At 50.9% G+C, this 144179-nt stretch overlaps 4 long non-coding RNA genes across 6 annotated transcripts in view; 1 reads left to right on the top strand and 3 right to left on the bottom strand.

The window, feature by feature from the left end:
- Positions 1-8787: 8787 nt before the first annotated feature.
- On the bottom strand, positions 8788-85885 carry LOC105496654 (uncharacterized). 3 transcript variants are annotated; one of them, XR_011606377.1, is made up of 6 exons: positions 85073-85885; positions 84169-84385; positions 11577-13212; positions 11125-11403; positions 10773-11022; positions 8788-10534 (listed from the first exon to the last, which is right to left on the bottom strand). It is a non-coding gene; the product is annotated as an uncharacterized lncRNA (long non-coding RNA). The 3 variants fall into 3 exon arrangements; XR_011606376.1 differs by having other exon boundaries at positions 10773-11019; positions 11125-13212; XR_011606375.1 differs by having other exon boundaries at positions 11125-13212.
- On the top strand, positions 38576-41619 carry LOC139355619 (uncharacterized). The gene is made up of 2 exons (XR_011606382.1): positions 38576-39331; positions 40932-41619. It is a non-coding gene; the product is annotated as an uncharacterized lncRNA (long non-coding RNA).
- On the bottom strand, positions 44213-51113 carry LOC112429336 (uncharacterized). The gene is made up of 2 exons (XR_003021511.2): positions 48992-51113; positions 44213-47964 (listed from the first exon to the last, which is right to left on the bottom strand). It is a non-coding gene; the product is annotated as an uncharacterized lncRNA (long non-coding RNA).
- Positions 85886-132781: 46896 nt separating the features above from the next.
- Positions 132782-144179, bottom strand: part of LOC139355630 (uncharacterized) — a 28049-nt gene continuing 16651 nt past the window's right edge. The window contains exon 2 of the long non-coding RNA XR_011606420.1: positions 132782-135864. This is a non-coding gene — a long non-coding RNA (uncharacterized lncRNA). The remainder of the gene's footprint in view (positions 135865-144179) is intronic.

Genomic DNA, 144179 nt, shown 5'->3' on the forward strand with positions numbered 1-144179 from the left:
ACCTAGCCAAGCCCTCAGCCGGAAGCACTGGCAGACGCTCGATGTTCAAGGTGGGAGGCAGCACATCCAGGCCTGCTCTGGGCTTCTAGCCCTGTTCCAGACCCTCGGTTTCTTCCAGGGTTCAGAAAGGGCATCTGCCTCCTTCTCCCTGTGCCCATAACACACTTTACAACTGAACATTCTCAGGGCCAGGAAACTTGCATGGGGTCTTTCTACATTTTTCTTGCTATGTATGGGATTCTAGTGTTTCCTGGCCTGGTAGCCCCTGTGCTGGGATGGGGTGCTGGGATGCTATAGGCTCGGCGGGCAGTGCCCCAGGCTCCTGTGACTGATGCGTAGGTATCATCCAGGGCAAAATGAGTTCCCTCCCTGAATCCCTGGGTCCTTGCCACCATGAGGACCCCAGACCTGCCCTCACCACCTGTTGTCACACAAACTCACTCAAGGGGAGGCACTGAACACGAGGCTCCGGGTCCCTTGGGCTCCTCAGGTGCCAACATTTTCACCTCAGAAAGAGGTGTCCCCAAGTGACCATCCCTTACTCCCTTCCCGGGCCTCCAGCACCCCCACCTGTGTCAGTTTGATACTACCTGGACAACGTGCCCCTCTGATCCTGGCCACCAGCAGGAGTTTGGTGAACAAATGAATGAATAATTGAATAAGTGAGTGAATGAGTGAGTGACTGTGTGAGTGAGTGTGTGAGTGAGTGAGTGAATAAGTGAGTGAACAAATGTGTGAGTGACTGAGTGTGAGTGAATGAATATATGAGTGAATAAGTGCGTGACTGTGTGAGTGAATAAGTGAGTGAGCAAGTGTGTGAGTGACTGAGAGTGAGTGAATATGTGAGTGAGTCTGAGTGAGCATGTGTGTGTGTGTGAATGAGTGGGTGAGTGTGTGAATGAGTGTGAATGAATAAGTGAGTGAATGACTGTCAGTGTGAGTGAATGAGTGACTGAGTGTGAGTGAATGAGCAAATGTGTGAGTGAGTGAATGAGTGACTGTGAGTGAATGAGTGAATGAGTGACCGTCTGTGAGTGAATGAGTGACTGAGCAAGTGTGTGAGTGAATGAGTGAGAGTGAATAAGTGAGTAAATGAGTGACTGTCAGTGGAGTGAATGAGTGTCAGTTGAGTGAATGAGTGACTGAGTGAGTGTGAATGAGTGTATGTGAGTGACTGAGTGTGAGTGAATGACTGAGTGTGAGTGACTAAGTGAATGTGAGTGAATGAGCAAGTGAGCGTGTGAGTGTGAGTATAAGTGAATGAATGAGTGACTGAGTGTGTGTGAGTGAATGTGACTGAGTGAGCAAGTGTGTGAGTGAATGTGTGAGTGTATGAGTGAATGTATGAGTGAGTGTGAGTGAATGAGTGATTGAGTAAATGAATGTGAGTGTGTGAGTGTGAATGAGCAAGTGACTGAGTGACTAGCTGAGTGTGCATGTGCCCAGAATTACTGGGAGGGTCTTTGCCTGTTTTCTCTGAGCAGCACCCAAGTCCCCCCTCAGGCAGTGATCCCCCCACCCTCCTCTTGAGGAACCGACCCCTCCATTTCCGCCAACTGCACACCTGTGCCCAGGTTATCAAGGAGTGGGGACCCGGCCAGCCTGACTCCTGCCCAGGATTTTGGGTTCCTGCAGAGGACTCCTCAAGCTGGAGCCCCTGGGGAGGCTGCTGCCTCAACACACACAGTTCTGGGCCCCTTTCTTTCTGGGGCCTGGTCTTCCGGCCTCTTCCACCCCAAGGCTCCTCACGTTGTCCCAGGGGTAAATTCTGCCCCCTCCCCTTTCTTCATTTTCTCGGCTAAGGTTGGTTTCTTCACTTCAGCCAGAGAGCTGTCACTGGCCCGGTTGTCCCTGGGGAAATACCAGGCCCTGAGAGTGGCTTTCTGGGGCTATGGGCAGGAGGTCCAGCCCAGCCTGACCTAGGGGCACCTTCCCAGGTCAGGGACCACCACTGACCCCTCCCTCTCATGCCTTCTTCACTCCTCCTTAGGGCTCCCTGGTCTAGACGTGAGGAGACCCTGGCTGGCCCCGCCTGTAGTCACTGTCTGTGTGACTCCGGACTGCCGTGGACCTCTGTTTTTCCATCTGATGAATGGGCACAATAATGATGCCTGCTCAGCGTCTTGGAGGGCCATTCTGGTGTGGCTTTGAGAACGTGAAAGTGCTGCCAAATGCAAGGGGTTCTTGTGGCCGTTCGTCCTCAACAACCAGGGAAGACTCTGGTGGCAGCAGCTGGCCCAGTGGCCAGTCCTGGGTGTGTGCAGGGTGGGCCGGACCCTCTGGGGACAAAGGAGGGGCTCAGCAGGGCATGGGGCTGCAGGAGCAGGTCCTGAAGCACAGCCACAGCCGAGTCCTTTCCTCCTCCACGGGCTGAACGTGGGCCCTGCCACAGCTGACCATGGATGGGCCACAGGAAGGCCAGAGGCCGAGGCTGCCCGGGGAGGCAAGCCCAGATCTGAGCCCAGCTTCGCCTGGCGGAATGAAGGATCAGCTGAGCTACTGCCGGAGCAGCCACAGCGAGTGACCAGAGCCAGGGCCATCGTTGGAGGTGCCACCACTGTCGGCCAGGCCCTTGCCAAGCCCCCACCTGCGTTCAAGTCTCATTCAGGTTTCACAGAAACCTCTGGGGTGGGCCCAGCTTTCCCCACCAGGCACCAAGCCACAGCGAGATTCACAAAGGTCACAAAATGAGCATTGGGACCAAGACCCCCCAGGTGTGAGGCCAGGAGAGAGGAGGACGGCCCTCACCACACACATCCCCAGGACACCAGGAAACATCCCAAGTTGCCACTTCCTTGGGCTTCCCGGAAGGCGCTGTGTGGTGGGGCCTCTGCCAAGTTGAAGTCCCCGGTGGGTCGGCCTCCACCCGCCACAGGAACAACTGCGGGGGCAAAAAGTCAGAAAAAAAGCAAGGCCACGGACTTCCGCCCGCCGGAGCCCCAAAGGCTGTGTCCAGCGGCCACTGCAGGCAGAGAGTATGCTGAGTATGGAGAAGCCTGCTGCTCCACCCACGCTGGTCCACACCGTGGCGGGAGAGATGGAAAGAGGGAGGAGGAGAGACAGTGGGTAGGGGGCAGGGGTGAGGACAAATGGGGAGAAAGAGATGGATGGAGACAGAGGGACAGAGACAGAGAGAGAAACAGAGAGAGGGACAGATGGTGGGAAAGAGATGGACAGAGACAGAGACAGGTCAGCCTCTCTCAGCCCGAGCCACTCCAGGAAGGCACCTCAGAGGCACCACCCCCCAGAACCAGGGTCTCAGGACCTCTCCGTCCGGCGTTACATTGTATCCTGCGGTCTCTGCCACCACCGGTCACTCCGGCCTGCCCTCAGCAGCGGTGGCCGACTGTGGAAACCAACTCGGATCGGGTCTGACGTTGAGCTGGTGCTTGTGCCGCTGGCCCCAGGTTCTCTTCCTAGTCAGCTTCCGTGCTGGGTCAGGGAGCTCAGGACGGCCCGCCGTGCCCCTGACCCATCCCTCCAACCCTAGTTCCCACCTCTGGATACTGATTTTGCTGTAACAAAAACACAGATGCCAGCCTCCAGCCTGAGCCTCCGCCTCAACGTTCCCAGAGCCAATGCAGGGTTTGCTCCTCCGTGTCACCCTGGCGGCAGGGGCAGCACAACCTATAATTCGTGGGGCCCTGTGAGGGCTAAGAGGAGGATGACAGCGCAGTACCCCCTCCACCTTGTTTTTGTGGTTGTCACCGCTAATGAGGGGTTCCTCAGGGCGTGTGTGCACACCCGGTGTGACGTACCAACACTGGGAAGCTGCTCCTGCACCACAAGTGTCATTATGGCCTCCAGAAAGCACCCAGCCTATTCTCTGAGACAGCAGCAGGTGGCAAGAGGCCGGGCCATACAGGGGAGACACAGAGGGAGCACCTGGGGCAGGGTTGGCACAGGAAGTGCCCGTAAGGCCCTCATCTTACCCAGGACAAGGCTCTGGGCCCAGCCCTGGAGATGCCTCGCTCGCTCCTTTCACGTCCCGGCCTCCTGTCTCGGTGCCAGCTGGGTCCTGCGGTGCCGAGTGCTCACAGCACGAAGCAGGGCACAGGCCGCGGGTCCAGGTGCGTGAGTGGATAAGCGGGTGAGAGAATGAATCAGCGAAGGTGGGAGCACTTGTTCCCAGTGGCTGCTGTAGGAAATTATCACAAATGTAGTGGTTTCAAACAACACACGTTTACTATCCTACGGTCAGGGAGGGCAGAAGTTTGAGAAGAGTCTTAAAGGCTGAAGTCAAAGGGTCTGCAGGGCTGTGTTTCTTCCGGAGGTTCCAGAGGATAATCCATGTCCCTGCCTCTTCCAGCTTCTAGAGGCCACCTGTGTTCCTCAGCTGGGGGCCTCTCCTCCACCTGCAGCGTTCACATCTAGGCTCTGCCCCCCACCGTGCCTCCTCTGCTGACCACGCTGGGAAGGGTTCTCTGCCTTTAAGGGCTCTGGGATTGCACCAGGCCCACCGGGTGATCCAGCATGCTCTCCCATCAGGGTCCTTCCACACATCTGCTCAGCCCCTTTGCTATGGAAGGCCACGTATGCCCAGGTCCTGGGACTTGGATGGGGACATCTTTGGCGTCCATGATTCCACTCACCACCGTGGGGAAGCACACAAAGTCCAATACGTTGGCAAAAGCCTGCATGTCCCAAAGGCTGGAAGATGTTGCCTGCTGGGCCCAGCTGCTCCCCTGACCTCAGTCCAGAGCCAGAGTTTAGGTTCAGGTGTCATTTCAGGAGGGCTTGTGTCCCAGAGCACTGGGAGTTTGACTCTCCCTGGGACTCTCCCAGCAAGTCCAAGGGTTTTCATGGAAACTGATGGGAGTGTCGTGACCACCAGCAACTTTGGGGTCTGACCCGATGCCCCCCACGCCTGCTTGTACTTATGGCCAATCCTTCTGCAGGCCAAGCCCAGAGCCCCCTTTGGGTTCCTTAACTGGACTCACTCTGACCCTGCCCATCTCGCCTCCTTTTTCCTGGAAAACTTAGCTCCTTCTCGGGTCAATCGGCCTCAGAGTCAGGTTTGAGAGTCCCATCTTCCTTCAAACCTTTGTCCATACCAGCCAGGAGGCTCAACAGGTCTTTTTGTTCTGAACATCACTGTGAGCCACAGGCCTGCGAGAGGGCATGGTGACCGGGAAGGAGAGAGAGAGTGAAGCCTGCCCCGTGGCAGCCCCACCTCTGGCCACTTCTTCAGGACACCCTCTCCCGCTTCGCCAGCAGCCTCTGTGCTCGGAAGGTGCTTACCGCAGCCTCCATCCCTCTCCCACCTCCCCCTTTCCTTTTTAAACTTTCTTCTTCAGCTGATTCTCTCTCCCAGGAAGGGCTTTGATCTGAAAAGGAAACAGGAAAGAGAGGAAGAGATGGCTTGCAGGGCCCGGCGGTGGTCTGAGGGTGCTGGAGCGCCCATCCCCATCTCTGATTTCACCCCTCCCTTCTCTACCTGGCAAGCGGCTGGCTTTTATTTTCATCTTGTTCTCAACTGCCAAGTCTGTGACGTGAGAGGCTCCAGAGCCGAGTGGGAGGTAGCATGGGCTGCCTGGGTGTTAGTGCGTGTCATGTTCCACCAGGGTTGGGGTCTTGACAAGGGTGGGGCTTTGGTGGCCCCGTTAGCAAACCCTGGCCCGCGCCCCCAGGCTCCCTGGACATGGACCGCCCTGGTGCTGAGGATGGAGACTCTCCTGGGACATTGCTATCATCTCAAAGCACAGGGAGGGAGATTTGGCGAGGGCAGCTGCTCAGCCTCGGAGCTGTTACCCCATGCCTGACGATACACTTGAACCTGAGAGGTTTAGAAGGGTGGGGCACCCTGAACCCCACATCCACACAGCTGCGACGCAGGTCTCCATCCTAGACCAAGACCACCTGAGCTCCCGGCCCACTTGACGCTTCCCCAGGGACATTTCGAGGTCTCCAGGAGCTGCTTGGCTCCATCACCAGGCCCCTGGCCCCTCCCCAGGGCCCATGGGTCCAGAAACCAGCCCTGAGTGATGAGTGCTTCGCTGCAAGAGACCAGCATTTCCCCAAAATACTCATGTGGGAGTTGCTGCTCTGCTCTGAGGCAAAAAGACAGGGCCAGCCTCCCCTCAGCCCCACCAGCCCTTCTTCCTACCAGCCTCTAACCAGAGCAGGTGGTGACTGCCCCAGAACAGTACCATCCGGGGGAGAGAGGCCCCGAACCACGACTGCAGCCAGGGACCTCTCCTCACCACCCACGACCACATGTGGGAGGGGCCTGGAGGCCAAGAAGGGGTCAGCAGGTGGGTGGCGTGAGTCCCAACGTGAAGGTGAGGGGCACCCCCCGGCTCAGAAGCCCTGGGCAGATCCGACAATGGGGTTAGGGGCTGTCAGTGTTGGGGAGCAATGAGCCAAGGTGGCACAGACACAGAGGACCACAACCTGCTCCTCCCCTCCTCCCTCCACGCCCACCCCCAGCACACGCTGAAAGTGAAGTTTAACAAATTTTGTTTGACAAAACTTCACCACTAGCGCTGCATCTGGGGAAACTGAGCCAGGCCACACCCCTGTCAAATGGGTTCTTAGCTGAGGACAACAACCACTTGGGGATGTCTGATGACCTCGGAGTATCTCTCCACAGACGAGCGCTCACCGACCGGCCTTGTGCTCTGTTCTGCAGCACCAAATCTCTGAAGCTTCAGGGGTAGGACCCTGGTGAGTGTTGGGTTCCTTAGTCCAGAACTTTCCTCCCCACCGGCCCCCATGTTCCCTCAGAGAGGTCAGTCGGGCCCAAGGGCCGCGTGGGCGTGACACACAGGAACTTGCTGGGTGCCCCCAAATTCAGAGCCACACCTTCTCGGCGAGTCCCTCCACTGTCCAGGAAGGCGGTGGCGGTTCCATCCCAGGACAGAACAGTCACCTTCCTGGAGCCTCGGACTTGCCGGAGAAGGCCGAGCTTCCGCAGAAATCCCCAGGGCTCTACAAAACAGGCTGGAGCAGAAGGACACCCATGTGGGCTTGGCACCAAGTGGGTGATTCTAGAAGAATCTTTGGCTTCCCCATGTCCCCACTGAAAAGTAGAAAGGGACACCCAAACTGTGGCTCCGTATGCGGAAGGCATTTCCACCCAGCAGGACTGCCTGAAGGCAGAGCGGAGCTGCAACAGCCGGCCCAGCGATGCCCTCCTGGGAGGCTGCCGGGGCCCTCCACGCTACAGCATCTAGCTAGTTTGGGAGCTCTCTGATCTTTCCAGTATCTGTGGTTCTGGGATCGAGACACATGTCCAGGTGTCCCCACTCCATGCGGGCCTCAGAACATCACCTTTCCCCCCTTCCATCTTGACTGTGCTCCAACCCCACCCAGGGTGTATAACCCAATAGCTTGGCCCCAGGAGCCACGACGGACTGGCTGTACCACCGACATCGTCCCCATCTCCAGGCCCTACCTCCCAGGCTGATCACCCACAGCCTCGTCTTCTTCAGAAGAGCCTTGAGGGGACTGGAATGTGTCCAGCCCTCACACAGGAGATGAAAAATCGCCCGAGATGGGCATGTCGGTTCTAATAGGAAATGATGATGTGGAATGAGGACTTGTTTCTACCGTCCCCGGTGATTTATAAGGACGGGCCTGTCATCAGAAACACAATGTCTATTTTCAGCTTCAGATTCTAACGAGTGAATATATTACAATAACTTTATTTAAAAAATCAATGCACATCAATTCCATTTTCAAGCTAATTGCCTTGCGAATGCTGCAGCATAGAAGCCCAGGCAGCTACGGTATGCGTCTGATTTACGCCGAGCGGGCCACAGATATTCGCCCGCTGCTTTGCTTGTTTCTGCTGGTGGAAGGTAGGAGTGAGCGCCTCCCTGCCTAGTGCACCTGTCCTGGTAGGAGGGGAGCCGGCGAGGGCAGCCCCTGCAGGGGCTGTCAGGGTCCGGGGTGCCCTATCTTTACAGCATACTCGTCATGGTGAGGACCGACGAGGGCTGCCCCTACACCATGAAGACAGTGGGACGGCAGCCCTGGGCCCTGGGATCCTGGGCAGGCCCTCTCCTCTCTTGACTTCGGTCATTCGCCTCCAAGGTGCGGACAACGGTGCCCCTGGCACAGGGCTTCCACGCAGTTCATCATGACACACATCATCACCGTCACTGTCATTGTCATCTCATTGCTGCTGTTATTAAATACTCTAATTTCTAAATAATCATTGTTGTTCTCATGCCAAGGAGTCGTGAAATTCAAATGAAGTGATGCATGTGAAATTACTTAGTATGGCACTGTCTCATCTACATATGCAAATCACCATCAGCCCCTAAAGCACTGACAGGTACTAACCTGAAGTGTTTCTGACAAGCAAATCCCTGAGCAGGATATTTGCCTAGCAAGATGCAGGTGCCTCCTTCTGCTTTCCTGGGAACCTGGGGTGTCCCCTCCTGAAGAGATCTCTGTGCCCCCAACACGTGCACCAGAGCTGACAGGCCTGTGGGTCCAGATGCAGGGAAGAGAGAGATGTCCTGCCTGGCAGGGCCATGGGACAATTTTGGCCTGTCCTGACCCTCAGAGGTAAAACGAGCCCTCACCACCCCTGCCCTTTCAGTCTATTCAAGCTGCTATGGGGGAACACCACAGACGGGGAGGCTCTCAAACAATGGACATTTATTTCTCACAGTCTGGAGGCTGGAAGTCCAAGATCAAGGTGCTGGCAGATTCAGCTCCTAGTGAGGGGCCCCTGTATTAGTCCATTCTCACACTGCTATAAAGACAGGGGAATTTATAAAGGAAAGAAGTTTAATTGACTCACAGTTCTGCATGACCAGGGAGGCCTCAGGAAGATGAAGGGGAAGCAAGGCACGTCTTACGTGGTGGCAGGAGAGAGACAGTGAAGCGGGAAGTGCCACACTTTTAAACAATCAGATCTCCTGAGAACTCACTCATGATCATGAGAAAGCATGGGGGAACCACCCCCATAATCCAATCACCTTCCACCAGGCACCTTCCTCAACACATGGGGATGACAATTTGAGATGAGATTTGAGTGGGGACACAGAGCCAAACCATGTCACTCCCATCCTGACTTGCAGACAGCGCCTTCTCACTGTGTCCTCACTGGTGGAAGGGGCCAGGCAGTGCTCCAGGGCTTCTTCTTATAAGGGCATTCATTCCATTCATGAGGCTCCGTCCCTACAGCCTCATCACTCCCCAAAGTCCCCGCCTCCCAATCCCATCACCCTGAGGGTTAGGAGTTCAACCTATGAGTTTTGGGGGTACACAGATACACAGACGTGCAGACCACACCAGTCGTGGGTGTTGTTTGTACACAGTAGGGGACGGGGAGGCGGGGCAGGGCTGACCACCGGCTCCACCAAGCTCTGGGTCAGGACCTGGAACAATTTCCCCTGGCTCTGAGGGAGTTACCCACAGAAGCTGGGGTCCAGCCAGCCGGCTTCTCTAGCCTGGCCAAGGGCACGGCAATTGCCAGCAGCCATTCCTGAGACGCTACCTCCGTGGGTTGGGGAGAGGTTCGGGTCAGCCTCTACTTTCTCACCGAACCTTTGCTCTGTGCCTCATACACACAGTGCCACTTCCCTCCCCGAACCATCCCAGGCACCAGGCCGAGTCACTGGTGATGACCTGGGCTTGGTGAGGCAGGCGGCAGGGCAGCAGTGGCACTGGGTGGGAGGCCACCTGCCGTCAAGGCCATGGTGGGCACTATGACTCTGGACAGCTCACCTCACTCTCAGGACAGACTCCCGGCATAGGTCACCTACAAGCCAGATCCCACCTCTGCTAAGGAAGCCCACGGGACAGCTTCAGTATCTGCATGTGTCTGGGAAGCTGTCCAGCATCACTGAGTTATAAGAGCGCAGAGAGCTCATCGGGCATGGAGAGGGTGGGCTGGGGGGTGCTGAGTCCTTCACCTCTACCCTCTACCCTCTGAGTCACAGAGATCTGGCAGCTGGACCAAGAGCTCCTGCAGCCTGTGTGATGAGGGGGAAGGGACTCCCTGCTCCTGGCGAAGGTCGTTTGGCCACCACCAGGGAAGCCTCTCCCTTCTGCCACTTCGAACCTGCTCAGAAACAACAGCCAGATGAGGTCAGCTCCACCCGCAAGCACACATCCCGCCTCCAGGAAGCCTCGTCCGTCTGAACATAATCGGTGGTGTGGGGAAGCTGCCTGGAACCACACGGTAAACCTTGGTTCCGAGCACATTCTTTCTGAGCAGAAGAGCAGGCTCCTTGGTAAGTGCCGTACATCTGACAGGTTAATGATTTATTAAGGGTAATGAAGTTTAATCTAAACAATTACTTCCAACTGGCTTCATCTTTGAATCGTTCAAGTGAACAAGGCACCATCGTGCACTCCCGGGGTGAGCTGAAAGCCTGCTGAGCACACGGTCCTGCTGCACTTGTCAGCCCTGCCTTTCCTCGGGCTGGGATTGGAGTGGTGTTGAAAGTTGAGAGAGAAGCTGGGCGCGGTGGCTCATGCCTGTGATCCCAGCACTTCGGGAGGCCAAGGTGGGTGGATCTTGAGGCCAGGAGATCGAGACCATTCTGGCTAACAAGGTGAAACCCCATCTCTGCTAAAAATACAAAAAACAAACAAAAAAAATTAGCTGGGTGTGGTGGCACACGCCTGTAGTCCCAGCTATTCGGGAGGCTGAGGCAGGAGGATCGCTTGAACCCAGGAGACACAGGCTGCAGTGAGCCGAGATGGTGCTACTGCACTCCAGCCTGGGTGACAGAGTGAGACTCCATCTCAAAAAAAACAAAAAATAAATAAATAAGAAAGTTGAGAGAGAACAACGCAGAGAGAATCACCTTTGGGTGTGGTCATTGGCCCCTCCGCGGAAGAGGAAGAGGATGCTGAGGCTGGAGATGATGGTCATTTTGTCCAAGGCCACAGAGCGAGACCAGCAGCAGCTGGGGCCATCAGACTGCAAACAGGCTCCTTCCCCAGCAGACACTGGCAGAGGGCTCAGCCGGGATCTTCCCGGATCTTCCAGATATTCCAAGGTGCATATTCACGGCTTCCAAGGGCATCATCCCATCCCTGAGTCTCCAGGTCCTGCTGGAAAAACAGTCCTTTTGCAAATGAGGAGCTCTGGATCAGCCCCAGCTCCAGGTGCACTTTCAGGCCGGACAGGCATGGCGGAGGACAGGCTGCACTCACCGAAACCCCTGCCCCCAGGGCTGTGGCTGCTGCATCCACACTGCAGCCTGGAGACTCAGCGCCACTCCTTCCCTCTGCACCTTGTCCCCTCCTGTGCCTGGCTAGGAAGCCAGGGGTGTGCAGCCTTGCTGTGGGCACCATCCCTGCAGCCTTTTGTGAACTGGGAGCTTCTGGTGGCAGGCACCCGGGTGCCTGAACTGGTATCAAGCTGGGTGTGGACTTTCCGTCTCATTTCTTGGGTGAAGTCAAATCAGGTGGGTCCCTGACTATGAGCAAGCACTGTCCAGCGGGAGAAAGAACCATCAGTGCCTCAGTGGGGTGCAGGGAGAGAGACGGGGGCCAGTACAAATGCCTTCAGGGGTTCAGAGGGAGCCTGGGCCATGCAAGCCAGTCTTCCTCATCCTCATCCTCTACATCCCCATCCAAGGACAGCTGTGGCCCTCAGAGCTCACCTGGACTCTGGTGGAGAAACAGACAAGTCAACAGAAAGCTGTGGTCCCACACGGTGAACACAGCAGGACGGGGGTGGTTGCAAGAACCAGGCGAGACACCCCTAGGCCAAGCGGGGATTCAGAGGAGGCTTCCCAGGGGCAGGATCCTTAGGCTAAAACTTAAGGGCAGGAGTTAGGCAGGCAAGGAGGTGCCTGGGGAGTCCATGAGGTAGGGAGAGAGGAGGACTCCAGGCAGGGAGGAACAGCCTGTACGTGAGGCATGGTGCGCTGGGCACCTGTCAGAGAAGTTCAGCGTACAGAACAGAGCTGGATGGGGGCTGACGAGGAAGGGGTAGGAGGGTAAGAGATGAGGACAGGGCGAATCATGCAAAGAATTTGCAGGGACTGCATCCTGAGAACCCTAGGGCTTAAACCAGAACGGATATTCTTACAGTGGGGGAATTTGAAAAGGGTTTTGAAGGATGAGTAGGTGTTCCCAAGAAGAAAGATACGAAGCTTAACATTCCAGAAAGCAGCAGCAGAATGGACAAACATGGAGGTGCATAAAAGAGCAAGAGGTCTTTAGGAGGGCTGAGGTTGAGGACTAGATCATAGAGAACCTGCCAGAAAACAGCTGAAAAGGAGGTAGGGTAATGACGGCCACTGAACACCAGGTTCTGCAGAGCAGGGGTGCCCCTGAGGGCAGCGGGGGCAGCGGGAAGTGAGCGGCAGTGTTTGTGGCGTGGGCCATCTTCACACTGTGCGCTAAAAAGATGAGGCCAGCGACCACATGGGAAATGAACTTGAGACGTCTTGAGCTGGTGTTGGAGGGCAGGGATTAAATAATCATTGGGAAGAGATGAAGCGGGCCTGAGAACAAACATACTTCTAAACGTGTATCTTTATTGATTTTTTTTTTTTTTTTTTTTTTTGAGACAAGGTCTCACTCTGTCACCCAGGCTGGAGTGCAGTGGCACAATCTCAGCTCACCGGAGCCTCCACCTCCCTGGCTCAAGGGATATTCCTGCCTCAGCCTCTCAAGTAGCTGGGATTACAGGTGCGAGTCACCATGCCCAGCTAATTTTCATATTTTTAGTAGAGACAGGGTTTTGCCATGTTGCCCAGGCTGGTCTCAAACTCCTGACCTCAAGTGATCCACCCACCTCGGCCTTCCAAAGTGCTGGGATTACAGGAGTGAGCTACCATGCCCAGCGATTTTTTTTTTTCTTAATCACCAAAATAACACTGGAAGAAACCAGAGGAAAATCCAAATTTCCCATAATTTTACCACCAAGCCATACCCACTGTTGGGGTGCTGCTGTTTATCCTCCCAGCCTTTGGTCCTAGGAGAAAATGCACACAAAAAAAAAAAAAAAAAAAAAAGCGCCTGGGATCTTATTGAACTCATAACCTACTTGTTCACTTAATACATTCTGAAAATAGGATGAACATTTCATAATATCACCTGATAAAAAATACTGCCCTTCACTTAAACAAGGTGACAAGGTGATTGGCCGCCGTTTCCAGTGCTGCAGGGAGCACCCTTGAGTTGCGGTGCACATCGTTGAGGATTTCTCAGAACAGACATTCCTGGCAGTAGAGGTGCCCGGTCCAGAGCGAGGACGCCAGGTAGCTTTCGATGCCTGCTGCTCACCAGCTGCAGGGGAGATTACACCACGTTCACCCCACCTGCCATCTTCAGAACTCCCCGATCCCCAGCACCCTGGTAATATCCGTGTGACATTATTTGTTCACTGCCAATTTAATGAAAAGCAGCCTCCGGGCTCAACGTCTCACTGTGAGTTTCTCTTGACTCGAGCTTGACCCTTCTCGGCAGCCTCGCTGGCCATTTCATCAGAGTCTAGGTTTGGGCACCATCCCTGCCTGTCTAAGCTCTCGAGGTCCCCGCAGGTGCTGTTCCCCTGTGGAACACTTCTCCCCACCCCATTACAGGGCTGGCTCCCTCTCATCTGCAGTCCGGGAAACACCGTCCTGACCTGTCCAGCGAGGTGGGCTTCCCACCCAGGCACCAGCTGAGGCACTTGATTCCAAACCTTGATCCTTTCTGACCCCCCAGGCTCCTGCCCAGCTGAGGGCTCCCAGGAGGTCTCATACCCAGTGCTGACAACAGTCCCCACCATGGCAGGGCTCAGTAAAGATTCCAGAGGAGGCCGGGCACAGGGGCTCACGCCTGTAATCCCAACACTTTGGGGGGCCAAGGCAGGCAGACCATGAGGTCAGGAGATCGAGACCATCCTGGCCAACATGGTGAAACCCCATCTCTACTAAAATGCAAAAAATTAGGCGGGCGTGGTGATACACACCTGTAGTCCCAGCTACTTGGGAGGCTGAGGCAGGGGAATTGCTTGAACCCAGGAGGCGGAGGTTGCAGTGAGCCGAGATTGCGCCACTGCACTCCAGCCTGGGCGACAAGAGCGAGACACTGTCCAAAAAAAAAAAAAAGATTCCAGAGGAAAATGATTCAGCCAGTAAATCAATAAAATGGGTATTTTTCTTTTTTCTTTGTGATTTTAAAGAGCCCTCTATATTGACTTCCTGACTTTAAAAATAAGGGGAGGAGCCAGGCACAGTGGCTTACATCTGCAATCCCAGCACTTTGGGGGCCGAGGCGGGTGGATCGCTTGAGCCCAGGAGTTTGAGAGCCACCTGGGCACCATGGTGAACCCTGTCTCTGCAAAAAATACAAACATTAGCTGAGTGTGGTGGTGCACGCCTGTAGTCCCAGCTACTTGGGAGGCTGAGGCGGAGAATCACTTGAGCCCACAAAGGTCAAGGTTGCAGTGAGCCTCTGCACACAGCCTGAGCAACAGAGTGAGACCCTGTCTCAAAAATAAATACATAAAATAAAGTAAAAATTCAAAAGCCTTCTCATTGGTCTGCTTTCCTGGGTAATTTTTCAATCAATCTCTCTTCAGAAACCGGTGGCCAACCTGAGAGAGCCCCACCCATCCCCACCCATCCCCACCCATGCGCCCACGTCTCTCCTGCTCTCGCGCTCTCTTTCTGACTCTGTTTCTCTCTCTCTCTCCCTCACTTGCCTCCTCTCTCTCTCTCGCTCTGTCCCCGTCGCTCTCTCCCTCTCCTCCCTCTCTCTCTGTTTCCCGCTTTCCCCCATCTCTCCTGCTCTCTCCTTCCCTCCATCTCCCTCTCTCCCCTATTTCTCTCCCTCTCTTCTTTCTCTCCCCCTTCTCCCTCTTTCTGCCCTTCCTTCTCCCTCTCTTTCCCTCTCTCTTCTTCTCCCTCTCTGTTTCTTTCCCCTTCTCCCCCCTCTCCTGCTCTCCTTCTCCTCCATCTCCATCTCCCTCTCTCCCTTACTCTCTCTCTCCCCTATTTCTCTCCCTCTCCCCTTCCTCCCTCTTTCTCCCCCTTCCTTCTCCCTCTCTTTCCCTCTCTCTCCTTCTCCCCCTCTCTCCATCTTCCTCTCTCTTCTTCTCTCTCTCCGCCACCCAATTTCCCTCTCTCTCCTCATCCCTCTTCTTTTTCTCTGACTTCCTCCTTTCCTCCCTTTCCTCCTCCTGGAGAACTAACTCCTGCCTTGAGGCTCTGCCAAGATCCTGACCTGTGACCAGGGCGTCTTTCAGGGCACCCGTGAGCCAGCCGCAGCTGCAGTAGCCCAGCTGGGACACTCACATGCTCTGCCTGCCCCCTGGCCTCTGGGGTCCCCATGGACACCCCCACTCAGTAGAGGCCGCCGTCCAGCGTCCGCCCTGGTCCGTTGCCCAGAGCTACTCCCATGCACTCTTTGTGGAAGAAGTCTGTCTGGCCAAGGCCTGATTCGAAGCGAAGCCCCTCTGGGGAGCTGATGTAATTCATAATTTGGCCCAGACTCCATAGGATGACCACGGGCCCAGCGTGGCACAGTTATTATATGCTAGTGCGTCCATGAGCAATTTAGTTCAGTAATTGATTTTCAAGCAAGGGAGATGGAAATTCCTTGATGTGAGATGAATGTACCAAGGGAAGGAGGGTCCCCTGTTCCCAGCACAGCCAGAGGCTCCCAGGGCAAGATCCATGCCAGGCTGGGCCCGAGGGTCCGAGCTGCCTGAGCTAATACCCCAGACACTCAGGAAGCCATCTGTACACAGGGGCCACCCCTGTGTGATCACAGCACAAATCATTGAGCAGAAATTTCTGTTCCTCCCTTGGCTGTATATTAAGTCCTGGCCCAGCATCAAAGGGACAATTTGGCTGAGAGAGACGGGAAGGTGTGGTGGGGCGTCTCATCTCTGTCCATGGAGACATGGCCCAGAATACAAGAAACTGACCGAGAAATTGGAGCAACGTGTTAATCCATCACTGCTCAGAACCATCACTATTTGGCCACCAACTCTGGCAGTCGTCGGAGACACTGTGTTCTCTGCCTTGACTGTAGGCCTGGAGGAGCTGGCCATGGGGCAACGAGTGGGGGATACAGTTTCCTTCCCTTTCTCTGGAAACGTCAGAAGTGCACCCTCACTTGAGGAGCTCAGGGGTCATGTCGACTCACCACTGCAGCCCCCAGGTGAGGCCCTGCAAATGGCTGTTCTAGAACACACCCTGGCATTCACCGAAATGAAAGATGTAAACCAGAATCCAGCCTGAAGCCAGCGCTCCCACCAGACAGGAGGTGGTGTCAGGCCACCTCCCACCCTCGATGGCCCAGACATCACCTTGGGAGCCCTTGGACATCTCTCCATCTCCCACCAACAGACAACCTCTCCATGATGTCTATGGACAGACCAGTTCTATTCCCTGCTCACCAAGAACAGCATGGGAAGTTTCCCATGCTCGGCCACCTCCTCTCCCCAGATGCCGTGTGCGCAGCTGACGCGAGGAAATCAGATGCCACTTCCCCGGCAGAGGCCGCACGTGGGCAGGCACCCGCTGAGGTACACAGAGTGCTTGCCTCTGAAGGGAGCTTCTAAGTGGGTAACTGTGCTGCTGTTATTCTTGCAGGGCTCAGGAAGGGCCCCGTGGGACAGCAGTTCATTTGCAGCTAGCAAATACAATTTCCTGGTTCGGAGGCCTGAACTACAGAACTGAACGTCTGACTTGGGCACCTTGCAAGACTGGGCACCTTGGGCACTGGGCCGATGGCCTGGTTGCCTGTGGTCGCCTGGAGGCAGCTAGAGCAGCCGTTTCATGGCAGAAGAGCAGAGAAGAGCCAACCAGGCTCCTTTCCCCCAGCAACAGAGGGAGCTGCCCCACAGTGTGGGCCCTAGGCTGCTTGGAAACCCCAGCACGACCGGGCTCTGTCAGCTGGGGAGCGATTCCCACATCTGGCGTCACCTGGTAGCCCTCGGAGGGCAAACTAAGCCCAGCATTAGCTTAATTAATCATAATTAGGAAGGCCAACCTGCAGCAAATATAATTAAGTGATTCCTTCAAATCCAGATATAATTGACTTTCGGATTCCCCACTGTTTGGGATCATCCAAGCTACAGCGTTCCTCCCTCCAAGTAGACAGCTCAGACCCTAGAATGAGACCCCATCTCCCAATCACCTCGACTTCCTGCTGCAGAACTGCCCATGTCTCTCTGCCTCTTCTTCCTCCTCCTCCTCTTCCTCCTCCCCCTCCTCCCTTCCCCATCACTGTGTCCTCCTCTTCCTCCTCCCCCTCCTCCCTTCCCCATCACTGTGTCCTCCTCTTCCTCCTCCCCCTCCTCCCTTCCCCATCACTGTGTCCTCCTCTTCCTCCTCCCCCTCCTCCCTTCCCCATCACTGTGTCCTCCTCTTCCTCCTCCCCCTCCTCCCTTCCCCATCACTGTGTCCTCCTCTTCCTCCTCCCCCTCCTCCCTTCCCCATCACTGTGTCCTCCTCTTCCTCCTCCCCCTCCTCCCTTCCCCATCACTGTGTTCTCCTCTTCCTCCTCCTCTTCCCTCCTTCCTCCTCCTTCCTCCCCTTCCTCTCCCTGCCACCCTCCCCCAGTACCTGCCTGCTCACAGATCCTGGTTCAGGAAACACACCAGTTCCTCATCCAGTCCCAGACCGCTTGCTCCAAACAAGAAGAACCCTGAAACCAGGCCCCATGCAAGGAAAGAGAAGCGAGGCTCTGACCCTGAGCCTCCACCTCGAGCCCAGCTCCCAGCACCCCCAGTCCAGCAGCTCCCAGCCCCCATCAGGAAAAGAGTTGGGGCCAAAACCAGCCAGGAGGAGCTAGTGCCCACCCAGCATGAACCTGTGTGCCCTAAAACACTGTCAAGTCTTGATTTCATGAAGAATGATGAACCTGGCAGTGCTGCGGGAGCAGGTGGTGTTTGCTTTCATGAATAAATTATTTACTGGTGATTTCCGAGATTTTGGTGCACCCATCACCTGAGCAGTGTACACTGTCCCCAGTGTATAGTCTTTTATCCTTCACCACCCTCCACCCTTCCCCGCAAGTCCCCAGAGTCCAATGTATCATTCTTACGCCTTTGCGTCTTCGTAGCTTAGCTCCCACATATGAATGAGAACTTATGATGTTTGGTTTTCCATTCCTAAGTTACTTCACTTAGAATAATAGTCTCTAATTCCATCCAGGTTGCTGTGAATGCCATTATTTTGTTCGTTTTTTTGTTTTGTTTTTTTTGTTTTGTTTTGTTTTGTTTTTGGTCTGAGCAGTATTCCATATATGGGCATTTTCATATATATCACATTTTCTTTATCCACTCCTTCATTGATGGGCATTTGGGCTGTTTTCATATTTTTGCAATTGCAAATTGTGCTGCTATAAACATGCACATGCAAGAATTTTTTTTCATGTAATCACTTCTTTTCCTCTGGGTAGATACCCAGTAGTGGGATTTCTGGATCAAATGGCAGTTCTACTTTTTAAGGAACCTTCTCACACTCTTTTCCGTAGTGTTTGTACTAGTTTATATTCCCATCAACAGTGTAAAAGTGTTCCCTTTTCGCCATATCCACACCAACATCTATTTTTTTTTATTATGGCCATTCTTGAAGGAGTGAGGGGGTATCACACTGTGGTTTTGATTTGCATTTCCCTGATAATTAGTGATTTTGAGCATTTTTCCATATGCCTGTTGCCCATTTGTATCTCTTCTTTTGAGAATTGTCTATTCATGTCCCTAGCCTACTTTTTTATGGGATTGTTTGTCGGTTTTTTCTTGCCGATTTGAGTTCTTTGTGGAGATTCTGGATATTAGTCCTCTGTCAGACGTACAGATTGTGAAGATTTTCTCCCACTCTGTGGGTTGTCTGTTTACTCTGCTGATCATTTCTTTCGCTGTGCAGAAGCTTTTCAGTTTAATTAAGTTCCATCTATTTTTCTTTGTTTTTGTTCCATATGCTTTTGGGTTCTTGGTCATAAAGTCTTCGCCTAAGACAATGTCTAGAAGGGTTTTTCCAATGTTATCTTCTAGAATCTTTACAGTTCAGGTCTTAGATTTAAGTCTTTGATCCATCTTAAGTCGATTTTTGTAAAAGGTGAGAAATGAAGATCCAGTTACTTGTAGCTTGCCAATTATCCCAGCACCATTTGTTGAATAGGGTGCCCTTTCCCCAATTTATGTTTTTGTTTGCTTTGTCAAAGATCACTTGGCTGTAAGCATTTAGCTTTTCTCTGGGTTCTCTATTCTGTTCCATTGGTCTATGCACTTATTTTTGTGTCAGTACCATGCTGTTTTGGTGAGTATGGTCTTATAGTGTAGTTTGAAGTCAAGGAATGTGATACCTCCAGATTTGTTCTTTTTGCTTAGTCTTACTTTGACTATGCAGGCTCTTTTTTGGTTCCATATGAATTTTAGGATTGTTTTTTCTAGTTCTGTAAAGAGCGACAGTGACATTTTGATGGGGATTGCATTGAATTTGTAGATTGCTTTTGGCAATATGATCATTTTCACAATATTGATTCTACCCATCCATGAGCATGCGATGTGTTTCCATTTGTTTGTGTCACCTATGCTTTCTTTCAGCAGTGTTTTGTACTTTTCCTTGTAGAGGTCTTTCACATCCTTGGTTAGGTATATTCCTAAGTATTTTAATATTTTTGCAGCTATTGTGAAAGGGGTTAAGTTCTTGATTTGATTCTCAGCTTGGTCACTGTTGGTGTATAGCAGGGCTACTGATTTGTGTACATTAATTTTGTATCCTGAAACTTTGCTAAATTCATTTACCAGTTCTAGGAGCTATTTGGATGAGTCTTTAGGGTTTTCTCATTATATGATCCCATCGTCAGCAAACAGCAACAGTTTGACTTCCTCTTTACCGATTTGGATGACCTTTATTTATTCCTCTTGCCTGATTGCTCTTGCTAGGACTTCTAGTACTATGTTGAATAGAAGTGGCGAAAATGGGCATCCTTGTCCCGTTCCATTCTCAAGAGGAATGCTTTCAACTTCTCCCTGTTCAGTATAATGTTGGCTATGGGTTTGTCATAGATGACTTTTATACCTATGGTTTGTCCCTTCTATGCAGATTTTGCTGAGGGTTTCAATCATAAAGCGATGTTGGATTTTGTCAAATGATTTTTCTGCATCTAGTAAGATAATCATACAATTTTTGTCTTTAATTCTCTTTATGTAGTGTATCACATTTATTGACTTATGTATGTTAAACCACCCCTGCATCCCTCGTATGAAACCTACTTGATCATGGTGGATTATCTTTTGGATGTGCTGTTGGATTCGGTTAGCTAGTATTTTGTTGAGGATTGTTGCATCCATGTTCATCAGGGATATTGGCCTGTAGTTTTCTATTTTTGTATGTCCTTCCCTGCTTCTGGTGTTATGGTGATACTGACTTCATAGAATGATTTAGGGAGGATTCCCTCTTTCTCAGTCTTTTGGAATAATATCAATAGGATTCGTATCAATTTTTCTTTGAATATCTGATAGAATTCAGCTGTAAATCCATCTGGTCCTGGACATTTTTGGGCAATATCTTTATTTCCATTTCAATCTCACTGCTTGTTACTGATCTGTTCAGAGATTCTATATCTTCCTGGATTAACCTAAGAGGGCTGTATATTTACAGGAATTTATCTATCTCCTCTAGGTTTTATAGTTTATGTGCATAAAGGTGTTCATAGTAGCCTCGAATGATCTTTTGTATTTCTGTTGTATCAGTTTTGATATCTCCCATTTTGTTTCTAATTGAGCTTATTTGGATCTTCTCTCATCTTTTATTAGTTAATCTCATTAATGTTCTATCAATTTATCTTTTCAAAGAACCAGCTTTTTGTTCCATTTATCTTTTGTATTTTCATTTGTTTGTTTCAATTTCATTTAGTTCTGCTCTGACCTTCATTATTTATTTTCTTCTGCTGGGTTTGGGTTTGGATTGTTCTTGTTTCTCCAGTTTCACGAGGTGTGACCTTAGATTGTCTATTTGTGCTCTTTCAGACTTTTTGATGTAGGCATTTAATGCTATGAACTTTCTTCTTAGCACTGCTTTTGCTGTATCCCAGAGGTTTTGACAGGTTGTGTCATTATTATCATTCAGTTCAAAGAATTTTTTCATTTCCATCTTGATTTCATCATTGGCCCAATGATTATTCAGGAGCAGGTTATTTAACTTCTATGTGTTTGCATGGTTTTGAGAGATCCTTTTGTGATTTCCAATTTTATTCCACTGTGGTCCGAGACAGTACTTGATATAATTTTGATTTTCTTAAATTTAATGTGACTTGTTTTATGGCCTATCGTATGGGCCACCTTGGAGAATGTTGCATGTGCTGGTGAATAGAATGGATATTCTGCAGTTGTTGGGTAGAACGTTCCTGAGTATCTGTTAAGTCCATTCGTTGTAGGGTATAGTTTAAGTCTATTGTTTCTTCATTGACTATCTGTCTTGATGACCTGTCTAGTGCTGTCAGTGGAGTATTGAAATTCCCCACTATTATTGTGCTGCCATCTATCTCATGTCTTAGGTCTAGTAGTAATTGTTTTATAAATTTGGGAGCTCCAGTGTATATATTTAGAATTGTGATATTTTCCTGTTTAATCCTTTCATCACTACATAATATCCCTCTTTGTCTTTTTTAACTGCTGTTGCTTTAAAGTTTGTTTTTTCTGATATAAGAATAGCTACTCCTGCTCACTTTTGGTGTCCATTTGCATTGAATATATTTTTCCTCCCCTTTACCTTAAGTTTATGTGAGTCCTTATGTGTCAGGTGAGTCTCCTGAAGACAGCAGAAACCTGACTGGTGAATTCTTATTCATCCTGCCATTCTGTGTATTTTAAGTGCAGCATTTAGGCCATTTACATTCAATGTTAGTATTGCGATGTGAGGTACTATTTTATTCATTGTGCTGTTTGTTGCCTGAATACTTTTTTTCATTGTGTTATTGTTATATAGGTCCCGTGAGATTTATGCTTTAAGGAAGTTCTATTTTGGTGTATTTCGAGCATTTGTTTAAAGATTTAGAGCTCCTTTTAGCAGTTCTTGTAGTGCTGGCTTGGTAGTGGCGAATTCTCTGGGCATTTGTTTGTCTGGAAAAGACTGTATCTATCCTTCATTTATGAAGCTTAGTTTCACTGGATACAAAATTACTGGCTGATAATTGTTTTGTTTAAGCAGGCTAAAAATAGGACTCCAATTCCTTCTAGCTTTTCTGCTGTGAAATCTGCTGTTACTCTGGTTTTTCCTTTATAGGTTACCTGATGCTTTTGCCTCACAGCTCTTAAGATTCTTTTCTTCATCTTGACTTTGATAACCTGAGGACAATGTACCTAAGCAATGATCATTTCGCAGTGAATTTCCCAGGTGTTCTTTGAGCTTCTTGTCTAGATCTCTAGCAAAGCCAGGGAAGTTTTCCTCAATTATTCCCTCAAATATGTTTTCCAAACTTTTAGATTTCTTTTTTCCCTGGGAACACCAATTATTCTTAGGTTTGGATGTTTAATGTAGTTCCAAACTTCCTGGAGACTTTGTTATTTTTTTTTATTCTTTTTTCTTTGTATTTGATGGATTGGGTTAATTTGAAAGCCTTGTCTTTGAGTTCTGAGGTTCTTTCTTCTGCTTGTTTGATTCTATTGCTGAGACTTTCTAGTGCATTTTGCATTTCTCTAAGTGTGTCCTTGATTTCTGGAAGTTGTCATATTTTTTTTTAATTTATGCTCTGTGTCTCACTGAAGAATTTTCCTTTCATATCCTGTATTATGTTTTTATTTCTTTAAGTTGGACTTCACCTTTCACTGGTGCCTCCTTGATTAGCTTAATAATCAACCTTCTAAATTCTTTTTCTGGCAATTCAGAGATTTCTTCTTGGTTTGGGTCCATTGCTGGTGAGCTAGTGTGATCTTTTGGGGGTGGTAAAGAACCCCGTTTTATCATATTGCCAGAATTTTTTTTCTGGTTCCTTCTCATTTGGGTAGACTGTGTCAGAGGGAAGATCTGGGATTCAAGGGCTGCTGTTCAGATTATTTTGTTCCATGGGGTGCTCCCTTGAGGTGATGTTCTCCCCCTCCCCCTAGGGATGGGGCTTCCTGGGAGCCGAACTGTAGTGATTGTTTTTCTTCTTCTGGGTCTAGCCACCCAGTGGAGCTACTGGGCTCTGGGCTGGTACTGGAGAGCGTCTGCCTGCAAAGAGTCCTGTGATGTGATATGATGTCTTCAGGTCTTGCAGCTGTGGATACCAGCATCTGCTCCAGTGGAGGCAGCAGAGGAGTGAGGTGAACTCTGTGAGGGTCCTTGGCTGTGCTTTTGTTTAGTGCACTGGCTTTATGTTGATCGGCCTCCAGCCAGGAGGTGGCACTTTCAAGACTGCAACAGCCACTGTCCCATAAGGAGGATACAAACTTGCCCTAGAGACATCTGTAAAGTATTCAGGACTCTCAGACAGTGGGCAGGGCCATAGGGCTCCCAAGAGATTATGACCGTTGTCTTTGGCTACCAGGGCAGGTAGAGAAAGAACACCAGGTGTGGGTAGGGATAAGCGTGTCTGAGCTCAGCCTCTCCTTGGGTGGGACTTGCTGTGGCTGCTTTGGGGGATGGCGGCGTGGATCCCAGGCCAATGGAGTTATATTCACAGGGGGGTTACAGCTGCCCCACTCTCACCATCCTCCAGAAAGGGGACAGCAGCTGGAGACTGAGTTAATCATCTATCTGGTCTACATGATGAAGCCTCCATGAAAATCCCTCCACTATGGGGTTTTGAGTGCTTCCAAATAACTAAACATATGGGGGTACCTGGAGGGTGGAACGCTGCAGAGAGGGCATGGAAGCCCCGTGTCCCATGTCCCATGCCTGGCCCTGTGCATCTCTGTCCAGTTGCCCCTCTGTACCCTTTATAATAAACCGTAAATGTAAGTAACGAGTTTTCCGGAGTTCTCTAAGCCATCTTAGCAGATGGCAGAACCTTGATTTACAGCCATCGGTCAGGAGGTCTGCAGGCTCAGACTCGTGATTGGCATCTGAATGGGGCAGTCTTGTGGGGCTGAGCCCTTCACCTGCGGGGTCTGACACTAACGCCAGGTAGATCGCGTGAGAATTGACGCCCAGCTGGTGTCTGCTGGAGAACTGAATTGATGACTGGGGGTGGGGGGAACCCACATTCTTGGTGTTAGAAGTGTTCTGCATCAAGTGATGAGAGAAGAGCAGAGAAAAGAGTGTTTGGTTATTTTCCTGCTATGCACCAGCCAAGCCCTCCCAGAAATGCTCCCGGAGAAGCTCCCCAGCCACTGTCCTGAGCTGAGCCATGGGAAATGTTGTGGTCCCTGCTGAGAAGCAGCTGGTCTGACTCAGAAGAGCACAGGCTGTCCCCACGGCAGTCCCGACCATATCCATCATAGAGAGAGGAAGCCGGAGGGACGGCGGCCAGGGTCCCCTTGGGGCCAGCCGCTCTGTGCCAGTGCTGAGATGACTCAGGCACTCGGTGGCTGTTATGGGCTTCCTTGGCCCCTGTCTACCCTCCTCCTCCCTGGCCTGGACAGAGGACACCAAGCCTAACCCCTGCCCACTTTGCCCTTTCTTCTCTGGCTGCAAACAGACCCAGCTGGTCACTGAGCCCCACTCCCACCTGCATAGAAGATTTATTCTCTCACCGTTCTGGGGGCTGGAAGTCCAAGTTCAACGTGTTGACTGCCCTCCCACTGAAGGTCTGTAGAAGAATCCTATCTGGCCTCTTCTGGTTTCTGGTAAGTGTGGTCATCCTTGGAGTTCCCTGGCTCGTGATTGCCTCGATCACATCTCGCCTCCATCTTCACATGGCTTCCTCCCCTCTCCAGATCTCCCTCTTCTTATAAGGACATCAATCATTGGATTTGCACCCCCCGCCCTTGATGACATCTGCAAAGATTCTGTTTCCAAATAATGTCACATTCACAGGTACTGAGGTTAGGACTTCATCATGTCTTTTTGGCAGGCATGATTCAACCCATGTGTAGGAGATTTGGCCCCGCCCTGCGGTGTGCTGCTGAAGGGAAATAGCACAGCCGGCTTGATCCGGGTCAGATCAAGGGCTGGGAGACCACTACTTGGGACTGGAATAGGCCATGTGCTCAGCTGCCACTGACAAGCAGCAGGGCTTGCATGGGTGGGCATGGGCCACACCTTGCCTGAGTCTACCTAGCCCACAGCCTCTGGCCCAGGGTATGCCAGAGGTGGACAGCCTGAAGGAGACACTTACTTCTTCATTTACTCAAAAAATATTTATGGGCAGTCTGCTAGGTGCCAGGAACTTGTCCCAAGCTCTGAGGATAGAGCAGAGCCTGAGTCCTGCCCTCATGAAGCTGACACTCTGGGAGATAAAGACAGGCAGTAAACAACTAATGATATAATGAAGTGCAAGTGGCAAGTGCCACAGAATAAGAACAGGGAAGCAGGAAAGGGATGGCAAGGGATGGAGCCACCACAGTCAGAGGGATTGATGAGAAAAGCCTCTCCTGGGAGGCTTTACTTGAGAAAAGACACTGCCACCACCACCACAACCCACACTAAGCTGCCAAATCTCCCCAAAGTCCTCCAGTTTTATGGAGTCACCTGTCTTTCAATCATTAAATAAAAGTAGACCCAAATCCGGGTTCAACATGTGAAAACTCCACACTTCCCCTCTTGAAGGAGTTTGTTTTATGTTGGTGGGGGCTGCAGGTTTTCCTGGCTCCACTGCATTTTCCACCCGTTTGCAATTCCCAGCAGGCATGCAATATCCCTGTTGCACCCCAGAGCCCCCGACTCTTGCTTGCTTCCTTGCTTGTTTCCTGGTGTCCGAAGCCCCTCCCACTCAAGGCTATGGGTGCTATGGGGTTGCTACTGGTGCTGAGGGTGCAGAGGTAGTGACACTCAGCCCCACCCAGCACCAGGCTGAAGCCTGATTCCATACATTCCTGTTATGAAGAGCACCTTCACCTAAACACCCAGCTCTCCCTAGCACCACTTCCTGGGATAATCCAGCTTCCAGCCCATAGCTGGGTTCCTCTCTCCCTCACACCCCCCTCCCTCCTCCCATTCATTAACTCTCTTCTCTTTTCCAACCCTAACTTCAACCTGTGTCTTCACCACTACTATCACCTTCATGAACCTGCACCCCATTTCTGCTCCTATAAGTAGGCAATGCATGATCCAATTTTCCCCACCATGCCCTGAAAAATAGATGCAGAGAATCAACTTTCATATCCAAAGAGGCTTTCAAGGTGTTTTACTCAATAAAAGACTGTTTCTCAGCAGTATTAAAAAAAAAACCCACAGACCAATGTTCCTCATTAATATAGATGCAAAACTCTTGAGATAACATTAGCAAACTGAGTCCAGCAATGTGTTAAAAGAATATCCTGGAAATGCAAGGCTAGTTCAACCTTCAAAATTCCATCAATGGATTTTTAATCTACCACATAAACATTCTAAATAAAATAATTCATATATTAATTGATGCAGAAAAATCATTAGATAGAAAATGTCCACTTATGATAAAAACTTTTGGCAAAGTAGGAACATAAGGGAACTTCCTCAATCTGATAAGGAACATTTTGCAAAATACTTACAGCTAGCATCATATTAAATTGTGAATGACTGAATGCTTTCTCCCTAAGATCAGAAACAAGGCAAGGATGCCCACTTTTGTAACTCTTATTCTTCATTCTGTGAAGATACTAGGTAGGTAAATACTAGGTAGGGCAATAAGGCAAGAAAAAGAAATAAAATGCATACAGATTGGAAAGGGAGAAATAAAACAGTTCGTATTTGCAGATGATATAATTGTCTCTGTAGAATGAACTGCAAACATACCCCCAAAAAACTAACAAATGAATAAGTTTTTCAAAGTTGCAGGATGCAAGGTCAACACACAAAGTCAATAATACTTCTTCATAACAGCAATGAACATGTGGAAATCAAAATTTAAAAGTCAATATCACTTACATATCTCTTAAAATACAGGATAATTAAAAATAATCTAACAAAACATGTACAATAACTGTATAACGAAAACTAAAGATGCTTATAAAAGAAACTAAAAACTGCCAGGTGCGGTCACTCATGCCTGTAATCCCAGCACTTTGGGAGACTGAGGCGGGTGGATCACCTGAGGTCAGGAACTCAAGACCAGTGTGGCCAACATGGTGAAACCCCTTCTCTACTGAAAATACAAAAATTAGCCAGGCGTGTTGGCAGGCGCCTGTAATCCCAGCTACTTGGGAGGCTGAGGCAGGAGAATCGCTTGAACCTTGGAGTCGGAGGTTGCAGTGAACTGAGATCGAACCACTGCACTCCAGCCTGGGTGACGAGAGTGAGACTTCATCTCAAAAATCTCAAAAAAAAAAAAAAAAAAACAAAAACAAAGAAAAGAAACTAAAAACCTAACTAAACATGGAGACATAACATGCTCATGGCTTGGAAGATTCATGTAGTAAACATTCCAATCTTTCCCAAATGGATCTATACATTTAATTCAATTCCCACAAAAATCCTGTAGGATTTTTGAAGACATAGACAAACTGGTTATAAAAGGAACTAGAGTAGCTAAGACAAATACAAAAAGGAAAATGGAAACAGGAAGAATCCTGTTTTTTTAGGCTTAATGGGCTTCAGCTACAGTAGTCAAGACTGGGTGTTATTAGCAGTGGGCCGACACGTAGATCAATGTAACAGACCACACAAGTACAACTCACTAAGTTTGCACAAAGGTACACATGCAATTCAATAATGAAAGGATGGTCTTTTCAACAAATGGTATTGGTCATTCATAAGCAAAACACACACACACACACAAAAAAAACCTTAACCTACACCTCACTTTTATACAAAAATTAACTCAAATGGATCAAAAATCTAAATGTAAAATGGAAAACGGTAAACTTTTAGAAGAAAATATAGGAGAAAATTTCTACCACTTAGGTTTAGGCAAAGAGTTCTTAGCCATGACACCAAAAGCATGATTCATAAAACAAAAAAAATAGACAAATTACATTTTGGCAAAATTAAAAATGTTTTCTCTTCCAAAGCCACCATTAGAAGAATGAAGAGAGAAACTATGCATAAATCACATATCCAACAAAAGCCTTATATTGAGAATATACAAAGAACTCTCAATACTCAACAACTCAATTTTAAAAGGTCAAAAGGCTTAAACAGGTGTTTCACCAAAGAGGTTATGTGGATGGCAAATAAGCACATGAAATGAAGTTCAACACCATTAGTTATTAGGAAAATGCAAATTGAAATCACAACAAGAGACCACCACTGTCTTAGTCCATTTTGGCTGCTATAACAGAAAACCACAGACTGAGTACTTTATAAAGAACAGAGATTTCTTTCTTACAATTCTGAACCTGGAATATCTAAGATCAAGGGGCCAGCATCTGATGAGGGCCTTCATGCTGTGTCATCCCACATCCCAGAGGTGAAGGAAGAAGGACAAAAGAGCGTGCACAGGAGAGCAGGCAGAGTGGGATGAATGAGCTTTTCGTCAGGAACCCACTCCCACAATAATGGCACCAATTCATTCATAAAGCAGAGCTCTCATGACCCAATTGCCTCTTAACAGTTCCACCATGACAGTTAAATTTTGACATGAGTTTTGAAGGAGACATTTGAAACACAGCAAACATGTGGTAAAGTCAAAATATGATAGTATCAAATGGCGGCAAGGACATGGAGCAACTGGAGTGCTCATTGTTATTCACAGGAATACAAAACGGTATAGTCATTCAATAAGACAGTTTGGCAGTTTTTTAAATAAACTTAAACATACACTTACCATAGGACTCAGTCACCTCTCTCCTAGGCATTGTCCCCGGAGAAATAAAAACTTAGGTTTGCACAAAGACCTGTATGCAGATATTTAGAGCAGCTCTACTTATAATCATCAGAAACTAGAAACAAACCAAAGGTCCTTCAGATGAATGCATACACAAACTGATGTGTCCATACAATGGAATTCTACTCAGCAACAACAAGGAGGGAACTCTTGATCCACAATTTGGATGAATCTCAGAGGCATTTTGCTGAGCGAAAGAAGCCCGTCTCAAACGGCAACAAACACACAACATGATTCCATGTGTATGTTATTCTCCAAAATAGAAAACCATGGTGACAAAGGACAGATCAGTGATGGCCAGGAGTGGGATGATGGACAGGTGCTGACACAGAGGGTAGCATGAGGGGGCTTCGTGGGACGATGGGGCTGTTCTGTGCCCTAATCAAGGTGGAGTTTTATGAGTCTATACGTGTATTAAAATTCATGGAACTGTAAACTAAAAAGAAGCCTATTTTACTATAACTTACTTTTTAATTGTATAAAAGGAGGAATGACTTAGGTTTTTTTCAAACAATTTTTTCTCTCCCCCAAGAAAACTCCCACCCCCAGCTGTTAGAAGTTCACCTTTTCTTCTCCTCTCATTAACTTCTCCTTCGGCATCTGTAAGGTAACCCTTGGCCTGTCCAGAGGAGAACCCCTACAGCCCCTAGAACCTGGGATGCCGCAGAAGCAAATCTCCTTCCATAGTTTCACAGGCTGCCTCTGAAGATGTGAAGGGCTTGATTAGTTGGACCCTTTTAAGGAAGTTTCGCAGTTCACCTTCCTGGGCTGCTGGAGAGACGAGGTAGTTGGGCCTCAGAACCAGAATTCACTCTTGCCCCTGACATGGAATTGGGGTCATGGCTCACTGCCTTGACCTGGGAGAAATTTCAAGCCAAGTCAGAGGGAAGGACTGCACCAGGACAGGCTGTTGGGGCTCCAGAGACCAGGAAAAAAAGAAAAAAAGAAAAAAAAAAAAACCTCAGCAGGCACAGCAGTCTCCACTGCGTCGGAGCCTGGGGTTGGTTCTACAGCTATGCAGACACTGTCAGCACGCTGAGGAGGACCCTGCAGTGGGATCATGTCCTTGGAACCCCAGCTCAGCTTCATGAATATCCTAAGCTACCAGTTTTCTCCAGCAAAGCTCAACCACCCTGGGCACTCCTCCAGGTCTGGATATGGAAGGTGATTCTCAGGCAGAGCAGAGCAACCCCACACCTTTTGGTGGGGCCCCTGGAAACTCAACAGGGAAGGGACCAGAAAACAGGAACAGAAACCTGGCTGTGCTTTGATGGCACCTCTTTTCACCACTCCGAGGCTCACGCCGCCCCCACCCTCCCACGGTGCCCTCCAGAAGAGGGGGTGGGTGCGGTGATGCGGCCCACGGAACAGCTTCACCTGCAGCTGTTGTTTTAATGCTAACTTTTCAGCTATTCCCAAGGCCAGGCTCGAGTTTGATTAAACTCCATTCTTGTACTTTCTTCTCTGCCCAAACCCATCTTGCCAAGGCAACATAATAAAGTGCAGTAAGTGGCTTCGATCGCTCACCAGAAAGTGATTTTCTCAACAAGGGCTGAGGGCGATTTGGGTTCACTGGGTCCCAGAACCTATTTGCTGGACTTGAGAGGTTTTTTTGAGACCAAAGTATTTTGAAGTATGTTTTGAGGCTAACGTATTTCCATCTCTCCCTGGATCGGAGGTTTGTGGAGTTTCAAATATGCGTGTTATAATAATAAACACAAGCTTGACAGTTTACTGTCTCCCTGGGGAATCCAGGCCTGTGCCACTCCTCTCCACAGCACTGAAGACATAAATAAATGCATCAGCAGCCACAGCAGCACCAGCGGACCCCAGCTTATTCCTGGAGGACAGCCAGCGTCAGGGGCCACCACGGAAATGGGGGTCTCCATCAGGAATAGTAGCCTGGAGAGTTTTAATTTATTTCAGATGACAATGCCCCCTGTCCCCAAGGTGGGAGCATGGCATCATAGACAAGCAATGTGTGGTTCCGGTGCCAGGGATGGAAGGCTGGAGCACTCACTGCCCTGGCCCCTGATCTGGTGCCCCAGCTTCCAGAATCGCCTCCTACCACTCCATCCTCCCCGGCACCCCATGAGCTCCCAAAGCCCAGCTATGGTCTCATCATGTCCCCACTTAAAACACAATAGCTCCCAAGGACCCCCGGGAGAAGAAAGCCCCACTGTGAGACACGGGCAAGCCGTCCTCAGTATCCACCTGGAATCTTTTTTTAAAAAGGAGGCGCCTGGGCGCAGTGGCTCACGCCTGTAATCCCAGCACTTTGGGAGACCGAGGCGGATAGATCATGAGGTCAGGAGATCGAGACTATCCTGGCTAACACAGTGAAATCCCGTCTCTACTAAAAATACAAAAAAATGGCCGGGCGTGGTGGCGGGTGCCTGTAATCCCAGCTACTTAGGAGGCTGAGGCAGGAGAATCCCTTGAACTCAGGAGGCAGAGGTTGCAGTGAGCCAAGATCGTGGCACTGCACTCCAGCCTGGGCGACAGAGTGAGACTCCATCTCAAAAAAAAAAGAAAAAAAAGAAAAAGGAGGCTACTCCTTCTTACTCCTTTTTTAAAAAGGAGATAGAAAATAAAACAGTGGTCATGGTGGGGTTGGGGTAGGAACTGGAGAAATGTGAGCCAAGGGATACGAAGCAGACACAGAGGCTGAACAGTTCTGGAGGTCCAGTGCACAGCCTAAGGATGATACTTCACAATACTGCATTGCGCTCAGGATTTTTGCTAAAAGAGTAAAATGTAGGTGCTCTTGCCACAAAAAAGGGGATAACTATGTGAGATAATCTGTTAATTTGCTCGCCTATCATAACCATTTCACTACCTATATATGTATCAAAATATCATGTTGTACATCTACATTTATACTTACAGTATTTTTATAGTCTACTATATATTTTTTAAGAACTCAGCAGTTCCCCATGGTGGTCTCTGTCCTCACCCAGCTCCCAGCCTCCCCCTGCTCTCCTCTCTACACACTCTCTGCACCCCAGCCTTTCAGACACTTGCACCCCAATGCAGCACAGCTGCACCCACGGCCAGGCTTTTGCCCTGGCTGTTCCTCTGCCAGGAAGGACCTCCCTCCCACATCCTGCCCAGCCTTCCCTGCCATGATGACTTTGTCTGTGGTCTGTTTCCTGACAACCACTCCCTCCCACATCCTGCCCAACCTTCCCTGCCATGATGACTTTGTCCATGGTCTGTTCCTGACAACTTCGTGGTATTATAAATAGGTGCCTATGTGTCTTTTGTGTCTGTTTTTTTTGTTTTGTTTTTTTTTTTCTCCAGCTACACTAGGAGCTCTCTGGGGGCCAAAACCACTTCTCTGGATCCCAGGACTTCATCAGCATTTCAGATGCAGAAAAACAGAAAACAGAGAAAACATACATTTTATAAATATCCCTTGTGATCCTGAGAACTAGAGGCTCTTAACATCTGACTCTGCTGTCAGGTCCCTTCCTCTGCCTAGTCCTCTCTCTGAAATTGCTACCCTACATCTATTCTCCTTTCTAACTTCTTTTCATGGAGCAATGCAGCATGTCAGTAAACATCCTGTGGTTTCAGTCAGCAAGTATCAGTTCATGTTAGTAAATATCCTATGATTTCAATTCATTTATGTAACCAGTCCCCTATTTTAGACATGATCATTTCCTATTTTTCAGTATTAAAGACCCTACTGCAGCTGGCATCCAGGGTGTACAGCTCAATGCCTGTTTGAAGTGCACCTAAGGATAAATAAATTTCTAGAAGAGGAACACTTCTGGGTCAAAAACACATACATTCCAAGCCCTTGAAACAGATGGATGAATGGATGGATGGATAGATTGATTGATTGATTGATTGATTGATTGATAGATGATAGATAATAGGTAGGTAGATGATAGATAAAAGATAGAAAGACAGATAGATGATAGATAATAGATAGATGATACATAGATAGATAGAAATTGATAGATGATAGATAACAGATAGAAGATAGATGATAGAAGATAGATGATAGATAACAGAAGATAAATATATGACAGATTGATTAAAAGAGGATAGATGATAGAGATGGCAGATAGATGATAGATAGATAGATAGATATAGATAGATAGATAGATAGAGATAGATAGATAGATAGATATAGATAGATAGAGATAGACAGATAGATAGATAGATAGATATAGATAGACAGATAGATAGATAGATAGATAGTTAGATAGATAGATAGATAGATATAGATAGATAGATAGATAGATATAGATAGATAGATAGATAGATAGATATAGATAGATAGATAGATAGATAGATAGATAGATAGATATAGATAGATAGATATAGATAGATAGATAGATAGATATAGATAGATAGATAAACATAAGGAGAACTGGAGAGTGATCAAGACATCTGTGCTGACTTCCTGAAGGCTGACTTCACTATCTTAGTTTGGACTGCCATAACAAAATACCAGAAACCAACCGCTTAAACATTTCTTCCTCACAGTCAGTTCCTGGTGAGGGCTCTCTCCTGGCTTGCAGACGGCCACCTTCTCACTGTGTCCTCGCATGGCATGGGGCAGAGGTAGGGGAGCAGTAGACAAGTTATCTTGTGTCTCTTCTTATAAGGCCACTAATCCATCATGGGGGCCCATCCTCATGACCTCATCTAACCCTAATCACCTCCTAATCACCAGCCCCACCTTCTAATACCATCACATTGTGGGTTACGGCTCCCGAATATGAATTTTGGGGAACATAAACATCCGGTCCATACCAACCCCTGCCCGCCCCACCAGCCAGGATCGGGGTGCTCTTTCCACCACAGTGCCAGCACAGGAACCCAAATCTGGTCATGCTTCCTTCTCACTGGGCCAGAGACCCTCAGCTTCTTCAGTGATCACCCTCCTCCCAGGTTGATATGAGGCTTTTAATGGGTTGAAGTATCGTGGCCCCCAAAAGATATGTCCAAGTCTTAATCCCTGGTACTTGTGGCTATGACCTTATTTGGAAAATGTGGCCTTATTTTGTGGAAGTAATTAAGTGAAGGATCTCAAGATGAGGTTATCCTGGATTGCCCAGGTGGGCCCTAAGTCCATGGATGAGTGTCCTTCCGGGAAACACAGAGGAGACACACAGGGGGCAGAAGGCCATGAAGGCAGAGGCAGAGGTTGGGGCAGTGTGGTCACAGCCACCAAAAACTCTAGGGGACAAGGAAGGACTCTCCCCGGAGCCTCCAAGGGAACGTGGCTCTGAGGACGCCTGGACTTTGGACCTCTGCCTTCTGAAACAGGGAGAGAATACATTCCCGTTGCTTTAAGCCCCTCGGTTTGTGGCATCTGTTACAGCAGCCCCAGGAGACCGACACACAGATCCCCCGCGGGATGGTGGAGGCTGAGGACTCGTCTCCCTGCACACCTGTGACTCCCAGTACATAAAGAAGACGCACGCTGTCAGAACGGAGGTTCATTTTGTAAGAAAACCTTGTTTTAAAGAGTTTAATTTTTTTTTCCGGTTCCCTTGGAAAAGCAGTAAGAAAATAGATTTCCCCATTCCAGTCAGAAAACTGTACATCAATGTGAATGGCAGAGGCTTGATTTGCCCCGACCCTACACGTTCCATCCTTCCAGACTATTAAAATTTTTAATCAAAGGTTTTTGGTTATTAAACTGTCTGAGGTTGGCAAAGGTTTGCTGTTATCTTATGTTAAACTCCATCATGGTCCAAATAAAATGAAATTAATTTGAGATGCCAAAAGAAACTCAGGTCAATAGAGTATTAATATTTCAAGCTGCCGGAGCCAGTGTGTGGCAGGTGCTAGGAGGGCCAACCTGCTCCTCCGTGCCAGCCCCTGGGTCACGGGAACTGCAGGGCACAGTGGCAGGTGGGCTTGGGGGCCCACACAGGACCCCGGAGGCCAGGGAGCTGGGAGAGGAGGTTCATGGAGACCCCGGACCAGTGCAGGCTGAGCTGTTGGAGAAAGTTTCCAACAGCGCGAGTTTCTGTTCAAACGCCCGCCATGTGCCCTCTCCAAAGTGACTTTCCTTCTCCTCCGCTTCCCTGATGAGTCCTGCGGGTGCCTTTCCATTTCTTCCCATTTTCTCCTCAGTCTCTCGGCAGCCTAAGGGCCAAATTCTCCTCTGCCTCCTTCTGGCAGGCTCCCCCGGGCTCCACCTCAGCACCCCAGGCTCCCATCGCCTTCACGACGGCCCCAAGCCAGACTCCAAGGTCGCCGCTCGCACAGGAGGAGGGTGCACCGCAGCACAACCGCCCGAGTTCCAGCAGCACAAAGTTCCACTTTATTTCTGTCCATGGAACCAGCAGAGCCTGCGAGCCCACAGCAGAGTCACCTGCATCATGTCCCCAACACACTGGGAACCAGGCCCAGCAAGGAGTCGCTAAATCAGGGTTGCTCTGCTCAGCGCCACTGACGTTTGGGGCCAAAACCCTCTTCATTGTCCTGGGCATCGCAGGCTGTTCAGCAGCTCCCCTGGCCCTGCTTACGAGATGCAAAAGAAAGCTGTGCCATGATGCTTTTGTTTAAGAAAGGAAACTGAGGCCCAGGAAGGGGCCAGACCCACAGGGGTTCACACTCCACACTGTCTTCTCACCCCCTGCCTCTGCAGCCCAGCACCTTCACTACCCCGCGCCCACACTCATCCTTGTCCTCGAAGACGCACCCTCGAAGCAGACACTGTGATGGTGAAAGCAAACCAGCCCCGAGTGTGGCTGAGACTCCGGAAGGGAGGAGGGTGCCTTCCTCTCAGGACACAAGATAGTGCATCTCCCGCCACCCCAGGGGAGCCCCAGGATTCTCCCACAGTCTTGTTCCCGGTGGGGTGTGATCCTGTGATGGTTAATTTGTGTCAGCTTGGCTAAGCCACGGAACCCAGACATTTGGTTAAATACTAGTCTCAATGCTGCTATGAAAGGGCTCTTCAGATGTGATTAACTTTCTTTGTTTCTGGAGATAGTGTTTTGCCACATTGCCCAGGCTGGTCTTGAACTCCTGGTCTCAGGCAATGTGCCTGCCTCAGCTTCCCAAAGTGCTGGAATCATGTGCCATTGAACCTGGCCAAGATGTGATTAACATTTAAACCTGCAGACTCTGGAGTGAGAGTGGGCCTTGTCCAATCAGTTGGTGGTAAAGATGGCGGTTCCCCCAAAGAGGACGGGTTCCCCCTGCAGTCTCATCAATTCATCCCTGGGTCTCCAGCCTGCTGAGTTCCCCATAGATTTTGGACTTGCCAGCCCCACAATTACATGAGCCAATTCCTTGTCATCTCCTTGGCACTCTCCCTGTCTTTCTCCATATCTATATCCAATTGGTTCTCCATCTCCAGAGAAGCCTGACTCATACAGCTTCCATCTCAGGCAAGACAACAAGAAGGAGACTGCTCCTCTGGGGCCTGGGGGAGAGCTAGCACACAGGCAGGCCGACCCTGAGCCCCTGCCACCCATTTCCTCACTGTGGAGCTAGGTCCACTCTGTGATGTGGGCCAGGCAAGGTCCCCCACGGGCTCTCTGGCTCCACCCTGGGGAGGTCAGCTGGGTCTCCAGGGACTCGCTGGCAAACACACACAGACTGCTCATCTTCCACATTTCCGGTTTCCTTGCAGGGATGCAGCCCTTGAAATACATATTCATGAGTTAAGAAAGAGAGAAATGAAAGGGGGCAAGCCAGTTTCAACTTGGCATGGCACTAACAAACAACGGGGATGAGTCTGTGTCCCTGATAGGCAGCATCTGTCTCCGCTCAGATCAAAGCTGCAAGCATCTCGGGACAGGTCCAGGCTGAGTGCGAAGAGGCAGGAGCAGATTGGGGGGCCAAGTGCGGACCCCACCCTGCACAGGTCCCCCATGCCCCCATCTGCCCATGCAGCTTACCTCTCCCAGTCTCTATCTGCGCTAGAACTCTCCCGATGGGCTGCCTGGGGCTAGGCATGACCATTGTCCATACATTTTCTCTCATCAGTCTTCCTGACCCCAGGTCAGGGTGAAAATCTGCCGCCCTCACTCTCACTCCATCCCCTGCCTCCCTTGACCCCCTGCTTCCGGGCTGCAAGGGTTGCTGTGAGGACCCCGGCCATGTCTACAGCGGCCCTCCCCAGCCTTCTAAAGCTGGAGTCCAGCCAAGGCCAGGAAAGAGAGTGTCTGACATCTTGGGGGATTCTGCTCACAGGCTCCAGATGACACCTGAGTCCACCGTCCTCTGCCTCCCTCACCCCCAGCAGACATCGGCTAGATACCCTCAGTGTCAGGCAGGGAGGCCACGGCCAAGATAACAGAGTCACTAGCCTCAGAGAGCTCAGCCCTAGGAGCAAGATCCTTCTGCAGCAGAACGTGCACAGGTTCAGTGCACAATCCCTCAACCCACAATTCACTCTCCACCCTGGCACTGTCCACAAGGGCAGGGCAGGGGCAGCAGCTTCTATCTCAGTCAGAGCCTCATTAGCCATGGGGCCGTCATCCTCTGCATGTCCACCATGTGCCTTACAGAGAACCAGAGGCCCAGTCCCAACCTCACCCATCCAGTTGATGTCTGCTGGCCCCGTGCACTGGGTGTGCAAGCTGCCCCTGTCCAGTCTCTGACTCATGGGGCTTACAGTCAAGTGAGGGAGACGGCACTTGTCCACTACACAGATAGGTCAGGCCCTAAGTGCTCGTGAAGGGAACTGGTGGGGAGGTGATGGAGAATGACCGTGGAGGAGAAGGAGGGAGGCACCACATCCAGAGAGAGCTCAGAGAGACTCCTGAGCAGGTGATGGTGAACTCAGCCTGGGGAGGAAGGAGCTGGCCACAGACAGCGCCACGGAGAGAGCCACAGACAGAGCCATGAACAGATGAGAGACCCCCAGGAAAGTTCTGAGGCGGGGGAGCACGGGGCATACTAAAGGACAGAGACCAGGCACAAGGTACGGGGAAGAAGGCGCAGCTGGGCCTCATAGGGCCTCCCAGGCAAGGTAACCAGCGGGGATTTCACCTGCTGAGCAACAAGAAGCCAGGGAAGGACACTAGGCAGAGACAGGGATTCTGGATCCACTGTCAGTGACTACGTAGGAGATTCCTGCAGGGAGGGGAGGCTGGTGCCAGAGACAAGAGGCTGGACTCGCTCATTCAGTTGACACAGGTACATGGTCTACCTGGTTGAGGCAACACCAGGGCAACAGGGACAGGACAGGGAACAAGCAGACCCCACCCTCTAGAACTAAGCTGTAGACCACAGACATAGTGTGAAGGTCGCAGAGAGGTGGCTTGATGTGTTGGGGAGAGACAGAGAGGAGCTGAGGGCGTGTCCTAACGTGGACGCCAGCAGAGGAGTAGGACAAGGTGCCATTTACAGATACTGGAAGGCTGGGGGAGGGAGAGATTGAAGGGACCAAAGGCAGGTTGAGTCTTGTGGAGTCTGGGGTTCCCATGAGACGCCCAGTGGAGGGGCAAGGCAGGCACCTCCGCCCAGAAATCGGGCTCTCCAAGGAGAGGTATCGCATCAAGGACCAGGAATCCCGGTGGGATTCCTCAGCACTAAGACAGGTGTAAAGCCCTGAGATGAAGAGATCAGGGCTGGAAAACCAGGAAACCAGGACTTTCACAAGCAGATCATTTAGAAAACATAGACTCACTCACGGACGGACTGCGATGCATGAGGGCTGAGTAGATTTAGGCTGAGCGAGCAAGGGGAGGAGTGGGAGTGTGAGATGGGGCGGGAGAGGAAAGGGAAGGAGGGCGTGTGAACAGAAGGCTCATGATGGGTGCCAGGAGCTCAAAGAGGCGGCTGGGAGGGGCGTGGGCGATGGGCAGCGGGGGTGACGAGGCCGGTTTGTGGGAGGAACTGCACTGTGAGGAGGGGAGAGGACCCTTCCAGAAACCCTCCCAGAGAGGCTTGCCAGGTGGACAGTGGCGGGCAGAGGTTCGTGAGAAGCACGGATGTACTGTAGCAGGAAGGAATGGGAGCACCCCAGGACATGGCAGGATGGTGACCACCTGCTGGCTGCACTCGTGACTCGCACACAGGGGCATGGTGCCATCTGCCCAATCCTGCCCTTGGCCTGACATCCAATGGGGAATGTGGACGTGAATCTGCCCCTGGTCTTCTCAGCTCAAAGAGACGCCATGAACCCACTGGAACAGACGCTGTTGGCCATCCCTGAAACATGTGGGTGTCACGCTCCGGCTCCTGCTGACTCAGGGCAAACCTGATCCTCTAGCCAGAGGTGGAGCGTGCAGCGAGGAAGATTGTGGACGCGGTATGTTCACACACACGGCGCTCGGCCCACTGCTCACCCGCCAACATCTTTCATGCCGCTCAGCCAAAGGCAAGCGCCTGCCCTACGCAAGACCAGCTCAGAAATCCATGACTTCCAAAGTTGGCTCTGTGATCATCGGCGCGTGCCAAGGAGCCTGTGTCTCCCTGAGATCTGAAACCTTGGCAGGAAGCTGAGATGAGAGAGATTGCCGCAGGGATGGTGAAGAACTGGTATCCTTTGCAAGAAAAACTAACTGGTGGCTCCTCCGTGCTTCATTCCTGGCAGAGCCCTGACTTGGATGCACTCTGACTGTGGAACAATAGCCCTAAACGATAGAAGGTAAACCTCCATTTTAATAATTCATCTTCTTGGGTTTGGTTGTGCTTGATCAAAGATACCAAACTTAATAAAATAATTTGTCAAGGTTATGGCATCTTAGTACAAAAAAATAAAAAAGCAAGATCCCTGAATCGTGCTCAACACCATCCCCAAGCTGAGTGATGTGCGTGTGTGTGTGAATGTGTGTGTGTGCGTGTGTGCGTGTATGTGCATGTGTGTTTGTGTGTGTGTGTGTGTGTGTGTGTGTGTGTGCAGATATGTGCCCAAGTGGTGGTGCAGGCAGGGATACATGAATTTTAGCCAAGATCTTTTGCAAAGGGAAGCACAAAGCTTCAATGTGCAAGCCTCAAAGGAGGTTGCTAAATGCCTCCATCTTCCAGTTTGGAAACTAAAACTTGGCCATGGTTCTCCCCTGTGAAAGGCACCATAGCACCCACCACGGCTACCCGTGTGGCCACTGCCACCATGCTGCTGAGTCCCTATCTTTGCCGTATGTCCCTGGACAAATTTCTAACCTTTCTTCCCTTTCCTTAGTTGTGCAGTAAAGATGATAACCATCATAGTACTGACCTCATGGGACTGTGTTAAGGCTCAAGGCTTGGCAGAGTATTCGGTCCATCTCAGAACTCGCCCAGTCCTGTGTCGCTGCCCCTGGTCTTCCCAGGTCCCCAGGCCCCATCCAGAAGCCACAAAGAGCAGCGTTTCAGGACCTGTGACATCTATGGGGTGGCGACTGCCATGACCTGGCCCAAACCTCCCACACCTCCACAGAGAGGGACTCAAAGCCACCTGGACCAGGTTACCACATCATGGTCTCAGCCTAAGTGGGGACACAGGATCTGGGAGGGGGATGAGGCAGGGGCAGAGGGCGCCACTGGGTCCCGGCCTCCCATTGACAAAGGTCTCTAAAGTTAAAGTGTTGATGTTGCCTCCGAATATTTATAGTCACAGAGATATTTTGTCAGAATTTAGAGAAGATTCAAACTCTGTGGCCCTCTCTCAGGCCACACCCTGATAGTGCTCTCAGAATTACTATTTTTAAATAAATCCTTTAACTAGCTTATAAATTGCTATGGAAATATGGAACATGAAATGTGGAAATTACATCAAATTATCTTTTTTGTTAAAAACTTATATTTGCTCGATGTAAATATATTAAACCTACCACCATTTTGATATCTGCTTCAGAGCTTTTCTTTTTGCTTTCGTTTTCTATCTGCTTGTTTGCTTGTTTTTGAGACCCCAGATGAAGGGGGTGGAGTTAATCACATATTTATCCTATTGTAGCGTATTTTCACCACGGATATTTGCAAGGTTCCCAGGTCGTTCTGTTGTCTACACATTCCTTTCCATTTCTCCCCACCCTGACTCTCACCTCCTCCCCTCCCCTGTCTCTCACCTGCTCCTCTCCCCTGTCTCTCACCTCCTCCCCTCCCCTTGGAGGCAACAGTTTTGCTCTGATTGCCAAGTAGCTGCTTCTGCATTTCATGTTCTTACAAAATAGGCATTACAGTCTTATTTGGGTGTACATTTTATTTGCATAAATGGTATTGCATTATATATCTCATTCTTCTGACTTTTTTTTCTAAAACTCCACTAGGTTCTGAAGTCTCACCTGTGTGGAAGGGGCACATTTAATCCAGGTTCCATGGCTGCATGTGGCTCCAGCACGATCAGCCACGTTTCACCTGCGCATTCTTTCTCTGATGACTGGCACCCGGCTGCCTCCAATGCTCTCCCACGTACCTACTCCACAGTGAACAGCCTCAAACCCGTGGACCGCGGTGGATCCCATGGAATGCCTCTGGCTGGTATACTCAGTAGCGTAACCACTGGGTCATAGCATCAGGAGCCCCAGATCCTTCCAGAAAGGCTGAAGCATCCACACTCCATCAGCCACCATGAACTTGCCTGCAGAACCCATCCAGGCCAACATTTGGCTTCACCAGCTTTTCAACTGTTTGCCAGTACAACAGCTGGAAAGTGGCCTTGTGTTCTAGTTCTCGTGTGTGTGATTACTAATGACCTTGAGCTTCTCTTTACATGCATAATAGCTTTGGGATTTTTCTTTGTGTCATCTGTCCATATCCCTTGCCCATTCTTCTGCTGCGGTTGCTCTCCTTGTCTTTTTGATTGGCAGGAGTCCCTTGTTAATCCCTCATCAACTATTAACATTGCAAATATCTTTTCTCATTTGTTCAGCTGTGCATTAACTTTGTCCATCTTGTCTTTCATTTAACAAAACTCTCTAACTCTGACATAATGAAATGTGTCAATGTGTTGCCCTATGGCTTGTGCTTTTGAATTTTTATTTAAGACATTCCTGCTTATAAGTAACAAAGGTTTTTCTCCTGTATATTCTTTTAACTTTTGCTTTTTCTACTAGGACTTTACCTAGAATCCAGCTATGTTTATGGTGTTAGGTAGAATTCAGGGCTTTTAAAAAATGTTTTATCAGAGATGAGTACTGCTATGGTTTGAATGATTATCCACTTCAAAACTCACTGGAATTCAGGCCGGGCATGGTAGCTCACACCTATAATCCCAGCACTCTGGGAGGCCGAGGCAGGCGGATCATCTGAGGTCAGGAATTTGAGACCAACCTGGCCAACATGGAGAAACTGTCTCTAGTAAAAGCACAAAAATGGGCCAGGCATGGTGGCACATGCCTGTAGTCCCAGCTACTCAGGAGGCTGAGGCAGGAAAATCACTTGAACCTGGGAGGCAGAGGTTGCAGTGAGCTAAGACCATGCCACTGCACTCCAGCCTGGGCAACAGAGCAAGATTCTGTCAAAAAAAGGATAAATAAAAGGAAGGAAGGAAGGAATTTAATTGTCATGGACACTGTACTAAGACCTGGGACCAGGCTAGACATGGTGGCTCACACCTGTAATCCTAGCACTTTGGGAAAACCAAGTTGGGCAGATCACCTGAGATCAGGAGTTTGAGACCAGCCTGGACAACACGGTGAAACCCCATCTCCATCAAAACAACAAAAAATTAGCTGGGTGTGGTAGAGCACACATGTGGTCCCCGCTACTCCAGAGGCTGAGGTGGGAGGATCACTTGAACCCAGGAGGCAGAGGTTACAGTGATCTGAGACTGTGTCACTGCACTCCAGCCTGGTGACAGAGCGAGACCCCATCTTAACAATAAAATTTTTTTAAAAGGGGGGTCTGGGAACTTTGGAGGTGATTAGGCCATGAGGGCTCCTCCCTCTTGGGTGGGATTGGTGCTTTTATAAAAGAACAAGTTCGTCCCCCTCTTGCCCTCCTGCCTTCTGCCATGGGACAATGTAGCAAGAAGGCCCTCACCAGATGGCAGCACCTTGACCTTAGACTTTCCAGCCTCCAGAACTGTGAGAAAATACATTTGTGTTTACCATAAATTACCTAATCTCAAGTACTCTGTTGACAAGCACACAACAGATGAAGATTAATACCGAGCTTTATCAAATGCTTATTCTGCATTGATTGAGATAAAATATATTTCTTTAATCTCTTACAATAGTGAATTGTATTGAGAGATTGTTAGATATTCCTGGATGAACTCTACTTCATCACTTATTTTTCTGAATATACTTTTAGATTCTATTAACTAATATTTTACTTAGGATTTTTAAAACTCCATTTATAAATAAATGGGTCTATATATTTTTTTAATCCCTGCTGTCTCTATTTGGTTTTGAAATCCAGATTACATGAGCCTCACAAAATGAGCCAGACAGCTTCCACTCATTTCCCAATTTTCCAAATATCTTGTATAAAATAGAAATTAACCATTCCTAGAAAATATTATAGAAATCTCCAAAAACGATTATCCAGACTTGGATTTTTTTGGTGCCTTTGACTACCATTTAACCTCTTTAACATGCATTCATCTACTCAAGTTATCTGTCTTGTCCTTCACAAGTTTGGCATTTTATACTTTTTATAAGTATTCATCTGGCTGGGCATGGTAGCTTACACCTGTAATCCCAGCACTTTGGGAGGGCAAGGTGGGCAGATCACCTGAGGTTGGGAGTTTGAGACCAGCCTGATCAACATGGTAAAACCTTGTCTCTACTAAAAATACAAAATTAGCCGGGCGTGGTGGTGCATGCCTGTAATCCCAGCTACTCAAGAGGCTGAGGCAGGAGAATCACTCAAACCCGGGAGGCAGAGGCTGCAGTGAGCAGAGATCATGCCATTTTGCATTCCAGCCTGGGCAACAAGAGTGAAACTGTACCTCAAAAAAAAAAAAAAAAAAAAAAAAAAGAATTCATCCATGTCATCTAAGTATCAAATTTGTTAAAATATGCCTCTTCATAATACCAATTTATTATCTTATTTATTCCCCCTCTTGCCCTCCTGCCTTCTGCCATGGGACAATGCAGCAAGAAGACCCTCACCAGATCCCACTTTTATTGGTCTTTCCAGAAGTCTGTCTAGCATATTAAATGTTTTAAGCCAGATTTTGATTTTGTTCATCCTCTATGGGTTTTATTCATTGTATTTGCTTCTACCCTTATATTTTTCTTCTCCTTTCTTATGTTTTCTGGGAGTGGAGTTGGATAGGTGTTGCTCTCTTGCTCTTTTTCCAGCTGCTTGTGTTAAATACCTGGCTGGTTTGTTTTCCCCATTTGTTGTTTCCTAACGAAAGCATTTTAAGCTTTCAATTTCCCTTTAAGACTTGCCTTGGCTTCGCCTGAAGGCATGTCACTGACTTGGGCATGTCACATTGGGTACACACAGAGGAAGTGCTCACATAAATAGAGAACTCCTCTATGCACTTCTTAATTTCCTCAATCATTTCCAAGGGCTATCCATAAATATATCAATTACTTTCCAAAATACTGGAGTTGTTAAAAAAATTCTTTTGTTATATTTAATGTCATTGATGTGTGGTTAGAGAATGCAGTTTATTTTGTATTAACTATTAGAACTTCACTGAGACTTCCTTCATGGCTCTGTGTCTGGCCTATTGTGGTAAATGGTGTGTGCGTGCATGAGGGAAAGGCATAGCCTCCGTCTGATGAGTGGTAAGTTCTCTGCGTATCTCATATCTCCAGCTTACTCACTGTATTGATCAAGACATCAGTGTGTGTTTTCTTTTCTCTGTTTGATCATTAAAAGCTCCAACTACAATTGTTGATGTATGTTTTTCTCCCTGAATTTGTAAGTATTGCTTGATATTTTTTGAAGCTGTTCAATTAGATTGACCCTCGAACAGCATTGGGGTTAGGAGCTCTGCCCCCATAAAGTATATTGCTTTACACTTTTGACTCCCCCAAAACTTAATTACTAACAGCCTACTGTTGACCAGAAGTCTTACCAATACCATAAACAGTCAGTTAACACGTATTTTATATGTTATATAATAATATACTATATTCTTACAATAAAGTAAGCTAGAGAAAAGAAAATGTTATTAAGAAAATCATAAGGAAAAAATATTCACTCATCATTAAGCAGAAGTGGATCATCTTAAGATCTTTTTTGGGTGTTTTGTTTCATTTTTTGAGACTGGGTTTTCTTTGAGACTGCACTCCCAGGCTGGAGTGCAGCGGCGCAATCAGGGCTCACTGCAGCCTCAACCTCCCTGGGCTCAGGTCCTCCCACCTCAGCCTCCCGAGTAACTGGGACTACAGGCACACACCCTGCTAATTTTTTGTAGAGATGGAGTTTCACTGCATTGCTAAAGCTGATCTCAAACTCTTGGGCTCAAGCAATTCACCCACCTTGGCCTCCCAAAGTGCTAAGATTACAGGTGTGAGCCACTGAAACTGAACTCAGCCAGAAAGATCTTCATCGTTGTGGTCTTCACATTGAGGAACCTGAGGAGGAGGAAGAGGAAGAGGAGGGGTTGGTCTTGCTGTCTCAGGAGTGGCAGAGGCAGAGGAAAATCCACGTATAAATGGACCCAGCCAGTTCAAACCCACGTCGTTCAAGGTTCAACGATAGGTGTATTTAATGAATTGATCTTTAATTATTTAGAATTAATGGGTTTCTGTCCTTTTTTAAAAAAAATCTTGTATCCTGTTTTGTGCCTTTATCTTGTCAAAATTGTGATAATCTGACTCGCTATATCAGAGAGTTAACTTGCAGATTAAACATGTTATTCCATGTAATGCATTTTAAACCAGGTCTAGAATCCTGAAACTCTGCTCAGCGCTAACTTTGTTGTTTTCCCTTTTTTTTTTTTTTTTTTTTTTTTTTTGAGACAGAGTCTTGCTCTGTCACCCAGGCTGGAGTGCAGCGGCACAATCTCTGCTTACTGCAACCTCCGCCTCCCAGGTTCCAGTGATTCTCCTGCCTCAGCCTCCCAAGTAGCTGGGATTACAGGCATGCACCACCATGCCCAGCTAACGTTTGTATTGTTAGTAGAGATGAGGTTTCACCACGTTGGCCAGGCTGGTCTTGAACTCCTGACCTCAAGTGATCCACCTGCCTCAGCCTCCCAAAGTGCTGGGATTACAGGTATGAGCCATGGTGCCCAGTCTGTTTTTCCATTTTTAATAGACCGTGAGTCTCAGACACTCGAGGTGGCCAGGGCACCCCTGCTGGGGTCCCGCAGGCCCTGCCTGGCTCTCCTCCCTCTCCTCTCAGCACCAGGGGACTCCCCTCGCTGCAGAAGGCGCACAAGGGCTGGGGAGGGAAGAGAAAGTGCCACTCTCTAAGACAAATCCCCCTCCTGGAGGAAGCTAGAGGACAAATGTCCTTCCAAAGCTGGATGAGTGAGCATGGCCCAAGCCAGAGGAGAGAATCCAGAGAGAGTGGAGATCTCGACAAAAGAGACACACAGCAAGCAGCATAAAATCCACCGCAGAGCTGCTCAGTGTGACAGACGGCTGCAGCCAGAGCCCTCAGATGGGAGTGATGAAGGAGCAGCCAGCTCCCTGTGGAGAGAGGCTTCCAGAAGGATTGCTCTGCTTTGCTGGTTGGACATCAGCCCGCCTTGAGGTCTCTGGGCATGTGGGTGGCCCAGAACCAAGTGGCCAGCGATCACTCATTGACATCCCAGGGTCACCCAAGGTGGGCCCTGGAGTCTGGCATCAGTCACTCCTCCAGCAGGGATTGTGACCTCGGGACCCTGCTGCTGAGGGTAACTAAATCACTGCCGGGAGCACCGGCCCCCTCGCGGCTGTCCATCTAAGTGAAACTCTGGGTTTTCATAACACGGGCCGTTCCAGGATGCCTCTCTTCCCAGCTTTATCACCTCTGCCATCCAGTCGCTTTTGAAAGAAAAAAAAATAAGCCAAAGGGGATGTAAGTAACAATTTCTAAAACAGGGTCTCGTTTCTGGTGGTTTACTTGGCAGAAGAGTAACAGATTTGGCAAACCCTCCCTGGCAGGTTGTGGACTAGACCCGTATCCAGGGTTGGAAGGAATTAGGGTCACCAGACCCTGACCTCAATAGGCCCAGGGCCTACCCAAACCCTGCTCCCAGGAGTCAGATCACCTGGGAGCTCCTTCGTCCCCGCCGCCCCTGCTGAACCACAGCAGCCAGGGAGAGGCCCAGGAATCTCCATTCTAAAGTGTGGCCGGTCACTCTGATGCATGGCTCAGTCCACTGGCCCTGCCTGGCCCCACCACAGCCTCCTCCAGGTCATCCGCACACAGCAGCCCCAGGGAACGAGGCCACCCCTACTTCTTGTTTAAAGTTCTGGCCCATAACCCACAGCAGCATTGTCTGAAGTGGGTCCCGATGTGCCTTCCATGGGAGAGGGTTCTATTGTCCGGTAAGTCTGAGAGTGAACGCTGGCTGATGCCCTGGTTTGCAGGCAGCATGAGCTCCCATTGCTTCGGAAGGTTCGTCTCCAAAAATACACAGAGGCAACATTCTCAACCCTGAGCTACTGAAATCCCATCCGTCTTTCTCTGAAGATTAAAAACAGGAAGGCAATCAATGAATCTTTTTGTACACCCTATGGCAAATATTAACTACTATGCACTTGTTTTATGAGAAACTGCAATAATCTTTTGGATCCTAGCTAGGCCCCAGCTCCCTGACCTGCAAAACAGGGCTCACTTCATATAAGAGATGAAAAATCGGCAATGGTTAGGCTCAGAGAAGTCCAAGTCACTTGTTTGAGGCCACACAGTTGAGATTTGAACCCGGCCCAGCCAAATCTAAAACCCAAGCTTCTGCCCCCATGCCTGGGTGTTTCCCAAAGATGAAAAACACCAACTGAAAGGGAGGGTCAGGACCCAAGAGAAAAGTGCCACGAGTGATAAGAAGCAGGGACGAGGAGGAGACAAAACTGGCTCCTAGAGGTGAGGCTTCAGACGTGGTTCCAAGCCCGCTGGCAGACCACATGGAGACAGATGAACGGGTGGGTGGGTCTCCCTATCAGAAAGAAGGCAACACATGTGTTCCTGAAAAGAAAATTCTGTAGCAGTTGACCCGGGAATGCTGTGTGATAAAATGGGAATATAATTCTCAATACCGTTTTCATGGAGAAATACGGCAGGAGGACACCCTGCACGCAGCTGTTTTTCACAAAGGCCTCAGCAGAAGTCAGTGGCACAGCAGGAAACTGCCTCAGTGAGGAGCCCTCTTTGCACATGCATGGTCCTATGGTCTAGATATGCGGACTTCTTCCTCCAGAGGTAGACTTCAGGGTACCCAGAGACGTGGACGGACTGCGTATCCTGCAAATAATCATGTCTTTCAAAAGCAATCATTGGGCTTTTGGTAGAAGCCAGAGAGCAGAGACACCACTGTGGCTGGTGATGCATGGGTGTTGTTGCTGAGGTTGACAACCGGGGGTACAGGCAAGGAATTTCATCAAAACTCCTGCTGGGATTAAATGTCTCCATACCTCCAGAGAGACACTACAGGAAACCAACTGTTTATGAACAGGGGTAGTTTGGGCTCCACTTCAAAAGATAAACAATTGTCTGATCACATCCCTCAAATTCTACACAGCAGAGCTTGGCCAGAATTCCCGGGCATGGAAACGCCATTTGCCAACTGCAGCCATGGAGAAGCACCTGGCGCCACCTGGTCCATCTGATTTTCACCACAGGGAGTCCCCATGCACCCTTCAGATATAACAGCTTAGAAATGAACTTCCTACAATTGAATAAATCAACTTTCCTCATAGAGTTATTGCTGTTCATTTAAAAATCATTAGATTCTCACTTTGCTTAAATTTTAAAAATCCAACAGGATCAGAGAAGGATTATTTTCTCTCTTTTTTACTCCTCTATTCTCGGGAAAGAAGTAAAATGTGCTAATGATTTTATTCTGGCTTAATAAATAAAAATAACAAATATTATACTTTTAAGAAAACAAGGCCAGGCGCAGTGGCTCAAGCCTGTAATCCCAGCACTTTGGGAGGCTGAGATGGGCGGATCACGAGGTCAGGAGATCGAGACCATCCTGGCTAACCCGGTGAAACCCCGTCTCTACTAAAAAAATACAAAAAACTAGCTGGGCGAGGTGGCGGGCGCCTGTAGTCCCAGCTACTCGGGAGGCTGAGGCAGGAGAATGGTGTAAACCCGGGAGGCGGAGCTTGCAGTGAGCTGAGATCCGGCCACTGCACTCCAGCCTGGGCGACAGAGCAAGACTCCGTCTCAAAAAAAAAAAAAAAAAAAAAGAAAACAAAGATGTTGGTTCAAATATTATTGCCACTTCAACACATTATGAAGACACCTTATCAGAATTACAGCTCACTTTTAAGATGCAAGTGACCTTTTCCAGACACAAGACACTCTCTAGAGTCCAGGATCTTGGAAGATGGCTTCATTAGCGGTGACGTTTCCAAGCACAGCTTTCTTTATTGCAGCGTTAGGGGAGATGTGTCGGCATCCTTCACCAGAAGTTAGACAGGGCTACAGTTTCCAAGCTAAGCCTGAGAAACTCAACACTAACAACAGAGAGAACACATGGGCAACAATATCTTAGCAAACAGAAACAGGGATAGAGAATGTTCCCTCCAGTCACACACTGACAGCAATTGGATAAGAGGCTCTCACGCCATCACCTGCCCCCTGCTCTGGCAGGGCAGTCAGACGCTAGGGAGAACTGCCAGACCTCTCTTCATGTCATCCAGGGTTAGGGGTACTAGTCATGTGACCTCCACTTTGCAGGCACAAGGGAGTCACTGGAGCTGGAAACAGGGACAGGTCCAGCTTGGGCATGTGGGTGGCCAGCTGCCCAGTGACCCCACCTCCTGGTATTCACACCTTTGCACAGTTCCTTCCCCATGGCATTGGGACTGGTCTGTGTGACCATCTGACAAAAGAATGACGTCACCTCTGAGATCAGGTTATAAAAAGACTGTGGTTTCCTTCTTTGTATCTATCTCTGTCACTCTCGTCTTCTTTTTCTCTCTGTCTCTCTCTGTCTCATCCTCTTTTTATGTCTCTGTCTCCCTCTTACCTCCCTATTTCTGTCTCTCCCTCTTCTCTCTCTTTCTCTTCCTTTTTCTCTCTTTTTCTCTCTGTCTCTCTCACTTCCCTTTTCTCTCTCTCTGTCTCTGTATCTGTCTCTGTCTATCTCTTGCTTTTTTTTCTGTCTCTCTCTGTCTCTGTCTCCTCTGTCTCTCTCACTTCCCTTTTTCTTTGTCTCTGTCTTTCACTTCTTTTTTCTCTGTCTCTCTCTCTCTACTTCCCTTTTTCTCTTTGTCTCTCTCACTTCCCTTTTTTCTCTCTCTGTCTCTGTCTCTCTGTCTGTCTTCCCTTTTTCTGTCTTTCTCTGTCTCTGTCTCTGTCTCTTTCACTTCCCTTTTTCTGTCTCTCTGCCTCTCTGTCTCTTTCTGCCTCTCTGTCTCTGTCTCTCTCTCTCTCTGTCTGTCTCACTACCCTTTTCTTGTCTCTCAACCCTTTTTCTGTCTCTCTCCCCCCACCCCTTTCTCTCCTCACTCTCAAATTATGGGGACAGAAAGCAGCCATGCTGTGAAGCAGCCTTCCAGAGAGGCCATCAGGCGAGGAGCTGCATCCTGGATCCAGCCAGCAGCAAGTGAGTGGGCCTGGAAGCAGCCCCTCTGGCCCCAGTCGAACCTTCAGACGAAGCAGCCTTGGCTGACAGCTTGATGGCAACCTCGTGAGAAACGCTGAGGCAGAACCCCCAGCTAAGTCCCTCCTAGATTCTAAACGCTCAGAAACCATGAGAGACCATCAATGTCTGTTGCTCTAAACTGGGTAACTTGTGAACAGCCGTAGATAATGAGAGCATCAGGGACCCAGGCGGAGCCAGGCAGGGCCCTTCTTGAGGATGACGAGGAAGCTGCAGGGAAGCATCAGGCCACAGCAAGAGAGGTCAGGCAAAGGCCCACAGAGCCAGGAAAGGGACTGTCCAGGAGAGAGAGTCCTGAGGCCATCGCCTGGACCCATGAGTCCAGCTCCGCCTGGAGGGCCACCCCCAGAGCCCTTCAGGAACTCCCAGGGGCACTAATTAATTACACCCTCCTTTCCAATTCCATTTCGAAGTGGGTGTCTTGCAAGTGGGCAAGCCCTGGCTGAATCACTGGGTCTGTGAAGCTCTCCCCAGGACCCACACCCTGCCCAGGGACCAGAGGTGGCCCCAGAGTCGGCACAGATGGGGCAGCCCTGTAGCCCAAGACCCTCTCTTTGGCCCCAGCAGGAGCTGGAGGAAGTACAGACTTTCCTGTGAGCTCCTGGCCCAGGGGCTGTGGTGTTGTGGGCTCTAGGGGGACCCTGCCTCCAGCCTCCCGCCACTGCAGAAAACAGGAGAAATTGCAGTTGGCAGGCCGGGTGCAGGGGCTCATGCCTGTAATCCCAGCACTTTGGGAGGCCGAGGCGGGCAGATCACGAGGTCAGAAGATCGAGACCATCCTGGCTAACACGATGAAACCCCATCTCTACTAAAAATACAAAAAAAAAAAAAAAAAATAGCTGGGGGTGGTGGCGGGCACCTGTAGTCCCAGCTACTCAGGAGGCTGAGGCAGGAGAATGGCATGAACCCAGGTGGCAGAGCTTGCAGTGAGCAGACATCGCACCACTGCACTCCAGCCTGGGCGACAGAGCGAGACTCCGTCTCAAAAAGAAAAAAAAAAACAACTGCAGATGGCAGCAGGTGACCCATCAGCACAGGGCTCCAGGGCTCTCCCTTCAGAGGAGCTGCTCCAACAAGGTGGGAAAAAATGATGGGATGCCTGGGACTTTCTGTTGCATTTCCACATGGTCTACGTGGCCACAGCACAGGATACACAGCTCCCGGCTACGGGCGTGGCCCTCACCCCTGCATTGCCCCCTCCGGAAGATGCAAACAGTTCCAGCTGGGCTGGGCAGGTGAGGCCTCCGCCCTGCCTTCTGCATCCCCCTCCCTCATGCCCCGCCTGAACCCCTCTTGCTCTTCCTCTGAAATGGTCTCCTGCTGATGTAACCCAAACCCTATTGAAAAGGACTGCCACTCAGCAGTCACCCTGCCTCTTCGTGTGCATCAGGTCTCTCTGTAATGTGAATCATTCACGCCTATTCAAATGTTTGATTCTACAAATACATTGCAGAGGGAAACGTGCTCCCCTCTCTCCTCCATCGTGCTGTATGGAACCTCTTCTGGGACCTGTCTCCTGGGGTCCTGGCTGGCAGGGGATGAGTCTGTCTACCCTGCAGACACACAGGGAGGAACCTGTGTTGCTCCCGACCCACCTTGCACCACACACAGAGTGCCTTGTGTCCAAAACAGAGAAGGATGCCCGGCGGAAACTAAGGACAGCAGCGTGGGCAGCAACTGAGGTTCTAATCTCCACTCTGGCACTTGTTAGCTGTGGGACTTGGAGCGGCTGATTCAGTACCTCTGCGCCTGGGTTTCTGTCCCTTGGAAAGGAAGGAGGCTGCTGCTCTAGCTCCTGCAGACTGCTGTGTGTTCAGTGGCAGAGCCCACTGTGAATGCTCCAAAGTGAACAAGTGAGCCAGCACCCAGTGCCTACTATGAGCCCACCGCTCCCAACCTCTGCAGTGCCAGTGGCCCAAGACAGGAACCCCGGTGCCGTTCCTATTTCCCTGAGGGGCCGGCAGTGCACAGGCTCCCAAGACACAAGGTCATGTAGCCTGGGCTCTGCCTCTGGTGGCTTCAGGGCAGAGCACGAGCCCCAGACACTGGCCCCTTGGCCCCAGACATTCAGGGCATAGGAGCAGCCCATCCCACCTGCACCCCATCTTCAGCTTCAACACACCCTTGTTCTTCAGGCTTTGCTGGGAAAGCCTCCTCCTCCTTCTGAGGAGACCCCCTCACCTCCCTTTTCCTTTTGAAGGTAAGACGTGGAAGATTCCGGAACATCATGTGCTGCCTTGCTACCTCCCTATCTTGATTAGTAGCTGGATATGGGGCAGCCAGAGAGTGTGGGGTTCAGGAAAGCAGAACTCAGTGGCTAGCACTGTGGAAGATGAGGGAAGTGAGCTGGCACAGAAGACAGGGCAGGCACAGGGCAGATAAGACCTAAGGCAGAGGGGGCAGGGAGGGACGTGGAACATTCCAGGCACACACACCAGGCAGGCCCCATTGGAGCGAGGATTTCATTTGGGAGGAGCATGAGGTTAAACAGCAAAGTCTGTGTGGGACCAATGCACAAGGTGCTTGGCTGCTCATCCGAGGGCTCGGAGCCTCTGCTGCCGCCCTCAGGAGCCTGCCGTGATTCCGTGTCCCCCGAGACACTCAGAGCGTGGAGTCCCAGTGACTTCAGATGACAGTCTCCTGAGGGACTGAAGCGGAGATAGACCAGCCTCACTCCCAGCTTTGCACAGATGAGGAAACTGAGGCCCAGCGAGGGGAACAACCCACACCCAGGCTCAGCCCAGGTGCAAAGCAATTCCGCAGCCTGGCTCCAGCCTCCTGGCCTGGCCTGCCATCAACACAGTTGCTGTTACCTGCTGATGGAAGGAGCAATAGAATAGCAGATGTTTGTAATTATAAACTTCTTAAGACTTTTTTTCTTTTTTTGAGATGGAGTCTTGCTGTGTCACCCAGGCTGGAGTGTGGAGTGCAGTGGAGCCATCTCGGCTCGCTGCAGCTTCACCCTCTGAGATTTAAACAATTCTCATGCCTCAGCCTCCTGAGTAGCTGGGATTACAGGGGTGTGAGCCACCATGCCTGGCTACATTTTTTGTACTTTTAGTAGGGATGGAGTTTTGCCATGCTGGGCAGGCTAGCCTTGAACTCCTGGCCTCGAGTGATCCGCCCACCTCGGCCTCCCAAAGACTTTTTCTTGTAGAGAGAGGGTCTCACTCTGTTACCCAGGCTGGTCTCAAACTCCTGGGCTCAAGCCATCCTCCTGCCTCGGCCTCCCAAAGTGCTGGGATTGCAGGCGTAAGCCACCATGCCTGCCAGATTTTTTTTTTGGACCATAACAAACCTCAGTGTTGTTTCATTCCTTAATGTGGCAACTTCGAAACACAAAGTTTTTTTTGTGTTTGTTTTTGTTTTTGTTTTTAGACAGAGTCTTGCTCTGTCACCCAGGTTGGAGTGCAGTGGCGTGATCTCAGCTCACTGCAACCTCTGCCTCCCAGGTTCAAGCATTTCTCCTGCCTCAGCCTCCCAAGTAGCTGGGACTACCGACACGTGCCACCATGCCCAGATAATTTTTGTATTTTTGATAGAGACGTGGTTTCACCCTATTGGTCAGGCTGGTCTCGAACTCCTGGTCTCAAGTGATCCACCCACCTGAGGCTCCCAAAGTGCTGGGATTACAGGCATGAGCCACTGTGCCCGGCTGAGACACAAAGGAAAGCTCTAATATAGTTTCCGATTGCTGTTGCAACAAATGACTGGAAATTTAGCATCTTAAAACAACATGAAAGTATTACCTTGTAGCTCTGGAGGTCAGAAGTCTGAAACAGGGCCCCCTTGCCTATAAGCAGCTGTGCTCCTTCTGCGGGTTCTGGGGGGATCTGTTCCTTGCCGTTTGCAGCTTCCAGCAGCCGCTCTCATCCCTCAGTTCGGCCCTTCCTCCGTCCTCAGTCAGGCCGGCACAGCATTTCTCTCACCTCTTCTCCTGCCTCCTCTTCCCCAGGTGAGGACTTTTGTGATGACTCTGGGCCGCGCAGTTAATCCAGGGCCACCTCCCCATTTTCAGGTCAGCTCACGAGCAACCCAAATTCCATCTGCAACCTTAGTCCCCCTCTGCCCTGCCAGGTGACATATCCACTGGCTCTGGAGATTGGGATGCAGACAACTTTGGGGGCCATTACCCTGCCCACCACAGTAACAAACGTCTTGGCCTAGGAGGAATTTCTGGTTTCAGCTGAGTCCCCTTGCACCTACCACAGTGATCACACAGAGTGACCCTGCTGGATCCGATGAGCAGTGGCACAGTCAGAGAGGCCAGGGCTGGCCGTGCTCCAAGGGAACTGGTCCCTGTTGTGGAAAAGGAAGCTGTGCCCCAGTGCCCATGGCCTGGCCTGGAGTCTGGAGGCACTGGTCCCCATGGCCGACCCCCACATCCAGAGCGAGCTCGAGGCCACAGAGCAGTTGCCTCTCAGGCGTCATCTTTCCCCACCCTGCCCCCAAGGGCACCCCTTCCTCACACAGCACAACCTGGAACTATCTACTGCACAAGGAGGCCCCGACATCCCCCGGGCACACATCCTGGTGGCTGCGTACATGACATGGCTGAGGACCAGCTTTCTGGTGAGTGAGTCATGTCCTGTGTAACTCCAGGGCTGCTGCTTTCGGTGTCATCTACATGGATGGTGCCCCCAAAGTTGTGCAGTGCTCCACCTGGGCAACTACCCATGGCAGCCCTGAAGATTAGAGTGAGGAGCAGAAAGGAGTGGGACATTCTCCACCATGGGATTCAGGATGAAATATGAAGACTACTCCCTGTATTTTCTTGACAGTGGCACACCCATTGTCTAACCTGCCGTATCCTCCTTATCCTCAAGAAAATCCACCTACTTCTGGGTCAGTACCTGAGTGTTCCCTGAGTGCCAAAGTTAGAAAATCCAATCATGCTCAGGTCAGCTGAGACAGGAAACTCCCATGCCCACCTTACAGCTGAGCTGAACTGTGGGGGTGGGGGAGATAGTAAATAGTTTACCCACGGCCATGTGGCTAATAAGCAGACTCAGGCTGCCAGGAGAACAAGCTGCTCTGCCCCCAGTGTGCTGTGTGGGCCTGGCAGAGGTGCTGTACCCATCAGAGTGCCCACTGGCAGCCCTGGTGGAGGCGCTGTACCCATCAGAGTGCCCACTGGCAGCCCTGGTAGAGGCACTGTACCCATCAGAGTGCCCACTGGCTCCAGGGTTCTCAATGCCCACAGGCCAGGGCCAGCCACAGGCAAAGCCACACTGGGGAGGCTGGTTTCTCCCAGCAGCCGGAGGGCAGCAGCCAGGCTGGAGGAGTGGTGGATCTGAAAGCAGCTGGCTTCTGTGCAGTTTTGGCTCTGGGACGAGCAAGGAGGGGCGCTGCTTCCATCACCCAGAGCACTGCTGCTGCCGAGGCTCAGAAGTGAGATTTTTCACAGAGTCCTACAGAGGGGGAAGAGCAAGCACCTCCAATTCGTTCTGAAACATGGGCTTCTAGCGGAAGCTCATCCATGGGGGCTGCAGCTCTGCTCCAGCAGAGCCATCCCGTCCATGCCCTGGGGTGTGGGAACTGCTGGTGCCAGCAGAGCCCAGGAGAGAAGACAGAGACGGAGACCTGGGCCTGGGCAGGTACACTGCTGGCACTGGGACATGTGGGCATCTCCATGAATGCCCAGCACAACAGCTCTTTCCCACAGCCTCGTATGTCAACCCCATGGCAGCATTTAGGGTGCCCTGGGCAGATGTCACTGTTGCTTGTGATATAAAAAGCAAATTGTCCCAGGACATCACGTGTCCCCTCTCCCTTTTCCAGCCCCTCCTGGTCCCTCAAAGCCTCATCTCACTCAGCCTGGCTGCCCCCCACCACCCATCCAAGCAGCCTCCCTGCCACCAGCCCAGACCCCAAGTGGTGCTGCCACAGCTTCCCTCTCCCTTCCAACGTGAACGCCCCGAGAAGCACACAGGCCGGACCTCCAGGGCAGCTACACTGCAAAAGCGCTTGAACACAAAAGCCCACGTTCACCAAAGTGTTACATCAAAACCTATAGACACTTTTGGAACGATGCTTTGCCCACGCTCCAGGTGAAGCAGCCTCTGCGCCAGCCGTCCTGGAATCCGCGCTCAAAGGCTGAGCTTTGCACATCATCCTGGAAAACTTTAGGGCCCAGGTGGGAGGACAGCATCAGGGAACGGATGGATTTTGTCTATTTGACGCTCCACATAGTAACATTTTGTTATCTAGGCCATGGAGACACTGGGAACGATGCCAGTGGAGGCCCAGGGGAGGTGCTCTGCCAGTGACAGTCCGACGAGCCCCCTGCATTCCCACCCCCGTCCTGGGTCTCCTTCCTCCGCACTCAGCTCATGGATATCGAAAGCTTTCTCTGTTCACTGCCACCCTGAGCCACACAGCAATGCTCTGTCACTCCTGACACGTGACTCTCGGAAGGTGCTGCCTCCCCGGCCAGCAGCTGGAGGTCTTCAAGCCAGTCATGAGGGTGTGTGGAGTCTGCAGCCACTGCTGCCTGGGGCAACTGGGGCTTGTGCTGATTTGACCAAATCCCCTAGGCACCTCCAGGACCCACGGAATCCACCAACTACACCAATGAAGAAACTGCCCCAGTGAACAGCCCTTCACACGGCCTCCGTCACTGAAGGCCACGGGGCGTCTCCTGTGTGTCCAGCCCTCTTCTGTGCCCAGTGCGTGCTCAGCAGTCCCTATGTGACTGTCCTTGGGGAGGGCAAGACGTGAAAATGCACAACAAACCCTGAGCTGTAAGCAACTGAGCGCTTACCCCCGATATGTTCGAGCCCTGGCAGAGCCAGAGAACCTCGTGACCCGAGGGTGTGAGTCTCCTACGCCTCTGCCACCTGCTCTTGGAAAGCAGTTAGTGACCGAGGGAAAAGGATTAGAATCAGGGGCCCTAGAGCACCCGTGCCTGGGCCCGGCACTCAGTGATCCTGGAGGTGGCCTTGGTCTGTTCACCCCCAGAGCAGCCTGCAGAGGGTCCGGCCCCTCCACACAGGAAACATCTAAGCGGGGCTCTGGCTGTTTCAGGACCCTGCCCCACAGAGCCGGCCCTGAGGCCAGCTCTCAACCTACCTCAGCACTCCAAGACATGGGAAGAGGGAGGCTGGGACTCAGTTAGGGAGACCTGTGCATTTGCCGGGAAGGCTGTGGCCGGCAGGGAGGGCGCTGCGGGCTGCTGAGCAGGGGAGAAGCCGTTTGGGACTGTTTGTGGCCCCTCAAATGAGTATGTTGAAATCCTAACCTCTAAAGCGATGGTATCAGGAAGTGTGAACTTTGGGAGGTCATAGGTCATGAGGGTGGAGCCTCACGAACGGGATTAGGGCCCTTATAAAGGGGATCCCCGGAGTGCGGCCTCTCCCTCTTTCCACCAAGTGAGGACGCAGCAAGAAGGCTGCACCAGAAAGGGTCCTCACCAGAACCTGGCCGGGGGCACCCTGGTCTCAGAGCAGCCGGAGCCAGCAGAGGCAGAGCCCGTACACACTGCTCCCCAGAGGAGACCAGAGGGCCACGGGTGAAAGAAGGGATCACAAAGAAAACGCGGATCCGAGCCCTTCCTTCCCTTTCATCTCAAAACCGCAAACGTCTTCAGGCCTGAAGATCAAAGCCCCTGCCTGTGGGCAACTCCAGGCCCGCCCCGTTGGCAGTGTGGCCCCACTCCTCTCTGTGATGTGTCCTTCTGGGCAGCTCTGGCTTCACCCAGGACCACAAGGCAAGGCAGATTCAAGAGCATCTGGTTGATTCATGGGGGTCACAGACACCGCTGTGCCTCAGCAACCCAGGGCCCTGTGCCCAGAAGCCTCCCGAGAACTGCTGGGGGTCGGGCGCGGTGGCTCACGTCTATAATCCCAGCACTTTGGGAGGCCGAGGCAGGAGGATCACCTGAGGTCAGGAGTTCGAGACCAGCCTGGCCAACATGGTAAAACCCTGTCTCTACTGAAAATACAAAAATTAGCCGGGCATGATGGTGCGTGCCTGTAATCCCAGCTCCTGGGAGGTTCAGGCAGGAGAATCACTTGAACCCGGGAGGTGGAGGCTACAGTGGGCCGATGGTGCCACTGCACTCCAGCCTGAGTGACAGAGTGAGTCTCTGTCTCAAAAATTTTAAAAATAAAATAAAAAATAAACAGAACTGCTGGGACCTGGGACCCCCCTACCTCCCAGGCTCAGGCATGACCCCCTTGCCACCTGCAGTCTTGGCTCAAACCTCTCCCAGGGGCGACCCCTGACCACTCCCCACTTTCCAAACTGCACCCTGCACTCCCATCCCTGGGGGTCCCCAGTCCCCTCTCCTCCCTCACAGCTGACAAGGTGTCATGAGCATTAGATGAGTGAACACACACAGCACACACGTCACCCGCCTGGCACACAGCCGCTGTTCAGCATTAGATTTAACTTTGAATATTCACCGAATTTAAGACACCGTCGATAGCAAAGCACTGGGCTATTTTATGAACCACTAAGAAAGAGAAAATGCTGCCAATTAAACTGACATGACGCTTTCTTATCACTCATAACTTTCATTTTACACTTATGAAGGAGCTCTTCTGGACTTAATTAGACATGGATTTGTACTGGCCATCACTTTGGCACACACATAAAAGAAAGATATCAGCAAAATAAAATTTGTTAAGATATTTCTAAAATTTGTGCACATTATTAAGTCCAAATCTTCCAACTCCATTTCCCTCCAAGCCATCGAGCCCTGTGCTTGTCCTCACGCTCCTGTCCTCTGAGCTGTCAGAAGCATCCAGGGTGCAGCTGATGCTCGAAGAACATGTGAAAGGATGAAGAGCCGTAGCGGTGGGACCCAGAAGCCTGCCTGGGGTTGACGGAGTCAGCCTGCTGCCTCCTGCTTAGGGGACTTCTGCGAAAGGCTGATTCTCCACATCCCTGGCCACTTGGTCTCCTAGGGGCAAGCGTGCTCCACCATTGTCCTGAGAATTTTCTTCCAGGCCCACACCCATCTGCAAGCTTTGGGACTGAGGCTGTCTTGTTCAGGCAAAGGCAGGCCAGTGTCTCGTCCAGGCACAGACAGGCCCAGTGGCTACATGGCTGACCGCGATGGTGAGACGTCTTCTATTACAAGATACGTCCTGATTTTGGAGATGCCCAAGCATTAAAAACTGGGCCAGTCATGGTGGCTCACTCCTAGCGCTCTGTGGGGTGGAGACAACAGCATTGCTTAAGCCCAGGAGTGTGACATCAGCCTGGGCAGCATAGCGAGACCCCAACTCTACAAAAAATAAAAAATTAACCATGTGGCAGCAAATGCCTGTTGTCCCAGCTACTAGGGAGGTTGAAGTGGGAGGATTGCTTGAGACCAGGAAGTTGAGGCTGCAGTGAGCTGTGATCACATTACTGCACCGCGGCCTGGGCGACAGAGCGAGACCCTGTCTCACAAAAATAAAATAAATAAATAAAAACTGCATCCTAAACAGGCTGAGGCTGGAGGAAACCACAAACCTAGGAGTTTGAGGCCAGCCTGGGCAACATAGCAAGACCCTCTCTAATTTTTTAAATAAAAAACATATATACAGATAATAGGCCATTGTGTTTTTACACGCAAAGCCTCCAACCCACCTCAAAGCATCCCTCTCCCTGGTAGTCACGACAAAGTGACTCAACTCACGCCCTGCTTCCTTCTCAATCCTACGCTGACTCCAGAGCCAACGCAGTCCCAGCTCCACTATGACTCAGTGGCCTTGGCACTTCCCGTTGCCTCCTGGGTGCCTCATCTGTGAACTGAGGTGTGAACATAGCAGAGCCTCCCCCTCAGGGCTGTGCTAAGAACTAAGGAAGTGACACTCTTAAAGCCCATTGATGCCTGGGGCACACAGATGTGAGTGCTGGCCACACATACACTCCATCCCATAGCATCTTTTCGTAGAATCACCACTCCATCCCACACCATCCTTCAATCCCACACAACCACTCCATACCGCACCATCACTCCATCCTGCACCATCACTCCATTCCGCTCCATCACTCCACCCACACCATCACACTATCCATTGCATCACTCCATCCCACACCATCACTCCATCCCGCACCATCACTCCATCCTGCACAAACACTTCATCATGCACAATCAATCCCGCACCACCACTCCACCCACACCATCACACCATCCCGCACCATCACTCCATCCCGCACCACCACTCCATCCCGCACAAACACTTCATCATGCACACTCAATCCCGCACCATCACTCCACCCACACCATCACACTATCCCACACCACCACTTCATCCCGCACCACCACTCCATCCCGCACCACCACTCCATCCCGCACCACCACTCCATCCTGCACAATCAATCCCGCACCATCACTCCACCCACACCACCACACCATCCCGCACCACCACTCCATCCCGCACCACCACACCATCCCGCACCACCACTCCATCCTGCACCACCACTCCATCCCGCACCACCACTCCATCCCGCACCACCACTCCATCCCGCACCATCACTCCACCCCGCACCATCACTCCATCCCGCACCACCACTCCATCCCGCACAAACACTTCATCATGCACAATCAATCCCGCACCATCACTCCACCCACACCATCACACCATCCCGCACCACCACTCCATCCCGCACCACCACACCATCCCGCACCACCACTCCATCCCGCACCACCACACCATCCCGCACCACCACTCCATCTCGCACCACCACTCCATCCCGCACCACCACTCCATCCCGCACCACCACTCCACCCCGCACCACCACACCATCCCGCACCACCACTCCATCCCGCACCACCACTCCATCCCGCACCACCACTCCATCCCGCACAAACACTTCATCATGCACACTCAATCCCGCACCATCACTCCATCTGACACTATCACTCTATCCCGCAACATTGCTCCGCCCTGCACCATCACTTTATCTCACACCATCTTTCCGTTTTGCACCATCACTCCAGCCCCTGCACCATCACTCCATCCTGCACCATCAATCCATCATGCACAATCACTCAATCCCACACCATCACTCCATCTGACACTTTTGCCCCATCCTGCAACATCACTCTGTCCTGCACCATTGCTTCGTCTGACACCATCCTTCCATTCTGCACCACCACTCCAGCCTGCACCATCCTTCAATCCCGAACCATCACTCCATCCCACACCATCACTCCACCCCACACCATCACTCCGTCCCACACCGCCACTCCACCCCACACCATCACTCCGTCCCACACCGCCACTCCACCCCACACCATTACTCCGTCCCACACCGTCACTCTACCCCACACCATCACTCCACCCCACACCATCACTCCACCCCACACCATCACTCCACCCCACACCATCACTCCATCCCACACCATCCTTCAATCTTGCACCATCACTCCATCCCGCAGTATCACTCCATCTCGCACCATCGCTCCATCCTGAACCATCGCTCCATTCTGCACCATCGCTCCATTCCACACCATCACTCCATTCCACACCATGGCTCCATCCTGTACCATCGCTCCATGCCGCAACATCGCTTCATCCCACAACATCGCACTGTCGTGCACCATCGCTCCATCCCGCACCATTTCTCTGTCCTGCTCCATTGCTGCATTTTGCTCCATTGCTGCATCCCATACAATCTCTGTGTCCTACACTATCCCTTTATCCTGCACCGTCACTGCGTCCCACACCATCGCTCCGACCCACACCATCACTCAGTCCCAAGCCATCACTCTGTCCCATACCATCACTCCGTCCCTCACCATGGCTCCATCTTGCACCATCACTCCATGCCGCAGCATCACTCCATCCTGCAACATCGCTTTGTCCCGCACCATGGTTCTGTCCCGCACCATTGCTCCATCTCACTCCATTGCTCCGTCCTGCACCGTCACTGCGTCCCGTTCCATCGCTCTGTCCTGCACCACTGCCTTGTCCCACAACATCGCTCCATCCTGCACCATTGCTCTGTCCTGCACCAATGCTTCATCCCACACCATCCTTCAATCCTGCACCATCACTCCATCCCGCACCATCACTCCATCTTGCACCATCTCTCCATCCCGCACCATTGCTCCATCTGGCACCATTGCTCTATCCCGCACCATCGCTACATGCCGCAGAAATGCTCCATTCCACAACATCACTCCATCTCACACCATTGATTCATCCTGCTCCATTGCTCCATCCCGAACTGTCACACTGTCTTGCTCCATTGCTCTGTTCTGCACCATTGCTTTCACCCACTCCATCGCAGCATCCCGCACCATCCCTGCATCCCGCACCATCGCTGCACCCCACACCATCGCTTCATCCCACATAATCACTTTGTCCAGCACCATCACTTTGTCTCACACCATCACTCCAGCATGCACCATCCTTTTGTCCTACACCATCACTGCCATCACTCCACCCTGCATCTCCATTTCACACTATCCTTCAATCCCATATCATCACTCCATCCCGCACCATTGTTCCATCCCACACCATCACTCCATCTCACACCATCCCTCCGTCACACACCATCACTCCATTCCACACCATCCTTCAATTGTGCACCATCACTCCATCTCACACTATCCTTCAATCCTGCACCATTACTCTATCCCACACAATCACTCCATCCCACACCATCACACCAGCAGCATCACTCCATCCCACATCATCACTCCATCCCACACCATCACTCCATCCTGCACCCTCACTATATCCCGCACCATCACTCCATCCTGCATCATCACTCTTTCCCACACCATCACTCAGTCCAGCACCATCGCTCCATCTTGCACCATCGCTTTGTCCCACGCCATAGCTGTCCCACACCATTGCTTTGTCCCACACCATTGCTTTGTCCCCCACCTTCGCTCCATTCTGCCCCATCACTGCATTGCGCACCATCGCTGCATCCTGCACCATCGCTCCATCCTGCACCATCGCTCCGTCACACACTATCGCTGCATCTTGCACCATTGCTCCGTTTTGCACCACCACACCATCCCGCACAATCCTTCAATCCCTCCTCCCACGCAACCCCACGATATTCCCACCTCCTCCCCACGCCATCGCTCCATCCCGTACCATTGCTCCTTCACGCACTATCGTTTTATTCTGCACCATCACTGCATCCCGCACCACTGCTCCGTCCCACACTATCCTTCCACCCCACACCGTCACTCCAGACCACACCATCATTTCATCCCGCACCATCACTCCATCCCACCTTATCCTTCAACCTCACACTATCACTCTATCTTACACAATCACTGCATCCTACAATATGACTCCATCCCACACCATCACTCCATCCCACACCATCCTTCAATCCCACAACATTGCTCCATCCCACACCATCGGTCAGTCCATCCTGCACCATCACTGCATCCCGCACAATCTCTCCACTGCAAACCATCACTTCATCTCACACAATGGCTCCATCCCACACCATCACTCCATCCCGTACCATCGCTCCATCCTGCACCATCGCTCCATCCCACACTATCGCTCCTTCCCACACCATCGCTTTGTACCGCACCATTGGTCCATCCTGCACCATCACTGCATTCCGCCCAATCACTCCACTGCAAACCATCACTTCATCTCACACAATGGCTCCATCCCACACCATCGCTCCATCCTGCACCATCGCTCCATCCTGCACCATCGCTCCATCCCACACTATCGCTCCTTCCCACACCATCGCTTTGTCCCGCACCATAGCTCTGTCCTGCACCATCGCTCAGAAATGCAACATTGCTCCACCCTGCAACATCGCTTTGTCTTGCAACATCGCTCCATCCCGCACCACTGCACCATCCCACCCCATCACTGCATTTTACACAATCGCTGCATCCTGCACCATCGCTCCATCATGCACCATCGCTCCATCCTGCTACATCGCTGCATCCCACACCATCGTTGTGTCCCACACAATCGCTCCGTACCCCACCATTGCTTCATCCCGCACCATCACTTTGTCCCTCACCATCGTTCCATCCCACATCATCGCTCCATCCCACATCATCGCTCCGTCCCACACCATCATTTTGTCCCACATCATCAGTCCATCCTGCAACATCCTTCTGACCCACACCATCACTCCAGCCTACACCGTCACTCCATCTTGCACCAACACTGAATCCCATACCATCCTTCAGTCCCGCACCATCACTCCATCCTGCACCATCACTCTATCCTGCTCCATCGCTCTCTCCTGCACCATCGCTTTGTCCCACTCCATCACTGAGTCCCGCACCATTGTTCCATCCTGCGCCATTGCTCCTTTCCATGCCATTGCTCTGTCCTGCACAATGGCTTTGTCTCACACCATCGCTGCATCCCACATCATCGCTGCATCCTGCACCATCGCTGCATCCCGCACCATCGCTCCATCTCGCACCATCCTTCTGTCCTCCAACATCACTCCAGCATGCACCACCGTTCCATCCCACACCTTCACTCCATCCCAAACCATCCTTCAATCCTGCACCATCACTCCATCCTGCACCATCCCTCCATCCCACACCATCACTCCATCTCACACGATCACTCCATCCCACACCATCACTTCATGCCACACCATTCTTCAATCCTGCACCATCACTCCATCCCACACCATCATTCAATCTTCCACCATCACTCAACCTTGCATCACTCCATCCCGTCCCATCACTCCACCCTGCATCATCACTCCATCATGCAGTCACTGTGTCCCACATCATCGCTCTGACCTGCACCATTGCTCCATCCCACACCATCACTTTGCCTCGCACCATCTCTTCATCTTGCACCATTGCTCCATCCCGCATTCTCACTGCATTCCGCACCATCACTCCGTCCCGCACCACTGCTCCATCTTGCACCATCATACCATCCTGCACCACCACTCCATCCCGCACATTCGCTTTTTCCCACATCGTCACTCTGTCCCACATCATCGCTCCATCCTGCAGCATCGCTACATCCCATGCCACCGCTTCTTTCCACACCATTGCCTCATCCTGTACCATTGCCCCATCCACACCACCGCTCTGTCCTGCACCATCATTCCATGCCACAACATCGCTTCATCCCAAACCATCACTCCTTCTTGCACCATCGCTCCATCCAGAACCATTGCTCCGTCTTGCTCCATCACTCCGTCCTGCACCATCACGTTATCTCACTCCATTGCTTTGTTCCGCACTATCACTCCATCTCGCACTATCACTGCATGCTGCACCATCACTCCGTCCCACATCATCACTCTGTCCCACACCATTGCTCCATCCCACACCATCCTTCTGTCCCTGCACCAGCACTCCAGCCTGCACCATTGCTCCATCCCACATTATCACTCTATCCCACATCATCATTCAATCCTGCACCATCACTCCATCCTGCACCATCCTTTTGTCCTGTACTATCACTCCATCTTGTGCCATCACTCTATCCCACCCTACCCTTCAATCCTGCACCATGTCTTCATCCCACACCATCACTCTATCCCACCCTACCCTTCAATCCTGCACCACGTCTCCATCCCACACCATCACTCCATTCCACACCATCTCTACATATCACACCATCACTCCATTCCACATCATCACTCCATCCCACACCATCACTCCATCCCACACCATCTCTACATATCACATCATCACTCTATTCCACATCATCACTCCATCCCACATCATCACTCCATCCCACACCATAAAGTGCTGTGAGGGGTGAGCATGTGGGGTTTGGGAGGCGGGATGAGAGAGCCTCCCTGGGGTGGATGGGAGGGCCCCTGGCTCGGGTGGTCTCTCCTCTGGTCATGATGCATCACTATCATAGTGTCACCCTGGTGGGGGAGTCTCTGTTGGATGGCACACCATGTGACATTCCAGATACTGGCCACGAGTGCCCTCTGCCAGGCTCCAACACTTTCGCTAAATACTTTTAATAACTCATTTTTTAAAGTAATCAGGAGGCTACTCTACTTGTGGAAAGAGTTAAAGAAGCCCCAGTCCAGGGTTCTGTGGTAGTGAAAGGGCCGTGATCTTGTAAAGAGGGAGCCTCTGCTTGGATTCCTGGTGAGTTGCCCAGAGGCACTTAGGAATGAGCCAGAAAGACTTTTCAAAAAAAAAATTAAATTCAGTAGGATCATGCTGACTGTCCAGCCTTCAGCACCATCCAGCAGCCATCAAGTCCCTGCGGAGGGTCCCCGTGGTACCGAGCTCAGCTTGCTTTTTGCCCTGAGCTCTCCTGGGAGAAGCAGTCAGGGATGGGGTGAGAGAAGGTGCCACCCTGGAGCATGTAGAGTCTTGGCACCTTCTCCTACTTGCCTGGAACCTTGGCCCAGTGATGCCCTTCCTGTGAGGTGTGGTTTCCCACTCATAAGATGGGGATGGCACAGACCTCAGAAGGATGTTGGCTACAAATGCAAAAACTGACACACTGTCAAAAACAAGCATTTTTTTTTTCTTTTGAGATGGACTTTTGTTCTTGTTGCCCAGGCTGGAGTGCAGTGGCGTGATCTCAGATCACTGCAACCTCCACCTCCCAGGTTCAAGTGATTCTCCTGCCTCAGCCTCCTGAGTAGCTAGGATTACAGGCGTGCGCCATCACATCTGGCTAATTTTTGTATTTTTAATAGAGATGGGGTTTCACCATGTTGGCCAGGCTGGTCTCAAACTCCTGACCTTGGGATCTGCCTGACTCAGCCTCCCAAAGTGCTGGGATTACAGGCGTGAGCCACCTCGCCTGGCCAAAAACAAGCATCTTTTGTGTGTGTGTGTGTGTCAAACAGTTTAATTCATGGAAAGAAAACAGCTTACAACAAATCATTTAAAAAGCATGCTTACATTTACCTTTTATACCTGCGTTTGTACACCTGTGTGCTGTGAGTCCATAAAGGAAGAAGCATGCTCCAATGATACTTTCTCAGTGTTTCCTATACAGGGGTTTCTCTGTCATATGCTGCCATTCAGTAAAAAAACCTGATTATGACGCATCTTACAGAAAGCTTGTTTACATTTGCTAAGGATAATGGCCTCCAGCTCCATCCATGTTCCTGCAAATGACGTGATTTCATTCTTTTTTTATGGCTGCCTAGTATTCCATGGTGTATATTTACTGCATTTTCTTTATCCAGTCCATCATTGATGGGCACTTGGGTTGATTCCATGTCTTTGCTATTCTGAATACTGCTACAATGAACGTATGCATGCATGTGTCTTTATAATAGAATGATTTATATTCCTTTGGGTATATACCCAGTGATATGGTTGGGTGGTGTCCCCATCCAAATCTCATCATGAATTGTAGCTCCCATAATCCTCACGTGTCGTGGGAGGGACCAGGTGTAGATAATTGAATCATGATAATTTCTCCCATCCTGTTCTTGTGATAGTGAGTTAGTTCTCATGAGATCTGATGGTTTTATAAGGGACTTTTCCCCTTTTGGTTCAGCACTTCTTCTTCCTGCCGCCATGTGAAGAAGGACATGTTTGCTTCCCCTTCCGCCATGATTGTAGTTTCCTGAGACTTCCCCAGCCATGCTGAACTGTGAGTCAATTAAACCTCTTTCCATTACAAATTACCCAGCCTTGGGTATGTCTTTATTAGCAGTGTGAAAACAGACTAATACACCTAGTAATGGTATTGCTGGGTCAAATGGTAGTTCTGTTTTTAGCTCTTTGAGGAATCACCACACTGCTTTCCACAATGGTTGAACTGATTTACACTCCCACCAACAACGTGTAAGCATTCCTTTTTCCCTGCAACCTCACCAGCATATGTTATATTTTGACTTTTTCATAACAGCCATTCTGACCGGTGTGAGATGGTATCTCATTTCAGTTTTGATTTGCATTTCCCTAATGATCAGTGATGTTGAGCTTTTTTTCATATGTTTATTGGCCACGTGTATGTCTTCTTTTGAAAAGTGTCTGTTCATGTTCTTTGCCAACTTTTCAATAAGGTTGTTTTTTTCTTGTAAATCTGTTTAAGTTCCTTTTAAATGCTGGATATTAAGCCTTTGTCAGATGCAGTTCACAGAAATGTTCTCCCACTCTGTAGGTTGTCTGTTTACTCTGTTGATAGTTTCTTTTGCTGTGCAGAAGCCCTTTAGTTTAATTAGACCCCATCTGTCAATTTTTGCTTTTGCTGCAATTGCTTTTGGCATCTTCGTCACAAAATATTTGCCCATTCCTATGTCCAGAATGGTATTGCCTAGGTTGTCTTCCATAGTTTTTATAGTTTTATATCTTACATTTAAGTCCTTAATCCATCTTGAGTTGATTTTTTACATGCGGTATAAGAAAGGGGTCTAGTTTCAGTCTTCTGCATATGGCTAGGCAGTTATCCAAGCACCATTTATTGAATGGGGAGTCCTTTCCCCATTGCTTGTTTTTGTCAGCTTTGTCAAAGATCAGATGGTTATAGGTGTGCGGCCTTATTTCTGGGCTCTCTATTCCATTCCATTGATCTATGTGTCTGTTTTTCTACCAGTATCGTGCTGTTTTGGTTACTGTAGTCCTGCAATATAAAGTCAGATAGTGTGATGCCTTGTTCTTTTTGCTTAGGATTGCCTTGGCTATTTGGGCTCCTTTTGGGTCTATATGAATTTTAAAATCATTTTTTCTTAGTTTTGTGAAGAATGTCATTGGTAGTTTGACAGGAATACTGTTGAATTTATAAATTGCTTTAATGATATTGATCCTTCCTATCCATGAACATGGAGTATTTTTACATTTGTTTGTGTCATCTCTGATTTCTCTAAGCAGTGGTTTGTAGCTCTCCTTGTAGAGATCTTCCACCTCCTTAGCTGTATTCCTAGATATCTTATTCTTTTTGTGGCAATTGTGAATAAGATTGCACTCCTGATTTGGTTCTCGGCTTGACTGTTGAAAAACAAGAATTCTTTCTTTCTTTCCTTTTTTTTTTTTTTTTTTTTTTTTTTTTGAGAGAGAGCGTCTCACTCTCTCAAAAACCGAGGCTGGAGTGCAGTGGTGCGATCTTGGCTCACTGCAACCTCTGCCTCCAAGGTTCAAGTGATTCTCTAGCCTTAGCCTCCTGAGTAGTTGGGTTTATAGGCATGTGTCACCATACCTAGGTATTTTTTTTGTATTTTTACTTGAGATGGGGTTTTGGCATGCTGGCCTGGTTGGTCTTGAACTCCTGGCCTCAGGTGATCTGCCTACCTTGGCCTCCCAAAGTGCTAGGATTACAGGTGTAAGCCACTGTGCCCAGCCGAAAAATAAGGATTCTTAACAAAGCTTACCTTCATTTTGTTTCCTGAAGAGGCTGGTGTCTGGCAGTGATGATGTGGGGAGAGGTGATGTCATGGGGGAGGTGATATCATGGGAGAGGTGATGCAATGGAGAAGTGATTTTATGGAGAGGTGATGTCATAGGGAGGTGATGTGATGGGGAGGGGATGCGCTGGGGAAGTGATGTCATGGGGAGGTGATGTCATGAGAAGGGGATGTGATGGGGAAGTGATGTCATGGAGCAGTGATGTAATGGGAAGGTGATGTCATGGGGAGGGGATGTGAGGGGGAAGTGATGTCATGGACAAGTGATGTCATGGAGAGGTGATGTCATGGGAGAGATGATATCATAGGGATGTGACGTCATGGGGGAGGTGATGCCATGAGGAGGTGACACCATGGGAAGGTGACATCACAGGGTGACATCACAGGGGAGGCGACGTCATGGGAGAGATGATATCATGGAAAGGTGATGTCATGGGAGAGGTGATGCCATGGGAAAGTGATGTCATAGAGAGGTGATGTTATGGAGAGGTGATGTCATGGGAGAAGTGATGTTACGGAGAGGTGATGTCATGGGGAGGTGATGCCATGGAGAGGTGATGTCATGGGAGAGGTGATGTCACAGAGAGGTGATGTCATGGAGAGGTGATGTGATGGGGAGGGGATGCAATGGTGAGCAGATGTGCTGGGGAAGTGATGTCATGGGGAGGTGATGTCATGAGGAGGGGGATGTGATGGGGAAGTGATGTCACGGAGAGGTGATGTAATGGGGAGGTGATGTCATGGGGAGGGGATGTGAGGGGGAAGTGATGTAATGGGAGTGGTGATGTCACAGCAAGGTGATGTCATGGGGACATTATGCCATGATGAGGGGATTTGATGGAGAAGTGATGTCATGGAGAGGTGATGTCATGGGAAGGTGATGCCACAGAGAGGTGATGTCATGGGGCAGTGATGTTATGCAGAAGTGAGGTCATGGGAGAAGTGATGTCATGGGGAGGTGATGCCATGGGGAGGTAATGTCATGGAAAGAGGATGCCAGGGGAAGGTGATGCCATGGGGAAGTGATGTCATGGGGAGGTGATGTCATGGGGGAAGTGATGTAATGGGAGAGGTGAGGCTATGGGGAGGTGATGTCATGGGGTGGGGATTTCATGGGGAGGTGATGCCATGAGGAGGTGATGCCATGGGGGAGGTGATATCATGGGGATGTGACGTCATGGGGGAGGTGACGACATGGGCAGGTGACACCATGGGAAGGTGACATCACAGGGTGACATCACAGGGAGGTGACATCATGGGAAGATGTCATTGGGAGGTGGCACCATGGGGAGGTGATGTCATGGAGAGGTGATGTCATGGAGGATGTCATGGGTAAGTGATGCAATGGGGAGTTGAAGTGATGGGGTGGTGATGTCATGGGAAGGTGATGCCATGGGGAGGGGATGTGATGGGGAAGCGATGTCATGGGGAGGTGATGTTACAGGGAGGTGATGTCATGGAGAGGTGATAACAGGGGGAGGGGATGTCATGGGGAGGGGATGTCATTGGGAGGTGATGTCATGGGAGAGGTGATATCATGGGAGAGGTGATGCTACTGGGAGGTGATGTCATGCAGAGATGATGTGATGGGGAAGTGATGACACGGGGAAAACAATGTTGTGGCAGTGGTGATGCCATAAGGAAGTAATGTTATTAGGGAGATGATGTCACAGGGGTAAGCCATTGGGGGTAAGGTAAGCCACTGGGGAGGTGAAGTTGTTGGGGAGGTGATGTTGTTGGTGGAGGATATGTCATTGGTGGAGGCAGGATAGTGGCGACACCTGTGTGCGGCCACTGAACACCTCATGGTTGTGGAATACTGAGCTGTGGCAGGTGACTCCAGGAGGGGAAGGTGGGCTCTTGCCTCAGCAGGGCTTGCCCGCAGGCTGTGCCCAGTCCCAGCTACAGCAACTCCAGAGGGACTGAGGGTAGGGCCGGGTAGGTGCTCGGGCCTCCCCGGGAAGGTGGGACCTGGGGTGGTGGTGGGGAATACTGCACTGAGTCCTGCCGCAGCCCCAGAACCAGGACCTTTCTTTGCTCCCTTTCCTCGCAATGAAACAGAGTGGAGAGCTGGAAAACCATAAGTTTCAGCGCCCAGACCTGGACCCAGACCTATCTGCCTTCAACCTCAGCTTTGAGCAGGCAGGAGCTGGCAGGAGCGTGCTGTGCCGGGGTGCATTTAGGCTGGAGGTTGGCTGCGGACACTTGGAAGATGCGTAGCTGGTGGGATGCCAGGTGGGTGTCAGGACTCCTGGAGGCCTTGAGTGTCGGACAAAGGAGTTTCTGGGCAAGGTACTCTCTCTGGGTGTTAAAGAAAACCACCTTTGTGCTACCAAATGCAGTGCTTTTCTTTTTGGTTGGCACTTAACATATTTGTCGGTACCATATTCTAACTGGAGTTATGTGACTTCCTGGTGCTGTGGTCCAGAAGGCATCATTGTTACCTGTACTGACTCTTCCTAAACAACAGGCGATTCCTCTGCTGCTCCTGTTTCCTTGTTTTCAACTTGGAAAGCAGCCCTTTGGAAAAGGGCAATTTTGCTTTCCATTCTATAGGTGGGGAAACCGAGGCTGAGAGGCTTAGAAGCGCGGCCAGCTCTCAGCCTGCAGAGGCGACCTGGGAGGCCCTCCCTGTCTGGGAGGCTTCACACCGTCGCTGCCAAGTGGACAACTGCTTAATGTATTTTCCCCCAAGCTGAATAAATGGGCCTTTACAGAAATTTAGTAGGTGAATAAACCACAGATGAAAAATCAAACACTTAGAAAAACCATTTAACGTTTTTATTTACACCATAGTGAAAATACCAGCTTGGTTTGGGATCGGAGCTGTTACATAATTTGGGATCGGAGCCTAACATAACGTACTCTCAAGTTTTGCAGGTCCCCGAGGTGCCCAATTTATATTCCATTCTAACTTGGAGAGGAGGAATGGCAGGCGGTGGCGGGGAGGGTGCCTTCCTGGGAGCCGGGGAAGGGACGGCAGCCTGGAGGAACGGGAAGGCAGCTTCGGCAGGTATGTAGGGCAGGAGAGTGGCTTATAATGGAAGGATTGTAATTTATTTTGACACTGATCATGTATTATTCAGCTAGAGTAAAAATAAACCTTATTAGCCAGGAAAATAGATCCCTTTCTTTACGCCCACGCAATGCCAACTGCAACATCACAGTGATGATCAGGACAATAGCGGCGTTTGCTCAAACATCTCATCAGGCACTCGAAGAATCAAATCCCTTGTTGGGAAGAGATTTGCAAACATGCAAGTGCATCTACATAATACGCTTCATCTCTCCCTGAGCCTCCGAGCTCCCAGAGAGGGAACCTGCGCCCAGGAGGCAGCCCCGCCTTTCCTCAGCCCATCCCCAAGCCTGGGCCACCTATTTCTGAGCCTGGGCCACTTGTCCCCAAGGCTGGGACACCTGTTTCTGAGCCTGGGTGGCCTGTCCCCAAGCCTGGGACACGTGTTTCTGAGCCTGGGCCACCTGTTTCTGAGCCTGGGTTGCCTGTCCCCAAGCCTGGTGTTCCTGTCCCCAAGCCTGGATCACCTGTGTCCAACACTGGGCCAGTTGTTTCTGAGCCTGGGCCACTTGTCCTCAAGCCTGGGTCGCCTGTCCTCAAGCCTGGTGCTCCTGTCCCCAAGCCTGGATCACCTGTCCCCAAGCCTGGGCCACCTATTTCTGAGCCTGAGCCACCTGTTTCTGAGCCTGAGTGGCCTGTCCCCAAGCCTGGGACACCTGTTTCTGAGCCTCGGCCACTTGTCCCCAAGGCTGGGACACCTGTTTCTGAGCCTGGGTCACCTGTCCCCAAGCCTGAGCCACCTGTTTCTGAGCCTGGGTCACCTGTCCCCAAGCCTGGTGCTCCTGTCCCCAAGCCTGGATCACCTGTCCCCAGGCCTGGGCCACTTGTTTCTGAGCCTAGGGCACCTGTCCCCACCTCTCTCACTGACAGACACCACCCATCCCTGCAGACAGGATCAAGCCACACATTGCAGGAAACCTTCCTCTGAGCCTCCCCAGTAACTTCCAGCCCACTTAGAGTCCAAACCCAAACCCCAGCCACCTCCTCTACTGGGAGGCAGACGCATAGCAGAGTCCAGAAGTGTGCGCTGATCCCTCATGAAGGAGGACCAGGACACATGGGTCCAGAGGCCAGGGCAACCCGCAGTTCAGGTTGCATGAGAGAGGCTGACATGGGGACTTGACCATGCTCCCCACACAAGGCACAGCCCCTCCTTCCCTCACCTCCATGTACAGGGGAACCCCTCCCTTGCCCCCACACGAGGGACCCCAGGGATTGTGGTGGGAAGAATTCTAAGGCCATTCCCCAAGCCCCACACCCTCGTATGGTGGCCCTCTCAAGTGCAGGGAGACCCGGGAAGCGAGGGGGCATCACCCGGGATTATGTCACATCACACAGCCACAGCAATGACTCAGGATGTCATCAGGTCCCTAACAATGGAGTGCTTCAAAGGGAGAGTGTCCTGCTTGGGCCTGCACTAATCAGGCAGGAAAACTCTTAAAAGGGAGTCTAGAGGTTTGAGACAGAAGTCAGAGAGACGCACCCTGCTGGCCTAGAAGAAAGAAAAACCCCACTGTGAGCTGTCCATGGTGGCCTCGTTGCAAGGACACACGGGCAGTCTCCAGGGTGGACGGCATGGTGGCCTCGTTGCAAGGACACATGGGCAGTCTCCAGGGTGGACGGCAGCCCCATCCAACAGCCAGCAAGAAAGTGGGACCTTAGCACTACAGCCCGGAGGAACTGCATTCTGCCAACAACCTGAACAAGGCTGAAGAAAACCCCGAACTCCAGAGAGGAGCACAGGCCCGGCCAGCACCCACATGGCCACCTGAGGACCCCCCCCCCACCCAGACTCCTAACCCACCATGCCCCGGGAGCATCCACAGGGGTGACAGTGACGTAGACTACGCATGGGTGGTGATTTGCCCCAGGCATAGACAGCCAATGCAGAGGTGCCTGAGCCTGCACCCCATCCCAGGAGCCAAGGAGAGTGAATTTTTATCAAGATACAGCACGATATCGCAAAGGCATCCTTTAAAAACGTGACCTGTGCTTTCACTCAGGATGTCAACTTTTGCTACGTAAAATGTGTTCATCACCTCCAAACCTCAAACAAGAAGTCAGCTTTAGGGTCTGAATGAAAAACAGTCTTGGGGTGGGTGAGTGCACCTTCCATCACAGGGACACTTTGCCTCTACCCATCATGGTGGGGGAAGTCACGGAGACTCCAGGTACCCGGCTCGGGGACGCTTTCTGCCATTGCATTTCTCCACCTGGAGTGGCACCAGAAGTTTCTGGAAGGTGATTTAAACCAACATTCAATCCAAAGATACATCAGAAGACTGCACTGCCCCCTCCGACACAGCGTGGGTAATTTACAGGAGTCCTTCCACCACAAACTGCTTTAAAGCTCAGAGCTGCAGTGATTTCAGGCCCTGAAGTTCAAATAGTGCAGTGATTAATGCAGCTGAACAGCCCCTGTGAAAGAGCTAGAGTGTTTGCTCTGTTTTTAAATATATAGATACATAGATATATAGATATAGATATACATATATATACACATATATATAAAGAGAGAGAGAGATACAGGGTCTCACTCTGTTGCCCAGGCTGGAGTGCAGTGGCACCATCTCGGCTCACTGCAACCTCCACCTCTCAGGCTCAAATAATCCTCCCACCTCAGCCTCCCGAATAGCTGAGATCACAGGCGTGCACCACCGCATCCGGCTTTTTTTTTTTGTTGTTTGTATTTTTGATAGAGTCGGGGTCTCACCATGTTACCCAGGTTGGGATTACAGGCGTGAGCCACCTCTCCTGGCCTATATATATATATATATATATATATTTTCTACAGAGAGGGTTTCGCTGTGTCACCTAGGCTGGAGTGCCGTGGCGCCATCATAGCTCACTGCAGCCTCAAACTACTGGGCCCAAGCAATCCTCCTACCTCAGCCTCCCAAAGTGCTGGGACTACAGGCACCACCACACCCAGCTAGACTGTTCACTATTCTTACAGTTGTGGTTCCACTGGGCGCTTTGTCTGTCCTGTTTTACGGGACCACTCTGCAAAGCTCCAGAAGATACAGTAAAAGTAAAAGTGGGGCCGCCAGGCGCCAACCAGGGATGGGAAGAGGCTGGGGCAGGGACCTGACCTCTACCTGTAACCCTGCTGGAGCAATATATGGTTTAAATGTGAGCTCACATCCTATGAAGGAAAGAATGTCATTTTACATGGTTTTTTTTAATTGCTGTTGTTTTGTGGAGGTTTTTTGTTTTTTAATAAACCATGGAGTGGTTTCTCGTTCTTACAAGGTCTTTTGGCAGCTCAGAGGTTTAACTGCTTTAGGCCAAATGTGCGGGTGCTGGGAGTGGGCACAGGCGAAGCCACCGGGGTGTGGGAAGCTGAACGCCGCTCAGCCAGGAAAATGTAACAATGAGCCTCCATGGCAGAAGTGGGAGCAAAAGTTAAAGGTCAGCAACGTGGAACCTTCCTCTCTTCTGGAAGTCTCTAGAACTGGTGTTCCCGGATCATACAGGGGCCTCAGATCCCCTGACCACAGCAATGTGCCAGCTCATGGGTGTGTCCCCGGCCTCAAGCTCATGACTCTGTCCTGGTGGGTAGCCCCCAAAAAACACAAATGCAGTCCCTCCGGCAGTTTAGATGGGAGGGACCAAGGTGTCCTTTCTCTTGACACTTGGCCAGGAGCCCATTGCAGGGCCAGCTCTCGGAGCTGTAGTCAAACAGCTTCATCCAGACAAGCCGGAAGAGGGGCTGGGGTGTCTCTGTCTTGCAGACAGCTCCCCAAAACTCATTTCCAAACAAGAAGGGAAGACTCACTAACAAAAGAAGAGTAGAGCTGACCACTCCAGTTTCACTGAGAGGATATTCAGCAAGACTTCCTCTTCTCGAGGGACAGTTCTGGCCGGAAAATAGTCATAACAACAAAAACAGCTAACATTTACTGAGGGCAGATCGTGTGCCCGGTACTTCACGGATATGACTTAATTGGAATCCTTACTTTAAACCCCAGGATAAAGAGCTCTTTCTTTCTTCATTTCACAGCCAAAGAAACAGGCTTGGGTAGCTGGTGTGGCCTCTCCAAGTCCCCACGGCTTTACAACGGGACAGGAGCGCTGCCAAAGGGGCAGCCCTTGTCCCTTTCTTCCCTGGAGAGAAGCAAGCTTTTTTATTATTATATTATCCTTAGTACAAAAATAGTATGTTTTTGATCATTTTTAAAAGAGACATAGCCAAGCACGGTGGCTCATGCCTGTAATCGTAGCACTTTGGGAGGCCAAGGGGGGTGTGGATCACTTCATGTCAGGAGATCGAGACCAGCCTGGGCAATGTGGTGAAACCCTGTCTCTACTAAAAATGCAAAAATTAGCCAGGAGTGGTGGTGCACACCAGTAATCCCAGCGACTCAGGAGGCTGAGGCGGGAGGATCACTTGAACCCAGAGGCAGAGGTTGTAGTGAGCCGAGATCTCGCTACTGCACTCCAGCCTGGGCAACAAAGCGAGGCTCCATCTCAAAAATGAAATTAAATAAGTAAAAGTGATGTAAAAACTCCTTCGGCTCATACACCTTGCCACCGTCCAGCCGTAATACCCCTGTAATAATCATGATGATGTCTGAGAGTCGATTCTTTCAATATTCTCTATAGTTGTTGTTTTTTTTTAATAAAAACGGGACTGAACACTGTATACACTCTTTTGTTCCTGGTCTTCTTTTTTCCATGATCCAGGTGGTTTTATCCCCCAGGGTCTCCTCTTCTTCCTCCTCCCTCTTGCTCGTCACCCTCTCGTTGTTGGGAAACTGCAGATTGTTCTCTTCCCCATGTCCCCTCCTGCTGGGACCTCAGAAGCTGCTGCCATTCAGTGAGCCACTGCCCGTGGTTGCCATAAGAAGGGATGCTAGGAGTTCAAGTTCCTGGAGCCTCAACCACATTGGCAGGAACTGCCTCACCCAGATAGCTCCCCCAGCTCAGAAATCCCAAGCCTCGGGGTCCGAGAGCCACCCAGAGCGGAGGCAGAGAGGAAGATGGAATCAAAACCGCACAAGCCCGACTCTTCCCCGTACCAGTGCTCCAACCCGTGGAGCTGACAAACAATCTTAAAACAGGAATTTGAAAAATAAGGGAAACAAGAAAGGGAAGAGAAGCCAGGCAGTGGGAAGAGCCGCTCCCCTCAACAGGAGTCATTTTCTGTCCAAAGTCTGCTCTGCCAGCCATCCTGGCTTTACTCCTGGAATCCATCACTGGCTAGGTTTTACAGGGGCTGCCATGACAAAGCACCACAGCCCAGCGGCTTAAACACGGACACTTACTCCCCACAGTCCTGCAGGCTGGAAGTGAGATGGAGGCACAGGCAGGTTGGTTTCTCCTGAGGCCTCTCTCCTTGGCTTATGGACACCATCTCCTCTCTGTACCCACAGGGTCGTCCCTCTGTGTGTGTCTGTGTCTGCCTCCCATCTTCTTATAATGATGCAAGTCAATGGATTAGGGCCCACCCTAATGATCCCGTTTTAACTTAATTCTGAAAAAACTATAAATACAGTCACACTCTGACGTCCTGATGATTAGGATTTCAACATACAAATTGGGTAGGGGACTGTATTGACATTTTGGACACACACACACCCACCCCTCTTATTGCCACAACTGAAAATAGCTCCAAACATTGCCAAATGTCTCCTGGAGGAGGGGATACAACACCACCCGCTCCCTGAGAGCCATCACCTAGACCTGAAAGGAAAGGAGGATCCACATGGGATGCTGTGGCCTCCCGAAGCCCCACAAGACTTCAGACAGAGGAGGAACTTGGCCACTGGCTTACATCGGGCTGGCCTCATTCACCACCCTGTGGGGAAATCTAGGCATGTGGCTTCAACAGTGCAAGGGAATACCGCCAGGTCCCCAGGTCCCCAGGTCCCCGCATGCCTGCTGAATCCGTGATCCCATTTCAGGGATAGAGCACCTGGACGCATCAGCGATGCTGACTTGCAAAGCTGCACAGAGCCGCGGCCACCCAGCCCGGCTCCCTCACTTCCTGAAAGTGCAGAGAACCACTTGCCCAAGGTCACAGAGTTCCACCTGATAGGACTGCAGCCTGGTCTCCTGGCACTCGGCCCAGTACTCTCCAAATGGCCACAGGGTCTGGGCACCCAGGCAGACCCTGGCATGGACACCTCCCTTCTGGGGCCTCAGCAGAATCCCCAGCAAGCACCCTGGCCAGACAGAGCTAGATAGAGCCTGCCTGGACTCTGGGGAAAGATTTCCCAGGAGCGACCCCAGGACAAGGACTTGGAAAGTCCCCCCACCCGCCCACAAGGAAGAAGCACCCCACCTGCGAGGGTTCCCACTCTCCCAGGCGCAGTGTTTCCCTCCGGCCTGCACACCCCTTGGAAGCTGCAGCCCTCCCTGCCAGAGGCCCCCAGAGCCCCTCACCTCGTGCCTCCGCACGTCCTCCTCCCTGTCCCGGCCACTCCGCCAGGCCATCGAATGGGAGAGGGAAATTAAATCTGAGCCTTGATTTTGTGAGGAAAATAATGAAAGTGCACAAGGTGAAGTGAATCAAGAAAAATGACACAAGTGACTGGCTAAAATAAATGTTATCAAAGAATCAGGGAGGGAGAGGCTCATGTGAATGTCCACGTGGGGAAAGAGAGGACAAATTTCACATCTTGTGATCAAAGCTCCATTTCTCTTCACGTGCAGTTACCAGGCTGTGAACGCTCAGGCCCAGCCAACCCTTCCAAAGCCAACAGCTCAAAGCCAGCAGCTCGAGGACCATGCTGCGGAAACGCGGTCCCTCACAGATTCAGTGACTCCCAAGACACATTGGCCCCAATGAGCACCAGATCACAAAGGTGTGAGCCGGGCTTGTAAACACATGCAGGCCTTGGACCAGAAGCCCAACAGGATTGGAATGCATGCTGCCTCTCCTTCCTAATCGTTTTGAGCTGCTTTTGCTGGGAATGTGCCATTTCCAGGGGGCTCTTCAGCTTGTCCCCTGAGCAGTGAGTCTTGTTAGAGGCAGCTGGAACACTGGTGAATCATGAGCCTGATTTGAAGGGACTGGATGTCCAGGCTCTGTGATTCCCAGACACCTGCCACTTACAGCCCTGCTGAGAACTCCCTTCAGCTCAGAGCCTTCCCTGTAGATCCACCTTGCAGGCCTCGGGATGAGAATCTAAGTGAGGTGGCTTCTCCATCGCCTCTGCCTTCTTCCTGCCTGGGATGTGTATGCAGCACCCGGAAGCAGTGCAGCCGTTCTGCAGACTAGAAGATGAAAGGCACCTGCTATGGAAGGCAGGACAAGGGAAGAGGCCTGGGTTGTGTCTCAGCTCTGCACCACTTTCCTCTGAACATCTTGGCACAAAGATTTAGGGACAGCAAAGAAGAAGGGAGACAGGACAGCCAGGACATAAAGGTGACACCAACAGCAAGGAGGGAAAAGAGTCCGACACTTCAAAATGGTCTTCTGGGGTATGGAGCAAGAAGAAGCCACAGGGTTGGTTCTGTTTTCTGAGTGACTGATGCCTTATCATTCTTCGGGTCTCAGATCAAAACACTTGATTGGAGAAATGCACCCTGACAACCCCAGCTAAAATATCCACCATCACCCTCCCCACGACCCTGCACGCTCTGTGAGGTGGGCAACCCTTCATCTCTCTCACCACTCCAGATAGATGGATGGATGGATGGATGGATGGATGGATGGATGGATGCATGCATGCATGCATGTAGGGTGGATGACAGAAAGATGGGCAAATGATGGATGGATGGATGGATGTAGGATGGATGAGAGAAGGATGGACAGATGATGGTTGGATGGATGGATGGATGGATGGACGGATGGATGGATGGATGGATGGTAGGTAGATGATGGATGGATGAGAGAAGGATGGACAGATGATGGATGGATGGATGGATGGATGGATGGATGGATGGATGGATGGATGGATGGATGGTAGATGATGGATGGATGAGACAAGGATGGACAGATGATGGATGGATGGATGGATGGATGGATGGATGGATGGATGGATGGATGATATGGATGGTTTGGCTGTATCCCCACCCAAATCTCATCTTGAATTGTAGTTCCCATAATCCCCACATGTCATGGGAGGGACCCAGTGGGAGGTAATTGAATCATAGGGGAAGTTACCTTCATGCTATTCTCATGATAGTGAGCTCTCATGAGATCTGATGGTTTTATAAGAGGCTTTTCCCCCTTTGACTCAGCACTTTTTCTTGCTGCTGCCACGTGAAGGACATGTTTGCTTCCCCTTCCACTATGATTGTAAGTTTCCTGAGGGCTCCACAGCCATGCTGAACTGTGAGTCAATTAAACCTCTTTCCTTTATAAAGTACTCAGTCTCAGGCATGTCTTTATTAGCAGCGTGAGAAGAGACTAACACAGATGAATTAATAAATGCCCAGGGATCTTCCTCGTGTACCGCAGTGCCCTTCAAACACAAACTTGTTTAAATAAAATGTAGTGATTGTTTAATTTGGAGCAGCAAGGCAGAAAAATCTATCTAAACCACGAAGACTGTCTCACACAGAGAGGAAGGCACCAGCAAACTTTCACACAGAGCAGACCAGACTTTGGCAAATTGCTGGTCCTGTCTGTGCCCATTTCTCAAGAGGGCTTCACAGCATGTTCCAAGGTGGCTGGTTGGCCTATAAAATCCAATGGTTTTGTGGCCAAGTTAAAGGTGGCAATATTTTCCAAAGCCAACAGCTCAGAAAAGCTGATCACTCTGAGACTCCAAGGAATGGGACTTCTGGCTGCAAATCCTTGAAACACAAGAAATAGCTGCTGGACTCAGGGTGGGCTGGGGTTCTAGATGGGGCTCCCCAGCATCCCTCCAGAGTGGGAAGCAACTGAGCTGAAGGTTGGTTCTGGGTGACGGGGCCCTTCCGGGAGAGGTGGTGGAGGCTACCTTCAGTTGTCAGGGTACCCAGAACTGCAAGATGGTGCTCCTGGCATGGCCTCCACCAGGCTGCAAGATGCACACGGCCCTTGTTACAGGCCGGGGCCGTGAGTCTCTGCCACAGGCACAGCCTTCCTGGGCAAATGCCTCCCCGATGGTGCTTGGGAGAAACGGAACTTCATTACACAGATTAATAAAACATAAATATGGGTTTGGAAATCTAATAATAGCTGGTTTATAGGCTAACAAGCCCTCCAAGCAGCAAGTTCAAGGTCTTTCCATGACCAAGCAGAGCACTGAGAGGGCCTGGGGCTCACGGCAGGGGAGCTCTTGTCTCTTGTTTTGTCACCCCGCTAGGTAGCCTTCACCCCACAAAACAGACACATGGATAACAAATGACATTTCTGCTAGGTGAATCTGATTTTCCTATGACATTCATAATTAAAAACAAGGACATGTTCCCATAGAGAAGAAAAACCCCACTGACGGTTAGCGGGAAGGGCTAAGGACTGGCCCCTTCTTCAGCAAGGTGAGTGAGCAGCGCCATGTATGCTCCCAGGGCTGGGGGCAGCTCTGCACACCCAGTGGACAGCAGACACGTGTCCTGCAGCAGCTTGGCCCTGGGCTGTGCCCCGGCGGGACCTCACGACATGTTTATTGAACTGGATTGAAGCAGCTGTCTTAGCAAGCCCTACAAGCCTGTTTACAGCGCTCACCCTTTCTGACCTCATTACCCACCCACTCTGGCTCTCAAAACCCCTCCACTTTGACCTTCAGAGCCCACAGTCAGTCATCAGCAAAATCCCCTGTACCTCCAAGCACTCCTCTAGAGTGTCCCTTCACCCAGTGGCTCCAGCAGGGCCCTGGCTCTCTCCCCCATGGTGCATGCCTCCCCTGCTGCGTCTTAGCTGGGGGCCATTTTCCCTCCCACGGCCTTGGCCCACGGAGCTGAAGCTGGGTGGGTGGCCTTCTGCTTTTCACCGTGGCTTTCAGGCTACACTGGTGAGCTTCCGCTTACTGTCTAACAAATGACCAAAAAACAGCGGCACTAAAGCTACACACCACAGCCACAGCGGTTCCTTCCCACAAATCTGTGGGCTGTCTGGGTGAATTTTCTGGTCCCTGCTGGTCCCAGCTGAGCTCTGTCACGTGACATGCTCCCCAAGCTGGTGGGTTAGCGGCTGGATAATCTCGCTGGGCTTCCTCACCCGTTGTGCACCAGCAGACCATCGGCCAGGGCTCCCAGTTCTCCCCCAAGCAGCATCTCACCTTCTAGCAGGCTGGCTTGGGCCTGTGCCCGTGGCAGCCTTGCAACCCCAGGTCCAGCAAAAGGACAAGCCCCAGTGAACATGGGCTTTTCAGCCTTCGACTCTAATGTCCCACTGGTCAAAGCGAGGTATGCGGCCAAGTCCAGAGTCTGTGCAGGGCCCCACTCACCAAGACCCCACCCACCAAGAGCAGAGACACAGGATGGGAGACTACTGGGGCCATTTTTGCCAACAGTCTATGTGCAGACCCCGTTCCCTCCCTCCACAGTCAAAGCCTCCTCTCTAAGTCCTACGTCAGTGGGCGTGGTGGCCCCATCCCCTTTGCCAAGTCCCCCTCCAGCCCTGGTTCCTGGAAGGCTCAGCTTCTGTTGCTCACGCTCTGTCCCCACCCCACTCCCACCCAGTCATGGGGAGTCTGACTCCTTTCGGCCCTCACCGAGCATTGGCTGAGCTCCTCCCTCATGGCCATGTGACGTCAGACACCCTCACAACTGCAGCTACCATCCTCCCAACCCCTCCCTGGGCCACACCAACTGCAGCAGCCCTTCCCTGTAACCCCCGTGGGCCCTCCCTGCACTCTTGCCGCCGACTCCCACCCCTCCAATAGCTTCTGGGCCCCCCTCGCCTTTGCTTCATCTTTAGAGGCTTCCTTGCAAGACCCTCATGTCCTGTCGTTTTGGCATCCTGCAAAGCCCCCGTCCCAGCGACAGCCGCCGTCCCCCCACTCGCAGCACCCGCATCCTTCGGCTCAACGAGGATGAGGAACAGCTCATGCCATCGGCCTCGCTTTACACTCAGCCCACGAATCTCAAGGGGGCCCCTCACCCTCCCTGCTGGCCCGGCCCCCAGCCCCTCCACACACTGGTCTCCTGAGTGGTGGCATCACGTCACTGCCTCAAATGGGAGCTTCCAGGAGTTTCCACAACCCACCTCGGTGCCGGTGCCCTCCACCTTCTCCCTTGTCACCCCAGGGGCCAGTCCAGGCCCCTCTCCAGCGCCAGCCCTCCCCCTGTGCACTAAGTTCACCCCCTCGCCCCTGCCCAGGCCATCACCCCAGCAAGCCTGCTTCCATCTGCTCCCTCCTGGGATAGTCCCTCTGCCATGCCATCCCCAACAACACATGAAACTCACCTGCCGCTGTATTTCCCCTTAACCAACAAGCACACAGAACATAATGCACAAGGCACAGCTCCCTCCTAGCTTCCCCCACTCCCCTCCACAGAGAAACACCTCATAAGAGCCATCCACACCCATGATCTCCACTCCCTCTCCCGCCACTGTCTCTTGAGTCCGCTCACTCTGAGCATGACCTTCACGCTGCCACCCAACTTCTTGGCCAAGGTCATCAGTTACCTCCGCGCTGCTGACCACGGTGGCCCACGCCAGGTTCTCAGCAGCAGCCCGCGGCCGCGTGATGGCTCCTGCCTGCTGGGCGTGCTTTCGTCCCATCCTCCAGGATGTCACACCCTTCTGCTTCGCCATGCACTTCTCTGGTCACTCCTTTGCTCAGGAACACTGTGTGGCCACACAGGTGGGTCCTGCACAGTTCCAGGGGTACGATTCACATGACCTATGAGGTGAATGGTGATCCTGTAGTCAGGGGACGTGGCTGCTTTGCCTTTGTGGATTCCACTCCTCCCCTGTCTTCTAACAGTGGGGCCCAGGTTTTCATTCTGGGATCTCTCCCTCTCTCTGCCCACTCACCTGCTGGTGAGCACATCCAGCCTCAGCCCTACACTCAAATCTCCTGAACGCATGTTCTCTGTCTGTGATCTTCCCTCCAAATGTCAGGTCCACTTTTCCTAGAGATTCCCCAGTAGCGCCACTGGGATGTCCAATAAGCATTGCATATTACCATGTCCAAATCCACATTCCCCAGAGCTGCCCCCAGCCATCTCTCAGCTCAGCCGCGACTCCATCTTCCAGTCCCTCCAGCCCAAAACAACGAAATCAAGTCATGTTACTCCTCTGCTCGAAACCCTCACATGGCATCTGACTCACACAGAGCAAGAGCCAAGGTCACCAGAGCCGCCCTCCAGGCCCTCAGGATGTGGCTTCAGCATCCCTTGCTGTCCTCTCCCCAAGCCCACTCCGGCCTTCTGGCCTCCTGTCTGCTCCTGGAGCCTGGCCATGTGTTTCTGCTCATATTCATTTATTCTCACACTGCGATAAAGATACCACCCGAGACTGGTAATTTATAAAAGAAAGATGCTTAATTGACAGTTCTGCAAGGCTGAGGCGGCCTCAGGAAACTTACAATCGTGGCAGAAGGCAAACAAGCAGCAGGCACCTTCCTCACAAGGCAGCAGGAAAAAGGGAAAAGCGCTGGGGAAACCGCCATTTATAAAACCATGAGATCTCGCGAGAACTCATTATCACGAGAACAGCATGGGGGAAACCGCCCCTGTGGTCCAATCACCTTCCACCACTCCCTCCCTCCACCCGCGGGATGCTGGGGATTACAATGGAGATGAGATTCCGGTGGGGACGCAGCCGCACCCTCTCAGTGCCTCAGGACACTTGCACTTGCTGTGCTTCTGGCTGGAATGCTCTCTCTCCGCTGTCTGCAGGGCTCCTCCCTCTCCTCCTCCAGGTCTGCACCTGTTCCTCGCCCTCTCGGGAGGCCTTCCCTGGTCACCTGCTTCCAAACGCGGCTCTCCTCTCCGTTTGCCTCCTCCCTTACACCTTCTCCACAGTACTCAGCCTCAAACAGAAACATGTTTTACTTTTTAAAATACTATTGTTGCCTCCACTGGCATGCCAGCTCCACGAGGGCAGGGCTTTGTCTGTTTTGCTGACCATGGCACCCTAGACAGCCGTGCCTGGCACCCAGTAAGTGCTCAGTAAATCTTTTTGAGTGAATAATTAACACCTAAATGAAGACTCATGCTAAAAGCACAGAGGCAGCATCCCTCCCGTCCCCAGGGCAGCCATCTCTCCAGGTGCTGCGGGTCATCTGCCTTAACCAGCTCTTCTCTTCTGGCGGACTTCCCCTCATATTCCTGGGAGCGGCCCCGGCTACCAAAGGCATCTAGCACTGAGCCCCCAGGGTAAACCCTGGAGTGTCTGTCAGTACCCCAGCAAGGATGCCAAGCCTTAAAGGAGAGCCCTAGAACTATTCCTGCCCTGGGAGTCTGGGTCTGGGGGAGTGTGTGTGTGAGCATGCCTGTGTGTGTGTGCCCATTCATGTATGTGCATGTATATAGTTGTACATGTGTGCATGTGTGTGTATATGTGTGCCCTGTGTGAGTGTGTGCCTGTACATCTGTGCATATGTGCATATATGTGTGCACTATATAAGCATGTGCATGCTTATGTGTGTGAGCAGGCATGTATGTGCATGTGTGTACCTGTGTGCCCTGTGTGTGTATGCTTATTGTGTGTGCACATGCATGTATGTGCATGTGTGTACATGTGTGCATACATGTGTGCCCCATATAAGTGCATGTGTGCTTATGTGTGCATGAATGTATGTCTGTGCATGTGGTTATGCATGTGTGTACATGTGTGCCCTCCATCAGTGTGTGCCTGCTTATGCATGTGTGCACATGCACATATAAGCATGTGTGTGGTGGCGCATGTGTGTGTACATGTATGCCCTGGGTGAGTGTGTGCATGCTTATGTGTGTGTGATTGTGCATGTGTGCCCTGGGTGTGTGTGATGTGTGCACGTGTGTGTGCACATGTGAGAGTGTGGGGGGCTGCTGGAAGGCAGCTTACTCCCAAACTCATACTGTCCTCAGGGCATCTCACACCCTGAGGGGAGAAGGGGGTCCTGGGTGTCCCTGTCCTGAAACAGATCTGGAAGTCACCTTCCACTGCGGCAATGAGAGTGAAGGGCAGTGCCCACCCGCTGCCTGCTCTGACCACACACCTGAGGCAGGACCTGTTGCCTGCTCAGCACACAGTTATCGTCCAGGGGACAATTCCCTTTCCTTGAGGCTTTCTCTCTCTGTTTTCTTTCTTTCTTTTTTTTTTTTTTTTTTTTTTTTTTTTTTTTTTTTTTTTTGTGAGGCAGGGCCTTGCTCCATCACCCAGGCTGGAGTGCAGTGGCACGATCTTGGCTCACTGCCGCCTCTACCTCCTGGGTTCAAGCAATTCTCTGGCATCACAGGTATGTGCCACCATGCCCGGCTAATTTTTGTGTTTTTAGTAGAGATGGGGTTTTGCCATGTTGGTCAGTCTGGTGTCAAACTCCTGACCTCAAGTGATGATCTACCTGTCTCAGCCTCCCAAAGTGCTGGGATTACAGGCTTGAGCCACTGTGCCCGGCTTTGAGACTTTCTCTTTCTGAAGATAAATGTCTGCTGAGCTCACAACTGATGGTGCCCCTCCCCCACTCACACCACCCACTTGCCCCATCTGCTCTCTGCACATGGAGGCCAGAGCCCCCATTCCCAAACTCCCTTCAGACAGAAACAACTGGGACTGGCAGCTTCTGGGCAGCAAAGCTCAGCTCGGTCTGCCTTTTCACCCTTGTTTTAAGGTCAAAAGGAGAAAAATTGCTTCTCAGTTCTATGTTTCACCTATAGCTAGCCCTGGAACTAAATTAGTAGGTATTTTCTGCCTTATTTGAGTACAGTCAAGATGGGTGATCAGGCCCCACAGCCACCGATCTCCCAGGATGTCAAACGTTATGGGCTGCTCCGTATTCACTCTCCAAGTCCTTCTAGACACCATGGGGAATATGGTCCCTGACCGTGCTGGAGTCCTCCCAGAAACTGTGGGGAATATGGTCCCCAACTGTGCTGGAGTCCCCCTAAACACTGTGGGGAATATGGTCCCCGACCATGCTGGAGTCCCCATAGACACTGTGGGGAATATGGTCCCCGACCATGCTGGAGTCCCCCTAGACATTGTGGGGAATATGGTCCCCAACCGTGCTGGAGTCCCCCTAAACACTGTGGGGAATATGGTACCCAATCGTGCTGGAGTCCCAAATGTCCAGTCAGCCCTGTGCACAGGAGCCCTTGAGCTGGAGTGGAAGACACACTCTTTGCACAAGGAATTGTTCTGGACATCTAGACATCTAGTAAGAGTAGAGAACTTGACAGGGCACAGTGCTGCATGCCTGTGATCTCAGGACTTTGGGAGGCCAATGAGGGAGGATCACTTGAGCCCAGGAGCTTGAGGCCAGCTAGGACAACATAGTGAGACCCTGTCTCAATCAATCAATCAATCAATCAATCATTTTTAAAAGAATAGAGAATTTACCATTAGTTGAATTCTTGGTAGTACAGCAGAGTGGTCATCTACACAAACTCTGGATCTAAAATACTGCGGCCAAAACCCCAGCTCTCCCACTTACTCTGTGTGACCGTAGGTAAGTCTCTCCACCCCTCTGTACCTCACCTTCCCAATCTGTAAAATGGGTGACAATAATGAGCGCCACTGATATAGTTTGGACGTGTGTCCCCTACAAATCCCATGTTGAAATGTGGCCTCTAGTGTTGGAGATGGGCCTGGTGGGAGGTGCATGGGTCATGACGACGGATCCCTCATGAATGCTGGCTGCTGTCCTCACAGTAAGAAGTGAGTCCTCTTTCTATGAGTTCATGTGAGACCTGGTTGTTTAAAAAGAGCCTGGCCCCTCCCTCCTGTCTCTCTTGATCCTTCTCCCACCATGTGATATGCCAGCCCCCTCTTCGCCTTCTGCCATGGCCGTAACCTCCCTGTGCAGCCTGCAGAACCATGAGCCAAAATAAACCTCTTTTTTTAATACGTTACCGTGCCTCAGGGATTCCTTTATGGCAACACAAATAGACTAACACATCTACCTTCTAGGGTATTGTTAGGAGCCAATGAGTTAACACCTATAAAGCTTCTCTGTGCTTAGCACAATGACAGACTTGCAGCTATTCTTTTAGAAACCTAGAATGAAACAGATCAGGTGTTGGATCAGGTACCAGGTGATCACATTTGCCAACTAGTTTGGAGTCTCAGGTCTAGTATTCTCCATCCTCATGAGTCATTCACTAGGACTTTCAACCCAAGCCTCTACAGAGTAATGACCAGCAGGAAAAAGAAGCAGCTGCTAAGTGCTGGTTCCCTTTTGATCTTTATTTAAAGGAGGATTAGGAAATCCTGCAGAACTGAAAAGCCTAAAGTGAGGCTATGGTAAGGACAGAATTTTTTTAAGCAAGCAGATCAAAGAGGGAGGTAGCTCCTGGTGCTCCCAACATCTGAAGCGATTCTTTTAATCAGGCTTCAGACTGCCTGAAGGTTGGCAGGACGACAGTGTGGCTCACCATCCCCAAACCCGCGTGCTTTCCAGGCAATGAACCACAGGGCTTGATCTTTTTTCCCTACACACCAGGACAAGGAAAAGAAGCTAGCTGTTGTTAAGCTTCATGCAGGGCCAGTGAGTTGCCTGTGTCACCTCATTAATCCCATGACAACCCTATGGGGTGAAAAATGTTATGCCCTTGTTGGAAACGAAGGAGCTAGGCCTCAGAGAGACTCTGTCACTTGCTCAAGGTTATACAAGACAAATGGGAAGTGAGAGTCACATCAAGGTCCACTCCGCACACACGCTCTTCCCACTGCCCCCAGGAAATAGCCTTTGGTCCTGGGCTCTCCGAAAATTCAAAGACAATTTGGGAATTGTTTACATCCCCAAATCTTCTGTCCTCCATTTTTTCTTACTGGCGTCCGGGGGGCCCCAAAGTAGAGAAGGCACCATGGGTTGCCCCTGCATTTGCTGAAGTGTTCAGGAAGTTCCATCCAGGAGCCACCGGCTCTCTAACGTCCCCTTTGCCCACCTGGTCTCCAGATCTTTCCACACCTGGGCTGTCCAGTCCCATTCTGATGGGGCTTCTGCAGTTAGCAAGGTCAAGGCCATAGTATATTTTTCAGAGAGCCACATGCCGCCCTCAGCAAGCACTCCCAGGTCCCTCATTCATGAAGTGGGAGCACGAAGGTTGGTGCAGGCAGAAGAGAAAACTAGGACAGACTTTTCAGAAGTGGAGAAAAAGTAATACCCTTCGTAGGTGAGCTGCTGAAATCGTCCCACAGGGAGCATTTTGTTTTTGATGAAACAGTTGACATTTGCCTCCAGGATCCCAAACTGAGAAAAACGGAGTAGGCACTATTTATCCCAGCCAGGGATTGCAGTGTTTTGGCCGACACCCCCTGGGGCTCCAGCAGACTACTCAACCAAAATACAAAAACAGGAGTTGATGTGACGTCTTATCCATGCACAGTGCGACAGCTGGCGTCTGCTTTTTCCTGCATAAACAGGAGTTGACAAACAAGTTATAAGCAGGTGCCCAGCTGGTGTACTGCCCTCTGCTCTCCTGATACAGATGCCGTGTGCCCCCATTCATGCAAACCCATAGGGACTTTGGAGGTTGGGTTGAAGTGCCAGGACCACAGGGAATGGAAATGAGGTTTGTGGAACAAAAGCATGGTCTATGACAGGCAAGGTTTCAGCAGCTGACATGCTCGAATATTGTGGAAGCATTCTGGATCCAAATCTGCCTGCTGGGAGTAGCAGACGCTAGTGATATTTCACACCTTAGTGCCTCAGCCCACTTGACCTCAGTGCTATTAGCGAGAACAAGTCCCCCACCTCAGGAACCCTGCATCTCCCTACTGGGTGGAGTCAGAGCTTTCTCTGATGCAATAGAGGCTGCTCTGCCTTTCATTGGCACAGCCCAGAGGCATGGGGAGGGGACACTCCCAGAAGTAACCTGAAAGAATAGGGGATGGGAGTTGATGGACAAATGGCCCAGCCTCACTTCCTTGATAAGCACAATAATGAGAGGCATTCTACACAGTGCCCAGAGTGCCCAGTAGAACTAGAGCTCAGTTGAACACAGCTGGAATCATCTCAATAGAAAACGCTTTCATTGAACTCTCCTCCTGCCCTATTCCACCCCCACTACCCCTGCTTCTACACCCTGGGATCACTGCCCCATGAAAGTAGCTGCATCCAAGACCTTGTCTCAGACTCTGTTTCTAGGGAATCCAAACTTAACAAAGAAAACAATCCTCAGGATGGAATCATGGACTGGACTGCTACCTGGAAAGACAGCAACAAAGACTTCATGACGGGGTCTTCAGTGATGTTAATCGCTTAAGTTAACATGTTAAGCACTGTCTCATGGGCAGTTCAATGCACACTGATGGGATCTTGCTTCAAGTCTGTGCTGCCTTGACTCTCCACTTTTCTGCCCCAAGGCTTTCTCCAAAACTGCAGAATGTCCGCCACACAGGGACAATCCTCAAATGATGAAGATTGGGAGCTGATGGATAAATCCCTAGGTGATGTTAAGTGTGACAACAATCCCTCTAAACTATAAAATATTTGCCTGTCATGTGTTGGGATGAGATTCAGGCATAAGGAAAGCATTGGCTTATACACTAACTAGCACTTGAAGTGTATGAAAGCAGTAATGGTTATAATGATGGGAGAGTTTGCTGGGTTTTGTTAACTGCCTTAGATTTGATGAAAGAGAATGACAAGCTCAGGTCAGCCAATTATCAGCTCAGGCTATGTTGTCAAAGCCAGAACGCCTCCAAAGCATCATTTACAGTGACCCTCATCTCTTGCAGCCAGAGGGCAGATGGTGCTGAAAATCAGGACTGTAATTAAATCTAAGGGTGGAAAAACCATAAAAGAGACTGAATGTGTAGCTTTGACAGGTCTCCAAGGCTAATGTCAGGGATCAATACAGAAAGAGTGGGACTCCAAGTCCAGGGATGGAGACATGTGGAAGAATGCACCTGAGAATTGGGGACCTTATCCACTGACCTCTCCAAATTGAAAGAGAGAATTTTCTCCCCCTTTCTAGAGAGGAAAACCCTCTTAATTGGTGACTATGAAAAGGCAAGCCTTCATCTGATGATGCTCCATAAGGCGATGCTTGTCCTCGGGTTCCCTCTTCCTCTCCTCATTACCTCCAGACCAATAACTGGTGTCAGTGATCAGCATATCCCAAGCAGGCTGTGAGAAATCTAGGATGAGTGGTGAAGGAAAGAGATGCTGAATTTCAGTTATGACTTCTCAGGGCCTGCTACAGCAGCAATACTAGCTGTGTTGGACAGATCCCTCTGGCTTAAGCCTTTCATTAGGGAGTTCAACTGGCCACCACGTTGAGATTCAGTGATAGAGGGAACACAAGGTGAGGCAGGTGCAGATTAACAGTTAAGGGGTGGACTGTAGCAGGCTCCCCCTGGCCCGCCCGATTTTAGCACTGCTATCGTGGACAGTTTCGTGCATTTTGACGGGGTCTTGGTTCAAACCTGGGCTACCTTGACTCCCTGCTTTTCTACACCAGGGCTTTCTCCAAAGCTGCAGAATGTCCCACACACAGAGACAACCTTCAAATGAAATTGGGAGTTGGTGGATAAATACTCCCGCCTTGCATCCTTCAGAAAGTAATTCTAAAGTGCAAAAATTCCTCATAGGGTCTCCAGCAGAATTAAGAACTAGCTGTCCACAGTGGTAACTGGCTTAACAATGGATCCTTGATTGATTCTTCCCTCCCCTCCTGTCCCACTACCATCAGTCTACTCTCCGGCTTCCTGGGAATCTGCTCTCAGTTAAGCTCCCTGTGCTGCAGCCCTTGCCTCAGGCACTGCAAGTGGGACATCCATGAACATTGGGTAATGTTTTTGCTTTGTACCTTAGCCAGGGGGCACTCACAATGTGTGAGATTCTGCCCAGTGTAGAGGAAAGGCAGGAGCCCTTGGGTGGCCCACTCTGTGGTTGAGCCAGACATGGATATGTGAATGATTCCAGAGATACCCAGTTTTTATCCATTGCATTGGCTTTAATTGTCCATGATTTAAATCATAATAACTATTGATCATTCCCACTTTCTGGGGGTATAAAGTTCTTAGGTTGCCTCAGTTTACTTTGGCTCATAAGACCCCTCCTGAAGTAGCTCCTTGTGACCTCTATGACCTCATGTCTCCTTTCCAGTCCCACCGAGGCACTCCACTTCCAGTCATGTAGAGTGACTCCATTCCTGTCATGCCTCACACACTCTCGTCTTCTGGCCCAAGCTCCAGGATTTAGCTACCTGGAGGAACTCTGTCTCTCCCCACCTGAGCCCTGAGCCCACCCTGGACCTATTCTAACCTAACTATCTTTCCAGTGCCCTGTCACTCTCTTTGCCAGCATGTGCTGGGCATCCCTCCCAGGTGCTCCAAGGACTCCTCGTGCCTAGTCTGTCTGTTGTAACTATAATAATTTTTTGACTTTCTCTATTGACTTGTGCATATAAACCATGGTACTGTGAGCTTTATGAGAACAAGAACTATGTTTCACCCATTCTTGTAACCCCAAAACCTAGCACCATTTGGGGCATGTATCAGGTGTTTAGTAATGTTTGTTTTTTAAAAAGTTAGGTTGGTACAAAAGTCATATCTACAAGGTGTCACAATAGTCCATTCATGCATGTATTATTTTAATAGGGCTGCTATAACAATGTATCACAAATAGAGCAGTTTAGTAGAACAACAGAAAATTATCCTCTTGTGGCTCTGGAAACTGCAGGTTTAAGATCAACATCAGAGCAGGGTCACGGTCACTCAGATACTCTGGGTAGAATCCTTCCTTGCCTCCTCCAGTTTCTGGTGTGGCCATTAACCCTTGGCATTCTTCGGCTGGCAGCTGCCTCACTCTGATCTCTCTGCCTTTATTATCACAGGGCATCCTCTCTGTGCGTAAACTTGTGCAAAGTCACCCGTGAGATCAGGATTTATCTATTGTAGCAGCCAGCCTTTCCTTAGCCTAACTGACACATCACTGGATACTACAACTGCACAGTTCTCATCTGGGGGTGAGAAAACAGCCACGTGTCTCCTTACAGGGAAGACTCGGCTACTCCGCATTCAAACTTCACCGAAAACTTTCAAGGTAGAAACTGTTGTCACCCCTTTTTCAGACGAGAAAGGAGGCTGAGAAGTTAAAAACTTGACCCAAGATTAATCTGCTAGTGAAAGTAGAGGTTGGGTTGAACACAGGGATGTGAGTGACTACCCAACCTTCGAGAAAATGGCATGAGGTCCAAGATTTCCTGCAGAGTCTCAGTGTGGTCAGCTCCCAACAATGCAGGTTCCTGGTCCCCTGATGCTTCTATTCTAAATGGAATTTTCGAGTTACCAGGTAGCTCTCCTTCCATATTTGCCTGGGACAGCACCTCCCACTGTCAACTCAAGGATCACCCTGGGATCACTTGTGTGGAGCTTGGCCCTGGGAAGGTCCCAGGATGTCCAGAGCCCACATTCCTGTCTCACCCACATTCCAAGTGGGACAGGAAAAGGATGGTGGCACACATACAGGTGACTGTGGGTATCCAGGAGCCATGTGGCCACACCTGGGCAAGGCCCACCGGGCAAGGGGCCACATGGGAGAGGCCTCCACTTGTTCTTTCCCTGTCATACCTCTGACGACAGGGCACAACCAGTTGGCCACCTGATGAGGTGTTTGCTGCCATCCTGTCTGTTAGACCCAGAGCTCCATGCAGGCAGGAACTGCACCTGTCTCAAGCATCACCAGACATCAGCACCAAAGACAAAGGAGCAGGAAGGTGCTCAGTCAGTGCACTAAATGAATGAATGAATGACGGATCTCCACTGTCACTCTGGTATGGGATGAACTGCGTTCTCCTAAAAAAGATATGTTGAAGACCTAACCCTGAATACTTCAGAATGTGACCCTATTTGGAAATAAGGCCATTGCAGATGTTATTACTTCAGAAAAGCTCATGCTGGAGTAGGGTGGGCCCTAATCCAATATGGCTGGGGTCCGTCTGAGAAGACGGCCGTGGGAAGACAGAGGCACAGGAAAAAGACAGCCATGGGAGGATGCACCTGCAAGCTGAGGAACGCCAAGGCCTCCTGGCATCAACCAGAAGCCAGAGGAGGTAGGAAGGATCCTCCCTACAGACTTCAGAGAGAGTGCAGCCATGCAGACACCTCGGTCCCAGGCTCCCAGCCTGCAGAGTGGTGCAGGGACCAGCTCTTGCTGTGATGAGCCCCCACAGCAGTCTGCGGTGCTTTGCTACCACAGCCCCAGGACACTACTCCAAGCCCAGGGCCATAGCACTGGCCACTCAAACCCCTTTGCAGGAGCCACACTGGCACCAGCTGACTGCCTGGAACCCTTCCCTGCACCAACTGCAGCCATGGCCTCAGTCATCTATTCATTTGCGGCAGCTTTGGAGCACCACGGGCCAGGCCTCGTGCTGGACACTGGGGACACAATAGGCTCACAGTGCAATCTTCATCCCTCCCGTTATTATCACACCATATTGATGCAGGACAGGCAAGCCCCAAAATTGGAGCTTAGCCCAGGAAGGTTCTTGGCTTCACCCAGGAGAGAATTCAAGCGTGAGCCAGTGGTGTTAGACAGCAACTATTATTGAAGTTGCAGTGCACAGCAGCAGCAGAGGTACGGCTCCTTGAGAACCAGGGCTACCCCATAGGCAGTGTGCCCAGGGTAGCCGCCCAGAACCACTTCTGTACTCACATTTATACTGGCTTTTAATTACATGCAAATTAAGGGGCAGTTTATACAGAAATTTCTAGGAAACGTCTGGCAACTTCCCGGTTGTCGTTGCTGTGGAAAGAGGCAGTAACGTCCAGGCGTTGCCATGGCAATGGTAAACTGGCATGGCACACTGGTGGGCATGTCTTATGGAAACCTGCTTCAGCCCCGGCCCTGTTTTATCTAGTCCTCCATTTGGTCCAGTGTCCAAGCCCCACCTCCAGAGTTGAGTCCCACCTCCTACCTCAATATCACTGATGCCTGAGGCCCAGGAAGCTTCAGTAACTTCCCCCAAATCACCCTGCTCTGAGGGACAGTGAGGGACACTGCCTAGGACGTGCTCATGGGGGACCCTGTGAACCCCAGAGCTGGTTGTTGCATGCTGAGACCACCCAGGCAGATTAACAGTGTGTTAAGTTTCCCAACTTTTTTTTTTTTTTTTTTTGAGACAGGATCTCACTCTGTCACCCAGGCTGGAGTGCAGTGGCTTGGTCTTGGCTCACTGCAACCTCTGCCTCCTGGGTTCAAGCAATTCTCCTGCCTCAGCCTCCTCAGTAGCTGGGATTATAGGCCTGCACCATGACACCTGGCCAATTTTTGTCTTTTTTGGTAGACACAGCGTTTCACCATGTTGGCCAGGCTAGTCTTGAACTCTTGGCCTCAACTGATTGACCCACTTCGCCTCCCCAAAGTGCTGGGATTACAGGCATGAGCCGCTGCATCCAACCCAAGTTTCCCAAATATTCAGAATGTGATCTGTACGAAAGTATCCTTCCCCCATTCCTTGTTTAAAGATGGCAACAGGATTGGGCAAAAGTATTCCGCTGCCCAGGGCCCTGAAACCACATGTGGTTTTGAGCAGACCTGGGAACCGAGCCCCTCAGCCTGAGGAACCCAGGGCCAGGCCGCTCTTCCTGGTGAGCTCAGGACCCAGCAGAGGAGGGCTGTGCCTGTGCACATCTCAGGGCCCGGCTGTACATGCATCTCCTGGGCACTACAGAGGCCACCAGCCTTCTGCAGTGTGCATGGCCCTCCACCTGGCAAGCGCTCATGTTAAATTTTCAGGAATTTTAGGAGCCAGTAGTTAAACACAGCCATTATTAAAAATTAAGCTATATAAACTTTCAATTAAGTAAATTATAAAAATGAACATATTAAGTACTCACAATTCATCACTTCCCCGTCATTTGACTGCATCTGACTGCATACCGTGTACGCCAGATGGCTCATGTCTGCAGCAGCTGCACGGTGGGGAGTGTGTGGTGGTACCACCAGTCCCTTCTCAGCCCTCCTTCGGTGATGGCACAGTCCTGGGCTCAAATCAGCCATAGTTGCAGTGTTTACACCACGGAAGTAGGCAAACACTGTCAATCAAGGTTAGATTTACTGTTCCATAGATCGCCTAGTCTTAGAAAAGAGAGAAATTGCTAATAATGAGGACGAAACTTTAAAGTACATTGCTGTGTTTCTGGCCATTCATTGCACTGTGATGAGCACAAAAAAATGAGGAAATATTCTTTGAGTATTTGAAAATTATCATCCAATTCAGCAAAGAACCACTCACATAATTGACAAAATGATGATGTTTAGACATATGTCTCTGTTGTTTCATTTCTGTCTTATTCATTAACATAAACAAAAATACAAACTGACATTCATGTCAGAACTATACTTGTTCATCAGTTGCAAGCTTTGACTACAACAGATACAAGAGTTTGACAAAAAAATCAACAAAAGCTACCTTCGAGAATCCATCATATGGAATTTAAAATACACAGTATTGTAGATGTTAATGTCAACTGTGTGCTTTATATCCTTTCTTTTTTTTTTTTTTTTTTTTTTTTTTTTGAGATGGGGTCTCGTTCTGTCGCCCAGCTCGTTCTGTCGCCCAGGCTGGAGTGCAGTGGCCCGATCTCGGCTCACTGCAAGCTCCGCCCCCCAGGTTCACTCCATTGTCCTGCCTCAGCCTCCTGAGAAGCTGGGACTACAGGCACCCGCCATCACACCCGGCTAATTTTTTGAATTTTTAGTGGAGACGGGGTTTCACCATGTGAGCCAGGATGGCCTCGATCTCCTGACCTCGTGATCTGCCCGCCTCGGCCTCCCAAAGTGCCGTGATCCACCACGCCCAGCTGCTTTATATCCTTTCTATCAGTAATAACATCTGTGCATTTTATCAGAGAGCCAGTTGTTGAGCATCACCAGCACAGCACTGTCTCCCAGCTGAGGCCAATCTCAACCTTCTGGATCCTCAACCTTTCCAACGCTTTCACTGCATGTGGCCAAAGCTCAGCCCTGGGCCTATAAAATGCAGCCATGGCTGGCCTTGGCCACACAGGCCCTGAAGAGCAGACAACAGCCGGACTAGGCACTGCCGGGCGTGAGGCTCTGAGAGCCCCAGCTAAAGACTCAGGCCTTACCAGACAGAGGAATTTGTTTATGGGACCAATTACCAAGGGGAAGTGGCAGTAACGGCGGCGGTGTCAGCTGTGAGCCTGAACGCATCAGTGGGACCTCCTCCCGGGTAGGCGCATTTAGGTTGACCTGGGCTGCAGCAGGAATGCCTGTTTTCAAGCTCCTGGTCCTTGACAAGTCCTCTCCCGGACCTGACTCTGCTCTGGCTCCTCTCAGCCCTCTAGGCCTGACCTTTACATCGGTCCTTCACCTTTACATCGGCTCACCCAGTTTCAGCAAAAACTCTGTTAAGCCAGGTGAGCGAAACTGCTCCCACCGTCTACATCTGATCGGGTTCTTCATCCTCCACATCCCCCAGGCGAAGTCTGATCACCTGGCCTAACTTCAGCAAGAATCCTATTAGGTGGGTTGAGCCAGAATCCCCCCGGTTCCCGAGGTTTCCTCTTAGTCATTTTCCATCCACAGACCCCACCCTTCTCCTTAGCTGTAAATCCTCACTTGCCTGTCCTGTGTTCAAAATCAAGCTCGGGGCCAGACGCAGTGGCTCACACGTGTAATCCCAGCACTTTGGGAGGCTGACGTGGGCAGATCACCTGAGGTCAGGAGTTTGAGATCAGCCTGGCCAACATGGTGAAACCCCATCTCTCCTAAAAATACCAAAAAAAAAAAAAACAACAACAACAACAAAAAAAATAATTAGCCAAGCAGTGGGGTGCACCTGTAATCCCAGCTACTCGTGAGGCTGAGAATAGAGATCACTTGAACCCAGGAGGCAAAGGTGACAATGAGCTGAGATTGCATCACTGCACTCCAGCCCAGGCGACAGAGTGAGACTGTCTCAAGAAAAAAAAATAGAGCTCAGTTCTACACGAAAATTCCCTTTCTCCCATTGTAACGGTCCCAAATAAATCCGATTTTAGGCCGGGCACGGACGCTCAAGTCTGTAATCACAGCACTTTTGAGGCCGAGGTGGGTGGATCACGAGGTCAGGAGTTCAAGACCAGCCTACCAATATGGTGAAACCCCGTCGCTACTAAAAATACAAAAATTAGCTGGGCGTGGTGGCGTGCATCTGTAGTCACAGCTGTTCAGGAGGCTGAGGCAGGAGAATCCCTTGAACCCGGGAGGCGGAGGTTGCAGTGAGCCGAGGTTGCAGTGAGCCAAGATTGCACCCCTGCTCCAGCCTGACTGTCTCAAAAAAAAAAAAAAAAATGTTATTTTAGCACTTTAATGACTCCCATTTTCTTTGACAGCCTCTACTCTCGCCCTCCACTGAGCGAGTTCCAGGCTGGGGGATGCCAACCTTACCGATGTCCAGCGTTAGGCTGTCTGGCCAAGAGAACTTGGCTTTTTAAAAAAAATTATGGTAAAATATGCAAAACACAAAACTTACCATTGAAAGAGGTCAGGACACGCCACCCCAAAATATGCCGCTTTGGCACATGGGTTATTTTGAGCTGAAGACACTTGGGAAACGGCAGGTGCAAGAAGGCCTCTCTGGACTCCCCTTTTCTACCTAAAAGCAGGTCACAACGTCTCCCTGAGAAAGGTGCCCTCCCTGTTACCAGGAAGAGAAGAGCGTCCCCATCACCAGAGACTGGGGCTCGGTGCTGAAATGAACCTACAAACCAAAATAACCCCTATTTTCCAGAGCCCCCTGCAGCCCAGCTCCTCTCACTTCCCCACTTTACTGCCCCAAGCCCAAACCTCTTTTGCCGGATCATTTTCTCACAAACTTCTTTGTCTAAAAGGTGGATAAGCTCTCTGTTCTGGTCACTTCAGGTCTTCATTGTCTTTTTCTTCTTTCTCTCTTTTTTTTTTTTTTTTTTTTTTTGACATGGAGTCTCGCTCTGTCACCGAGGCTGGGGTGCAGTGGCACAATCTCAACTCACTGCAAACTCCACCTCCCAGGTTCAAGCAATTCTCCTGCCTCAGCCTCCTGAGTAGCCGGGATTACAAGCACCACCCCCACACCCGGCTAGTTGTTGTATTTTTAGTAGATATGGGGTTTCTCCATGTTGGCCAGGCTGGTCTCTAACAACTGACCTCAAGTGATCTGCCCGCCTCGGCCTCCCAAAGTGTTGGGATTCAGGCGTGAGTCACCGCGCCCGGCCTCTTCATTTTCTTTTGAGGATTTCCATGTACATATAAAATTTGTTTTATTTTCTGCTGTTAATCTGTCTTAAGTCAGTTTAATTCTTAGGCCCAAATAAAGACCCTAAAAGAGCAGAGGAGGAATTTTTTCTCCCCTACACCATCTGAACCATTTTTAAGTGCCCACTTCAGTGGCATTAAGCACTTTCACAGAGTCACGCAACCAACACCACCACCCATCTGCAGAACTTCCTTCCTCTTCCCAAGATGAACGTTGTTCCCCATCCAACACTCACTCCCCATTCCCCCTCCCTCAGCCCCTGGCACCCACGACGAGGCTTTCTGTCTCTCCGAATTTCATGACTCTACGGACCTCATATAAGTGGGATTGTACAGTATTTGTTCTGTTGTGACTGGCTTACATTGTGCAGATATATTGTCTTCAAGGTTCATCTGTGTTGACCCTTGTGTCAGGATCTCCTTCCTTTTTAAGACTGAGTAACATTCCACTGTGTGGGTAGACCACGTTTTGTTTACCCATTCACCCATCAATGGACACATGGGTTGCCTACCTTTTGGCTCTTGTGAACAAGGCTGCTATGAACATGGGGGTGCAGATACCCATTTCAGCCCCTGCTTTTAGCTCTTTTGAGGCATGTACCCAGAAGTGCCACTGCTGGATAACAGGGTAATTCTGTTTTTAATTTTTGAGGAGCTGCCATACTGTCTTCCACAGCGGCTGAACCATTTTTCTTTCCCAGCAGCAACGCACAAGGGTACTGATTTCTTCACATCTTTGACAACACTTGTTATTTTCTGTTTGTTGTTTTTAGTATTTTATTTTTTTATTTATTGATTTTTGAGACCAAGTCTCACCCTGTTGCCCAGGCTGGAGTGCAATGGCGTGATCTCAACTCACTGCAACCTCTGCCTCCTGGGTTCAAGCGATTCTCCTCCTCAGCCTCCTGAGTAGCTGGGACTACAGGTGCTGCTACCAGGCCCGGCTAATTTTTGTACTTTTAATAGAGACAGGGTTTCACTATGTTGGCCAGGCTGGTCTCAAACTCCTGACCTCAGGTGATCCTCCCAGCTTGGCCTCCCAAGTTCTGGGATTACAGGCCTGAGCCACAGGGCTCAGTCTGTTTGTTGTTTTTAAATAGTCATCCTAATGGGTGTGAAGTGGTATCACATTGTGGTTTTGATTTGCATTTTGCTAATGACTAGCAATGTTGAGCATTTTGCATGTGCTTCTTGGCCATTTGTATATATTCTTTGAAGAAATGTCTGTTGAAGTCCTTTGTTCATTTTTGAATTGGCCTGTATGTTTTTGTTGTTGAACTATAGGTCTTTAAATATTCTGGATATTAGCTCTTTATTAGATATATGATTTGCCAGTGTTTTCTCCCAGTCCATGGGCTGCTTTTCATTCTGTTGGTAGTATTCATTGATGCACAAAAGTTTTTAATTTGTATGAAGTTCAGGATTGAATTTGGCTTTGAATTTTAAAGCACAGTGATTTCAATGGTGCTTGGCCTCATCCAAGGCCAGCCCTGCGCTGGAATCTAGGGACACAAAAGAAGATGCGGAGCTGCCTGTGGGATGGACTGACTCACAACAACAACGGTCACATCTCAGTAACAGCACCTAACACACCCTCCAGAAAGCGCACAGCCACACACACAGGCACATGCGCACCCATGCACACACACAGAGGAAAATGCGAGGAAAGCTGCCTGAGAGGTCACGCCAGCTTCGTAACAGAGGGAACACTGGGGCTGAGCCTGGAAGGAGGACGAGGGGTTCCTAACCAGATCCGGAAGGAGAGGACAGAGACATGGCATCCTGCTTGAAAGACTAAGATCTTTCCTCTCCTCAACTGAAAGGGCTCCTGGGGCAGCCCAGGGCTCCTCAGGCAAAGGGCAGCTCTCTCAGTCCCGCCTGGAAAACAAAAGTCACAACCCAAAGCTAACAGGATTTAAGAGGCAGGACCGGCGGGACGTGGTGGCTCATGCCTATGATCCCAGCACTTTGAGAGGCCAAGGCAGACTTCAGGAGTTCAGCAATTCACCTGAGGTCAGGAGGTCGCGACCAGCCTGGCCAACATGGTAAAACCCCATCTCTACTAAAAATACAAAAATCAGCCTGGTGGGGTGGGGTGTGCCTGTGGTCCCAGCTACTTGGGAGGCTGAGGCACGAGAATCACTTGAACCCAGGAGGCAGAGGTGGCAGTGAGCCGAGATAGCACCACTGCACTCCAGCCTAGGTGACAGAGACCCTGTCTCAAAACACAAAGAGAGGCAGGACTAAAAAGAATGGGCTGGGGGGCCCCTGTTTCTACCCCCGGGGGCTACAACTCCCAAATCTCTCTGAGGCCCAGCCCTGCCATCCCGCTGAGGCCCCACAACCTTCCACCTTCAGGGACAGGACCACGGGCAAATCCACGGCTGCCCTTCCCCCGCCCCTCCCCTGCCATCTGTGGAAGGGGACAATGAGTCATTTGTATTCATAAGACTATTGTTCCAATGATTGATTAAAAAGCGAGAGTATTTTTAACCATCTGTACTAATTTAGGGGAAGAATTTAGAAATATAATTGTATTATCTGTAACTGAGGAATTCAGACAGATCCCTCTCAGAATCAGAATATTAACGTCTCAGAGGAACTCACCAACCTGCGCGACTCATTGCTATCGTTCCTCCTCCTCAATTAGCCAAATAAACAAGGGTGATTTAAGATGTTTGGTTGGTGGGGAAAGGATAGAGAGAAGACCAGGCTTTCTCCCCCAAGTTTGGAGAAGCGGAGGCTCCAGGCTGGGATTCAGCCCCCAGCGGTTGGGTGGATGAATGTTCTGGACCCAAATAATACAAGGCCCTGTATTATTAGGATGCACTTATACTGTCAGTAGTGGTTGACTGGGCAGGAGTCTGTGGCGGTCTTTATTGCATCTGAGCTCCTTCTTTCTCCTTGGTCCTTTAGGGGTATAATTTGATACCCAGACACTTAGCAGACACCTCCTGTGGTCACCCTCACAGTGTGGGGTGTGGGAGGGGCCGAAATCTAAATAATCAGGTCACCCTGGGGCTGGGGAGGGAGGTGTTGTGAGATACACGCCGGTGGCCACCTGCTTCCACCCAGACAGCTTCTCAGGGCTTGGAATTGGTGACCCCCAACCTCTGTCCTCCTCAGCCAGCTTAGTCCCATGTTGAAGGACACAAAATAACAAACAGCACAGGGTGGAAGGAAGGGCTTGGTTAGGATGGTGTCCAGGTAGAGGAGACCCCTAGAGAGCCCCTGCAGACCCCAGGCTGCACCGCCTCCATGCCTGGAGTGGCACTGGGAGGACCTAGGCCTCCTGAGAGGTGGTGAACTGGGACACCAGGTCAGAGGCTCAGCAGTAGCTGTAGGTCACTTAGGGGCTGGGGAGGGGGACTTTACACATGCCAGGGCCTGGGGCAGTGGGGGAAAAGGAGGCTCAACGTGCAAGGAGGGCACAACCTCTTCCTGCCAAGCTCCTTCTGCTCCGAGGGCTTCCTGTCTGAAAGAATTTCCTCCAGAGTTTCCTCATGGCCCTGGATCCAGGGGCTTCCTGGGATATCCTAATCCACGCTGGTGCCCACAGAGCCAGGCCGGGCACTCAGGGAGGGACATACCGTGGCAGGCAGTGTGGTTTAGAGACACATCCAGGTACACACATGCAGGCACACATGTTCATGCTCGTGCATGCGTGTACACACGTCCGTGTGGGTGCACACCCATGAACGCGCACACACACAAGCAGGCACAGGGACTTGAAGAGTTCAAATCTTGCTCCAAACACACACTAGCCATGTGACTCTGGGCCAGTTTCTAAAGCTTTTCTGAGCCTCCAATTCCTCATCTGCAAACTGTGGGTAATGCATCTGCCCCTCGAGGCTGGGGATGACAGAATATGGATTATCGTGGCTGAGTCCTTTCAGCCCCTCCACACCCCACACTGCGAGGGTGACCACAGGAGGTGTCTGCTAAGTGTCTGGGTATCAAATTATACCCCTAAAGAACTAAGGAGAAAGAAGGAGCTCAGATGCAATAAACACCCCCACAGACTCCTGCCCGGTCAACCACTACTGACAGTATAAGCGCGTCCTGCCTGCACACGACCCACTTCTCACTGTTCTGGCTTACAGACTGAACATGCGGTTTTGATCAAACAGAATCTACTGCGCGCATACTGAGCACCTACTGAATACAAGGCTCTGTCTTGAGCCATTGTGAGCCTAGCTCACACACAGCCCCTGCCCTCCAAAAGTGACAAAGTCAGGGGAGAAGAGGCAGGGAAAGTTGAATACAAACCACGTTGCAGGACAGAGCATGGATGCCTACAGCATGGGAGATAGAGCAGAGATCCTGGGATGGAGGGAGCAAGGATTCCAGAATCCAATGAGTCTGTATCATGCTGGTCCAAGGTCCCAGGCCCCCTACTTTGTTATATTGGGAGAAAATGAAACGAGGAACCCTGCAGACTCTGACTAGGACAAACAGCGAGGTGGCCAGGGACGCCCTTCCAAGCCACACTGGACCCAGAAGCAGTCAGTGAGGAGAAAGATCCTCCTTTAAACGTCATACCACCGATTTCCAGATGGGCAAACTGAGGCCAGGAGCTCAATGTCATGTGCCCTAAACCTCTCTCCCAGTCCCCTTTGAGTTCCTGAAGTTATCCTTGGAGGAGGGGATTCCCCAATTCCTCACTCCCAGCTCTGATCTTCCTTACCAGGAAGTTCCTCCTCAGCCCCGCTAAGCCCCTCCAGCTGGGATTTCGCTGAGAGCTTTTCTGACAGCCAGGGCCTGATTGGACTCCAGGTAGTGTGACCCTGGCACTCAGGCCGGTAGAGCAGTCCCAAGAGCCTGTGGCCTCTGCTGCACTCACATACGACCCTGGCACTCAGGCTGGTGGAGCAGTCCCAAGAGTCCGTGGGCTCTGCCGCACTCACACAGGACCCTGGCACTCTGGTCGGTAGAGCAGTCCCAAGAGCCTGTGGCCTCTGCTGCACTCACATACGACCCTGGCACTCAGGCTGGTGGAGCAGTCCCAAGAGTCCGTGGGCTCTGCCGCACTCACACAGGACCCTGGCACTCAGGCTGGGAGAGCAGTCCCAAGAGCCTGTGACCTCTGCTGCAACTACACTTCATTCCCAGACAGGCCTATCCTTTCCACCATGCAGCCCAAGACCGTGAACATCCACCCATTCACTCACTCGGCAAACATTTAGTGAGTGCCTATGCTGGGTCAGCCTTCGGGCTGGGAACTGGAGCTAGAAGAATGGCCCAGCCTGGTTTACTCCACACTGAAAGAAAACCTCTTCTGGCAAACTCTCGAGAGCTCACAGAGCTTATGGCCACATTGTTATATGTACAAACGTTTATTTAGAAATAGAATGCCTGTTCCCCGGTGCAACAAAGAAATCACACTTGAACATAAATTTAATTTTCTCAGCAAGGCCATTTTTTACTTTCTGCAGAAAGGGTGCCCATCCCTGATGGAACAATGGCAAGAGCACACCTGAACAAAGGAGGGAAGCAATTTTTATCCCTTACACAGTTTGTCCCTGCTACTGTGCCCTGTCTCTATTGGCTGGAGCCAGACTGCACAATCTAAACTAAAACCTGATTGGCTAACAGTTTAAAACTTTTTTAAATAGGTAGAATGGAAAAACAAAGGAAAAGAGAAAGTTGCTTATGCCAAATAGGGAAGGAGTGTAGGCTGCGAGCTGGAACGTGCCTGTGAGCAGGTCCAGCACAAATGTTTTAGTCATGGTACAAGGACATAGGATGTACCACGTGCCTGTGAGCATGTTTAACAGCTACATAGGACAGGGCCCAACAAAGAGTTATTAGCACAAAGTAAGGAGGCTTGAAGGAAGTAAGTCTTTAAAAGAAACTATTATTTCCAACACTTATGATTTATTCTTTAACAAGAAAGGAAACTTTGAAGAGGAACTTTTACTTTCGACACACATCATTCACCTTATTGCAATGGTCCTCTCCCCATTCAGTAGCCCCATCCCCACTGCAAGAGTCCCCTATCTCCACGTCAATAGTCCCCTCCCCGACTGCAATAGTCCCCTCCCCCAATGCAATAGCCTCCCCCCAAAGCAACAGTCCCCTCCCCCACCGCAAGTCACCCCCTCCACTGAAATAGTCCACTCCCCCAAGCAATGGTCCCCTCCCCCATTGCAATAGCCCCTTCCCCACTGCAGTCAAACACTCTTCTTTGCAGTCATCCTTTTCAATGAAGTCTCTCCTTCCTAGGTCCAGATTCCGGTTTTATTGGTGGAACCGCGGTTCTCTCCAGGGTGTGGCCTGTGGGAGAGGAGCCGATAAGGAGGAGCCGGCCGTGGGCAGTGCCGAAGCAGAGAGAGCTTCTAGGCAGAGTGAGGTGGGCGCCGTGTGCAAATGGAAACAGGGAAGAGGAGTGGGGTGGGTGTGAGGGGAGAGCGACAAGAAGCCAGGAGGCCTGGGGGATGCAGGCGGGGAGTGTGCAGAAGCATTTCACCCAGCGTCAGCATCGCCCTGGGTGGCAGCGGAGACACCACCGCCGGGGGCTGTAACACCGTCCGGGCAGGAGCAGGTGCAGGCGTAGGCCAGGGTGGCGGTGGCAGTGGAGATAGAAACTCGGAACTTACTGTGATGTAGAGACGGGAGTGGAGAGGGAGTGGAGGAGGAGTAAATAATGACTCTACATTTTTTTTTTTAATGAAAAGAGAAAGACTGGCAGAGGAAAAAGTTATTTTGTCACAGGTCACAGACCAGATCAGCAAAGTTATGCTGCTGTAACAGCAAATAAAAATGAAATTCAGCTGCTTCATGGATGATTCGGCCATTATACAATGCTGCTGTCTGACAAGCCACTCCGAAACTCGAAACTCAGTGGCTAACAACAAGTGCCAGTTTCTCAACCTCGGCCAGCGTCTGGCTGTGGATCATCTGGGCCTCCCCGGGGATTCCACACTCTCTGGAAGGGCCATGCCTGGGGCACATTCTCCCCAGGCAGGTGACAGGAGCCCCAGGGGTGAGCCCCTCCGCAGGAGCACAGCTGAGACCTCTGCTTGTGCAGCGCTGCCAAGACGTCCTTGGCCAAAGCAGGTCATGTGGCTAAGCCGGGCCTCAACGGTTTGGGGAACACATCCTGTGTACTCACGTGTACTGGAAAGTCACAGGGCAGAGGGACAGACTGAAAACAGAATGCCGAGAAGAGGACCAGAATGCTGGGAAAGAGACAGGGCGGAAAGAAACCCATAAGCAGGGGGGTCCCGGGAACCCAGGAGAGAAGGGATGAAGGGCCAAGCGTGAGAAAAGCGACAAAGAGGAGACAGAAGAGGAGGACAGAGGGCCGGCCCCCTGCTGTGGCAGGGTGGTTGGGTGGCCAAGACACAGCCTCAGCAGAGGGGCGGGAGGAGAGGCAGGGGGGAGCAACCAGCTCTTCTGAGGACTCCGGTTGCAAAAGGGAGCAGAGAAATAGGGCAGCAGTGTTCAGGGGCACGGGGTCACGGAGGCCTCCCACGCCTGGAGAGGAGGATGAATGCTGATGGGAGTGACCCAGACAGGGGCCATACCCGGAGAGACCGGAGAGGGGAGGTGATTGCAGAAGCCAAGTGCTGAGTGGGGGGCTGGGGGCAGAGCCAGGAGAGGCTGGAGCAGGGCGGAGCTGGCCTTGCCCGAAGTGGAGCAGAAGGCGAGGACCCTGCTGTCCGTCCTACACACCCACCACTCCCTGCTTCAACGCAAACCACCGTGGCACAGATCTACCTATGTAACAAACCTGCACATCCTGCACATGGACCCTGGAACTGAAAATAAAAGTTGAAAGAAAAAAAACGTATTGTCATGCCCTCAGGAGGAGTCATGTCCGGGTCAAAGCATCAAATACTCTACTAAAGGCAACATTACCTAGGAGGGATAATGAGCCGTTTTCAACCCCCTGAAAACGCTTGGCTGGTAACAAACCCCGCAAATGAGCCAGCCGCTCCGCTGGGCTGAGAAGCCTGGATTGGGTTATCCGTTTCAACTCAGCACCATCCCATCACCTCCACGTTCTCCCCCGTTTCCCAGGTCCCCTCCCGCTGTGGTTCCAGGCTCGTCAGCCTCTGGCAGTTCCCAGACATTCCCTGGGAATGGCTCACTGGGCACTGCGGGCTGCCAGGGGCATCTTCGGGGCTTCCTTGTCATCTCTGCACTTCCGGGTTTCCTAACACTGATCTTCACTGCTCCTTTCCAATGTCTAGGTGAGCCTCTCATTTCCTGGATTAAGTCCATTTCTCTCGCTCGCGCTCTCTCTGTCTCTCTTTCCTCTGAATACTGAGTGTGGCTCCTGTTCTCCTGCCCAAACCTGTGTGGATAGGAGCAGTAATAAAGTGAGAGGGAAGGGGGCTCAGGGGCTCCTGGGGAAAGATGCTAAAGAACATTGGTTGCCTGTGTGGGTACACACCCTAAGGTGTCAGGAAAGGGATGCGGACAGAGAGGCACGGTGGCAGCCTCTGCACACCAAATGTCTGTGTCCCCTCCAAATTCATGTGCTGAAACCCTCACCCCCCAAGGTGATAGTGTTGGGAGGTGAGGCATTTGGGAGATGACTGATTAGGCCATGAGCGGGGACCTCTCATAATGGGATTAGTGCCCTGATAAGAGACCCAAGAGAGCTTGTTCTCTCTCTCTCTCTCTCTCTCTTTCCTGCCTCTTTCTCTCTCTCTCTCCCCCCACCTCTCTCTCTCTCTCTCCCCCTCCCTCCCCGCCTCTCTCTCTCTCCCCCTCCCTCCCCACCTCTCTCTCTCTCCCCCTCTCCCTCCCCGCCTCTCTCTCTCCCCATTGCCTCATCGCCTCTCTCTCTCTCCCTCCCCGCTTCTTTCTCTCTCTCCCTCTCTCTCCCTCCCCGCCTCTCTCTCTCTCCCTCCCCACCTCTTTCTCTCTCTCTCTCCCTTCCCGCCTCTCTCTCTCTCTCCCTCCCCGCCTCTCTCTCTCCCTCTCCCTCCCCGCCTCTCTCTCTCTCTCTCCCTCCCCACCTCTTTCTCTCTCACCCTTCCCGCCTCTTTCTCTCTCCCTCCCTCCCCACTTCTCTCTTTCTCTCTGTCTCCCTCCCCACCTCTCTTTCTCTCTCTCTCTCCCTCTCTCTCTCTCTCCCTCCCCACCTCTCTCTTTCTCTCTCCCTCTCCCTCCCCGCCTCTCTCTCTCTCTCTCTCTCTCTCCCCCTCTCTCTCGGATACAACAAGTGGCCGTCTGCAAGCCCTCACCAGACACCAAGCCTGCCAGCACCTTGATCTTGGGTGTCCAGCCTCCAGGACTGTGCAAAATAAATGTCTGCTGTTTAAGCCCCCAGGATATGGTCATTTGTCACAGCACTTCCAACTAAGATGATCAGAACCCACCTTTTGTAGTACAGCAGTTTCTGATGGTCATGAGGCCAAGTGGCCAAAGACTACCTTTCCCAATATTCCTCACAGCTATTTGCTACCATGTGACTAGATTCTGGTCCCAACACAGGTAAGCAGGGTGATGTGAGCAGCACTAGGCCGTGTCCCTGAAGTGAAAGGCATAAGCTCTCCCTTTCTTCTTCCCACTTGCCACCTGCTGGAGTATGGAAATGATGGCTGGAGCCAGAGCAGCCATGCTGGACTCAAAGACAGAAGCCACCTGTTGAGCACAACAGGCAGCAAGAGAAAGGACGCTGGCTCCTTGCCACTGTGGAGCTGTGTTTGGACTGTTACATTCATGAGAAATAAACTTCTATGTCGTTTTGACCACTATGAAACTCCTTCTCAGTTACAGCAGCTGGAATGCGTATTTTAACCCGTGCAGAGATGCCTCATCCACTCTGGATGGCTTAGGGCTTAGATGTTCTTTGCAGAGACATGAACTCCAGTCAATCTAAAAATAGATTTTTTAAACTCTACTGTCCTTTGGTAGTGCTGCTGCAAATTTCTGTTTCAGAAGGAAAAATAGTGCATGTCATCTATAACTAGTGAAAATGTCTATGATATGAGTGTATATTAGTGAAGGTAATGCCAAGTGTTCTAATAAAAGAAACCCAAGAATATACCATGGCCCAGCACAACAATGCTTTGTGTTTTGCTGGAATAAAGTCCAACTGGGTGTTCCTGATCAGTCGGTGGCTCTCCTTCAGGCTGTGGCTCAGGGTAAGCCCATTTCCCGGACAACAGGGCCGCTTCCTGGGTCATTGCCATCCAGTCACTTCCCAGTTGGGGAAGGGAGAGAAGGAAATACCTCACAGGTGAGACCTGGAAGGGGCACACATCACTTCCACCCACGTTTCCCATCCATAACTCAGTCACATGGCCCTACTAGACATAATAGAGGCTGGAAATGTGATCCCTGCCTGAAAAGCCAATTCCAAATTACATCCCTACAGCTCGGATGGAGAGCATAGATCTCTGGTGGATCAACAGCTGTGTGTCGTGACCGCAGAGAGCGCTACAGCAGATCCAGCAATTTATGCTCAAAAATATCTATGTAAAACTAAAAGTACGTTCACTCATGCGGGCGTCAAACACCATCCACGCTCTGCTGTTTACCCGAAGGAGACAAAGGCAACGACCTGCCCCGACGCAGCTCCACGCAGCTGAAGTAAGAACTTGTCTCTTCGGCAGCTGACTCACCTGCCGGAATCTGTTGCTGTTCCCCTCTGGGGAAGGAAGGGAGTGGCTGCTCCTTCTTCACGGAATGCCGCAAAAGCTTCATGTGGGCCGGGCGCGGCGGCTCAAGCCTGTAATCCCAGCACTTTGGGAGGCCGAGACGGGCGGATCACAAGGTCAGGAGATCGAGACCATCCTGGCTAACACGGCGAAACCCCGTCTCTACTAAAAACACAAAAAATTAGCCGGGCGAGGTGGCGGGCGCCTGTGGTCCCAGCTACTCGGGAGGCTGAGGCAGGAGAATGGTGTGAACCCGGGAGGCGGAGCTTGCAGTGAGCTGAGATCCGGCCACTGCACTCCAGCCTGGGCGACAGAGCGAGACTCCGTCTCAAAAAAAAAAAAAAAAAAAAAAAAAAAAAAAAGGCTTCATGTGAGGAGGGAGAAATCAGACTGTGGTCACTACATGTATTTTCAAGCCAGAAGGGGTTGTCCAGTTCACATAATCTCTTCATTTTCATCCTACTTCTGTCTTGTCCGGAAGCAAATATTTTTTGTGAAAAATCAGACCTTGGCGATGACCTTGAGCAGTCGGACATAAATTACTCCCACAAGCTTAGCATTCCAATAATGGAACACTAGGCATAAATGGGTTAAACTTAGTTTACAAATGTAACCCAGATATAAGCTGGGACCCCATGTGGTCCAGTCTCAGTGAGAAATTAAATTCAAAGAAGTAGAACAGGCTGGGTCGATGGCTCATGCCTGTGATCCCAGCACTTTGGGAGGCCGAGGTGGGTGGATCACAAGGTCAGGAAATCGAGGCTATCCTGGCTAACACAGTGAAACCCCATCTCTACTAAAAATACAAAAAATTAGCCAGGCGTGGTGGTGAGCGCCTGTAGTCCCAGCTACTCGGGAGGCCAAGGCAGGAGGATGGCGTGAACCCGGGAGGTGGAGCTTGCAGTGAGCCGAGATAGCGCCACTGCACTCCAGCCTGAGCAATGGAGCGAGACTCCATCTCAAAAAAAAAAAAAAAAAGTAGAATACAGCATCAAAGGTAGCACTAAGCTGTCCTTGAATCTCTTCAGGAAAATGATCATGACTCTAACTTTTTTTTTTTTTGAGACAGAGTCTCACTCCATGGCCCAGGCAGGAGTGCACTGGCATGATCTCAGCTCACTGCAGCCTTGACCTCCTGGGCTCAAGCAATCCTCCTGGGCTCAAGCAATCCTCCCTGCTCAGCCCCTTGAGTAGCTGGGACTACAGGCATGTGCCACCATGCCCTGCTTTTTTTGGTTTTGTTTTTGTTTTTTGTTTTTTGTTTTGGTAGAGATAAGGTCTTGCTATGTTGCCCAGGCTAGTCTCAAACTCCTGGCCTAAAGCAATCCTCCTGCCTCAGCATGGATCTAATTTATAGCCCACAGCCATACTTCTTTTCTCCCTTCCCTAATTCTGTTCCTCCTATATCTGTCTCAGAGCCTCTCACAGGGCAAATTCCAGAAATCCTCTCTAACACCCCCATCCCAGTCACCTTTTGCATCTCCCCCTGCTACTTCTTTCTTCATATTTCTTATAGAGATGGATTTAGCCTCTCAGATACTTTTGTAAATGGACTTTATATATGTTTAGAACAGTTTTAGGCTCACAGCAAAATCCAACAGAAGGTAGAGTCCCAGGTACTCTCTGTTCCCCCCGCCACACACACACAGCCTCCCCAACTATTAATACCCCCCACCAAATAGTACATTTATTATAACTGATGAACCTACATTGACATGTCATTATCACTGTATTAGTCCATTTTCATGCTGCTGATAAAGACATATCTGAGACTGGGCAATTTACAGAAGAGGTTTATTGGACTTACAGTTCCACGTCCCTGGGGAGGCCTCACAATCATGGTGGCAGACAAGAGAAGAGAGCGTGTGCAGGGAAACTCCTCTTTAGAAAACCATCAGATCTCATAAGATTTATTCACTATCAGGAGAACAGCACAGGAAAGACCTGCCACATGATTCAATCACCTTCCACTGGGTCCCTCCCACAACACATGGAAATTCAAGATGAGATTTGGGTGTGGACACGGTCAAACCATATCAATCACCCTAAGTCCATAGTCCACATTACAGCTTACTGTTGGTGTTGTACAGCCTATGAGTTTAGACAAATGTTTAATGGCATAGACCCACTGTGACAGAATGATACGGAGGAATTTCACCGCCCCAAAAAGTCCTGTGCTCCACCTATTCATCGCTCCCTCTCCCCAACCCATGGTGTTACCGGAAAAGGGGTCTTGATCCAGACCCCAAGAGAGGGTTTCTGATCTCACACAGGAAGCAATTCAAGGTGAATCACAAGGTGCAGCGAAGGAAGCACGTTTATTAAAAGCTACTCTTACAGAGCAGGGGACCTTCTGAGAGAATGCACTGTCTTTAAGTTTTTCTTATATAGGGGTCTTGTCTATGTAATGACTAAACCAAGCCGTGACTCTGTGAGGAGGAGCAGATGGCATGACAAAATTGATTACACTATTGATTTATAGAAAACTATCCTTAACAGTCTAGTACATGAGTACATCAAAGCATATCTATAATTATCTTGAAAGCACATATTGTTATGGGTATTGGGACATCTGGGCTTTCTGTTGTTTTAGGAGTTTGTCCTTGCAGGCAGTACCAAGCTGCCTCCTTAGCTGTGACCATCTTAGGACCATGGGTTGTGACTGGTAAGGAAGGTGCCTTGTTAGTCTCAAGACAGAGAAGATTTTTCAGTGGTGTCACTCTGACTCTCTTCAGCTCCTGCTTCCCTAATGATGGCACCTCCTCTTTTTCCTGTCCCCATAATGTTTCCTCTTTGGGAATGTCACAGAGTTGGAGTCAGAGGGTGTGTAGCCTCCCCAGACTGACCGCTTTCACTTTGTGATCTGCATTTCTGGTTCCTTTATGTCTTTTCTTTTTTTTTTTTTTTTTTTTTTTTTGAGACGGAGTCTCGCGCTGTGTCACCCAGGCTGGAGTGCAGTGGTGCGATCTCGGCTCACTGCAAGCTCCGCCTCCCAGGTTCACGCCATTCTCCTGCCTCAGCCTCTGAGTAGCTGGGACTACAGGCGCCCGCCACCACGCCCGGCTAGTTTTTTGTATTTTTAGTAGAGACGGGGTTTCACCATGTTAGCCAGGATGGTCTTGATCTCCTGACCTCGTGATCCACCCGCCTCGGCCTCCCAAAGTGCTGGGATTACAGGCTTGAGCCACCGCGCCCGGCCCCTTTATGTCTTTTCATGGATGGGAAGCTCACTCATTTTTAGCACTGAATAGTATTCCGTGGTCTGTGTCGACATGCCACAGTTCATTTCTCCAATCACCTGCCAGAGGACATCTCGGCTGCTTCCAAGTCGTGGTGATTGTAAATGATGCTGCTATCATCATCCAATGCATTTGCAGTCTTCTCCACTTCAGCCATTCTGCAGATTCCACTTCACGCTGACATCACAAAGACGGGACCCCTGAGGGATGGATGAGAGAAGACCAAGGCAGAATCCCCCCCAGAAAGCAGGTGGGGGAAGGCTGGGGACCTTCCTGGGGGTACAAATCTTTTCCTGTCACCAGAGGATGCACACAGCTCATGGAGACCACGTCAACCACCGGCCTAAGGAAAGCAGCGGGAAAGCTGTGAGATAGAGCCAGAGATGGATCTGTGCTCAATCTGTGTGTGGCGGACTCCTAAGTACTTGCTAGGGAGGGTCCTCGAAAGCAGCTCCTGGTCCTGGAAATTAGTGTACATGCGGTGGACACCACGGAGCAAAGCGCTGCTCAGAGAAAGCACACATCCTGGTTGCTATGGCTTCCATGCATGGGGCCCTCACTATGGACCAGACACTCCTAAGGGCCATGCACCCCGTACGATACCTCATCCCCCATCTACCTTCCCTTTACCGAAAGTGTGAAGCGGCATAAGCAGCTTGTCTGAGTTTGCACAGCTGGCAAATGGCTGAGCCATGACTCACACCCAGGTCCATCCACGGCCAAAGCTCGAGATCTCTGGCATCCTTCTAAGGTCGGAAAGGGAAGGAAATCCCTAATAAGGAGCCTGTGTGACGGCGTGCCCCCTCTCCACTTTCCCACCCCTGCCAAGGACCCGTTTGAAGACTGTTCACGCCGGTCACTGCAATCACCGTTGCGCACAGAGATGGCAGTTCCAGCCAACACTGACCTTCTAGCCCACTCTGCCGAGGAGAAGACAGGGGCCGAGAGGATGCTGATTTCCTGCGGTTGATTCTGGCTCTAATTTCCCGGTGCTGACTCAAACTCATCAGGAACATTGCTTTCACTGAGTGTATGAAGTGGTTTCTCCATCCGTGTGACTTTACCCAGGTGTGGGGCCGAGCACTCCCCCCTGCCTCCTCCCTGGATTGCAGGAGCTGTGTCTCACTTTACAAAAGAGATGCCGTTTGGGGAAGACTCGCATTGTCAGGAGCGCTGTGGACGCTCCGGGCCGAGATCAACACGATGATGATGATGGCCGAGATCAACACGATGATGATGATGGCCGAGATCAACACGATGATGATGATGGCCGAGATCAACACGATGATGATGATGATGATGATGATGATGATGATGGAGGGAATGTGTGCTTTTCAGGAGGTTAATCACACCCTGAGCAACGCCTATGGATTTTTGCTTTTCCTTGGCTGGTAGGAGCTGGGGAGGCTGCCTTCGCTGTGATATTTCTGCCAGTTCTCATCCCCAGTGGGAAGAGGAATTGCCTGTGTTTGCTGAAATTAAAGCCAAAACCCAGCCGGTGCAGATGGGAGGGGGAGGCTGGGAGCAGGTGGGAGCTGGTGTGCGGGAGTGGACCCAGGCCCTGGGGCAGAGAAGGAGGGGAGAAGCGGGGCCGTAGCACTATTTGGGAAACAGCAGCCGTCTCATGGCGCATCAGGACGCGGAGGGTTTACTGGGAGTGGGTGGAGCTACCATAGAACGAGGTATTGAAAGTCAGCAGCATGGAGGAACTGGAGGCCACCATGTTAAGTGAAGTAAGCTAAGCCAAGGAAAGCGAATACGGCATGTTCTCACTCACACAGGGGAGCTAAAAGGTGGATCTCATGGAGGTGGAGAGTAGATTGTGGGTACCAGAGACTGGGAAGGGGAAGGGAGTCGGGGGATGAAGAGAGGGTGACTGATGTGTACAAATATATGGTTTAATGGGAGAAATAAGCCCCAGTGTTAGAGCAGCAGGTGACTGTAGCTCACAGTAATCTACTGTACATTTCCAAACAGCCAGAAGAGAATAACCCCAATGTCTTCAGCATCAAGAAAAGACCAGTATTGAAGGTGATGGATGCCTTAATTATGCTGATTGGATCTTTACAAATTATATGAATGTATTAAATTCTGACGTGTACCCAGAAACTATGTACATCTATTATGCGCCAATAAAAATGAATTTTTTTTAAAAGTGAGCAAAGGCCCCTTTGCCTTGGATCTCAAGTCTGAAAAACAGGCCCTGATGCCTTTAGGAAACCCCAAAAGGAACAGGGACCTTCTGTGGGAAGCTGAGCCAGTGAAAAAACACCCCAGACCTCAAAATTGGGCAAACGGGGGTGTGTTTCCCAGGCCAAACTGTCGTCTTTACCTAGAAATTGGGCCACACCTGTGGTGCTGAATGGCTGTGCCTTGGGCTTCAGGTTCCCAGATCCCACACTCCTTCCACAGCCTATGAAAACCCCACAGCATCCCCAGGGATCCTCTGCAGGCCTCGGACAAAGCTCAGCCTCCCACTGGACATCATTCTTGATCTCGACCCTGCTGCTGCCCTGGGCCCAGCTGTGGGTTTGAGGTTTCCTAGTGGCCCCCGGAGAGCGGTCCCTGTATTGCCTGAAAGGGACCCCCTCACTGGATGCCCTATAGGCCTGCAGGTCCATGCATCAGGCCTGGCCCTGGCTCTGCTGGTCCTGGGCTCAACCCTGAGGATTAACTGGACTGGCCTTGGGTGCCCGCGTGCCACCTTGCCCACCCATGCTTCATACATGTCACAAGCTTCACCCTCTCTTGGAACAAACCAGCTCATCATCCCCTGGCCCCTGGCTGTCGTGAACGCTGTCTCCACCTGGGGATGTGCCAGCCTCGGTTTCCTTCTCTGTACAGTAGGAGCCAAAAGCATTTTGCTGACCTTGATGCAGATCGACCCTGCAACAAGATGCGGAAGAGGCACCAAAGGAGCCTTGTAGCCAGCGTTGCCAGGCCGATGCACCTTGCTGATGCAGCCGACTCTGCAGAGGTGCAGGAGCTGAGGACCCACGCAGGGGTGCAGGAGGTGAAGACCCACACAAGGGTGCCATCGAAGGCCATGGGAGGGACAGCTCCACGGACAGAGGCAAGACCCACCCCACCCTGACTATGAGGGGACAAGTCCATGGCTAAGGATCTTGGGAGCCATTCTCTCTGCTACACGCCATGCAAGCAGAGGTGCCCTCTGGCAACCAGGTGCCGCTCTGGGTACAGCCGACGTAAACACGAGACAGAGTCAGCCAGACAGGAGCATCGGTCCAGGGACAGAGATGGGGGGCAGTGTCAGACACGTGGGCCAGGCACATGTCCCCAGCAGGACCCTGCAGGGGGGAGCAAGGCTGGGGGAGGGATGGGGCACTGAGCAGCCGGCGTCAGAACAATCAGGAAACCTCCCAGGCGGGCATTTCAAGCGCAGGCCCTGGCCAGCGGCGAGAGGGAGCCTGCGGGAAGAATGAGACCTGGGAGGGGCTGTGCCTGCCAGCTCCTTGTCCTGTGGTACCTTTGTCCGGCTTTGGCACCTAAGGACCACTGGACTCAAAAGGCGCTGAGAAGCATTTTCTCCTCCCATCTTTTGGAGGTGTTTGTGAAGGTCTGATATTAACTCCTCTTCAGATGTTTGGTAGAATTTGGCGGTGACGCTGTCTGCGGGGCAGATGCCTGTGAAAGGCGCCCTGGTGTGTTCAAGGCACAGTGATGAGGTCGGTGTCCCCCGGGACAGAGGAGGGAAGCGGGCGGCGGGCAGCAGGCCTTATGCAGGGCCCGGCAGAGTGAGGAGTGTGAAGAGTGCCACGCGGGGGAAGTGGCAGGGCCCGGCTGTGTAGCAAGGAAGCCCTCTGGCCCCTGCCCCGTGGTGTAAAGGCTCTCGCGGGAGAGGAACAGAAGCGAGAGGTCAGGTGCCCCCAGTACCATCCACTCTTACGTCATTGCACACATGAGCTCGTCAGGGTGGGCTCTGGGTCCCCCGGAGGAGTCCAGGGTCGAGTCCCGGAATCAGCCCAAGGTCAACTTGGAGAAAGACCATGTGTCTAGCGCCTGCCTCCCTCCCTCCCAGTCCCTACTCACCTGGCCTCCAGCGCCCACCCAGCACCCCTGGGGACTGTCCCTGTCCCCCGAGGGACTCCAGAGGGAGGGTGTTTTGTGCCGTGTGGAAAACAAGCCATGCTCTCTGCAAACCACGACAGCCCCTTCAAGCTGTCAGAGTCCCTACACGTGGAGTGAAAAGGGGGAAAGAACACAATTTACAATTGCAAATTGGAACCCCTCTCGGAGCGGAGCGATAATCCAGCTCTGGAGACAGATGGCGAGGAAGTGCTCCAGGAACCTGTTACAACACATCGCTGCCTAGCAGAGACGAGAGGCTCCAGGAAGAACCCGGTGCCTGCCATTCCAACCTCGAGGGGCTCCTGGAGGGACGCTGAGGACAAGGTGGCTGTCCCGTCACCTCGCTCTTGTCTCTGCCCCCACCTGTTTCCACTGTGGGGGCGCCCGGACACGAAGGCCTAAAGCCACAGAACAGTGAACTCTATGCCGTGTAGCTGTTGGCAGGCAGGGCAGAGGGAGAGACTAGAGTCCCCCTCTCTGCTGCCTTTTAAATAAAAGACAAGGAGGACTGCGAGGAGGAAGTCAAAACTCTGCAGTCTATACCGTGGCACAGATCCCGACTCAGGGTGGGGACATGTGGAAGGGACAGAGGGAGAGGGAAAACACAAACAAAGAGGGAGGAGGAGGTCCCTCCACTTCATGCAATCGGGATCAGGTGTGTGGGAACCCTGGCGTGTCTGGCATCTGGCGTGACAGGCTCCCATCCTAGGTTCCACCGGTGCCACTGGCGAGGCCTCCCTCTCCCCAAATACTGCTCTTTTCAAGGGAGAACATCAGGCATCATTCCAAAGATAGGGTAGACGCTGAATGAAGGAATATTTTTAAACGCCCATGTTGTCATTCCTTCTTCCAGAAGTTCATTCATTTATGTGGTGATCTGAGAGCCTGTCAGTCACTGAGGCCAGAGTGGACCCTGGGAGGCAGGCAGCGGTTCAGGGACCAGGCCCGGAGGTGCGCGGATAGACGGGGTCTGACAAAGGCCAGGACACAGTGCTCTGGGTCTAGGCTGGGGACAGGGGTGGCGGGGCAGCGGAGGACAAGGAGACAGCCAGGCAGACCCCAAAGCCTGGACCGGGCTGGTCTCGGGGAAGTGCGGGTGTGGAGGGAAAGAATGTTCCCTGCAAACGGAACATAGGATTGGCAGCACTGGCTGCAGCCATGGGACAGCTCATGGCTCAGCCAGGCTGCAGGGATTCCAGAAGATTCCATGGCTCAATCCTTACTGCAGACTGGAAATCTTCAATGAGCTGCTAACAAAAAGTGTCGGCAAACAAATCAATCAAAACCAAAACACATGTGTGTAGATGCAACGGGGCAGGGCAAGGGATGTTGAGCTGGTGGCAAATGAAGAAAGGAGAGGGAGGGGCACGGGGCTCCTGAGCCCGGGCCGGCCCGTTCCCACTGGGCTTCAAGGCTGTGGGAGCATTGGTGTCCTGGCCTGGAATCGGTGAGCACAAAAGCACCGAAGACCTGAAAGGTTCTCAGGATCAAAGGCCCCTTTGTGAACGGTTCAATATTTTCAGCATAAATCCAATAAACGTCAGAGTTTTGTTTGTTTGTTTTAAGGCACCACCTGTTTCTCCCTATGGAAAAACAAAATGATAACTACTGCTAAAAAATGAAAATTTAAAAACCCCTAAAAGATGATCTGAGGTGCACGTGAAGCTGTTCTGGGCCAGCTTGAATGTGAACAGAGCCAGCCACTTCGCCATGCAGGGAAGGCCTTGGAAAGGAAAAGCAAAGCCCAGGCTGCCCGGTGGCTACAGCTCTGGGCAGCGTGTCACTCACCCTCCTCTCCCACCACTGACTGCCTCGGAGGGAAGACCTCAACGCTTCCCAGAGGCTGAGCCCGAGAGACCCCAGTGCTGAGGGCAGAGCAGCCCACTGGACCTCACCCCTTGGCACCCCTGCCCTCAGGGCACAGCAGTGATTTGAGGCCATGGCTGCCTCAGGGCCCTAGAGGAAGTCACATCTGGTCACTGAACAGACAGGACAGGCGTCGGGACAGTGCTGTGTTTGACACTCACTCACTAATTTATTCATGTATTCACTTGTGGGTTGTGAAATTAACTTCACAAATATTTACAGAGAGCTTTCCAGGGTTCTTCAAAGGGAAGAAATAAAGACGTCAGCAGAGTTCCTGTTTAAGCTTCTCTCTTATTGCATCCTGGCATCACGTGGGCCCTAAGGGTGACTTGGCAAAGTGAGCTCCCACTTCCTCCAACCAAAAAACACCAGCAGGCAGGATCCCGCGGCCAAGACGGTGAGTCCCGCTCCACTCTGGCGAATCTTGAAAAGTCCCTTCGTCTCTGTTGGTTTCCTGAAGCCACAAACTGGGCAGCTTCAACAACAGAAACTTATTCTCCCCCCGTCCCAGAGCCCAGTACTCCACGATCAAGGTGTGGACTGGGCTAGTTCTTTCTGAGGCCTCTCTCCTTGACTCCCAGAAGGCCTTATTCACTGTCACATGGCCTGTGTGTGTGCCTGTGTGTGTCTGTGTCCAAACCTCCCCTTCTTAGAAGGATACCAGTCCTACGGGATTAGGGGCCACCTGAATGACTTCATTTTAACTTAATTTCGTCAAGACCCTGTCCCCCAATAAGGTCGCACTCACAGGTTCTGGGGGTAAGGATTTCAGCATGTGGATTTGGTAAGGGGGTACCCAGTTCAGCCCATAACAATCTCTGAGCCTTCATCTTCTCATTAAAAAAAAAAAAAAAAAAAAAAGGCTGGGCACAGTGGCTCATGCCCATAATCTCAGCATTTTGGAAGGCTGAGGTGGGCGGATCATTTGAGGTCAGGAGTTCAAGACTAGCCTGGCCAACACCCTGAAACCCTGTCTCTACTAAAAATACAAAAAAAAAAAAAAAAAAAAAAAAAAGCAGGGCATGGTGGCATATGACTGTAGTCCCAGCTACCCGGGAGGTTGTGGTGAGCTGAGATCGAGCCACTGCACTCCAGCCTCGGTGACAGAGCGAGACTCCATCTCAAAAAAAGAGAGAGACAGACAGACAGGCCAGGCGTGTTGGCTCACGCCTGTAATCCCAGCACTTTAGGAGGCTGAGGCAGGCAGATCACTTGAGCCCAGGAGTTTGAGACCAACCTGGGCAACGTGGTGAAACCTTGTCTCTACAAAAAACATACATAAATTAGCCAGGCGTGGCGGCTCATGCCTGTAGTCCTAGCTGCTCGGGAGGCTGAGGTGAGAGGATCACTTGAGCCCCAGAGGTGGAGGCTGCAGTGAGCTGAGATAGTGCCACTGCACTCCAGGCTGGGTGATAGCAAGACCCTGCCTCAAAAAAAAAAAAAAAAAAAAGAGAGAGCACCTGCCCCAACTCTCTCCCAGAGCAGACCCACTATATTGGGCCTAAAGGGTGCCCTGTGAGCTTCAGAGGGCTATGTTGTAGGTGCCACCCACTTTCCTCTCCAACTACAGGCAGCAAGAGAGACAGGGACTCTCATCTCCCAGTGCCCCTCAGAAAATCAGAGCTCCTGGGCAGGACATTGGCATGCGGTCCACTGGCTCCTTTAAGAAATGCCAAATGTCCTCAGAGACCCGCACAAAATGTCAGTACTCTCTCCGCAGACCAATCCATTTCCCCCCACTAAGTAGCATCTGATGGCGTTAGATGCTAAGACTCTCTCTTCAGAAGTAAAAAAATAAAAATAAAAATAAAAAGGCAGTCCCTTAGTGGGAGGGTTTTTGGCATTTCATCTGAATTCCATAATGAATAATTTATATGAAAGTTTTACTGGAGCCCAGCGTTCCACAATAAACGTTCCCTGAGAACACACGCAAATGCTTCAGCAGCCATCTCTCTCTCTCTCTGCCGGATCGGGCTGACGGCCCAAATCAGATCTGAGTTACTGCATCACTTATTTACAAAAAATAACATAATCTTACTTTTATGTGCATTTTTCCCGGCATCCGTGGGTGACAAGTTTGAGAGGCACGGGCAGCAGTGGCCGCTGCATCTGTTGGATCCAGGAGGGAAGGGAGGTTCTGAGCTTTGGAGCGGGAAGTGAGGAGCCTCAGCTGTCTGCACCCTTTTGCTTGCAACACAACAATTAGGAGAGGGACTAGGAGGAGAGGAGCCACCTGGTTTCTGGGGCATAGAAGCCCTACGCAGCCACGTGTCCCAGGCAGAGCGAGGTGGGGAGGGGGCCGGGGGAGACCCCAGTTATTCAGCTTCAGGAGGGGGGTCCAGAGTGCAGCTTGGGGACAGGAAGACCCAGCTTGAACCCTCCTCCCAGCCAGGTTACGTGGCTTCTCTGAGTCCTTGTCCTTATTTGGATAATGGGAAAAAAAGAACCCACCTTTCAGGACAGTCCTGGGAACGTGCTGACCTGTTGTGGACAGCGTGGCCATCACGTCAACCTTCACATCCAACAAATGCTTGCAGAACTGACAGGCACATGGCATGAGCACGCCGCTAACCAGGACTCTGTTGTTTCTGATATTACTGTTTCCATGGTGCCAGGGAGAGGGCTCCAGCCCAGCTGCAGCGTCCAGGGGCACAGCCTCCGCCTCCTGCACTCGCTGCCCAGGGGTTCACGTGTCCTCCACTTAATGTCTTCTTGATATTTTACACACTTTCTCCTTTGTGAATTCATCTCTTTCCACGGAGGAATTGCCTGTGTGTGCCCAGTGCGAGTTTGAAGGCATCCGTCATGCCGCATCCTCCTGTGGGTTTCTCAGTCAGCCACTCTAGGCAGGTCCTGAGGGAGGGGATGGAGGAGACCCCAGACCCTGGCACTGCCCTTCCTGTCCCAGCCAGGTGGATGTCCTGGTTTAGGGATGCCAGGGACATGGCCTGCACCAGGGACACAGTCGTCAGCCCCGGCTCTGTTGCTGACCAGCTGTTTGACTTGGAGCAAGTTTCTTAACCTCTCTAGGCCTGTTTCCTTATCTCTAAACTGAAGTGACCGTAATCCCCTCCCCAGGGGAAGTCGGGAGGCTCCGGGACGGGACTGTGCACGCGCAGCCTTCACATCGTGCTGAGGCAGCACCAAGCGTGCACCCGAGAAATGCCAGTTGTCTTGTGCAGCAAGCTCAGTTTGCAGAAGCAGGAAGGGAGCCCGGGCTGGGAACTGCCCGTTGCCCACAGTGAGGTGCTGGAGGACCCAGGACAAGGCCTGGCTCTCCACCTGCTGCACCGTCCACCTCTGCCTGATTGACAGCTTCACCGGCCATTCCGTTTGCCTTCTCCACTCCCTCCTTCCCTATAGGAACCAGTTTTGGGTTTGGCGCCCAAAACCACAAGGATTGGCCCCTTCTCCGCACTGCCCGTGGACTTGGGAGGCTAAGTGCACAATTAGCCAATCACAGTACGTCATCCTCCTTGCCAGGGATTATTTCAGCCAATCAGCACACAGACTCCCTCAGGGGACTCTAATAGGTCCAGGAGCAGGCACATGACCTAGGCCGGCCAATCAGAGAGGTGAGAAGGACTTTCCCTCCACCTGTCCTTCTCCCACCAGGTGTGAATGAGCAAGCTCCCCTCATTGCAGCAGGCAGGCGGCCATCCTAAAGGGTGAGGGGCGCTGCCTGAGGACAAGGGGAGGCAGGGTGGAGGGAAGGGAGATACAGCCTTGATCACATGGTGCCTGCAGCCCACCTTGCCTCAGAACCTGTGCTCACATGAGATAACAGATCTCTGTGGTTAAGCTATTTCACGTTGGACCTTCTGCTACCAGCTCCTGAGAAAGGCCCCCACATGTAAAGTTAGAGGGTCTCCACTGTGGCCAGACCTCTATGGCCCCTTCATACGTCCAACCCTGGGAGAAATTCAAGTCCATGGAAGACCACACAACGGGATAAGGAAGTAAAAAGTTAATGACTAAATTAAGGTTATCACCAGAAGTTTACTCTAAGCTTCCTGAGAAGGGTCACCTCTGTTTTTGAAGACCCGCAGAAAGTACTGTCAAATTCCATTCAAAAAAAGCCCTGGGTGTCCTGGAATGGCCCCTGAAAAGAGCCTCCTGGAGCTTCCTATCGCAGCATGACACCTGCCCACCAACAGGGCAGGACAGTGGTGTGGCCAAGAGGCCCACTGACCAGGGTTCGAGTGGCGATTTTACTACTAACTGGCTCCGTGGCCTTTGCAACACTCAGGGACCTCATGTGGAAAATGGTGTCCTAATATCACCAGCTTATGCAAATCAATGTGACGAATCTACAGATAAGAAAAATGAAGTTCTTAGCACTGCGTCCGGCATGTTGGGAGTGCTCAGTAAATGTTAGTGTTATTTTCTTGACATTTTCACCCTGATTAAATGATTAGGCAGAGACTAATGCTTCTGGCCAAGTGGAGTAACAGAGATTGGACGTACCCTCCCAACCAAACCACCAAAACAACATGAAAAAATGTATGAAGCAACGGTTTTCAGGCCATGAGACACCAGGCAGCAAAGGACAGATATTCCTGAAAGGAGAAAAACTAACAAGGTGAGCCCTAAGATTGCCCAGGCTTCTCCTGTCGGGTGAGTTTCCAGGCTGTGGTGCAGAGATGGGGAACCCAGGTTGAGACCAATGGACTCCCTGAGTGGAGGAGACAGAGCCGAGTCCAGGGAAGCCAAGGCAGGAAGGTTCACAGGACATAACAGGAGAGAGCTACGCAGAGAGCTCTGGAGATGTGCAGAGGGTCCCCTCCAGGCACTTAGCAAAGCAACAATTAATGCATGTAGGCAAGGAAATGACTCAAGGCTGGGCAAAGCAGCACCCGAAAAGATTGGAGGAAGCAGCTCCCCGTGCTCACACAGGGGTGGGGGTTGCTACTGCTCCTACCAACCACAGAGGAAAATCTTCGAATTCATATGGCATGGGTAGACTACTCAGAAGGGTCTTGCCTCCTTCATAGGAAATAATTATCCCTAGACTAAACACTGATTTGAAATTTTTAAAAGCAAGCTCTGAATAGATCGAAATGTTCCCAAGGAACTTAACTGCATTGCCGAACAAAGCTCAAGAATACTTTAGAAATGATCACAACAACAACAAAAATCTAGCAACCAACAATACAAAATGTCAGTGTCAGCTGGGCGCGGTGGCTCACGCCTGCAATCCCAGCATTTTGGGAGGCCAAGGCGGGCGGATCACTTAAGGCCAGGAGTTTGAGACCAGCCTGGCCAATGTGGTGAAACCCCATCTCTACTAAAAATACAAAAGTTAGCCAGACCTGGTCGCACACGCCTGTAATCCCAGCTACTCAGGAGGCTGAGGCAGGAGAATCACTTGAACCTGGGAGGTGGAGGCTGCAGTGAACTGAGATTGTGCCACTGCACTCCAGCCTGGGCCACAGAGCAAGACTCCATCTCAAAAAATAAATAGATAAATAAAATGTCAATGATATCCAATCAAACAGTCTACGCATGCAAAGAAGCATGAAAACATGGCCCATGGCAAGAAGAAAGATCAATCAAAACTGACTCAGAACTGATATAGATGCTAGAATTGGCAGACAAGAACATTTAACAAGTTATTACAACTTTGGCCAGGCGGGGTGGCTCACGCCTGTAATCCCAGCATTTTGGGAGGCTGAGGCGGGTGGATCACCTGAGATCAGGAGTTCAAGACCAGCCTGACCAACACGGAGAAACCCCGTCTCTATTAAAAATACAAAATTAGCTAGGCATGGTGGCGCATGCCTGTAATCCCAGCTACTTGGGAGGCTGAGGCAGGAGAATTGCTTGAACCTGGGAGGTGGAGGTTGCAGTGAGCTGAGATTGCACCACTGCACTCTAGCCTGGGCAAGAGAGCAAGACTCTGTTTCAATAAAAATAAATAAATAAAAAGAAAGGAAAAAATAAAAGAAAAATGCATTGGATAGAATTAATAGCAGGTTAGACATTGCAGAATAAAAGATTGCTGAACATAAGGACATAGCAATACAAAGTATCCAAAACAAAACACAAAGAGAAAAAAAATAATTTTAAAAAACAGAGAATTAGTGAGTTTGGGAATGTCAAGCAGCCTAAGATACGTGTAATTGGAATCTCCAAAGGAGGAGAGGGAGAGCAGAAATACTATTTGAAGAAATAATGGCTGAAAATGTTTCAAATTTGACAGAAACCAGAAACTCACCAATTCAAGAAGCTCAATGAACCTCAAACACAAGAAACATAAAAGCACATCCCAATCAAACTGCTTAACCCCAGTGAGAAGGAGAATATCCTGAAAGCAGCCTGAGGAAAAAGGTATGTTGCATACAGAGAAACAAAGATTAAAATGACAGCAGATTTCTTAAGGGAAATGATTCAAGCAAGAAGACAGTGGGTCTATATATACTATATATAGTATGTGCCACTATACTCCAGACTGGGCAACAGAGTGAGAAGTGATCCGTCTCAAAAACAAAACAAAAAACAAAAACTGCCAACCTACAATTCCGTACGGTGAAATTATCTTCTTTTTTTTTTTTTTTTTTCAGACAGGGTCAGGCCAGAGTGCAGTTGCACGATCTCAGCTCACTGCAACCTCCATCTCCCAGGTTCAAACGATTCTCCCACTTCAGCCTCCGGAGTAGCTTGGATTACAAGAGTGCACCACCATGCCTGGCTAATTTGTTGTATTTTTGGTAGAGATGGGGTTTCATGTTGGCCAGGCTGGTCTGGAACTCCTGGACTCAAGTGATCCATCCGCCTCGGCCTCCCAAAGTGCTGGGATTACAGGTGTGAGCCACCGCACCTGGCCCAGTGAAATTATCTTTAAAAACATAAAGGGAAGGATTCCAACTTCAGATGTGACAAAGTAAGCACATTCCACCCAGTCTTTCCCTCTGGACACAACTGTGACACCTGAACATATGCATGGACCAGTTATTGGAGGACTCTGAAAAGTAAACTGCAGCAGGCAGACTGAGAAAGAAAACCAGATGTCAAAGTACCACCAAACTGGTGGTGATTTACCATGTTCTTCTCCAGGATCACCTGGCCTGACTACAACACAGTTTGAAAAACAAAGGTAGGTGCTGGCACAGAGAAAGCTCCAGGGCAAGCCCTATCATTCTGGTTCAAGAGACATGAACGAGGCCTCCCAATGCTCAGGGAAAACATGGAAGTTCTACATTTTTCCTACACTCACACTCCAGCCCCCAATAAATCCTGTGTCAGTGTTGGCAGAGACCCCAACAGGAACCCACAAGAGCTGAAACACTGAGGGAGCAGAGCTTTCTCCCTGATGAGTGGATCTGCAATCCCAAGAGAGCACAGCAAACCCCATTGCTCTTTTCCCTTTTTCTGTTCTCCACCGTTTGACACTCACAGAGGTGCATGTCACACCAGGGTCACTAGAGCCCTAGGTTTTGGGTCAAAGGACCAAATGGGCCAAAGTGTATCAGGACGATTGCAGAAATGGAGAAGCTTTGGAAAGCAACCACCTAACATTATATATAAATTCCTGGTCCCACCATCACCCTGAAAGCTGCACGTGGCATGAATCTGATCCTAGATAGCATGGCAAAGACTTCAAGAACTGAACCACCTTTCGGTTCAAAGGCCCATTACTCGATGATGCACATGTGGGATGGACCTAAAAAGTGCTCCAAAGGCCCTGAAAACTGAGCTGCCCATGGAAGCACAACCCACAGAAGGTGGGCAGAAACATGCGGCTGGAACTCAGCTAAGTTTGCTGCTTAAACAAAAATCACAACGTTTTCCAAAAGATTTAATGAAAGCTCTGAATCTCGTAACAGAATGTTTAAAATGTCCAGGATACAATCCAAAATTACACGGCATACAAGGAACCAGGAAAATCTCAATTCACACGAACAAAGCCAACCACTGCCAATGAAAGGATAACCTGAGTCTCAGGATTCTCTGACAAAGACTTTAAAGCCGCTGTTACAAAAATGCTTCAGCCACAATGGCACACTCCCCTAACACAAAAGGAAAAACAGAAAGCCTTGGCAACACAGAGGAAATAAGGAAAACCCAAAGGGAAATTTTAGAACTGAAAAATACAGCAACTGAAAATTCGTTTTAAAAACTTACTGGATGAGCTGAAAGGAGATCAGAAATTATAAATGAAAGAGACAGTGAACTTGAAACTAGATTAATAGGAATTGTCAATTCTTAACAGAGTATAATCATGAAAAAGTAGAGATTCAGGAGCTCCTGGGATGATAAAGGGAAAAAGGCCAAACATTTGTGCCCTCTGGGGTTGCAGGACGGGAGGAGTAAGAACGCTGTGCTGAAGCAAAACTCCAGGAAGTAATGGTATTTGGTGAAGCTTCCTAAATTTGGTGGAAGACAAATCTACAGATTGAAGAAACTGAGAGCCCTGCAAACAGGACAAACATGAAGAAATGCAGCCCTCCAGCTGGGCACGGTGGCTCACGCCTGTAATCGCAGCACTTTGGGAGGCCAAGGCAGGTGGATCACCTGAGGTCAGGAGTTCGAGACCAGCCTGGCCAACATGGTGAAACCCCGTCTCTACTAAAAATACAAAAAAATAGCCGGGCGTGGTAGCATGTGCCTGTACTCCCAGCTACTCAGGAGGCTGAGGCAGAGAATCACTTGAACCTGGGAGGCAGAGGTTGAAGTGAGCCGAGATCGTGCCACTGCACTCCAGCCTGGGCAACAGAGCGAGACTCTGTCTCAAAAAAAAAAAAAGACAAAGAAAAAGAAAGAAAGAAATGCAGCTCTCCACTGATCTGGATAATCCCCTCTGGCACTTATGAGATGGAAAATGACAACCACATAACACAACACAACACATCAGCTCCCATGACAATTGATGTTGCAGAAGCAGCAGAAACAGTACATGGGCCCAAAAGGCAGGATGTGCAATGTGTCCCTTAGACCTTTTTTCTCCTTTTCTTTTCTTAATAGAGACAGACAGGGTTTTCCCCTGGCTATGTTGCCCAGGCTGGTCTCCAACTCCAAGCATAAGCAATCCTCCCACCTTGGCCTCCCAAAGCGCTGGGATTACAGGTGTGAGCCACTATGCCTGGCTTTTTTTTTTTTTTTTTCTTTACTGCAATTCTCTCTCAAACCCTATCAATTAAATTCAGCACTTCAAGAGTTACAGTTGGCCAGGCACGGTGGCTCATGCCTGTAATCCCAGCACTTTGGGAAGCTGAGGTGGGAGAATCACTTGAGGTCAGGGGTTCGAGATCAGCCTGGCCAACATGGCAAAACCCCGTCTCTACTAAAAATGCAAAAAAAAATTAGCCAGGCATGGTCGTATGTGCCTGTAATCCCAGCTGCTCGTGAGGCTGAGGTGAATCACTTGAACCCAGGAGGCGGAGCTTGCAGTGAGCCAAGATCGTGCCACTGCACTTTAGCCTGGGCGACAGAGCAGGACTCCATCTCAAAAAATATATATATATAGTTATACTTGTAGTTTCCAGGAGACCATGTTACCTCCAGGCTGGGCAGAGGAGACGGAGAGGGGAATAGAGCAGCCAAGAGGTATTTTCCTCTTTGGCGCCTCGTCCCAGGGTCTGCCTCCTCCCCCGTGCTCTTCGCAGAATCCACGGAGTGTCCTGGCTCAGACTTTTTCCTGCCCCTCACATGCCACCACAGCTTCAGCTGACATTCCGTGGCACCTTTAGCCACTCCCTGCAGGCAGCATCCCATTCCTCCATGGGACCACGCAGGAGGGGACTCCTGTGCCCACATCCAACAGAACTGCAAACATCTGCATCCCTCTCCTCCCTGAAGTTCCCCAGGATATCTGAATGAGTGTGTAGGGCCTTTGGTTACCCCTTGGGAACAGAGACCTTGACCGCCTCCCTAACCCTCACAGTATCTGAGGCTAGGCTGGAGGGGCATCAGTGAGTCGGGGAGACGCAGAGAAAACATCTCCGTGCCATTGTGCAAGACCGACTGACCTTCAGGTTTGAGCAGCATGGCAGATGCCTGCGGCTCAACCACGGACGTCTGTGGCCCAGCGTTTGGCCCCACACAGTTTTAGGAAACACTTAACCCTTTCTCCTCCCACCTGGAGGAGAAAGCAACCAATAAACGAACTTCTGATTTTTTCAGGCTCATCCCAAGCCCAGTATCAGCTGTGGGGACTCGAAGACCTTTTCTCCCCCAACCAGAGAAGAAAACAAACTCCAAATATGCCATTTAGGCTTCGTGTTGTAACCTCACGTCCCAACATCCAGCGTTCATCTACTTCCCAAACCCTTGCTAATTAATAGACAACAAAGTGGGGGGTCAGGTACCCCCACATCCCCATGCAGACCATACAATTTGGCCAATACATCTGCTACTAATTCCCATGGAGCTCTCTCAAGTTCTCACCAGTCCAGAGGGCCCCCGTCTTTCTCTTTCAGGGGCTACCCTGTTCGCAAGCTAATCCGTTAACTTGCCAGTTTTACGTGCGTGTTTGGGCAGAAAGGCACAAGATCCCTGGGCTAAAGAAATAAGACATTTATTACCCAGAGCGAAAGCAGCCTAGAAGCAGCATCTTAACACCAGTTTCCCAGCCCCTATGCCCGCAGAGTGACGTGGCCAAACTAGGTTGTTCCCCACACGTGCAGAGGGTTCACCCCAGGGAGGAACCCCCAAATTATGAGACCTGGGGCTTATATAGGGTGGCTGGCTTATCTGCCCGCTGGCCCCTCCTGATGCGGAGACCTTATCTCGACTCTAGAAGAAAACAAATCCTCTCCTAGGTTGATTCATCAGGAATGTAAGTGAATGTCTTGCTACTCTATTAGTTTGCCAGTGCCCTTTGCTCAGAGGGCCAGGACTGACCATGCAGAACTGTGAAATATTGATGGAGAACTGTCTCCCAACAACTGACTGATCTAAATGCTTCTTTTAGGAGGAATGTGTTTCTCGCTTTCAGATGGAGTGGAAGGAGCAGAAAGAGGCCACTTATTCCTGGGAAGGGCTTCTGCAGAAGCTGAGTGTAGGGAGTCACCCAGTGACAGCTCCACGGACAGATGGAAGCTGCTAGAGGGACCTCAGGAGAATGGAATGGCCCAGGCTGGAAATGGGTTGGACTCTGAGACCAAAGTGATTGCTAGTCCTCTTTCTTGCGGGGAAGGAATTGCAACCTGCATGGGTAGAGGTCCCCATGTGGCCTCCCCCGTGGGGCAGGAGGGAGTGGTCCCTGCGCCCAGTGTTACCCACAGAGCCACAGGACACTGAACCACTCTCCAGGCGAGCTGAGGCTGCAGAGCCTGGTGGCCATCTGGACCATGTGGCTAACAAGTCACCTCTGCCTCCTGGGACAGAAAATGCCCTCGGGGATGTTCTCCACTCTGCCCTACAAGAGCAGGGCTCCCAGAGTTGGGCAGCCTGGGTTCATATGCCAGCTATGTTTTGCCAGCTTTGTGACCTTGGGCGAATTTCTGCCTCTCTGTGTGCCAGTCAAGTGGGCAATGGCAGTGCCACTCAGGCTGTCTGAGTCCCTGAAGCACCTTGGACACTGTTTGGTACCCAGAACCCAACAGCCCAGTGGCTGTGAAGAACAATGGACCTGCCTCAGCTTCTCAACCCCAAAGGTACTGCTCAAATCCCAGCCAGCTCTCCACACACTCAACCACCACATCCCCTCCGCCCCTCCGTGCCTCCCAGAAGGAGCAAAATCAGCTGTTTCCATCTGCCAGGGTTGCTGCAACAATGCACCACACACTGGGGGCTCAAGCAACAGGAGTCTGTCCTCTCCCAGGCCTGAGGCCACAAGCCCGAGGTTCAGGCATGCGCAGGGCTGGTACCTCCTGAGGCAGGAGGGAGAGGCTGTCCCAGGCCCCTCTCCAGCTCCTAGGCTGCTGGCCACTGCAGCCCTACCACGGTTTCTGCCTCCATCTTCACCCGGCACCCACCCTGTGTGTGAGCTGTGTGTGTGCGTGTATGTGGTGTGTTGTGTGTGGTGTGCTGTGAGTTATGTGTGTACGTGTGTGTTGTGTGTTGCATGTGTGGTGCATGTTGTGTTTGTTGCGTGTATTGTGTGCGGTGTGTTCATGTGGTGTATGTGTGTGGTGGGTGTGGTATGTGGTGAGTTGTGTGTTTATTGTGTGTACGTGTGTGTTGTGTGTGTTGCATGTGTGTTGTGTGTATGGTGTATGTGGTGTGTGTGGTGTGTGATGTGTTCGTGTGGTGTGTGGTGTGTGAGGTGTGTGTGGTGCAGGTGTGTGTGGTGTGTAGTGTGTGTGTGTGGTGTGTGTGTATTGTGTATGGTGTGTTCGTGTGGTGTGTGGTGTATGGTGTTTGTGGTGTGGTTTGTTGTGTGTTGTGTATTGTGTCTACGTGTGTATTGTGTTGTGAGTTGTGTGTAGTTGTGTTGCATGTGTTGCATGTGTGGTGTATGTTTTGTGCTTGTGTGTATTGTGTGTGGTGTGTTTATTGTTGTGTGTCGTGTGGTGTGTGGTGTATGTGATGTGTGGTGCATGTGTGGTGTGTTTGTTGTGTGTAGTATGGTGTGTTTTGTTGTGTTGTGTGTTGCATGTATGGTGTGTATTGTGTTTGTGTGTGGTGTCAGTTGTATATTGTGTGTACGTGTGTGTTGTGTGTATTGTGTGTGGTGTGTGTGACGTGTGGTGAGTTGTGTGATGTGTTGTAAGTTGGGTATTGTGTGTAGTTGTGTGGTGTGTGTATTGTTGCATTTGTTGTGTGTATTGTGTGTTGCGTGTGTGGTGTATGTAGTGTGTGGGGTGTGTGTGGTGTTTGTGTATTGTGTGTAGTGTGTTGTGTATGTTGCATGTGTGTGGTATATGTGTTGTGTTTGTGTATTGTGCGTGGTGTGTGATGTGTGTGGTGAGTTGTGTGTTGTGTTGTGACCTCTGTATTATGTGTATTGCGTGCCGTGTGTTGCATGTGTGGTGTATGTGTTGTGTTTGTTGTGTGTATTATGTGTGGTGTGTGTGATGTGTTGTATGTGTTGTGTTATGTGTATGTTGTGTGTGTGCTGTGTGTTCGTGTTCTGTGTGTATCTCCAAATCTCCTCCTCACATAAGGACCCCACCCCACCGGCCTGGGGCCCACTCTAATGGCTTCATCTTAACCTGCTTGCCTCTGAAAGGCGGTTTTCAAATGAGGTCACGCCCACAGGTCCTGGGGGTTAGGACTTTCCACACAGAGATTTGGGGGACACAACTCATGCTGGTGTGTCCATTTCTTGCTCCCTGCTGTACCAGTCCTTTGCACAGTTTTTAGGACACAGACGGCTCTTCCCGGCTGCAGCCGCTGGGGGAGGAGGTCTAGCAGAGCAGGGGCTGGGGAGGGCCCGGGATGGGCGTCCCTGTCCAGCCACCTCTGAAGCCAGGAGATCCAGACACATCACCAGTGAAGCCCAGGTGGGCTCGCCCCCTGCCAGCACACGGCCTGGCAGGCAAAGCCACTACAGCTTCCGCACATCTGCTGAGGAGGAGCAGGGCAGAAGCTAAGTTCCCAAATGGTCGTGGCTCTAATTTCTATCACCAAGAAAAACAAAACTACCAGTCATCGCTCCCTCGTTATTCTCTCTGCTCACTGTATTTTTCTCTGTCTTGGTAATTACCCACTGTGCCAGGAACTGCACCAGAGGGCAGCCCTTTGGACCCCAGTGACTCGCAGCTGGGCCCAAGCATGACCCCGAAAACCCAGCAGACCCATTGGTGGAGCCAGGAGTGGGTTCCCCTCAGGCCTGCGGGCCGAGACCACAGACAGGCATTTGGAGAGGTCCCTGGCTGTACAGCCAGACATACTGTTGGTGGGAACTTAATAAACTGAAGCATGAAATATTTATCCACTTACACCAGCTTAAGTAATTTAAGTTTGCTAGAAATCAACATCATGTTTTCATATTTAATGAGCCTTCTGCGAAGCAGCCTCTTCTGTCACTGGCAGGTGTTGGGGGCAGGAGCTTCCACAGCCAGATGCCATTTTAATCTCCCTCCACAAACAATGCTGAATAATGCACCAGGTTTGCCAGCTTTGCCTGAGGCTGCGGGGAAGGTTGGGCCCTTTAGCCCAGGCAAGCCTGGCATTTGCCACAGAGGTTCAGAGTCTGGTGCCTCCTCCCTGGTCCCCTATTCTCTCTGAACACAGAAGGATGCTGGATGTCTATGAAGCAGAGCTCACAGGGCGGTGGCCAGCTGAATCATGACCCCAAAGACGTTAACTCTGTGTGTCAACTTAACTGGGCAAGGAGGTCCAGATAGCTGGTAAGGCCTCATTTCTGGGTGTGTGTAGGAGGGTGTTTCTGGAAGAGATTAGCTTTTGAATCAGTGGACCGAGTGCGGAAGACCTGCCCTCACCCATGTGGGCAGCATCCAATCCACTGAGGCCCTGAGTAGAACACAAAGGCAGAGGAAGGCGGAATCCGTTCTCTCCTTGAACTGAAACATCCATCTTCCGCTGGCCCCAGACATCACAGCTCCCGGTCAGGCCTTCAGACTTGGGGACAGTGGCCCCCACAGATCTCAGGCTTCGAGTCTTGGACTCACTAGCCGGCTTCCCTGGAGACCCTGGAGACCTACAAAGCGCAGATCATGGGACTCCTCCACCTCCATCTCCGCATTGGTATGCGGGCCAGCTCCCATACCAAATCTCTTCTTATGTGTCCAGATAGATAGATAGATAGACAGACAGACAGAGAGAGACAGACTGATTGACTGATTAGATAGACAGATGATAAATAGACTGATTGACTGATTAGTAGATAGACTGATTGATTAGATAGATAGATAGACTGATTGATTAGATAGATGATAAATAGACTGATTGGATAGATGATAGACTGATTGATTAGACAGATGATAGATAGATCCACATAGACAGATAGACTGATTAGATAGATAGACTAATTAGAAGATAGATATAGATAGATCCAGATAGAGATAAACTGATTAGATAGATGACAGATCCAGATAGATATATAAATAGATAGATTAATTGATTAGATAGATAGTAGGTACATAAGATAGATTGATTAGATAGAAGATGAGAGATAGATTGACTGATTGACTAGATGACAGATTAGATGAGAGATAGATTGACCGACTGACTAGATGACAGATTAGATAGATTACATACATACATAGATAAGATAGATTGATTGATTGATAGATATATTAAGTAGATTGGCTGATTAGCTACATGATAGATGATATATTAGATAGATAAAGATAGGTAGATAAAGATAGATTACATAGATAATGATTGATAGATGGGTGGATGAATGGATGGATGAATAGATGGATGTATGGACGGAAGGATGGTTGGATAGATGGATGGATAGATAGATACATAGATAGATGATAGATAGATGGATGGATAGATACATAGATGATAGATACATACATACATACATACATACATAGATTAGATTACATAGATAATTACAGATAGGTAGATGGATGGATGGATAGACAGACAGATGATAGATAGACAGATAATAGAGGTGTATGGAGATATAAACATATATACTCTGTTGGTTCTATTTCCTTGGAGAACTTTGACTAATACAGGAAGATTTTCCTGGATTGTCTGGGTAGGTCCAACATGGTCCCCAAGCATCCTTCTGAGAAAGAAGCAGGGGGCAGAGTGTGAGAGAAGAGGCCGCATGCTGGCTTTGCAGATGAAGGAAGGAGCCATGGGCTGCCTGCACACAAAAGGGAAGGAAACGGATTGTCCCTTGGTCTCCAGAAGGAAAAGGCCCGAGGACCCATTTCAGACTTCTGACCTGCAGACCACAGGAGAACAGATACGTGTGACTTGCAGCCACTGAGTTGCCGGTGATTTATTTTGGCAGGAATGAGGGGAAATGAATGAAGTGACTTCTTTTCCAGCTTTTCCCCCAACCACTGGTCAACACTGGCCACACGGGTTCTCTACGAGGCCAGGCTTCAAATTCTCCCCCACCACTTCTTAGCTCTGTGGGTAAGTGGCTTGTCCTCTCAGTGCCCGAATTCACCTCCAAAATTAGGACAACACAGCATTCTCTGTGAAGGGCGCCCTGGAGCTGCAAGAGCCCTCTAGTCAGGGCTGCATGAGGATGGCACGCATTGATACAGTAGACACGGAAGGCACTGGCTACGGTGGCTGCACAGAGGACGCTCAGGCCACGGGAGAGCCACTCCACAGTCTCATGACCCTGTGTCAGGGGAAAGATAAGCTAGATAAAAGCAGCTCCCACATCCCAGGTAGGAAAACTTAAGGCTGAAGGGTGTGGACCTGGTGCTGAGTGAAGGGAGGCTGTGGGCTGGCAAAGTCATACATGGGACTCATGTGACATAACAACCTTCGGGGGACAGAAAGAAGGCGGAGATGCCTCCACCTCCTGATCACAGCACCCACCTCAGAGAAGACAGCCAAGCTCCCCAGGAAATTCCAATTCCTGCATCCAGCATTCTGTGTGCCCGCAGAGACATGACCCTGACTGAGCCCTGGCGGGGACACCAGGAATGAAAATCAACCCTTGCCCTCCAGAAGACCAAAGCCTGGATGCAGGAAAAGCCTTGAGCAAGGTACCAAGATCACGTATACAACAGGCACTCCTTCCCAAAGCAGGCCCAGGTAGGGTGGTGGGGCGGATCCCACCTCCCCAGAGGGCTGGGGCAGGTTTCCCAAAAGAGACAGTGATGGAGATGGGCTTGGTGAGCATTAAGCACCTTCGAGGTACATGGCACCTGGTTACAAGCTGTTGGGACTTAGGAAAGGTCTCCAGATGGTCCCAGCTAAGAAAGGCATTTGTCATCTGGTTGGAGGGAGATGTTGCACAAACCACTATGAGTCAGGCGATGAGTGAGCAGGTGCTCAGGGCCACCCAGGGTGGCAGGGCTGGAGGGAGGGATGGAGCAGATTCAGAGGCCCTTTAGGAAGCATGCAGACACGATTTATGCGGCAGCTGAATTGCTGATGGGCCAGGAGGGGAGGGAGTGGCAAGGGACTCCTCTGGCCCTGGTTGGGGTATCTGGGAGAACAGAGCACCCTCAGCCAGGGCAGGGGTGCGGCCAGGGCCAGGGTCAGGGTCAGGGCCAGGGAGTGCAGCCGTGAACCCGGCATGAAGCTGTGGACTTTGGAGGCAGGCAGCACGCTGGGAAGACAGTTTTCATTAACAACAAACCAGACAGAAGCTGCCAAGTGGCCGAGACCCCCCTGAAAGAGCAGACCACATTCCTCCTGCTGGCTCAGAACAGAAGCCTCCCCATCCCTTGTTCTTCTCCCGGGTGCTGACAGCTGGAGGAGTTACCTGTCATTCTCCCGCCCACACTGGCAGGGAAGGCCAGGCACGGGGGCGCTGCTTAGCAAAGCATCGGGAGGATTTGCAGGGGCACCTCCCTGGCGGGGGTGGGTGCATGTGAGTTAAGACCATCGCTGGGCAGAGAGGCAGGGACCCTGGGAAGGAGGAAGGCGGCCACGGGGTTAGGTCCTCGCATGAATCCACCGGGGTGGGCTCCCCACGTCGGCCCGGAGGTCCGCCTCTCCAGCACAAAGCCCTTAGGAGGGCCAGCTTCAAAGGGGCGCCATCAGGAAGCCCATCCATGGCTCAGCCGGCGCCATCAGAGTGTCTGTAATGACTTCAAACTTTTTCTTAATCCCTCAGACTCTGCAAGTGTCTTACATAATCCTTCCGTCTGTCACTGGGGAAGCATGGAGTGCAATGAGAAGGACTCTCCCCAAATGACCTGGGACCCCGTGCCAGCTGAGACATGGGCTCCCCTTCTCCCAGCAAACAGACTCCACCCAGGTTAGGGGGGCCACAAACCCCACAGGCCTGGGGCCTCAAATGCCGGGCAACTGTCATTTCCAGACACTGCCTAGTGCCGAATAAAGGACCAAGCTGATTTCTCCCATGCCCCCGTGGAAAGTTGGAATGGCAGGGTTGGTGCCATCTCCCCTCTGGGAACCAGGCCCACCCAGTACACCCCTCTGTCCATGGCTTGACCCCAGACCTGTGTCTGTTTCTCGTTCCTCCTGTGAGGTCCACCCACTGACCCACATTGTGTGATGTCAAGGAATTGGGCCCAGACCCTGGTGTGTCACTGGGGAGCATGAGGAGTGGGGAAGCAGAAGGCCCCCCTGGTAGGACACGGATCCCAACAGGCCCCAGGGCTATGATCCAGAGAAGGTGCAGGACGATGTGTCCTGGAGGCTGCTGATGCCGAGGGCCAGGGCCTGGGGTAAGCTGCTTAACCCCTTCGTGCCTCACTTTCCTCATGACAAGGGCTGGCCACGTGTGAGCCCTGGTGCGTGCCAGATACAGTTCCAGGCGCTTCACGGCCTCTGCTCCTTTCCCCTGGAAGGGCCTTTGGAGGCAGAGCCCTCGTTACCCTGATTTAGTTGATTAGGGAGCCAGGCCATGGTTCATCCCAGGTCCCCAGGGAGCCAGTAGCAGAAATGGGACTTGAGTGGTGATGTCTGGCTGCACTGCCTCTCAGAAGAGCAGTGACGACTCCACGGGTCCCTGCAAAGATTTGAGGCGATTAAAGGGTGCAGAAGGCCTGGAATTATGGCTTAACAGGTCGAGTTCCAGATAAAACTCAAGTACAGCTACTGTGGGAAGGATAAAGGATGGGAGGAGGCATCTCCAGATACAGTGAATCTGGTAATGGATGGAAATGAATTCAGAACTAGCACACCGCCGTTTGGCAGTGCCCAGTAGGTGAATGGATCATGGCTGCCCTGTTGGTTTCTGTGACCAAGTCCCACAGATGGGGAGACTCAGAACCACAGAAAAGTATTCTCGCAAAGTCCTGGAGGCCAGAAGTCAAACCCAGGTGTCGCCAGGACTGGCTCCTTCCAGAGGTTCTAAGGGAGAATCTGTCTCCCAGCCTCCAGTGTCATCAGTCACCCATCCTTGGCATTCCTGGGCTCATGGAGGCACCACCCTGACCTCTGCCTTGACCTCGCCTGATCTCTGCCTTGACCTCCACCTTCACGTGGTATTCTCCCTGTGTGTGCACTGCTGCATCTTCTACGTGTCCAAATTTGCCTCTCTTATAAGGACACCAGCGACTGGCTTAGGGCCCAGCCTAACCAAGTATGATCTCATTAACTTGATTGTATCTGCAAAGACCTGATGTCCAAATAAGAGCCTGTTCACAGGTACCAGGGGTTTGGACTTGGCATCTCTTTTTAGGGGACACAGTTACACCCACTACAGCTGCTACCATCAAAAAAGAGTGAAACCAGACATTATCACATGCCTCCTGATGACAGAAACCAGCACCATCTGCAATCTTGTCAAAAGAACCAACGTGTGGGCCAGGCGTGGTGGCTCACGCCTGTAATCCCAGCACTTTGGAGGGCCGAGGCGGGCCAGGAGCATTTCCTGGATCACGAGGTCAAGAGATCGAGACCATCCTGGATAACACGGTGAAACCCCATCTCTACTAAAAATGCAAAAAACTAGCCGGGCGAGGTGGCAGGTGCCTGTAGTCCCAGCTACTCGGGAGGCTGAGGCAGGAGAATGGTGTGAACCCTGGAGGCGGAGCTTGCAGTGAGCCGAGATCGTGCCACTGCACTCCAGTGTGGGAGACAGAGCGAGACTCTGTCTAAAAAAGAAAAGGACCAAAGTGAGGCAGGAGAACAGGGTCTAGAGGCAGGGCACCTAAGGCTGATTTGCACTGACTTTCTAGAACTGAATCAAAAGGAAAACCTCAACTTTCCACACCCAAGTAACGAGAGAACAAAAGCTCCTCCCTTTGCCACCACCCCCCTTTCTGCATCACAGATGAGAAATGGAAAGTAGCTCTGATTGGTCCCCTCCTGCAACCAACCAGACTGGTCATGGGTCTAGTCTTCATTTGCATACGAGTATAACTTTGTAACTTCACTTCAGCTTCTGATTGGTCCCCTCCCACAACCAATCAGGTGTTTGCATAGGGTGTAGCTTTGTAACTTCACTTCAGCCTCTAGTTGGTTGCCTTGTGCAACCAATCAGACTGGTTGCAGGTCGCTACTTCATTTACACACGGTGTAAACCAGGTAACCAATGGGAAACCTCTCAAGGCTATTTAAACCCCAGAAAATTCTGTAACCAGCACTCTTGAGTGGCTTTCTGGAGCCTGCTCCCACTCTGTGAAGTGTACTTTCATTTCAGTGAATCTGTGCTTCCGTTGCTTCATTTTTTCATTGCTTTGTCATTTTGTCTAATCCTTTGTTCAAAACGCCAAGAACCTGGACGACTCATAGTCAAGACCCTCTACTGGTAATGAAAGCGGAGTCCAATGCAGCCTCCAGTGCAAAGCTGGATTTTTTCACCCCTAGAAAGGTTTCTGAGTCCCCATTCCAGTCTATCACCTCCCCGTCGTCGGAGGCGAGGGCTTGCATGTTGAGAAATGATCAAGGCAGCTTTAAGAGGCCTTTCTGTCATAATCTGGCTGCACCTTTCCCTAAAGCAGGGGCCAGGGCTGGGCGCAATGGCTTATGCCTGTAATCCCAGCATTTTGGGAGGCCGAGGCGGGCGATCACTTGAGCCCAGGAGTTCAAGACCAGCCTGGGCAACACGATGAAACCTCATCTCTACAAAAAATACAAAAATTAGCCATGTGTGGTGGTGGCATGACCCTGTATCCTCAGCTACATAGGGGCTGAGGGGCAGGGATCACTTGAGCCCAGGACATTGAGGCTGCAGTGAAATATGATTGTGTCATTGCACTCTAGCCAGGGTGGCAGAGTGAGCAGAAGAGAGGGAGAGAAAAAGAGAAAGAAGGAGGGAGGGAGGAGGGAGGGAGGGAGGCAGGGAAGGTGAGAAAAAGATGGGAAGGAGGGGGGAGGGAGGGAGGGAGAGAGGGAGGAAAGAAGGAAGGAAGGGAGGGAGGAAAGGGAGGGAAGGAGGGAGGGAGGGAGGGAGGGAAAGGGAGGGAGGGAGGGAAAGGAAGGAAGGAAGGAAGGAAGGAAGGAAGGAAGGAAGGAAGGAAGGAAGGAGGGAAAGAAGGGCGGGCGAGCTGGTTGCTATTTCCAATGCCCTTGGAATTTCAGCGCCTATTGTCAGCCTGAAACCTGCAGAACGGAGCAGGGGAAGGTACCAGCCAGTGAACACCTGGGGACGGGGGCACAGGTGGCCATGACATGTAGATATGCAGAGTGCACTCAGCCCCATGGCATTCATAGGGTGAGAGGCCCAGAGACCAAGACAGCCCAGGGTTGCAGGGTGGGGGAAGATACCTAGAGCAAGTCCTGGAAATGGAGCTGGTCCTGCGTGGTTGAAGTGCCTCAGGGACTGGACAACTGGGCGTTTTTATCACTCCGTGGAACTGCGGGCAGCCCCTTGTCGTGCGTGGGAGGCAGCTTGTGTTGGGTCTTTCCCCACAGGCCTCCTGATCCCTGGGATGGGAGTAGCCACTGTTGCCGATGCTCACTACCCTAGGCTCCCTGATGTCCCAGACACCTTGCCAACCTGGGCCTTCATCACCAGGCAAAGAGAGAGTGTGGAAGTCTCAGGGGACAGCCTGTGTGCCCACTCATGAAGGAGCATTTCCTGGAGCAGGGCAAAGCATCCCCTTCCACCGCCACTGTCCTTGAGAAAGGGAGAGGTCCAGACACCAATGACTTTCAGCCCCATCTGGAAAAGGGAAAAGACTGTCCCTGCAACAGCAGCTGGCACTGTGGGCTGGGGTTAAATGGCAGCATTTGCTGGCCTCCACTGGTGGCCTTCCGGGCACACAAAGATTTCCCCCGAACCAAGCAGGAGACCCACGTGAGCAGCGAAGCCACAAACAGCACTGGGGAGGGCGAGCCCTTTGTAGCTGGTGAATTGCCAATAGAGGTCCAGAGGTGGGGGTGTCCTGCTGGGAGAATGAGATGCCCTCAGATACCCTGTCCTCCAGCGCTGCTCAGAACAGCCCTCTGCCTAGCAAGTCCAGGGGTGGTGATCCTGGAAATAAATCCCCTACGCTATTAACCCGGGAGGGCTCTCGGTCTCTCTGTCTGGTCACGACCTGCCATCACTCCAGCATTCAGGGCCATCTGCAGCCAGTGTTTTGGATGAGAATTTGACCTGGAATTAGCTCAAGAGTTTCCTGGGAACTCTGCTGCGTGAACACAGCGAAGCACCTCTGCAGGTTGTTTTTCGTCCCCCATGAGCAGAAACACATGAGCTTATTCCAAAAATAAGGAGGTTGCACATGCTGACTCCCCACCCCCAGGCAAAGACTCCTATGTAATCCAGGTGCTTTCCGTGGCTCCCTTGCAAGGTAGCTCTTCACAAAGAAAGCCTCAGAGACGTGCCTGAGCCTGGCTCTGTGGGATGTGAGGCTCCATCGTATTTGCAAAGGGGCCCTTTATTAGTCTGTTTTCACGCTGCGGATAAAGACATACTTGAAACTGGGCAATCTACTAAAGAAAGGTTTAATGGACTTACAGTTCCATGTGGCTGGGGAGGCCTCACAATCGTGGCGGAAGGCAAGGAGGAGCAAGTCACATCTTACATGGATGGCAGCAGGCAAAAAGAGAGCTTATGCGGTGAAACTCCCCTTTATAAAACCATCAGATCTCATGAGACTTATTCACTATCAGGAGAGCAGCACAGGAAAGACCTGCCCCCATGATTCAATTACTGCCCCCAGGGTCCCTCCCACAACACGTGGAAATTCAAGGTGAGATTTGGGTGGGGACACAGTCAAACCATATCAGGTCCCCTTTGGAATGTCAGTGTCCCCATTCACCTTTGCACCCTCCAACTTGGCCTAGCTAGCTCCAGAGAGTGGATGACCATAAGCGAGAGGAAAGGAGCGGAAGGAGAATTCAACCTGTTGAGTCCCTTCAATGAGAATATGCCTGTCCTGGTGCCACACGTGACACATGCCTTGTCACAGAAGCAGGCACAGTAGGCTTCAATGTCTTGGCACCCAGCACACACTTTCCCTACCCTGGAGACCACCCATGCCCTTCTGGCAGTGGGGTGACCTCAGGATGGAGCCGACTCCACCCAGCTCCAGGGTAAGCCTGACCCATCAGCTCCAGCAGTCCCCTGGCACCAATGGCAGGGCCCAGGACCTCATCAGAGAGCAGGGACCACAGACACACTCCCAGGTGGCTGGAATCTGGGAGGATGCAGGCCCTGGGCTTCGGCCGTGTCTTGCCCCAATCTGGAACTCGAGACTGAAGCCCACAAGGAGGTGACAAGAACCAGAGAGGGAGGCTAGACCCCAGGATTTGCAGTTATGAGGCTACACCCTGGGATTTGCAGTTATGAGATCTAAGTCCTTTCTTTGTCTTCAGCCGATTAGGGTTGCCTCTCCTTATCACCTGCAACCCAGAGAGCTAGAATAGATACAGCCCCCCTGTCAGATAAGGGAACCAAGGCTCAGAGGGACCAGGCAATGCAATCAGGTTCATGCCACTATTTACCTGCAGAGCTGAGCTTAAAACTGGAACTCAGATCTGTCTGCATCTACCTAGAATACAACATTCAGTTCATCAAAGGCAGAAACCATTATCTAATGGACCAGTAAGAAAGAATTCAAAATGCTGCCAATTAAACTTTAACACAATGCTTTCTGATTATCTATAATTTAATTTTAAAATTTGCTATGCTTTGGGAGGCCAATGTGGGAGGATCATTTGAGCCCAGGAGTTCAAGGCTGCAGTGAGCTGGGATTGCACTGCTGCATCCCAGCCTGGGCCACAGAGCGAGACCCTGTCTCTTAAAAAAATAAATAAATAAAATTACTTTAAAAATTCTTATAGACTTAGAAGGGCTTTTTTTTCTTTCTTTCTTTTTGGCATCCTAATTTCCCTCACTATACACAAACAAAAGAGGAAAACGTAAGTAAATCTCTGTTTTTTGTTTTTTGTTTTTGAGACAAAGAGTCTCACTCTGTTGTCCAGGCTGGAGTGCAGTGGTGCACTCTCGGCTCACTGCAATCTCTGCCTCCCAGGTTCAAGCAATTCTCCTGCCTCAGCCTCCCGAGTAACTGGGATTACACACACGTGCCACCACGCCCAGCTAATTTTTGTATTTTTAGTAGAGATGGGGTTTCACCATGTTGGCCAGGCTGGTCTCAAACTCCTGACCTCCAATGACCCACCCGCCTTGGCTTCCCTCCCAAAGTGCTGGGATTACAGGTGTGAGCCACCGCACCCAGCCGATCTCTGTTATTTCTGAATGTCCTCACCGTCAGAGCCCCTTCACCTGAGCACCCCCAACTCATGGCGCCGATGTCTGTGAGCCCCCATGCAGCGTCACCCTCTGGGTCGTCATCAGGAGCCACAAGACGGGGCGCTCCTGCTAAGAGGGGCCCACTGCTGTGTCTTCCAAGCTGATGACACCCACTCCAAGTGTGAATGCTGGTCTCTTCTAGAACAAGTTGGGGGAGGGTTTTCCGCAACAAGAACCCCTACTCCTTCCTCAGTTGGTCTGTACGTGGTTTGTGGACTGGGGTGTCAAGGCTGCAGTTGTCCACATGGCACCAGGAATAACCGCCAAGTTCACGTGTGATTAGAGATTTCATATGCTGATTG

The sequence above is a fragment of the Macaca nemestrina genome, chromosome 1, assembly GCF_043159975.1.
Source record: "Macaca nemestrina isolate mMacNem1 chromosome 1, mMacNem.hap1, whole genome shotgun sequence".
NCBI lineage: Eukaryota > Metazoa > Chordata > Mammalia > Primates > Cercopithecidae > Macaca > Macaca nemestrina.